The sequence below is a fragment of the Mytilus edulis genome, chromosome 5 (assembly GCF_963676685.1).
Source record: "Mytilus edulis chromosome 5, xbMytEdul2.2, whole genome shotgun sequence".
Classification (NCBI taxonomy): domain Eukaryota; kingdom Metazoa; phylum Mollusca; class Bivalvia; order Mytilida; family Mytilidae; genus Mytilus; species Mytilus edulis.
The window spans coordinates 88,922,829-89,064,617 of record NC_092348.1 but is presented as its reverse complement, the minus strand read 5'-3'; the positions used below and the strand labels follow the sequence as shown (position 1 = coordinate 89,064,617).

General features: G+C 31.3%; 4 protein-coding genes across 33 annotated transcripts; 3 read left to right on the top strand and 1 right to left on the bottom strand.

Moving 5' to 3' along the window:
* Positions 1-24,280: 24,280 nt before the first annotated feature.
* On the top strand, positions 24,281-25,224 carry LOC139525304 (uncharacterized). Its single transcript, XM_071320506.1, has 2 exons — positions 24,281-24,616; positions 25,207-25,224. Exons 1-2 carry the CDS (start codon positions 24,281-24,283, stop codon positions 25,222-25,224), a joined length of 354 nt encoding a protein of 117 aa, XP_071176607.1.
* Positions 25,225-34,101: 8,877 nt separating this feature from the next.
* On the top strand, positions 34,102-73,173 carry LOC139524730 (hepatocyte nuclear factor 4-gamma-like). Of its 29 annotated transcripts, none has more exons than XR_011664843.1 (8): positions 34,112-34,287; positions 65,737-66,030; positions 66,626-66,741; positions 67,365-67,514; positions 68,388-68,628; positions 69,053-69,286; positions 71,445-71,970; positions 72,089-73,173. XR_011664843.1 is itself a non-coding variant. In XM_071319767.1 (7 exons), exons 1-7 carry the CDS (start codon positions 34,254-34,256, stop codon positions 71,846-71,848), a joined length of 1,473 nt encoding a protein of 490 aa, XP_071175868.1. In that variant the 5' UTR covers positions 34,102-34,253; the 3' UTR covers positions 71,849-73,173. The 29 variants fall into 29 exon arrangements, 16 of the variants coding, with proteins under 16 accessions (XP_071175868.1, XP_071175867.1, XP_071175872.1 ...); XR_011664842.1 differs by having other exon boundaries at positions 34,119-34,287; positions 69,053-69,289; XR_011664845.1 differs by having other exon boundaries at positions 34,129-34,287; positions 69,056-69,286.
* A 5,080-nt stretch (positions 73,174-78,253) lies between these two features.
* On the bottom strand, positions 78,254-114,448 carry LOC139524729 (DDB1- and CUL4-associated factor 11-like). 2 transcript variants are annotated; one of them, XM_071319758.1, is made up of 17 exons: positions 113,868-114,448; positions 105,638-105,738; positions 104,183-104,214; positions 98,648-98,749; positions 98,181-98,245; positions 97,197-97,297; positions 91,543-91,645; positions 90,947-90,990; positions 90,093-90,216; positions 89,394-89,451; positions 88,892-88,984; positions 88,412-88,504; positions 88,024-88,113; positions 84,547-84,610; positions 84,119-84,271; positions 83,157-83,263; positions 78,254-81,807 (listed from the first exon to the last, which is right to left on the bottom strand). In XM_071319758.1, the coding sequence occupies exons 1-17, from the start codon at positions 114,134-114,136 to the stop codon at positions 81,619-81,621; spliced, it is 1,788 nt and encodes a 595-aa protein (XP_071175859.1). In that variant the 5' UTR covers positions 114,137-114,448; the 3' UTR covers positions 78,254-81,618. The 2 variants fall into 2 exon arrangements, with proteins under 2 accessions (XP_071175859.1, XP_071175858.1); XM_071319757.1 differs by having other exon boundaries at positions 105,638-105,750; positions 113,868-114,427.
* Positions 114,449-114,458: 10 nt separating this feature from the next.
* On the top strand, positions 114,459-134,629 carry LOC139524727 (N-acetylglucosamine-1-phosphodiester alpha-N-acetylglucosaminidase-like). The gene is made up of 11 exons (XM_071319756.1): positions 114,459-114,627; positions 116,909-117,333; positions 118,961-119,054; positions 121,068-121,201; positions 123,411-123,519; positions 125,294-125,422; positions 127,782-127,984; positions 130,212-130,394; positions 131,735-131,857; positions 132,476-132,545; positions 134,268-134,629. Exons 1-11 carry the CDS (start codon positions 114,575-114,577, stop codon positions 134,530-134,532), a joined length of 1,788 nt encoding a protein of 595 aa, XP_071175857.1. The 5' UTR covers positions 114,459-114,574; the 3' UTR covers positions 134,533-134,629.
* The last annotated feature ends 7,160 nt before the right edge of the window (positions 134,630-141,789 follow it).

Genomic DNA, 141,789 nt, shown 5'->3' with positions numbered 1-141,789 from the left:
ATAAATTTGACGCTTAGTGGTATCTATATACTTGTATTTGTATATTAGAATGATCGAATGTGGCATAATTTCCATATCATGTTATATAACAAACAGAATGTGGCATTTTAAACTCATTACATTCCAGATTTAAATTTTGTACACAAGTTGCCTGTCTCATCTGCAAAAAAAACTTCATCAGTGCACTCAATTCAAAAATGTTAAAAATTCGCTTTTAGCAACCAGTTTGTTCAATTTTGTCAAAAAAAGGAAAGAAGCATCTCTAATCAATGATTTACTGGCAAGTTCATTAATTCTGTATTCATGTGACTTTCAATCTATCCTTTTAGCTATAGAGGGTTACGTATGAACTTGCTGTTTTCTGCTTTTTAAAAGGAAAACATTGAAAGTAATTCAGACAAACAGTTGTTGATTTGCTGTCCCTGAATTTTTAGGAAGTTTTCAGTCTTTAGTTATTATCTGCAATATAATTATAGATAGATATAAACAGCAGTAATGTTCAGCAAAGTAAGATCTACAAATAATTCCACATGACCAAAACTGTCAATTGACCTCTAAAGGAGTTATTGCCCTTAAAAAAAACCATTTGTAATCTTTTTCAACAAGAATGCACACGCTGAAATGTCTCGCCTTCTTTGCTAATCATTGATATTATGTTTGTTGATAGTCCTAAATATAAAGCTTTACTACAACTATCACATAAACTTAACATGATCCAAGAAAATGAGATCAAGATCATATAAACGAAACAAGAAATACATGTGAACCTTACAATCATTCAATACAACAAATATAGTTGACCTATTGCTTATAGTTTAAGAAAAACAGACCAAAACACAAAAACTGAACACTGAGCAATAAACCGTGAAAATGACATCACGGTCAAATAAAACCTGTGAGACTGACATGAACATCATCAAATATTTCCAAACGCCAAATATAGTTGACCTATTGCATAGTGTTAGAAAAAAAGACCAAATCTCAAAAACTTAACTTTGACCACTGAACCATGAAAATGAGGTCAAGGTCAGATGACACCTGCCAGCTAGACATGTACACCTTACAATAATTCCATACACCAAATATAGTAAATCTATTGCATACAGTATAAGAAAAAACAGACCAAAACACAAAAACTATAACCACTGAACCATGAAAAATGAGATCATGGTCAGATGACGCCTGCCAGTTGGACATGTTCACCTTACAATCATTCCATACACCGAATATACTCGACCTATAGCTTATAGTATTTGAGATATGGACTTGACCACCAAAACTTAATCTTGTTCACTGATCCCTATAATGAGGTCGAGGTCAAGTAAAAACTGTCTAACAGGCATTAGGTCCTTGCAAGGTACGCACAAAGCAAATATAGTTATCTTATTACTACTAATAAGAGAAAAATAAACATTACAAAAAATTACAACTTTTTTTTAAGTAGTCACTAAACCATCGTTGTCCATGAAAATGAGGTTAAGGACAATGGACATGTGACAGACGGAAACTTCGTAATATGAGGCATCTATATACAAAGAATGAAGCATCCAGGTCTTCCACCTAAAACAATAAGCTTTTAAGAAGTTAGCTAACGCTGCCGCGGGTCACTATCCCTGTAATGGATCACATCAAAGACATCAAATAAGGCGATAAGTCGAGTATGCGGTCTATATAAGTATCCTTATTCTTCAAAACTACATATAATTTGGGCTTCATATACTATATCCTAACAACCGATTCTCTACAGTAAATACAAATACACATTAAAATACATCGTAAGTAAAATTATAAATGAAAACACTAAAACATAATTATAAACAAACATTAGGAATCACTTTCTTTCACCCTTCATAAATGACTTGTTAAATCAAAAGTTAATTGAAATAAATATTAAAAGAGGGACGAAAGATACCAAAGGGACAGTCAAACTCATAAATCTAAAACAAACTGACAACACCATGGCTAAAAATGAAAAAGACAAACAGAAAAACAATAGTACACATGACACAACATAGAAAACTAAAGAATAAACAACACGAACCCCACCAAAAACTAGGGGTGATCTCAGGTGCTCCGGAAGGGTAAGCAGATCCTGCTCCACATGTGGCACCCGTCGTGTTGCTTATGTGATTACAAATCCGGTAAATAGTATAATTCGGTAGGTCACATTCATGAAAGGGAAGGGGATTGTAGTTACGACGTAAAGAACATATCCGATATCATTTGTGAAACAGTTATTCCATAACGGTCAACCAACTCGTGATGGCGTCCGTAAAATTTACGAAGGGATGATTTCAAATTCACCATTTGGAACTCTTGGTTTAATAGCTTCCTTGTGAGCAGTAACCCACTATCAATAAAATCATGATAGGAAATGCAAGCACGGGAATATCGTATCAATTGGGAGATATATACCCCGTATGCAGGTGCTGCTTGAATGTTGCTACTTAGAAATGGAAAGTTCACAATTGGAAAGCTGAAATCATCTCTTTTGTCGTAAAGTTTTGTTTTCAACCGACCCTCATTGTCAATTTCTAGATGTAAGTCAAGATATGAAGCCGACTTAACTGTATCTGTAGTATTCTTTGTCTCCAATTCGATGGGATAGATGCGTTCCACATAGTCACCAAATTTTGAATTGTTTAGTGAAAGAACGTCATCTATATAGCGGAAAGTAGAGTTAAAGGATATTGTTTACTTCTTATCTTTCTTCCTAAGAAGTTCCTGCATGAAGTCTCATAATAATAAAGAAACAAGTCGGCAAGTAGAGGGGCACAGTTTGTTCCCATTGGGATGCCGACAGTCTGTTGAAAAACACGTCCTCCGAACGTTACAAATATGTTGTCAATCAAGAAATCAATAATATCGGTTTCAGAGAATTTTTTGTTTGAATCAGAGTGATTCTTTACAAAGTATGATTTATCCCTCTCTAAGACAAGATACTTGTATCTACGTTGGCCATTCTTTTTTATGAAGCAAAGTAATACCAACTCTTTCAATTTGTCTTTTAGTTTGGAATGTGGAATACTTGTGTAAAGAGTAGAAAAGTCAAATGTTTTAATACTGTTACAAGATGAAAGAGAGTTAGATTGTATGTACTCTAAAAGATCTTTGGAATTTTTAAGTATCCACATCTGATTCACGCCACCTCTAGAATGGGCAGTTTCACAATAACTTTGAAGCCCGTCTTTGATTGCTGATAAAATAGATGTTAATAATTTAGAAAGAGGATTCGTGGAGCACTTGGAAGACCCAGCAATATACCGTTGTTTGTAAGGACACTTATGTAGTTTAGGTAATTTATAAGTTTCTTTAACAATTCTTAATATTTCTTCTTTAAATAAATATTGTTCTTAATAAAAAGGTACATAAATATATCTTACCGATTATGATCTCTCTATTAAATAATACGTCTCTGAATATCAAATAACTTGCAATTAATAAAAACTAGACAACGAAACGTATGTCAAAAGCGAAACGTCATAAAACTTAAAAAACGGGAAATATTACAATGTTCATGAGTGCAACGTTACATATGCGCAAATACCCAAAAATAGTATCTACAAGTATTATAAATAAAATAAATAAATTCAGTAATAATAAATAGAAGAAACCCAACAATTTGGAATGACATTTCAAATCTAACAATCCCTATGTTAAGTTTTCTGTGATAAAAGTCACAGGCTCGACAAAAATGTCCTCTAAAACTATTGAGACAAATTTAACCAAACATGGCCATAATCATCATTAGGGTATTTTGTTGTAAAAATGTTTCCCAACAACCCGGCCTGCCAACCAACATGGCCAACATACCTAAAAATAGAACATAGGGGGTTAAATGCAAGTTTTGTATATTATCTTGGCCAAATTAAACCAAACTTGGTCTCAATCATTATTGGGGTATCCAATACTTTTTACATGATTTTACATGATTTCGAAAACCACAGTAGACACAGATGAGTGACACAGACTCTTGTGAACCTCTAGTTTACATTTTAAACGTCTTCTACAAACCACTAAATGGAATGCAACCAAACATGGCATGAATGTTCCTTATGAGGTGCTGACCAAGTGTTGTTACTTTGTAGCCGATCCATCATCCAAGATGGCTGCCAACGGGGGACTTAGTTAAACATATGACCCTATGGACAATACATTCACATGTCTTCTTTTAGAGAACCACTAAATGGTATTAAACCAAACATGGCATGATTGTTCCTTATGAGGTGCTTATCAATAATTGTTGTTAATTTGAAGCCGACCAATTATCCGCCGGAGGTGCACTTAGTCTAACATAGGACCCTCTGGACAATACTTATAAATGTCTTCTTTTAGAGAATCACTAAATGGAATTGAACAAAACATAGCATAATTGTTACTAATGAGGTGCTGACCAAGTGTTGATACTTTAAAGCCGATCAAGCATCCATGATGGCTGCCAGAGGGGGACTTAGTTTAACATGTGTTCCTTAGGGAAATACATACAAATGTTTCCCTTTTTAGAACCACTAAATGGAATGAAATAAAACATGGCACAACTGTTCCATATGGAGTTTCTTACCAAGTATTGTAACTTTGTAGACGATCAATCATCCAAGATGGTCGCCAGTCATGGCATAAATGTTCCTAATGAGATGCTGGCTAAGTGTTGTCACTTTGCAGCTAATCAATCAGCTAAGATGGCTACCAGCAGGGAACTCACTTTATCAAAGGAACCTTTGTGAAATACATACACATGTTTATGAAGAACCACTGAATGGAATAAAACCAAACACGACATGAATGTTCCTTTTGAGGTGCTAACCAGGTGTTATAACTTTGTAGCAAATCCTTCAACCAAAATGACTGCCAACAGGGGACTCAGTCTAATAAAGGACCCGATGTGAAATATATACACAAAAAAAGTATAATTACAAAAACCAGAACTCCGAGGAAAATTCTACACTGGAATTCCCTAATCAAATGGTAAAATCAAAAGCTCAAACACATCAAACGAATGAATAACTACTGTCATATTCCTGACTTGGTACAGACATTTTTTTATGTAGAAAACCCGGTTTTATAGCCCACTTGTATGATAGAAGCATCAAATTCCATTATATCGATGTGTGAACAAAGCAAACAGACATAATAGGTAAAAATGTTAAAAATACAGCAGTCAAAATTTAAAGAATGACTGTAATATTTTTTTCTGTCTATGAAGAAATAACATAAAAAATGTGGTGCACACTGAATAACCTGTTATTTTAAAGTGTGCACCACTTTTTTTTATGTTATTTCGAATAGGCAGGGAAAATATTACAGTCGTTCTTTATAATTTGATTCAAAATTCTATTATAATACGGAGTAAATCATGAAAAAACGTTGATGACGTCAAAGTCACATGACAAAATTATGTCTATGAGCTTATAAACATAACACTGTCAGCCAATCAGAAGACGTGTTACATCCAAAATTAAATTATTGTGTTATACACTTAATCACCAAAAAATATATATATATAACAAAGAAGCACAAAATGGCATATAGACCGAGTATATAAGCAAGAATTTTAAAAATACAATAAAACACAAATCTACAATGACGGGGTGTATAAGTACAGTATAAGGCTTTCTTTTAGGATTTTTTTCTATTTTTACATGATTTTCAAAACCAAAGCAGAATCTGGTGAGCAAGCACAGGCTCTTGGGAGCCTTTAGTTTTATTATTATAATTTGTTTTTTGTTTTTTTTCTCTCACCTTTTTCCCCCTTATTTCTTTTAAACATTTGATTTGAAAATTCGATGTTCATTATTTTTTACTTATTCTCAATTTTTTCAATTTCAAAAATAAAATATTTTCAACATTGAACATTTTATTTCGATCATTCAACATTCGATTTCAACAGTGAAATTTTATTTCGATCATTCACTGTTCGAGTTCAACATTGAAATTTTATTTCGATCGTTCAACATTCAACGTTAAATAAAAAAAATTCACACAACATTCAATTTCAACAAATCACATTCAAATTATATTTTTCACATTCAATATTTGTATTTCATCATTAACATTCCATCATACAACCTTACTTTAAACATTTTTGGGAATAATGAAAACGAATGCTGAATGTTGAAAAAATGTATATTTTAAGTATTGAAATCGAATGTTGAAAAACTTACGTGAGTATCGAAATCGAATGATGAATGTCGAAAAGAAATGTAAAAAAAATTGCCAACAAAATCCTCTAATAAAAATTATTATCGCTATACAATTTTTTGGTTTTTCTAAATGTTTTAAGAAATATTTGAATAGCACAAATGTTAAATATTGAACTGACTTTCTTTCTTTTTTTCTTCAACTTCATTTGTTTCCAATTGTGTTGCATATGCGACTTAAGTTTTAAATCCAATTGTGGAAAAGGATTGTTGAATATTGAAATCGAATGTTGAAATAAAATTAAAAAAAGGAAAAAATGGCACTTGTCTCAGATTTTTTTTTTAATATATAATTATGTTATACTAAGGTATAGGAGATTTTTTTTCTGAGACAAGTGCCTGTGGGAAAAAACTTGGATGTCAAATGGATATTTTGAAAATGAAACGTTCAATATCGAAAAACGAGTGTTGAATATTGAAATCGAATGTTGAATGCTGAAAATTGAAAATTGAAAGAATGTTAAATGATGACAAAAAACGGAAAGAAATTTTGATTGTTGAATGTTAATTGATGAAATCGAAATTTGAATGTTATAAAACGAATAATAAATGTTTAAAAAAAGTTGAAAAATAAATGTTGAATACTAGTATTGAAATTGAAAGTTAAATGGTCAAAAATTACATGTGGACTGTAGAATGATGAAAAAATAAAAATAAAGTTTGAAAAAAAAATGATTGTTGGATATTGTTTTATAACAAGCTAAACCCCTCACGTGTATGACAGCCGGAACAATTAGTAAAACAAACCAAGACATGATATGTATAAGAGTCAAAAATTGAGGTGCAGCAGTTAACGTTGTGTTCAAATCGTAACCACTATAAAAATAAACAACTATTTAAAATTTGTCAACAAAGAAACATAAAATGGTATATCAACACTCCATGGACAAAGCACATAAGCAAAAACTGAAAGACAAGAATACAAAAAAATATGCCCAAATCAAATTAACACAATTGCGGTATGTATAAATACCGATCCATCCAACAAGGATATTACCAAAAATAGACTATGTTGAAATTGAAATTTGAATGCTGAAATCGAAACTTGAAAATTGTTTTAATAATTTTTTTCAAAAATGTAGAAAAAGAAAAAGAAATAGAAAAATAGAAGAGCAAATACGTTTTGATTATAACAAAAAGTTTAAATGTTGAATGTTGAATAATGCACATCCGCTATAATTTTTCAAATATGTCCGATTGTTTTGTTCAGACATCGTTTTATATATAATGGAGTTTGATGCGACTGTCATACAAGTGAGAGGTTTAGCACTATAACACCAGGTTCAATCAACCATTTTCTACGTTTGAAAATGCCTGTACCAAGTCAGGAATATGACAGTTGTTGTCCATTCGTTTGATGTGTTTTATCATTTGATTTTGCCATTTGATTCGGGACTATCCGTTTTGAATTTTCTTCGGAGTTCATTATTATTGTGATTTTACTTTTTGAATTCAAACGTTGAATAGTAAGGACGAATGTTTGATCCTGAAATTGTAAGAAATGTTGAAATAGAAAGTTCCCAAAAAATAAAAATAAATTGATAAAAGTTCAAATTGAACGATAAGTTTTAGTTTTTTTTTGGTTGTTGTTTTTTCCTTCATTACTTTCAATCTTAGACACAAAATTATTTATTAGCTGTCATTGTCATTGAGCTAGCTCTCAGTAAATATAAGGACCTGTGCTTTGTGTTTTGTGTTTTCATGTGCTTTGTATCCATCTGATGAGTTTAGCTATTACATGTATCACCTTATTTTTGTAGTTTATTTTTATGGCGTGCTGTTACAGAACTTTTTTTAGGCTTTTGGGAATGTTTTCAAACAGCAAACTAGTTCAACCTCGCCACACTATGAACGTGCCTGTGCCTGTTATTCTGTTGTTAGTTGTCGTTTGTTGTATATTATATTTGTTTTCGATTATTATAAATCAGGTCGTTTCTCATTTGAATTAGTTAGCGTTTGTGAATTCGGGGCCTTTATATATGGGGTACGGGGTTTTGCACATTGTTAAAGGCCTTTCTGTGCCATATATATGTTTCAATTAAGACTTTCCATAAAGCAAAATAGAATTATGAATTAAAGCTACAATACAACTTTTATTGACAAGTAAGGCGCCCGTTAAGGGCAGAATAACAAACATGTTACATGAGTAGAGAGAAAGAAAAAACATTTTACAATACATTTTATTTATTTAAAGTCATAAGAAACCTCAAATTAAAAAAAATTTATGCATATGTTTTTTATAACTAAATGGATAGTTTTCATTTTTACAACTTATGTACATATACTTTTTTCTGAGGAAAGTTCTTTAATTTGTCCACATTTAGAAGAAGTTTACTTATTTTTAATTGCTTGCTTCCAGGAAGCAATTCGCCGACATATTTTCCGTATGCATAGTGACCTGAGCGTAACCCTCCTCGTAAAAATCCGATGATCGCAATACGCATGAATCTGTCATTAGAATAAACAATTATCTGATTGTACATGTTAAACACGTGCTCAATACCCATGCTTTTTGTTATTTGTTTACTATAAGGTGACAATCGGTAAACGTGGGCTTCAAAACACGGCATTTAATGAGCAGCCATATTTGTTAAATCATAACAGACAGAGAGAAAAAACATTGACGATTATACGATATATTTGCGTAGAAAATGATAAAATCGTGCACAGAGGACTAAGTTTATGATATATACATGCATTGGTTCAAGAATTGGATAAACATTATTTTCACCACTCACTGGTTTCATATGACTTTAACTACAATTAATCATTTTATAGATGAACATGACAAAAATTAAAACATGATTCAAAACTAGGCTTGATTAGCCTTTTCAGTTTAAAATGCCTATGTTGCCTCTATAATTTAAAATGCCTATGTTGCCTCTATGATTTAAAATGCATATGTTGGCTCTTGAATATCAAATGCCTATATGTTGCCACTTTAATGTCAAAAGTATACAATGATCACTTGTTTTTAATTTCACTGCTTTTTATCGTACTTTAACTCTATATAAGACAGATCAGATTATTTTCAAAATATTCTTAAAATCTAATTTTTAATTGTACTTTTCTTGGATGAAATGCACGTAAATGAAAATGTTGGGTCTAGCAGTATCTTGCTTTAGAAGCATAAAACACTTTTTAATTCTAGTCATTTGACGGAAAGTCTTCAATAATAATTTTAGATTATGTCCCTCAACATTCAACATAAGTATGAAAACGTTATATAATATTTTTTCAACAGCACATGGCATTGATGCTGTTTATGAGAAGCTGTCTGAATTTCCGAATTCGAAAAATATAAATAATGGGATTGATAATAGACGGGAAAGCAGCGAATATAAATGCTGCATTCCTAACAAACTGTGGTTGCGATTCAACTAGTGGTTCGTAAATCTTTATTATAACCCAAGCCAAATGTAGAACGGTACAAACTGCACTAATTATAGTAACTGTTATACAAAGACGTATGTTATCTGGGCCTTCTTTTCGTAAATTCAATTTCTGCATTTGACGAACATGTCGAAAAAGAAATATAGCTAATATCGTAATATTAATTATTGTTCCGACTTGGAAAGTTATAGCCATTAGATAGACATATGGAAATTCGTTTGAAGCAAGCCGACTCAACGGACATTCTCTTTCACCATTGTCTTTTGGTCCTAATATTATAACAAGGGCAACAAATGCACCTGAAAATGTCCAAGATAAGATAACACTTAAAAATGAACACATTTTCCTGTTCTCTGTAAAAATGTTCAATTTAAGGCATATTTCGCAAACTCGTTCAAATGAAATACAAAACACGTGTATGTTTGATACCGAATATGAAACGGATGCAATGATGTACCTCCACAAACATTCATTGTAAGAAATCCCATCACTTTTAAGATTGCTATTTATGCCAACAACACAGCACACACCAAAGAACATATCTGTTATACTTAAACTTAAGAGCATCTGGGAATTCTTCAGGTCAATGTTCCTACAAAGTGAAACATTTAGAATAAATACTGATGGTACATTCATCACAATGATCATTGTGAAAAATGAATAAAAAAAGGCAATCACATAAGAAGGATAAATGTTCTCCATGTCAGTAACAATTTCAGTCACATTGGCTGCATTAGATGTTACATAATCTGCAGTAGAAGTCACATTGGCTACAATAGAAGTCACATTAGTTACAGTAGAAGTCACATTAGCTGCAGTGGATGTCGCATTAACTACAGAAGAAATTAAATTGACAACAGTGGAAATACCGTTGGCTCCCGTGGAAGACACATTTGCCACATCGTTTAAGGGTATCATGCGGGTAACGTTCTTCAACGCTGTCGTAGCATTTCAAATTTAAGAATAGCACTTTACAATTTTTCAGGATTTACCTCCATTTATTGTCTCTACACTTTCTAAATTCAATTATATTTGCCTTGTGAATGCCGGTGAATGTTTACTTGTTTTTGTTTAAATGTTCTTTTTGATTGAGTTAAGCCATTTTTATTGACATTTTATAGTGTGTATTTCTATGTTGTAATGTTATACTATTGTTCAAGGTAAGGGTGAAGGCTGGTGCCTGTTGAAACGTTTAAACCCGCTGCATTTGCTTACACCAGTCCTAAGTCAGGAGCCTGTTGTTCAGTGGTTGTCGTTTGTTGACGTGGTTCATAAATGTTTCTTGTTTCTCGGTGGTGAAACAGTACAACAAGACTTAACTTATTTACTTTTTTTAATACATTTTGACTTGGATGGAGAATTGTCTCATTAATACTCTTACCACATCTTCTTATTTCTATTTTAATCATAGTCGGAACCATAAAGACATACTCCTAGTTTTGAATAACAAACACTCTGCTATTAACTGTTTTAATATTGTAATTTTAAAATTGAGAGCGCTAGTGAAAAAGATTGAAATATAATTACATCATCATGTCTGTTTGTTTTGTTTACACATTGTTGTTAATATATTGGTATATTTTTGTCGGACAAGTGAGAAGTTTAGCTAGCTATAAAACCAGGTTTAATCGGACCTTTTCTACATAAGAAAATGCATGTACCATTTCAGTAATATGACAGTTGTTTTCCATTCGTTTGAGGTGTTTGAACTTTGGATTTTGACATTTGATAAGGGACTTGAATTCGGTATTTTTGTTATTTTTCCTATTATACACGTATCAACATAAAAATAACACGAGCTTACAAATATTTCATGTCGAGATAATTATATACCCCTTTTATAAAATACTGCTTACCCTTCCGGAGCCCCTGATTTCACCTTCAGTTTTTGGTGAGGTTCGAGAACTTCAATTTCAGGTTTTCTAAGTTGTGATTTGTATACTGCTGTTTGTCTTTTGATCTTTTTTTGTGTTTTTACCGATGCATTGTTTTTATGGCTGCATTGTCAGTTCATTTTCAATTCATGAGTTTGAATATCCTTTATGTATCCTTCGCGTCTCTTCACTGAGAGTAATACATATTCAACATTCAATATTCGATTTCAGTATTCATTATTCGTTTCCAACATTCAACTTTTTTTCAACGTCCAACATTCAATTTGTTTTGCTGTTTGTTTTCAATTTTTTCAAGGGTAATATTTTCAACATATGAAGCTGTAAATTAATAATTACTTTCGAACGAAAAAGGTATAATTTTATATTATCTAAAATGCATCCTATAGAACAAATGAAAAAAACATACTTGCATAAGCATTTTCAACAATTATTTAGCGTCGTATAGAACAAATGGGAAAAAAACCATACAAACATAAGCACTTTCAACAATTAATTAGCGATATAGGCGAGTCTCATCGCTGATTGGTTTCCTACAATATATGGATTGGAAATTATTTCATGCAATTCTAATGGTTGATTTATCTTTATCAACCATTACCAATCTCTATACATATTCATAAGGCAAATATAATTGAATTTAGAAAGTGTAGAGACAAAAAATGGAGGTAAATCCTGAAAAATTGTAAAGTGCTATTCTTAAATTTGAAATACGTTGTAACATAACATTTATTTTATATTTCATTGGAAGAGCTACTGGCACATTTTATTTCAGTTGAACGATTAATTTAAAACATTTACAAAGACAACGAAACTTTCACACAAGATGCTACGACAGCGTTTATCAAAGCGATGAAGAACGTTACCCGCATGATACCCTTAAACGATGTGGCAAATGTGTCTTCCACGGGAGCCAACGGTATTTCCACTGTTGTCAATTTAATTTCTTCTGTAGTTAATGCGACATCCACTGCAGCTAATGTGACTTCTACTGTAACTAATGTGACTTCTATTGTAGCCAATGTGACTTCTACTGCAGATTATGTAACATCTAATGCAGCCAATGTGACTGAAATTGTTACTGACATGGAGAACATTTATCCTTCTTATGTGATTGCCTTTTTTTATTCATTTTTCACAATGATCATTGTGATGAATGTACCATCAGTATTTATTCTAAATGTTTCACTTTGTAGGAACATTGACCTGAAGAATTCCCAGATGCTCTTAAGTTTAAGTATAACAGATATGTTCTTTGGTGTGTGCTGTGTTGTTGGCATAAATAGCAATCTTAAAAGTGATGGGATTTCTTACAATGAATGTTTGTGGAGGTACATCATTGCATCCGTTTCATATTCGGTATCAAACATACACGTGTTTTGTATTTCTTTTGAACGAGTTTGCGAAATATGCCTTAAATTGAACATTTTTACAGAGAACAGGAAAATGTGTTCATTTTTAAGTGTTATCTTATCTTGGACATTTTCAGGTGCATTTGTTGCCCTTGTTATAATATTAGGACCAAAAGACAATGGTGAAAGAGAATGTCCGTTGAGTCGGCTTGCTTCAAACGAATTTCCATATGTCTATCTAATGGCTATAACTTTCTAAGTCGGAACAATAATTAATATTACGATATTAGCTATATTTCTTTTTCGACATGTTCGTCAAATGCAGAAATTGAATTTACGAAAAGAAGGCCCAGATAACATACGTCTTTGTATAACAGTTACTATAATTAGTGCAGTTTGTACCGTTCTACATTTGCCTTGGGTTATAATAAGGATTTACGAACCACTAGTTGAATCGCAACCACAGTTTGTTAGGAATGCAGCATTTATATTCGCTGCTTTCCCGTCTATTATCAATCCCATTATTTATATTTTTCGAATTCGGAAATTCAGACAGCTTCTCATAAACAGCATCAATGCCATGTGCTGTTGAAAGAATATTATATAACGTTTTCATACTTATGTTGAATGTTGAGGGACATAATCTAAAATTATTATTGAAGACTTTCCGTCAAATGACTAGAATTAAAAAGTGTTTTATGCTTCTAAAGCAAGATACTGCTAGACCCAACATTTTCATTTACGTGTATTTCATCCAAGAAAAGTACAATTAAAATTAGATTTTAAGAATATTTTGAAAATAATCTGATCTGTCTTATATAGAGTTAAAGTACGATAAAAAGCAGTGAAATTAAAAACAAGTGATCATTGTATACTTTTGACATTAAAGTGGCAACATATAGGCATTTGATATTCAAGAGCCAACATATGCATTTTAAATCATAGAGGCAACATAGGCATTTTAAATTATAGAGGCAACATAGGCATTTTAAACTGAAAAGGCTAATCAAGCCTAGTTTTGAATCATGTTTTAATTTTTGTCATGTTCATCTATAAAATGATTAATTGTAGTTAAAGTCATATGAAACCAGTGAGTGGTGAAAAATAATGTTCATCCAATTCTTGAACCAATGCATGTATATATCATAAACTTAGTCCTCTGTGCACGATTTTATCATTTTCTACGCAAATATATCGTATAATCGTCAATGTTTTTTTCTCTCTGTCTGTTATGATTTAACAAATATGGCTGCTCATTAAATGCCGTGTTTTGAAGCCCACGTTTACCGATTGTTACCTTATAGTAAACAAATAACAAAAAGCATGGGTATTGAGCACGTGTTTAACATGTACAATCAGATAATTGTTTATTCTAATGACAGATTCATGCGTATTGCGATCATCGGATTTTTACGAGGAGGGTTACGCTCAGGTCACTATGCATACGGAAAATATGTCGGCGAATTGCTTCCTGGAAGCAAGCAATTAAAAATAAGTAAACTTCTTCTAAATGTGGACAAATTAAAGAACTTTCCTCAGAAAAAAGTATATGTACATAAGTTGTAAAATGAAAACTATCCATTTAGTTATAAAAAACATATGCATAAATTTTTTTTAATTTGAGGTTTCTTATGACTTTGAATAAATAAAATGTATTGTAAAATGTTTTTTCTTTCTCTCTACTCATGTAACGTGTTTGTTATTCTGCCCTTAACGGGCGCCTTACTTGTCAATAAAAGTTGTATTGTAGCTTTAATTCATAATTCTATTTTGCTTTATGGAAAGTCTTAATTGAAACATATATATGGCACAGAAAGGCCTTTAACAATGTGCAAAACCCCGTACCCCATATATAAAGGCCCCGAATTCACAAACGCTAACTAATTCAAATGAGAAACGACCTGATTTATAATAATCGAAAACAAATATAATATACAACAAACGACAACTAACAACAGAATAACAGGCACAGGCACGTTCATAGTGTGGCGAGGTTGAACTAGTTTGCTGTTTGAAAACATTCCCAAAAGCCTAAAAAAAGTTCTGTAACAGCACGCCATAAAAATAAACTACAAAAATAAGGTGATACATGTAATAGCTAAACTCATCAGATGGATACAAAGCACATGAAAACACAAAACACAAAGCACAGGTCCTTATATTTACTGAGAGCTAGCTCAATGACAATGACAGCTAATAAATAATTTTGTGTCTAAGATTGAAAGTACTGAAGGAAAAAACAACAACCAAAAAAAAACTAAAACTAATCGTTCAATTTGAACTTTTATCAATTTATTTTTATTTTTTGGGAACTTTCTATTTCAACATTTCTTACAATTTCAGGATCAAACATTCGTCCTTACTATTCAACGTTTGAATTCAAAAAGTAAAATCACAATAATAATGAACTCCGAAGAAAATTCAAAACAGATAGTCCCGAATCAAATGGCAAAATCAAATGATAAAACACATCAAACGAATGGACAACAACTGTCATATTCCTGACTTGGTACAGGCATTTTCAAACGTAGAAAATGGTTGATTGAACCTGGTGTTATAGTGCTAAACCTCTCACTTGTATGACAGTCGCATCAAACTCCATTATATATAAAACGATGTCTGAACAAAACAGACGGACATAATAGGTAAAATAGTAACAATATGGGTACAGCAGTCATCATTGTGTCACAATCTGAAAACAAACAAATATCTAACAAAAAACATCTATCAAATTTAAAAACCACATTCATTGCTTCGCGTGTATGACGTCAGAAAACATCAACGTGACATATGAAGAAATATAAAATAATTCAACATTCAGCTTTCGATTTATTTTCTTTTTTATTTTTATTTTTGTCATTTTTTTTCAACGTGCGATTTCAACATTCAACATTCTTTTTCAGTACTGAACATTCATTTTCAATATTTGACAATCCTTTTTCAACATTTGATTTAAAATTTAAGATTAAGATACAACACAATTCTGTGCTGACATGAATTATCATTGATATGGTCATATTTATAAATTTACTGTTTACAAAACATTTGAATTTTTTAAATACTAAGGCTATTCTACCTCAGGAATAGATTACCTTAGCTGTATTTTGTAAAACTTTTAGTAATTTTGGTCATCAATGCTCTTCAATTTCGTACTTTATTTGGTCTTTAACTTTTTTGGATTCGCGCGTCACTGGTGAGTCTTTTGTAGACGAAACGCGCGTCACGGTCTGACGTGTATACAAAATGGTATCTATGAGTTTATTGAACATATTTGAAAAATTATAGCGGATGTGCATTATTCAACATTCAACATTTAAACTTTTTTTTATAATCAAAACGTATTTGCTCTTCTATTTTTCTATTTCGTTTTCTTTTTCTACATTTTTGAAAAAAATTATTAAAACAATTTTCAAGTTTCGATTTCAGCATTCAAATTTCAATTTCAACATAGTCTATTTTTGGTAATATCCTTGTTGCATGGATCAGTATTTATACATACCGCAATTGTGTTAATTTGATTTGGGCATATTTTTTTGTATTCTTGTCTTTCAGTTTTTGCTTATATGCTTTGTCCATGGAGTGTTGATATACCATTTTATGTTTCTTTGTTGACAAATTTTAAGTAGTTGTTTATTTTTATAGTGGTTACGATTTGAACACAACGTTAACTGCTGCACCTCAATTTTTGACTCTTATACATATCATGTCTTGGTTTGTTTTACTAATTGTCCGGCTGTCATACACGTGAGGGGTTTAGCTAGCTATAAAACAATATCCAACAATTGTTTTTTTCAAACTTTATTTTTATTTTTTCATCATTCTACAGTCCACATGTAATTTTTGACCATTTAACTTTCAATTTCAATACTAGTATTCAACATTTATTTTTCAACTTTTTTTAAACATTTATTATTCGTTTTATAACATTCAACTTTTGATTTCATCAATTAACATTCAACAATCAAAATTTCTTTCCGTTTTTTGTCATCATTTAACATTCTTTCAATTTTCAATTTCCAGCATTCAACATTCGATTTCAATATTCACATCTGATTCACGCCACCTCTAGAATAGGCAGTTTCACAATAACTTTGAAACTAGTCACCCGGTCACGTCCACTTGTATTTTTGTTCATCTGATGAGTTCAGCCTTTTTCAACTGATTTTTATAGTGCGTTCTTATGTTGTTCTGTTATACCACTGTCCCAGGTAAGGGGAGGATTGGGATCCCGCTAACATATTTAACCCCGCCACATTATGTATGTATTTACCTGTCTCAAGTCAGGAGCCTGTAATTCAGTGGTTGTCGTTTGTTTGTGTGTTACATATTTGTTTTTCGTTCTTTTTTGTACAGACATAAGGCCGTTAGTTTTCTCGTTTGAATTGTTTGACATTGCCATTTCGGGGCCTTTTATAGCTGACTATGCGGTATGGGCTTTGCTAATTGTTGAAGGCCGTACGGTGACCTATAGTTGTTAATTTATTTGTCATTTTTGGTCTCTTGTGGAGATTTGTCTCATTGGCAATCATACCACATCTTCTTTTTTTATAATCACTTGGTTGATTTGAAGGATTTTTTATGTCCAAATTGATTGTCATGAAAATAACTTCACTCTATTAAAAATTCATGTTATGCTGTAAAGAAAAAGATTGATCTTATTCTTATCCGATTTATCATTTTCCTGGCTTGTACTTAATAACAAAAGATCGACAACTATATCAGCGTCTCATTTATAACGAAAGATCGACCAAATGTACTATGTCAATATGCCTTTTTGTCTTTTTTTGTTGACATATTTGTTTGTCTTATAGTGATTAAGATTATAACACAATGTTGTCTGCTGTACGCCTAATTCGACATTTTCACCTATTATGTCTGTTTGTTTCGTTCAAATACCGTTGTCGTTATAATGTAATTGAATGCGACTGTCATACAAGTGAGAGGTTCAGCTAGCTATAAAACCAGGTTCAATGCACCATTTTCTACATAAGCAAATGTCTGTATCAAGTAAGGAATGTGACAGTTGTTATCTATAAGTTGATGTGTTTTAGCTTATGATTTTTCCCTTTGATACGGGATTTTCCTTTTTGAATTTTCCTCGGCGTTTGGTATTGATGTTATTTTACTTTTTCCTTGTCTAAATTATTGTATAATGGAAAAATTACCACGTAATGATCCAACAAATATTTTTTCTGAAATAGTGCAAACAAACATTGAAAAACATACAAAAAACACAATGTTGACTACTGAACGCCTTTTTTTTTACATTTTAACCTGGTTTGTTCACATATTGTTGTCAATATAATAGAATTTAATGCAACTTGTACAAGGCAGCACTCGCACCAACAAAGTTGAAAGTGATTACTATATGTGTAATAACTTGTTTCCCAATCCACTTTAAATAAATATGTTTAAACGTACATTGACATACAAACACATCTGTGTTGTTTAATGTTCAAATACACTCATTACCTTAGCAAACGCAAAAAAAATCAAATCAAATCAGAAGCGGTAATCAAAATCAATTGAAAATCAATTGAGAAAATATATACGTGAAGCAAAACGCTACAAAAAAAGTCGTACTATCTTGTATGACCTTTTGATTTCAAAGTCAGATGTTTTGTGGGGTGCCTACTACAAAAACTTCTTTATCGGCATCTTTAATGATATACTAGCAACAAAAGATTCTGTTTTGTTGACATCATTGTCAAATTTACTATCAACTACAACCTTGTTGGTGTGGTCTTTCTTGAATTGATTGATATCTTGTTTAAATATTTTAGTCCATTGTGTTCAATATCTGTGATGTATGCTTACACTGGTTTGGTTGCTTGATCTCAATTGTTGTCTGGCGTATTCAATTTTAAACCTGGTGCCTTTTGTTAGCTGTTATTCGTGTGTTTCTCTGTCCTATATTTTCTCACCTTTATTTGTATTGTAGTCCTGTCATGTAATGTTATCATTATGTTATATTTAACATTGCCATTAAAGCGGGAGGTTTGGCATACCACAAAACCAGGTTCAACCCACCATTTTTTTCATAAAATGTCCTGTACCAAGTCAGGAAAATGGCCATTGTTATATTATAGTTCGAAACCGCAATTTTTATACAACGCTATCATAGGGTTGAACGTTGTTTTCAATTTAGACTTGTTTATATTTATTCCGTTTGGGGTTGTATTATATTTTACCTCCGGTTTATATAATCCTTTCATTCTATTTTGACTCTTTAAAATTCAAGGGTCTGCCATAGATTGAGATAAATTAAATGGCCTTACAATACTTTCCGATCCCTAACATCACTGAAGAGACATTAAATGTCGAAATCCGGATAAGGTGTAAAAAAATTAGCACCTCATGTTGTGGTTAACCATCTTTGCCGCAAGTTTTATTGTTTTCTACTTGGTATTAAATTAATACATAAATCCAATTTGTTACACCTTGTGATCAATTTATTTGGCAATCTTCAATGGCAGTCAGCAGGTTTTAAGCCATTGTTATATTATAGTTTGTTTCTGTGTGTTTTACATTTTAATGTTGTGTTTCTGTTGTTTCGTAGTTCTCTTATATTTGATACGGTTCCCTCAGTTTTAATTTGTAACTCGGATTTGTTTTTCTCTATCGATTTATGAATTTCGAACAGCGGTATACTACTGTTGCCTTTATTTAAGGACATCAGTTGTTCGACCTGTTAGTCAAATGCGTTTTTGTTCAAATATATTTTTTCACTCGTTTGGATTTTTGCAAAATGTGTGTTGTGCTGTATTTACACCCCGTATAACCCCGATACAAATGAAACCGGACGTTGACGCGTTCGAAGCGATAATCAGGACAATATTTAGGATGACAACAATTTCGAATGCCTCTCTAGATCTCTCTAGAACTTATTTGAGTATAAATAAATATGTCAATGTGCATGCTAGTTTATTTATTCAATTAAACAATTGTTGTTAGTTTTAGATATTGCATAGAACGTTTGATAAAACTGCTAGATGCAAAACGCACAGACATGGTGCAATTTCATACGTTTTATGAGATAAACAATGCTGAATATCTTTTCGTGCATACACCTTTGCGCATTGATACCTTAAGCAATAACAAATAACTATACTTTGAATTACTACGTGCCTTCACATGTTCCCTATAACTAAGAATAAACGCAATATCATAGTAAATAAGTTTTCTCTTACTGTGTAACTAATTTCGTTGTAGACTGGTCTAAATACAGCACAAACAACACTTTCCAAAAGACCAAAAGATTGAATATATTTTAACAAAACGAATTTGACTAACAGCTCGAACAACTGATGTTCTTTAACCCTGCTGTTTGCTATTGACGATTGTCAAATAAATTAATCACAAGATGTAACAAAACGGATCTCTATATTAATTTATTACCAAATAGAATATACTCCAAAATAAAAGATTTAATTTGCGCCAACATTTTTTCTTTGCTTTGGAACACAAACAATATTTATTTGTTCCAATTTAAATTTATTTTTGCCAAAAAAATACGTGTAAATAGTATCAATAGCATAAAAAAAATCTTCTGATCGCGTGGTTAACTCTGTTATCTCAGTTGACAATTAAGATTATTTCTTCCTTCCACATGATAAACAAAATTAATAGTCAGATTAAAAAACACTTTGGGTAACCAATAGTCCATTTGACAATAACCTGAAATATAGGTTACAACTTACTAATATATAGTTATGACAGCTTCGTATCTAGTATTGCGTCTAGATATTGACAATAAGGGTTGGTTGAGAAATTAACTTTATTTAAACAGTAACCATTTCAATTTTCTCATTGTGAACTTTCTATATCTAGGTAGCAATATTCCATTGTCGCCTATATGGAGTATTTGACTGACGGTTAGTACAATTATTACTACCAGAGACGGAATGTACCAATGTAGGTCATAGGGCTGCCTTCAACAATGATCAAATTCCATACCATATAGTAGGTTATAAAAGGCTCCAAAATAGCCCTATGACCTACATTGTTACATTCCGTCTCTGGTTGTCTCATCAGCAATCATACCATATCTTCTCAAATTCTGGCTTATATATAACTCTTCCAATAAATCATTTTAAAATAATGAATAAAGACTACATTACAATTTTTATTGAACAAAGCAAGGACTAATTGAGGACATGATTACAAACATAACAGTACATCGATAAGTTATACATACGGTTTAAAAAAAACAATTCACAATACATTTTACTTGATAGCGATATAAACGCATTAATACTTTGCTCGATATTACCCACTTTTGTCTTCATAGAAGACTTCAATAGCTCATTTTAAGCCAATACCAAACTTTTAGTAGGTCCTAGACTATTTGAGAACAAAATAATACTACTGTTATTAAAGATAAGATTTGATTCAGTCTTTTCCCGCCATTTTTGACATTCAAATACCTCGAAAAGGGGCTTCATAACCTATCATTATTTTTAGCGGATTTTGTTCCTTAACTAAAGCATTTCTGATCTTTAGTATCAATTTTTAAATTCCGGATTTTTTTTAATTCTACCTGAATACATTCATAATACATGCACATGACAAAACATTGACACATGCTACAAACTACAAATGTCTTTATAGGTTTTCCATGAACCTTAATGCAATCAATGTAAGCTATAGCGATTACTTTACATCTGTCGTCGTCCGTAAACTTTTTTATAATTTATGCCTTTTCGGAAACCTGTAAAGTTAATTACGTACATTTGTTGAAAATCCGTTGTTATCTGTTACACAGAGGTATCATTAGAAATAAATACCAAATTTTAGAAGCAGTAGATTATATATAATATAAATAAGAAGATGTAATATGAGAGCCAATGAGACAACTCTCCATTCAAGTCAGGATGTATAAAAAAACTAACAATTTGAAGTCAAAGTACGGCCTTCAAAACGAGTCTTGGCTCATATCGAACAGTAAGCTATAAAAGGCTCCAAAATGACTAGTCTTAAACAATTCAAACAGGAAAACTAACGGTCTAATCTATATAAAAAACTAGAAACGAGAAACATCTATGAACCACACCAACAAACGAAAACTACTGAACAACAGGCTCCTGACTAAGGACAGGGGTATGTATACACATGCAGTGGGTTTAAACGTTTCAACTGGTACCCTAACTTTATGCAGTAGTGTAACATTACAACATAAAAAGACACACTATAAAATATCAATTGAAATGGCTTAACTCGAGTATTAAGACATTTAACTTAAACAAATAAACATTCCCTGAACGAATAAGTTTAGAGACGTTGTACAGAAACTGTCGGGTTTGTCCAGTCTCGTTATGTTGTTGTAATTTGACAATTTTTCCATCATGTGTGTTATATATGATATTATTGCATAGCAATATAATATTTCCCACAGAAAGTGACCAAAAGTTAGCGTGCAATAAATTATAATATTGCACTAGTGTAATAAATCTTTAAAATTCATGACGTCATCAACGACAAAATCTTAGTTTAAACCAATTTTTACTTTTAAAAATTATATTGCTATACAATAAAAGGGTTATTGCATGAATATTGGGGGATATTGTCCCTCGTAGAACATATATTGCACTCGCAAGCTCGTGCAATATAAAATTCTACTCGGGACAATATTCCCCAATATTCATGCAATAACCCTATAGTATATTGTATATATACAATATATATAGTTAGTATATGTTTTAGAAAGAAGGTTTCTTGGAACTCATCGGGAGACTTGATCAAAACGTGAATTTGAAGGAAAATATTACCTTTTTAATTTCAAATGCATATATCAAAATTGAGAATGAAAAGGGGAAATGTGTCAAAGAAAAAACAATAAAATAGAGAATGGAAATGGAGAATGTGTCAAAGAGACAACAACCCGACCAAAGAGCAGAAAAAGCCCAAGGCCATCAATGGGTCTTTAACACAACGAGAAAATCCAGCACCCGGAGGCGGGCTTCATTGAGCCCCTAAAAAATGTGTATTAGTTCAGTGAAAATGGACGTCACACTAAACTCTAAAACATATTAATGAATTATAATAAAAAAAAAACAAAAAAAAAAACAAGACTCACAAAGACCAGAGACTCCTAATTTGGGACAGTCGCAAAAAGGCAAACCGATCAGTCGGGCTTCAAGTGACCCGTATAAAATAATGTATACTAATTCAGCAAAAATGGACTTGCAAAGGTCAGAGATTTCTTTCATTAAAAAACGTTCTTCAATGCACAATCGATTCGAACAAGTCGAGAGATATATATAAAGACCATAAGATGACTTTAAACTTTTTAATTCGGAATGAGGTATACCTTATCTATATATTTTTTTAATAATCATTGCTTTTCTTCGTACTTTACCTTGTATAACAGAAATCGGATCATTTTACGAAATATTCCTAAAAAACTAGTTTCAGCATTAATTTTTTCCCATCAAATGCGAATCAATAAAAAAAAAATACTGTTTATTAGTACGTATATTGCTTCAGCAATATACATAATTCAACTTCTATTCATTCAGTCAAAAGTCTTCAATAATTTTGCAACTTTAGATTATCTTCCTAAACATTCAAAATAAGCATAAAACGTAATATAATATTCTTTTAACAACAAATGGCATTGATGCTGTTTATGAGAAGCTGTCTGAATTTCTGAATTCGAAAAATGTAAACTATTGGATTGATAATAGACGTAAAAGCAGCAAATAGAAATGCTGAATTTTTGACGTATTGTGATTGTGATTCACCTAGTAATCCGTAAATCATTATTGTATTCCAAGGCATATGTAGAACGATACACACAGCACTAATTATAGTAACTGATATACAAAGACGTACATCATCTCGTCCGACCTTTAACATCTTCAATCTCTGCATTTGACAATGATGTCGAAAAAGAAATATAACTAATATCGAGATATTGATTAATGTTCCGACCTGGATTGAGATAGCCATTAGAGGGACAAACGGGAATGCATTTGGAACAATGCGACTCAGCGAACATTCGTCTTTACCATTGTCTGTTGAGTTTAGGAGCACAACAATGGTAATAAAAGTAATCGAAAAGGCCCACGATAAGATAACACTTAACATAGAACAACATTTTCTGTTCTCTGTGAAAACGTTAATTTTGAGGCATATTTTGCAAACTCTTTCCAATGAAATACTAAACACGTGTGTGTTTGAAACCGAGTAAGAAACGGTTGACATGATGTACTTCACCAAACATTCCTTGTAGGAAATTTCATCACTTGTAAGATTGCTATTTATGATAACTACGCAGAAGACACCAAATAACATATCTGTTATACTCAAGCTTAAAAGCACATGGGAATTTTTCAAGTCAATGTTCCTAAACAGTGACACACTTACAATGAATACTGCTGGTACATTTAACACAATGATCATTGTGAAAAAGAAATAAAGAAAGGCAATCACATAAGGAGAATACATGTCATCAATTTCAGTAAAACTTTCAGTTAAATTAGCTACAATACAAGTATCATTGGATACAGTACAAGTTACATTGAATACAGGAGAAGTCACATTGGCTACAGTAGAAGTCATATTGGCTACAGTAGAAGTCATACTGGCTACAGTAGAAATCATATTGGCTACAGTAGAAGTTACATGGTCTGCAGTAGAAGTCATATTGGCTACAGAAGAAGTCATATTGGCTACAGTAGAAGTCATATTGGCTACAGTAGAAATCATATTGGCTGCAGTAGAAATCATATTGGCTACAGTAGAAGTTACATGGTCTGCAGTAGAAGTCATATTGGCTACAGTAATAGTTTCGGCGGCTACAGTAGAGGTCACATTGGCCGCATCGGTTAGCGGTGACATACGGGTAACGTTCTTTATCGCTTTAGTAAGCGCCGTCGTAACATTTTCTGTTACATTTTCGTTGTCCACTCCACCAGATAGCATTGGTTGTCACTACGGCTTAAATTAAAGCAACACAGATCTCCATAACACCAAGGAGGCAAATATCAGTGATGTCTGCAGTTGGAGTCATATCAAGGCCGCTCTCTATTGCACATTGATATCATAATAGTACGTCCATTCAATTCACCTCCTAACTTAACATATTCATTTTCTATTCCTTTGTAAATGTTTTAAATTAATCGTTCAACTGAAATAAAATGTGCCAGTAGCTCTTCCCATGAAATATAAAATAAATGTTATGTTACAACGTATTTCAAATTAAAGAATAGCACTTTACAATTTTTCAGGATTTACCTCCATTTTTTGTCTCTACAATTTCTAAATTCAATTATATTTGCCTTATGAATATGTATAGAGATTGGTAATGGTTGATAAAGATAAATCAACCATTAGAATTGCATGAAATAATTTCCAATCCATATATTGTAGGAAACCAATCAGCGATGAGACTCGCCTATATCGCTAATTAATTGTTGAAAGTGCTTATGTTTGTATGGTTTTTTTCCCATTTGTTCTATACGACGCTAAATAATTGTTGAAAATGCTTATGCTAGTATGTTTTTTTCATTTTGTTCTATAGGATGCTTTTTAGATAATATAAAATTATACCTTTTTCGTTCGAAAGTAATTATTAATTTACAGCTTCATATGATGAAAATATTACTCTTGAAAAAATTGAAAAAAAAACAGCAAAACAAATTGAATGTTGGACGTTGAAAAAAAGTTGAATGTTGGAAAACGAATAATGAATACTGAAATCGAATATTGAATGTTGAATATGTATTACTCTCAGTGAAGAGACGCGAAGGATACATAAAGGATATTCAAACTCATGAATTGAAAATGAACTGACAATGCAGCCATAAAAACAATGCATCGGTAAAAACACAAAAAAGATCAAAAGACAAACAGCAGTATACAAATCACAACTTAGAAAACCTGAGATTGAAGTTCTCGAACCTCACCAAAAACTGAAGGTGAAATCAGGGGCTCCGGAAGGGTAAGCAGTATTTTATAAAAGGGGTATATAATTATCTCGACATGAAATATTTGTAAGCTCGTGTTATTTTGATGTTGATACGTGTATAATAGGAAAAATAACAAAAATACCGAATTCAAGTCCCTTATCAAATGTCAAAATCCAAAGTTCAAACACCTCAAACGAATGGAAAACAACTGTCATATTACTGAAATGGTACATGCATTTTCTTATGTAGAAAAGGTCGGATTAAACCTGGTTTTATAGCTAGCTAAACCTCTCACTTGTCCGACAAAATTATACCAATATATTAACAACAATGTGTAAACAAAACAAACAGACATGATGATGTAATTATATTTTAATCTTTTTCACTAGCGCTCTCAATTTTAAAATTACAATATTAAAACAGTTAATAGCAGAGTGTTTGTTATTCAAAACTAAGAGTATGTCATTATGGTTCCGACTATGATTAAAATAGAAATAAGAAGATGTGGTATGAGTATTAATGAGACAACTCTCCATCCAAGTCAAAATGTATAAAAAAAAAAGTAAATAAGTTAAGTCTTGTTGTACTGTTTCACCACCGAGAAACAAGAAACATTTATGAACCACGTCAACAAACGACAACCACTGAACAACAGGCTCCTGACTTAGGACTGGTGTAAGCAAATGCAGCGGGTTTAAACGTTTCAACAGGCGCCAACCTTCACCCTTACCTTGAACAGTAGTATAACATTACAACATAGAAATACACAATATAAAATGTCAATTAAAATGGCTTAACTCAATCAAAAAGAACATTTAAACAAAAACATTCACCGAACGAATAAATTTGAAATATAATATCAATAGAAAAGGGGAGATCCCTGTGATTAAGTGTTTTAACGCCATGGACAGTCAAAGAACACATAACTTGTGAAATGTCAAAATAAAAGCATCTGTAGGCAATAGTAAGTTAACATTTAACCTTATAATTAATATGTATCAGGTTATATATAGAAGAAGCAATCTCTATATAGAAATAAACGTGGTTGTGTATTTATATATCCATTATTAAAGACTGCAAAGTAGTTATGTTTTTATTTGTTGACGACAAAATCGATATGTGTGCCAATGGAAACAATATTTAAAGGCATCGGTGATGTTTTTATTTCTGGGTTTTTAACAAACAATTCGGAATTTCTCCATAAACTAGCATTACGTATCTCAATATCATATATTTGTCATTTAAACATAAAATACTAATTTGGAGAAATATCTTTTTTGTTTTTTTTTTGAAAGAAAAATGCATTAAATTTCTCACTCAAATACTGTCAACATTAACTTTTATTATTGTGTTCGAGAACAGTATTTTATTCATGTTTTCGGCATTCCGAAGACCTTTGGTGATATGTGCATCGAAAATATTTACGAACAGAGCATGAAACTGAATAAAACATAGATTTTTTTTTTTAATTTTACAGTGGCTAAAATCATGAATGATTGGGTACTCCTTCAACGGGTTAAAATACAAAAATATGACTAAAGAAATTTTTTTACGATCAAACGAAACTTAAAATACAATCCTTAATTGTTAATTTAAATAAAATGTCTAGTCGTGTTTTAGGTATATTCAGCTCATTAATTAGCGTCATTTTCTTTGGCAGCTGCAGTCTTCTTTTGTATATTTATATATCTGTTGCTATGTAATCTGTTGTTTAATAATAAGTAATAACAGTCATTTAATCACTATTGGTACATTGTTGGGAACTTTTTTGATTAAACTAAAGTCCTACTTGTTTGGCTATAGTGCCTAATTATCCTTTATTCATATGATGACATGTAAAACTTATTTATCTGCTTTGCTATTGCTAAAACTGTATTAATCAAGTGACAGCATATTTGATTAACAAGAAGATAGCTTCTACTCACTCATTATAGTTATCAGACTTAGCAGTGACGTTCGAAAAAAAAGTTCAAAAGGCCAAATAAATGGAAGAACATTGGGTCCTCAAATTACGGACGTTTTTGCCAGATACAGCTAAGGTATCAAATGTTTAATACAGTCCATAAAATAAAATTAAAAAAATTCAGATGCCTGTTCGAATTTTCCTAAAAATATTTCTATGTTTCAAAACATGCACATAATAGTTAAAGAAAATATTACATGATAATCATGCATCCAATCGCAGAGCTCCAAAATTGACTACCTTCTTCTAATTAAGGTACACAAAAGACCAACATAACGACAGAAAAAAATACTGAAGTACTTTTCTGAGGGGGGGCAAGGGGGGTCCCAATAACAGCAAAACAGCAAATTGATTTGGCTCATAACAGATAACAAGGAATTAAAATGGACAAAAACAGATAACAGTAAATGAAATATTAAAATAATATGGTCTTTTTTAAATTGTTATTTGGATGGAGAGTTGTCTCATTGGCACTCACACCACATCTTCCTATATCTATTTGACAAATCAGTATTTCTTATTACGTATATAATCCTTTGTAATGCATTCAATTTTCTATGACTATGTTTTTAGGATTAATTTATGTATATAGAATGTGTTTAATTTACTATTCAATATATTATAATATTTTTTTACATGCTCGTTAACGGAACGTATTATGGTATACTGTTGTCCCTCTGTTCTCAACATGTCGGACATTAACTCAAAAACTCTTTAACCAATTTGGATTAAACTTTGGGTAATGGGTTTTTATTCAATAAAATTGGTGTTTTTTTTCTCAGTTTTCTGATAATATCTCAAAAATGCTTTCACAAAGCAAGGAATTTTGGTGAATTGTTTTATATCTATTAACATGAGGTCACTTTCAATTTTTATAAATTTTAGATTTTACGTTTCCGAGTTAACGGGTTTTATTAATTGAAAGGGGGGATTTTCCAGTTTTCAGACATTTACACAAAAATGTTTTCAGCAGTTCTCATGAAACTTTGCTGAAATGTTTATATCTATTGTTGTAAATTCCCTTTCGATTTTTATTAATTTTAGATTTTATGTTATTGAGTTAAGGGATTTTATTCATTAGAAAAATGTGGTATTTTCTAGTTTTCAAAAATAACTCAAAAATGCTTTCAGCAGTTCTCATGAAACATTGGTGTATTGTTTATATATATTGACTGAAGCTCCCTTTGTTGCTAATAGAAAAACTGACCTAAAAGAGTTTGAATATTCTGACTTTTTCTAAATGACCATCTAATGAGGTGTGTGAATTTTTCTTAATAAGACTATGAGGCAAAGTGGTATATAGGGTAGAAAAATCAAAAGCACCAATTATAAGCATGAAATTTATCAAGTACTTCGAACAAATTGTGAGACTCCAAAAGCAATTTATTCCACTATTTTCAAAGGCCTTATTTGAACATTTTTTTATCAGGTTTTTGATTGTACCAAGTGTACTAGTAAATAGAATACATAGTTTAGTAGGGAAACGATGGCTTGAAACGAAATAAATTTTTTGTTTGTAATGAGTTATGTGCAGCTTCGGACCCAAGTACATGGTTGGAACTTTCATTGTACAATGCATTTGGTTCTGCTTTGAAAAGAATCACAGAGCTGAGTCTGTGTACAATGTTATACAAAAGGTTAAGTGGTTGTTAGGACCTAGTCCTTAATTGAGATCCTTGTCAGATATTCCTGGCCATATGTTTTCCTTTTTGTCATATTAAGAATTGTTTTAATTTAATATGTTCATAGGGGAAACAAGGAACATTATTCTCATACTAAAAATTAAGATAATTCTAAATACACATTCATAAAAAAATGGAATTTATTACAAAGGATAATCATAAGATATACTTGAATTGTCCGTGACTGACTTCTGTGATGGGGGTATGTTAATGGAATCCTTCTCTAAATATGGGACAAACATATTAGTAGAGGTAGACCCCAATGTCCAATGATTTCAATTTATACCGAATATTGACTGTCAAAAAAAATGCTAACATTCCAATTTTCAATAACAGTTAACAGCAAATACATTATCACAATAACAGATAACAAAAAAACTAAAAGCCTAATAACAGCTAACAAAGAATAAGACAATAACAGCTAACAGCAAATATATTTTCAAAATAACAGATAACAAAGAATTAAATTGCCCCATAACAGCATAACAGTTAAACCCCTTGCCCCCCCCCTCTTTTCTCCTATCGCTAAACTACTGCTGTCGGAATTATCCGGCATCATGATCATGTATATGCATACGATATAACCAAATCATGAATATTCATATCCCTATCGGTTTTGCCTAACACCTTTTGTCATTTAATATTTATCAGTTAATAAAAAAAACAGGTACCTGCAGTATAACATGTACAAAAGAGGTTTATTTTTACATGCAAAAAAATTGAAGGAATTAAAAAAAAAAAAAAAAAAGGATTTTTCATATGTCCAATTTGATTAATGCTTGGGATGACAAAGTACTTCACTTTATTCGCAATTCATGTTTTGCTATAAAAAAAAAAGAGATTACTTTTTACTGGCTAGTTGATAATCTTTATCTAATCAACATGAGGGTTTTTAAATCAGAAAATGCCTGTACCAATAGTTATCAAAGGCACCAGGCTTATAATTTGTTACGCCAGACGCGCGGTTTCTTCTACGTAAGACTCATCAGTGACGCTCATATCAAAATAGTTTAAAAGCCAAACAAGTAACAAATTGAAGAACATTGAAGAGACAAAATTCCAAATTTTTTTTGCCATTGGATTAGGGACTTTCCGTTTTGAATTTTCCTCGGAATTCGGTATTTTTGTGATTTTACTTTTTAGTCAAACTTTCACAAAATGCCGACATAATAAATAAACGGAACAGTAGTATACCAGTGTCCAAAAGTCATAAATCTATTTGGAGAAAACAAATCCAGGCAACAAAACAAAAACCAAGGGAAAAACATCAACTTTACGAGGAAAATAAAGGAAAATCAGGAACACGTACTGAAGTGCAACAAATACAAATGTCAACCCACATAGAAACAAACTATTTGATAACAACCCCCATATTCCTGAATATATATTGTGTCATATATCAAACTTATTTATTCAGTGAATGATTACCTGTTTTTTGTTAAAATGTCTTTTTGATTGAGCTAAGCCATTTCAATTGACATTCTATAGTGTGTCCTTTTCTGTAGTCCAGTTTTCCTACCTACTGTCTCGGTGAGGGTAAAGGGGTTGACGCCTGTTAAATCGTTTTAACCCGCTGCAGTTTTGTGAACATATACTGGTTCTTGAGACTGATATTCAGTGGTTGTCGTTTGTCGGTGTGGTTAATTATAGATCATTTATGGCAAGCCGTTCTCGTCAAAACTATGTTTAAAACCTTTTTTCGAAAAAAATACACACTGAGATTTAAAAACCTAAAATAACACACTGAGAAATCGAAATTACACACTGAGATTTAAAAAAATAAAAAACACACACTGAGAATTCAAAATTACACACTGAGATTTAATAAAACACACTGAGATGAAATAAATTGAAATCATTGGTTTTCCTGTTTGAATTGTTTTACAGTAGCCATTGTATGGCCCTTTATAGCTTGTTGTTCGGTATGATTCAATGCTCCGTGTTGAAGGCCTTACTTTAACAGAAAGATGTCTTTTTAAGTTTTTATACATTGTGATTAAATGGGCAGTTGTCTAATTCAGTAATTGGCACTCATACCACATTTTCTTATATTTCTTTTTTTAAATCTCTGTTGAATTAACTTCTTAAAAAGGATATTATCAAATCAACGCTTTTATGCAAAACTTTGAATCTGCAAATGGTTCTGTCCTCATCCAAGACATATGTGAAAACCAGTATCAAGGTTTGATATACAGGTAGAAGATTCCTGGAAGAACAAACCTGACTTTCTGGTAATATCGTGTTGATGGCTGTATACCAACATCAATAAAGTAGGTACACTAAAGACCTTAGTAGAAATAACAAATATTTTTTGTACCTTGTAACTGTATTTAAATAAAAAGTACTGTATGAAACATTTTACAGATAATGGTTATTAAATGTCCACTGAAGGACGTTGATAAGATTAATATATGCATGTGAAACTATACGCATATTTCAAATACAAATAATAATAGAAATCGGAATACCATACATAATCCACAGAAAATTGGTTATAATAGACACTTATCAAGAACAAGCTCTTTGAAATTATAAGGTGTGTGCAGTAATAATCTAATATTATTATATAGTAGTAAAAATGTAACGGACATTTAACGGCATCAAATTAGCTGGAATTGACAATTTTTATGGAATACATGAGTTCTGAATACCACATTGATTTGATAATATCCTTTTTAAGAAGTTAATTCAACAGAGATTTAAAAAAAGAAATATAAGAAAATGTGGTATGAGTGCCAGTTAATGAAAATAACCTGGTAATAACCTAATGAGATTTTGTATGCCGGAATGCCAATGAAGCAACTATCCACCAGAATTCAACTAAAGTGGTTGTCAACAAATATAGGCGTTTTTAATACTTTGCTTTTGCTGAAAGTAGCATTGGCGGTCATATTTCTGTTCATCGATTTGACCCAAATTCTTAGATTTTATTCATACCAGACTAGAACGCATATCCTATTTACAAAAAGTCCAAAAATGAGAATAAACAACACATGGACTCGAAAAATATATCAGCAATTCGCGTGTATTTTACGTATCTAGTTTGTTTCTTATAGATTGAGAATATTTTTTTTTAGAAACCATCATATAATCAATCGAGATGACCGCCGGAGACTACCATTTGTCTAGTCTCAATTATCCAGAAGCTCCATATGCATATTGTTTGCTGTAAGACCGATAACTCTGGTGCATCGAGACTACATTTGTCATATAACCCAATATAACCAAAAATATAAATAGTTCGATTGGCCTATATAACAATGACTTTTTTGTGTCTGAAAGTCAATGAAATGGTTTTAAAATCTGCTGGCCCCAATACTTCACTTTCCAATGTTGATGTTATTTTCCTTTTAATGAATGTACATGCTGACTACATGCTGTTCACAGGTGCAACCGGTCATCACTATTATAAGTTCACATTAGGGTAAATTTCATAAGAAAAGCCAAATAATATATCAGCGATACTTTACTGGATATGAGAAGTTGTGGTATGATTGTCCATGAGACAACTCTCCATCTACTAGTAATTCACAATTTAAAAAAAAAAAAACACTATAGGTCAACGTATATGTACCTTCTTCAACAAGGAGCATTGGCTCACACCGAACTGCAAGCTATAAAAGGCCCCAATATGACTAGTGTAAAACCATTGAAACAGGGAAAAAAACGGTAGTATCTATATAAAAAAAACGAGAAACGAGAAACACTTATGAACCACAACAACAATCGACATCCACTGAACAGTCGATTCCTGACTTAATACAGGCAAACAAATGCAGCTGGTTTACATGTTTTCAAAGGCACCAACCTTCACTCTTACCTGAAACAATAATGTAACATCACAACCGATAGAAAGACACATTTATGATAAAATGTCAATTGAAATGGCTTAATCCAATCAAAGGACATATTAACACAAACAAGTGAACATACAATCAACGAATACATTTAATCTATGACACAATGTAAATACAAAATCAATAAAATAAGGGGTGATGTTAATAATAATGTTAAACAATATCAGAAAGACAACCATAATTTTTGACAAAATGCCGCAAAATAAAATATTATACACAAGTAAATGAAAATAATTTTGTTGTAAGGTATACAGTAATGGAGAACAGAAATATCATTATGTTTTACAAAATAAACATTTGTTTGTCCATAGTACGAGAATATAAGTGAAAATTAATAGTCATACCAAATACTTATGAAAACTGGTATATATTAAAAATAGAGAGACGAGATATAACACTAAATAAGTAAACATTAAATAACAAAAAAGCATTCATTACACTTGAAATTGTATCAACAAGTCAAATTAACACGAAATTACGATTTGAGAGTACTCGCAGTTCCTGAAATATGTGTCAAGATGAAATCATGCAAAATCTAGCTTATTTTGACGATATTGTTACAAACTGATCGCTAAAAGCGATTTTTTTTTCTCTCTATATTCCGTCTTTATTTAAATGTTTGAAACCATACAAAAATCATATCTAATTTGTTTCGTATAGAATCTAGTTGAACATGTAAACCGAGACGAATATATTTCTCTGATGTAACTATATTTTCAAAAAATGCATTTTTTCATTCTTTTATTATCAAGGATTTGTATAGTATTTAAAAATTTTACATGACGTATGACGGCATTGTTATGTGTCCACACTTTTAACTTATGTTTACACGTGGTCATGGTAAAGTTCACAATATGGAACGCCGGAACTTAAGATAACAGTCACATGACCACATAGCACGTGATGGTGTAGCGGATAACCAACAAACGAACAAACTGGCCAGGCATTTGGAGTTTGACCTATGGGATTTCCTGGGAAACCCCTGTCATAATTGTTATCTAATAGTATGAGTGACAGTTCATCAAATTGTGATGATGTTGGTAAGAAACTAAGTATTGAAATAAATCGGTCAACACGTCCGCATCATCGTTTACCCAAACATGAATATTATTTTATCCGACTGGCTTATGCAAGAACTAATGTCCTCAAATTCAATGAACAATAAATACTTTTTCGACGAAAGTACTTTACTTTAAGACTACTTTATTTTATATCATATATATATTGAAATTAACGTATCCTAAAATAGGCAACCAAATTGTTGACAGGTTTTTCATTATGATCAGGGAAAATGACAGAGGAAAAAAGTTCCGAATGTAATCTCAGCGATAGGGGTTGGTTTTTTTATTTGGATCTGTAGTTATTATTTTTTTTTTGTTCGTTTGCTGTTTGCAATGGCATTTGTGTTATTTTAGTTGAACAATCCCATACTTTAACACCCCATGCATTTTGAAGCCTGTAATATTATATGTAGACTAGTCCTTCAGTGCCTAAGTCTGAAAGGCATGGGATAATTTAGTCCAAATAGTGTAGCTTATGATGTCTAGAAAGGCTATTTTTTTCTTCTGTGATGCTTTCCTAGGATGTCCTAGGGAAGACGTCCAAGAAAATTCAAATAGCCTTTCTTGAACTTTTTTTTCTAGTAAAATTACATGAATGGTAAAATTGAGAATGGAAATGGGGAATGTGTCAAAGAGACAACAACCCGACCAATAAAAAACAACAGCAGAGGGTCACCAACAGGTCTTCAATGTAGCGAGAAATTCCCGCACCCGGAGGCGTCCTTCAGCTGACCCCTAAACAAATATATACTAGTCCAGTGATAATGAACACCATACTAATTTCCAAATTGTACACAAGAAACTAAAATTAAAATAATACAAGACTAACAAAGGCCAGAGGCTCCTGACTTGGGACAGGCGCAAAAATGCGGCGGGGTTAAACATGTTTGTGAGATCTCAACCCTCCCCCTATACCTCTAACCAATGTAGAAAAGTAAACGAATAACAATACGCACATGAAAATTCAGTTCAAGAGAAGTCCGAGTCTGATGTCAGAAAATGTAACCAAAGAAAATAAACAAAATGACAATAATACATAAATAACAACAGACTACTAGCAGTTAACTGACATGCCAGCTCCAGACTTCAATTAAACTGACTGAAAGATTATGATTTCATCATATGAACATCAGGCACAATCCTCTCGTTAGGGGTTTAGTATCATACCATCATAGCATATATGAGAAGAACATAACCCGTGTAGGTTTGGACTTCATTATCAACAAGGGACCTTGGTGTCTGAGTGGTCTAAGTTGTCAAATAACTATGTCACTAGCCTGTAAACCCTGATGTTGTGTTTTAGAATCCAGCACAGGGCAGGTGCACTAGCCTCAAATCTTAATGAGTAGGATTCTCTCCAGGGACTCAGGCTTCCTTCACTAATTAAAACTGACTGCCTCAAAATAGAACAAAAGTGTTGAACGTTTCGTCAATCAATTCATTATCTAGGATACTAAATCTGTGGGTAATGAATTTTATGATCAGACATGATTTACTCTTGCACATATGTCAATTCATATTTAATGAGTTAAAAAAAGGAATTATTTAAATCTGGAATAATTTTAATTCTGGTCCTGGAAATTTGATGAAAACATACCAAATTTAGGAGGGTTAGCCATGCATGCAAGACCTACACAAGGGGGTAGTTAGTTCATACTGGAGTAGCAGTGAAAGTAGAATAAACCATAGCCATGTGCACATGTCTAACCCTGTTTTCAATATACATGTACATAATTTTGAGGGTTTCAAAAGCAAACCATTAGACTTTGCCTTTGATTTATGTGGGACTGGAGTTTTTTTTAAATCTTAGTTAGAAGTACATTTACCTCTAGTTTTATCTGTAAAAAATGTGGATATAGAAAAGATGTTCTGTCTTTTCAAACACACAAACTTGGCAGTGTTCAATTCTCCCTAGATATTTCATATAGCATCCTATTTGACAGGTGAAATTGAAATACCATCTTGTTTCTAAAAATTATAGCATCACATCCATAACATAATCTACAATGTATATGAAAACCACTTTAGATAGCATCACATTTAAGATTATAGCATCACATTACCATGATGCTAACAGGCTCTGGGAAGAACACTGCCTGGACACATACCTATATATTTTACCTACTGTGTCCTTTAGAAAAATATGTGTTTCAAATACATGTAGCAGTCATTACATGCAGTCTGGGCAAAAATTGCGAAAAATGTTGACATTTTTGTAGATTTCAACTGCTATTTTAGACTAAGAGCCAGTCATGTATTATTGATATCACACAATATTTAAAAATAGACCATAATTGATATCCCCCAATTACCTTTTAAAGCTTCCTCTGCAAATATTTCTTTGATGTTTTGACTTTTGAGATTATTCTCAACTTTAATTAGGCCACACCAATTTAATTTCTTGTTCTGCGGATTTTTGGACACCAAAATTTGGGGCGAGCGAGCGATTTGAAAAGTTTAATAAAAAAATATTTAATTGGCAAATTTTTGAGAAGAAGCTTGAAAAGTAAAGGCGAGCGATTATATTTTTTTTTTGTAAACATAAACTAGTAGGTTTTGACAATATTAAAACTTGATTTATCACCTGTACTTTGACATTTCTTTAATTTCTGAAGTATTTTTTCCCTGTTCACCAAGAAGTAATTAAATCTGGTCTATGTATGTGTGACTGACAATGAGACAATTTTCCATCCAAGTCATAATCAGTTTGGGGGCAACCCCTTAATGTTATAAATATCCCTTTAACATGTTTTATGAGGGATCAATATAAGTTATAATATATTTGTTTGTACAAAAGGGCTCATATTTTCTCAAAGAACTATATATCTATCCGTTATTAAATGGTAAAAACATGTCCAAAAATTTTGTAATATTCCTGGATTTTAACCATGTTAAATTAACACATTTACCTTATCAGTTTAATATTATTCAAAATAAGTGGACCCCTCTTTTAGAAAAAGTTGTTTAAAATATGATGCAACTCTCCTCTTTTTGTGTACAAAATTCTAAGTTTTCAAAGGTTTTGTATAGAAGAACTATACAAATCCTTGGTATTGATTATATTTCTATTTTCTTTTCTACATCAGTAAAATGACCCCTTGTCTGAGGGAGGGTTGTTCTCAACCTGATAATAACAAACACAGGTCAAAGTACGGCCTTTTACACAGGGCTTTGATACAGACCAAACAGCAAACTATAAAGGACCCCAAAATTATTAGCGTACACAATTCGAACAGCAAAACCAACAATCTAATTTATATATCCAAACGGGAAAATACCAATGAACAACATCAACAAACGATAACTGCTGAACGACAGGCCCCTGAATCAATCAGGACAGGTGCATAAACATGCAGCGGCTATGGATAGTTTTGTTTCGTCAGCATACAATATAATTGCAGTTGAAGGCAAATCCTTCAGAAGTTCTTTGTACTTTATTCTAACAACGAACATTTTTTGATAGGGAATATAAGTAAGGGGGAAAGAAACCAATTTTTTGTTCTTTACAGGTATTTCCGCTGTTATAAATTTATACAGATATTTACACAGTGTGGTGGGGTGCTTTTATGTTTAAAATCGTTATATACAGGCTAGACTGTGATTTTAAAAACAAATGTTGATATCTTTTTATAATATTTACAAAAAAAACGGTGCGGGAAATGGATATGATAACATTTCCGGATGCGGGAAGCGGGAATATAAAAAAAAAAAAATCTGTTTTGAAAAAAATAGGTGCGGGCGGGTCTGTCGAACAAGGAATCAAATTGGTGTGGCCTTACTCTGATCTTTGAAATTAAAGCTGTTATAGTGATCTATCAAAAATATGGAAAAAAATAAGTAGCCTAGCTAAAATTTTAGGTGCCATCCCTGACTAACTACCTAAAGGAAACTTGAATATACACAGTGTTCTCCCCAGATTCAGTTAGTCTTAAATGGTTTTTTTAGTATTTTAGTTCATTTACATGTTTCTGAGTTTACTGTAGTGTCCATTTTGCTGAATTTGTAAACAATATTGTTAAGGGGCCAGCTGAAGCCTGCGTCTAGGAGCAGGATTTTCTCTCTGAATTAAGACACATTGGTGGCCTAGGGCAGTTTCTGCTTTTTGGTTTGTTGTTTCTTTAACACCTTCCCTGTTTACATTTTCAATTCTATGTAGGTAAATGAAATTTATTATTAGAGTATAAAGTTTCTTTGTTTCTATGCTATAAGATATAATATATTGTATGAACAAATGTGAATTTTAGAAGAGTTTTATGTATATCATACAATTTTTTTTTAAATCTCCAAATAGTTGTTTGATCTTTGAGTTCTGCATTGGTCAAATTTCGATTATGATGTCAAATTTTCTTGCTGTTCTCTGAACTTTCTATTTTGATGTTTAGAAAAAAAAATAACCATGTCTGATGACATGACATACAAAGAAAGAACACAACTTTTTACTGATCATTGGAAATGAAAGATAAATTATTTCTTCACATTGTCTATAAAGAGAACACTTTCCACCACCTAGAATTAGGCAATACTATATTTTACTTAAGGGAGCAATAAACATTTAGGAAAAAATTTCAAAATTTGCCCTCATAAATTTTACCATCCCCTTTTCATTGCCTTCTTGCAATATTAAGCTTACTGTTTGTGTCATATATGTGCATATGTATGTAATCAGAATCTTCCATAGATTTTATATTCAGTATATAAAAAGGTAAAATATCATTTCTTTTGGATGTATCCATGGCAACAATCTGCATTTATTTGCTATAAAATATTGCAAAAAGGGGGGAAAAGATGTCACATATTACCCCAAAATTTGGCTAAAAGTATAATTTCAATCGCTTGAAGTAATACCTTATCTGAAACAGTTTACATATATCTTTCAGAAAATCCAATGAAAATCATATGTCTTTCATCTCATTTTTTTGTAAAATTGCGTCAAAAACTTCGTGTAGAAAAATGTGTTTGTAAACATTACAATAATTTCTGGGCCAATGGCTGGTCTAGAAATGAAAATACGGAGAGTCAAACAGAAACTAGCCCATAAAACATGTTAAAATAATCTTGATGTTCTTTGAAGGCTAAATTAGTACTCAGTTGTCTAAAAATGAATTTTATTACACAATAACTTTCATGTTTGAAAAATCCACTGGGGCCATAATGCGAAACTAAACTCCTAACTGTGTATTGCTACCTTAGTCTGCTGTTTAATTTTTGATGATTAAAATATCTTGGCAAACCTTGTGTTTAAATATGAAAATTAAACTGTCTTGAGTGCAGAAATATGACATTACACTTGATGAAGTGGTAGAATTTATATTTATTATTGTTTTCATTAAGTATACATGTACTTGTTTCATTACGTTCATCAGACATTATGTTAGTTAATTTGGTAATTTAATTTCATGTCTTTCTTCTGCTATCATCTGTTTGTCTGTCTTGTTTATGATTGTGGTTTGATTTAAGTAAATGTACCATGTTAGAACACATGTAGATATATATATATATATGCCAAATTATGTTTTGATCAAGATTCTTGGGTAAACGTAATAATAATAGGAAGTGAGCGTGCATTGAGCTATATGTACAATGTATATATACTTGTTTGCTATTTATTAACAGTTTTTGTAGCTGTATGAGATTTTCTTGTACTGATTTTTATGTTCAGTATTGTTCACCCATTGATTAGACAAAAAAGGGGGGAATATAGAGATTTAAAAAGAAAAGTTCAATTTAAGCACACATGTATCACAGTGTAGAATGGTAACGGACTTATCGGGTTTTTTCGGCGTTTCCGCACTAATCGGGTTCAGCAACGGACTTATCGTGTTTTCAGGTGACAACATTTGGCGTAAGTGGTTATTTCTTTCAATTTGTATTAAAGCAGAATTGATATTTCCAAATAAGCTTGATGTCACGGAATGGGGAAATTATTTATTTTGCTGGATATCTAGTCATATATTCATGGGAAGCTACGATTTATTTTAAATTGTTTCCACCAATGTGGTACCCCAACTTGAAAACAAACATTTTTCATGGAAAGATGTCCAATTGAAGCGTGTTTTAAGCTTGTTGTTTTCTTCTGCAAGTAAATAATTGGTTATTATTTATTAAATTTAGACATTTTCCCTTTCGGAACTGTTTCATGCACTATTAAGGTCTTAAATGATTGTTAATCTGGAAAATTTGTGGCACCAGACTCTTTGTGTTTTTGGCACCGGACTCTTTGTGCGCAAATGAATTTGGAAACTCATATCTTCTCAGTCAGTCTATGTTTTTACTCCGCCTTCATGGTTGTTCAACACTTCTTACTTTATACATTAATCACACATCACACAATGATACACTTTATTAATCCACAAGCAAATGTGTGGGATTCTATCAGTATCTCGGCCTCTAGTACAAATAATTATGACGTCTGGGAAGGCTATTCTAAATGTTTACTTTGACGCCCTTCTGCGACGATGTAAGGCGTCAAAGAATGCCTTTCAAGACATGATAGTTATTTGAACTAGTAGGTATAAAAAAGAAGATGTGGTATATATATATGATTTCCAATCAGACAACTCTCCACAAGAGACCAAAATGACACAGTAATTACCAATTATATGTCACCGTACGGCCTTCGACAACGAGCAAGGCCAATACTGCATAGTCAGCTATAAAAGGCCCCGAAATGACAATGTAAAACAATTCATACGAGAAAACAATCGGCCTTATTTATATAAAAAAAAATGAATGAAAAACAAATGTTACACATAAACAAACGACAACAACTGAATTACAGGCTCCTGACTTGGGACAGGCACATACATCCATACATAATGTGGTGGGGTTAAACATGTTAGTTGGGACAGTGGTATAATAGTACACCATAAGAACGAACTATAAAATTCAGTTGAAAAAGGCTTAACTCATCAGATGGACAAAAATTCAAGTGGACGTGGCTGGGTACTTGTACATCCCAACAACAAAAAGACACAAGGAACAGTTGTTATAGTTATTCACCGGCTCCATCAACAATCGTTTTTCAGGACTGACACATAAAGCTTCACTCATACATGCATCATTATGAATATTTCTATTACGCCGGGATAAACGTGTCTTTTCGAAACATCTGTCAAAAGACCTTCACATGTTAATCTGGGATAGAGCAGAAATAGACCATTTGTGTTTAGTTTCGCATTGCATGTGATATTGCCCCATGTACTTTTACTCAAAGAAAAAAAAATCAAGATTGCGGAAAAACACTTGTTCGTGAGAAGTTCCAGACTTGTATATTCTAGCACACGATTTCAAATACATGGGGTTATTAAAATCTTTTATTTTTCATTTCCCAAACAAACAAAAAATACGAAAACATCATTTTTTACCCTGGTAAAACAATAAAAACACAATAATTCCTGGGCTAAATAAACCTCAACAGTTCGGTGCCAAAAAACACGCCATTTTAGGGAAACCCGATTAGTCCGCTGTCAACCAATTTTGATAAAGCTTTGATATACGATATTTTAAGTTTTTGAATGCACACAAGTGGTTCTAATATGTATTTTGTATGAAATAAAGGAGCACAAAAAGTCCACATTCTAATATGTTGTGTATTTAAACGGAAAACACACCATTAGTAGCTGTGTTCGGCCTGTTGACCTGTTTAGTGTGGAGCTTTTTGAAAAAGCCAAGAGTGGTACCGAAGCAAAATGAAAATTTTTGCAAAGTTAGATCATTGGTGCCTTCCGTGATCATATAAACATAAACACTAACGACTTTTTTTCATCTATTTGGCTCATTTTGTGTCACACTGTCTGAAAACAAAACGCGATAAGTCCGTCGCCGAACTCGATTAGTGCGGAAACGCCGACAAAAACCCGATAAGTCCGTTACCATTCTACACCGTGTGTATGGGCATGTCCAAAGTCATGAACATTGTCAGATATAATGATAGTTTTGTATATTATCTTAAAACCACTATTAAAAGAGAAAATGTGACAAGGGAATAATTTTTAAAATGCTGAGATCAGCCACCTGTAGTAATTGTCAAAACTGTCTGATCACTTTTTAGCTCACCTGACCTGAAAGGTCAAGTGAGCTTTTCTCATCACTTGGCGTCCGTCGTTTGTCGTCTGTTAACATTAACAAAAAACTTCTCCTCTGAAACTACTGGGGCAAATTTAACCAAACTTGGCCACAATCATCATTGGGGTATCTAGTTTAAAAATATGTGGCGTGACCCTACCAACCAACCAAGATGGCTGCCATGACTAAAAATAGAATAAGGGGTAAAATGTAGATTTTGGCTAATATAACTCTGAAACCAAAGCATTTAGAGCAAATCTGACAGTGGGTAAAATTGTTTATTAGGTCAAGATCTATCTGCCCTGAAATTTGCAGACAAATCAGACAACCCGTTGTTGGGTTACTGCCCAAAAATTAGTAATTTTAAGGAAATTTTGCAGTTTTTAACCGGATTTTTGTGACAAAAATGTCGGTTATTGATTTGGGGATGTACGGCGGGCGGCCGGGCGGGCGGCAATCAAATGTTGTCCGTGCATTAACTCATGAACCGTTCAACCAAAGCTTTTAAAATTTTAATATGTTGTTACTGACAACTAAATGAAGGTCAAGAACAATAATGGCGATTTTGACTTTTACCGTTCAGGAGTTATGGTTCTTGAAAGATTGAAAAATGGAGTTTCCAGTCGTGTCCGTGCATTTACGCATGAACTGTTCTACAAAAGCTTACCGAATTTTTATATGTTGTTACCAATGACAAAATGGAGGTCAAGTACAATAATGACGATTTTGACTTTTATGGTTCAGGAGTTATGGTTCTTGAAAGATTGAAAAATGGAGTTTCCAGTCGTGTCCGTGCATTTACGCATGAACAGTTCTACCAAAGCTTCCCAAATTTTAATATATTGTTACTGATGACAAAATGGAGGTCAAGTTCAATAATGACAATTTTGACTTTTACGGTTCAGGAGTTATGGTTCTTGAAAGATTGAAAAATGGAGTTTCCAGTCGTGTCCGTGCATTTTCTTATAAACCATTCAACCAAAGCTTTTGAAATTTTTATATGTTGTTACTGATGACAAAATAGAGGTCAAGTTCAATAATGACGATTTTGACTTTTACTGTTCAGGAGTTATGGTTCTTGAAAGATCGTAAAATGGCGTTTCCATTCACGTTGTTGCATTTACTAATGAACCATTCAATCTAAGCTTTTCAAATTTTAATGTGTTGATACTGACTACAAAATGGAGGTCAAATTTGATATTGACGATTTTCACTTTCAGCATTCATCAATTATGGTTCTTGTGATATTGCCAGGACACAAATAAATGTTAATAAATCCGGTTTGCTGTCGTTGTGACAGCCTCTTGTTGGGTATTATCTTGAATATTATTATAGATAGAGATAAACTGTAAACAGCAATAATGTTCAGCAAAGTAAGATCTACAAATAAATCAATTGACCAAAATTGTCAGTTTACCCCTTAAGGAGTTATTGCCCTTATAGTAAATTTTTAACCATTTTTCAAAAATTTTAGTATTCTTTTAAAAGATCTTCTCCTCTGAAACTACTGAGCCAAATTTAACCAAACTTGGCCACAATCATCATTTGGGTATCTAGTTTAAAAAATGTGTCCGATGACCTGGCCAACCTACCAAGATGGCTGCCATGGCTAAAAATAGTACATAGGGTGAAATGTAGATTTTGGCTTTTACCTCTGCAACCAAAGCGTTAAAAGCAAATCCGATATTGATTAAATTGTTTATCAGGTCAATATCTATCTGCCCTGAAATTTTCAGACAAAACAGACAACCTGTTGTTGGGTTGCTGCCCCAAAATTAGTAATTTTAAGGAAACTTTGGAGATTTTGATTATTATTTTGAATATTATTATAGATAGAGATAAACTGTAAACAACAATAATGTTCAGCAAAATAAGATCTACAAATAAGTCAATATGACCAAACTTGTCAATTGACCCCTTAAGGAGTTATTGTCCTTTATAGTCATTTCTTAACAATTTTCATAAATTTTTGTAAAGTTTTAGAAAATATTTTCCACTGTAATCATGGAAATTACTGGGCCAAGTTCATTATAGAAAGAGATAATTGTAGCAACAAGAATGTTCAGTAAAGTAAGATCTACAAACACATCATGATCACCAAAACACAATTTTGTCATGAATTTATCTGTGTCCATTGGCATTGTTTAATATGCACATAGACCAAGGTGAGCGACACAGGCTCTTGAGAGCCTCTAGTTAAATAATGTAGGATTCTGATCCGTCCATGGATTGGAATGGGATACCCAGTGTGAAAAGTATCATTTTACTCCATTTATGAATTTTTGCATTATAACTATTTATTTTTGCTAAGGTATCTGACACTTTTTGCAGAATTGTGTTATCTTTGTTTTTTTTTCTCTCAATTGAAAAGTATATACATGATGTATTATCAGTTTAAATGAATTTAAGAATATATGGCATGTGTGAAATAAAGTATTTATAAAGATGGAGAGGGTCACAGACTATAACTTACTTAGTCCTAAAAATAGACATGATGACATATATTACAATTTTGCAGTGTCAAGAAGAATGTTTAATTTTTGTTTTTGTTATGTTTTCTAAATTTTAAGTAGAAATAAATAAATCAGAATCTGTTGTACCGGCAATAATCCACATCAATAACTAGAAGTAACTGCTCATTATACGCTCAATGCTCTTCAACATCATACTTCATTAGGCTTTTTTTACCTCACTTGATTTCGAGCATCACTGATGAGTCTTTTGTAGACAAAATGTATGTCTAGCATACAAATTTTAAGCCCGCTAGCTATGATGAGTTTATTATTTATTACTGTGTAAATGTAGGAAACTTCAGTTAAAAAAGGTTATAGTGGCATTCAAATTTAAGTTCAAAATAAAGGACTTTCATTAATTGACCTATATTGATATAATTTATACGTTATTTCTGGTTATGATTCTTCCAGGCACGAGGCAGACTTCCTTTCATATCAATAAAGACTGAACTTTGACCCTCTTTAAGATCTCTGTGTTCATCCTGCAATTGTACACGTATGATTGCTTCCTACAACAAAATTCCATATATACTTCCTACAGATGTTCCACGGTCCTTGTCCAGTGTCGTGAGAAAATTTACAACTACAGTAAAACCTGCTTAAGAGACCACCAGTATTAAGCAAAAACCTGTCTTAACAGACCATTAATTTTTAGATCCCTCTATAGCACATTTCATATAAATTGAACCTGCATCTCTTTATGAACCAAACCTTAAACTTTATGCCTTTTTTCAACAATACTTTCTGGAATCCAAAAGCAAAGTGGTTTTTAAGGGCTTACGATACAGTTACAGGGGAGGTAATGACGTTGCTAACGTAAAATGTTATTTTCGCGACATCAAACTATGACATATCGGGAAAAGATGCATTTTTCGACTATTTTCTATCATTCAAACTGATTTAATTTGAAAACGAGTGCATGGACCCCTATTTTTTTAAACGACATTTTGTTTCATTTTGCAGGGAGATTATGTGGACCAAATTTTATAAAACTGTAAATAGAGGATTTTTTTTAATTTTGATAAATATACAGCAAAAAATACGATTTTTTCTTAATTCATGACCATTTGATAAATATGAGTTATTTCTGAATAAAAAAGGCATAATTTTTTAGGATACTTATAAATTACAAAAATTACAAATTATCTAACAAAAAACAATTTGTGTTTATCTTTTAAAACAAAAAAGGTATTGTTTTCTTTCGAAAGGGAAAATACGGCAACCAATCAGAATTTTGAGCAAATATACAAAATTTCGACCTCATTTAACTCAAAAAGTAGCACATGAAGGTATATTTTTTATTACATATTTGATTTAATCAGGCAAATACTAGCCTATATGGAAATTTTCATCAAACTGTAAATACAGGATCAAAACTGTATCGTATGCCCTTAATTGGGGACTGCTTATTTAAAATTGGAAATATTGAAATTCAAAAAAAGGTCTTAAATGTTTCTTTGAAGTGACCCTACATGGCAATAGTCATATACAAATGCATTGATATGATATTAATTAATAACAAAAATCAATAAGAAAATTCTACATGGAAAGTAATTGGTTACTGAAATGTAAGGCTTTGATAACTAGGTAACATCCCAAGTACCAATATGTCCATGGATGTAATTATATTTGTTAAATTTTTAAGCCGTTAATTAATTGATCACCTTAAAGCCGTAAATTAATTGATCACCTTACAGCCGTTAATTTTTTGATCACCTTACAGCCGTTAATTAATTGATCACCTTACAGACGTCACAAAAAGGATATCTATTATAATCAAAAACACCATTTGAACCAAAGGCCATAAACTGTCACTGACCAGTGTAAAAGTTTACCAGCATTTTATCTAATTATGGATGAGGTGTATTAATACAGCTAAGTTTAATTATCTCAACTCCAGACAAATATTGAAATAATAAGGTGTGGTATGATTACAAATTACACAAACTCTCCACCAGAGAAAAATATGATTTTTATAGTTGTGATCTGTCGACTTGTTTGAATTTAATGATACAGCATTACAGGTATATAATATATATATACATAAATTGTTTTGTTTCTTTGAAAACCACATGTAGAAATATACTTGCGGCAATATGACATCCTTTATTTTACCCTTTTCAGACAAAGCAGTCTCTTTCATAAAAATTATAATAAAATGTATGAATTACAAAATTAAATTTTGCTCCTCCAGAGTTCAGTAAAAGTTGTTGATTTTTATGACATAAATTCTAAACATAAATTCTAGATAAATTCAGATTATATGAAAAGGATGATCTTCCAAATCAAACAAAAATTGGATACTATGCAAAAAAAATAAATGTTAATATACAATTTGATTGGCTTGTTAGGGAAGTAGATGTGAACTGTCAAGACACTTCAAATTTTGTCAGTATTTAAGTTGAAAAACAATATTATTTCCTTTCCTAATATAAATTATGACTGAATTTATTCGTTCAAGTGTTCCTCAGGAACCTTACAGTTTTTATAAGTGTGCCGATGTGTTACCTCTCGGACAGAAAACATTTGGCAGCAAATACGCAGGAAATCAGCTTAATTATACAAACAATTCCTACTGTAACCAAACTGTTTACAGTAGCTATCAGAAAAGAGCTAAACAATACCTGCAATACTGTAATTATAAAACAGGGGAGATAAATCTCTGCCAGGTTACATCCAAGCTGCAAATGTTACTGCTTCAAGAAAAACAAGGTAAATCTAATTACCAATACACATTTTTTTATAGTATATAAAATTTTTTTTTAATGAAACAAATTTGTAACCTTTAGAATTTGTTTAACATTTTCAATTAAATTGAACAGTCGTACATAAAAACTACACATATACATGTATCATATTTTAATTTTAACCAATGTTTAATATGGAAAGACATTGAACATACAGTTTGTACAAGTCTTAAGTATTAAACATTGGTTAAAATGTAGCAAGAATTTTGAGATCCTTAGCACCATGTAAAAATTTACATATATTCATTATGAATTTTTATATTGGTTATTATATTGTTCAGAATTTCAATCATAACTGCAAAATATTATTTATATCTTTTGAGTAAAGGTTATTGTTATCAATTTATATTTTACAATTTAAAAGAAAAGTATTTAGCTATTTTTTGACTTTATAAATACTTGAAGAAGTTATTTGTCACAAATTAGATTGCAAATTAGTTATATGAGTTGACATGTTATGCCTAGTTCACACGTACATTTAATTCTAATTGAATTCGAATTCGAATTGATTTCGCTAATCGCGTTCACACACTCTTCCTTTTTAATTCGAATTGATTCGAATTGGCTAATTCGCCTTAGAAATCTATTTTTGTTGATACAAATTAAAAGTAAATGTTGTTCGGACAGTAAAGCAAATTTGACGGGCATTGCAATTGGAATTAGAGTTAATGTTTGGACGTAAAACGTTTCGAATGTGAATTAAACTAATTCGAATTAGTTAATGCGAATCGATTTGAATTACATGTAAACGCAGCATGAAATACATTTAGATAATTGTTATTTGACTAATTACATGTATTGGTAGTAACATTTAGATAATTGTTATTTGACTAATTACATGTATTGGTAGTAACATTTAGATAATTGTTATTTGACTAATGACATGTATTGGTAGTAACATTTAGATATTTGTTATTTGACTATATATATGTATTGGTAGTTGAATTTTCATCCTCAAAAATAAAGACATTTAGTTAACTTAAGGATGTACTTAGGTGAGATTTTGGAATTTGTGTCAAATGTTCGGACTCCTTGGTGTTTTTCCATACAATACAATGTAAAATAGTTTGCCCCATAACACCCATTTATTTTTTCATATAAGATTTAATCGCTCATGAAAGGTCATTTACCAAAATTTTAAAAGATTCTTGATTTTCTTTCTTTTGTTTTAAGACCCAAATAATACCAATGCAAATATAAGGTAAAAGTCAGAGTCAGCCTTTTCCTGCCATTTTTTAATCTCAAATATCTCGAAAAGGAGGTCCGTGACCTATCAATATTTTTAGCTTATCTTTATTCTTAATTGATGCTCTACCAGCTTATAGTATCAATTTTAATTTCTTAATTTATTAAATTTTACCTTACCTCACCTAAGTACATCCTTAAGGGCAAAGCTCTCTGTTGAAAAGTTATTTTTAAAGAATTTTTTTACCTATTTTGTTATTCATTTGATTATTACCAGCTTATTTAGAGGTAAATTATTTGTGATGTAAATATAACACTTCACATTACATTTGATTTAAAAATTGAAGTTATTCTTGAATTTTTTTGCCTGTAATTAATGAGTAGATTATCATTGGTCATCTCAACAAGATTGATTTTCTCGCTTAAGCCAGTAGGACAAAAGTGAGAAAAGCAATCGAGTTGAGATGACCAATGATAATCTCTTTATAGCTATTTTACCTATGGCAACCTTGTTAATTTCATTATATATCTCCGTTATAAGTTTTTTTTAAAACTCTCTTAATTGTTGTTCAACGTTTGTTTGGACGCTATAATAATTCTCTTTTTGTGGAGACTGCAACATTTATGTCTAGATAGCGAGACCTAGCAATCCTTCATTCCATAGTCATTGTTGGCAGTTGATGCTACATCTAAGTTCTGTCTGCGGTTAAAGTTTTTATCAAACATCAATAATTTGCTAAATCTTCATAGAATTTGATGAAATTTGGATATAAGTTTTTTTATGACCAAAAGACAGTAGTATCCAGATCAAAATTTTGAAAATATTCATTTTTGCATAATTTACTGACAGTGAACATTTAGATACAATGTCTAAGGTTAAAGATTTTTCAGCAGTCATCAATAACTTTGTCAAACCTTCATGAAATTTTATGTTAATGGATCAGATACTTTTTGGTATGACCAAAAGAACATTTCAAGAGAAAAGCACTTTAAATATTTTCTTTTATTTTTGCTCTATTTTACTGTTTTTTTTTGTTTTTTTTTGCAGTTAGCATGTAAAAACTATATGTTGGTTTATATAAAAGAAATCAATTCTATCTTGTTGAATTTTCATAGAATTTTATGAATTTTTGGCAAAAGCATTTTTAGGATTAATAGCAAATTTAGAAAATATTTTTTTTCATTTTCAGTATATTTCCAAGATAAAAGAAATTGTATCTGAAGAAAAAAGGTTGATTTTTATAAAAGAAATTCTGTATTTAAATGATAAATGATAAAATTTACTTTTTACATTCAGCATAACATTTTTACACAGACAGCTGCAGGCTAGAGGCAGGGTTCATGGAACCCTTTATAATTATTTTATGATTTCAGAGGACCAAAATGCCTGAGGTTTTGCTATCTATTATTCCTAGTTTCCTGCTCTTATACTTATGATAATATACTAACAGGCTATTATTTGAACTTGGAATTATTTTTAATTATGGAATTTGCATAATTTCTTGTGTTTAAATTTTTTTGATAAATTTTGTTTATTTGGTATTATAATCTTTTGAGTGGTTAATACCACTTTCCATACAATGTATTTTGGTTAGATAGTGTTGTGCGCGGCACAGTACATTCTATTGAAAATATACTATTTTCTTTGTAATAGAAAGTGTTGTGCGCAGCACAGAACATTTCAGTACAGAATAAACATGGAATTTTTAAAAAAATTCAATAACAAGAAATCAAGCAAATTTCATAATTAAAAATAATTCCAAGTTCAAATAATAGCCTGTTTACTGTTATATATCTGTTTTATATGTCTAATTGGTAGGTGTCTCTTTGGTAATTATTCCACAGCTCTTTAATTTTAATTAGTTTTATTGTATGCTTTTGGTGTAAATTCACTGTCAGTTACAAGACAGGAAAGAGGTTTGAGTGTTTTTAAAAGTTTAACCCCATAACATCCCAAGTAAGGGACCTTGTCGGGGGTTATATCTAAATGTTTTGTACAGTATCTATTAGGAGAGGCAATAATGCCCCTATTTGACCCAAATATTAGTGAAGGTTAAAAAGTTACCATACTTATTACATTTGCTGATATATGTCTAAGTATTACAATATTTTAAAAGTAAAATGACATTGACATTTCTTTTGTGATTACCTCTACTAACTAAAATTTAAAATAAGAAAGTTTAAGGACATACATGCATGCAGATCTGTTGCAGAAGCCATGGTCAAATGTAAAGTGTTTACATCAATTTAAACGTGAAATTGTATCTAAATAACATCATATGATGTCATTGACCCAGAAAAAACATATGATTTTGACAATTGCCGAGCTGTATACAAGTCATTAAGTATCATGTGACGGGGGAATATCGTGTGTCACCTTATTAGTAATTACCCACTTTATTCTTAAGTCTTCTTAAGGAGATTGAACTGGTATCTGTTCTTGCGGTTACTTTGTTGTTTTGCTCTTCCTTGGTTATCATCAGACTCACATCCTTTCAGTATTATGTAATATTCCTACACTTGCAGTAGCAGCTTTTTATTGTTCAGAATTAGTTGCATCAATCTTGGTTGGATTTGGAATAATGCATATTATTGGTAGGTAATTTTAGGACATTTACAATTTGAAGTTAATACTGCTGAACATTTATTCTGTTATTTTTTTTTTAAATTGGAAAGAAATTTTCATACTTGATGATTTTTTATTAACTGTATACTGGGTATTGTGAAGTTGGTTTTTGTGTATTGTTATAATCGGAATAGGATATACTTCAATACTGGGTGCCTGTCTATCCTAATGTTCATCTATCTACAGTGCAGTAATCAATATGACGGATACCTACCAGTTATCAGATCTAGAATCTTTTTTGTAGAAGTCTCAGTTCATGATATATCAAATATTTGTTATTATTGTAATATCTTCTCTATAACTATGTATTTGGTATAAGAGAATAAAGATCATTCATTATAATTCATTCAGACCAAAACTAAAGCTGAAAGAACCAAATTTGATTCCATTTTTGATGAAGATGAAGTCCAATCAACTTGAAACTTAGTAAATATGTTCCCTATGATCTGATCTTTCTAATTTTAATGCCAAATTAGAGATTTTATCCCATTTTCATATTCCACTGAACATAGAAAATTATAGTGGAGATGGGGCATTCATGTATTTGTTTTTGATAGTTTTATATAACATCGTAATTTTTATGTTAATAGACGGTAAAAACAAACAATTTCACACTTTCACCTTTTTTTGTAAATGTGTATCCATATATAATACTGGGTCATAAAATTAATGTCCTAGGCTAGTGCATACATCAATCTAAGGATGTCAACCTCTTAAAAATAACTTGTTATTTATTGTTAAAAGGACTCTACAAAACATCTTGAATAAGACATGCATGAAGAGGAGTTCAAATTGAAGTCATTTGAATTCTCAGAATTATAATTTTTGTGTTAGATTGCCGATGTCACACAGTCACAGTGTTGTGTTTTTATCACCAATATCTTGTGTAATTCTGTTTGTGCTATCCAACATATTCTATTTTATTAAATTCTTTAGTTAACTGGTCCTTTTGGCCTATTATTGTATACCTTGTATTATTGAAGACTATAATTGAAAGAGAGACAATATCTTTATTCCACTGCATGATACAGACAAGGAATAATAAACTTAAATAAAGACTTTGAATGATATTTGGAATAGGATAGGATATTATCCCCAACACAGTTTATTTTCTGACAAGCTTGTGTTGAATTTCAACAGAAGATTTATCTATACATCCACGATGTTAAGGGGCCTTGGTGGCTGAGAGGTGTAAGTAGTCATTCTACTGTATCGTTATATATAATAGCCTGCCAACACTGAGGCTGAGAGTTTGCACCCCACAATTGGCAGGTGTGCTCTGCCTAAATTTTAATTGAATAGGATTGCAAGTTTTTCTGCCAAAGATCTGGGTTCTCTATGGACACTCCAGTTTCCTCCATCAATTTAAACTAACCACCACAAAATGGCCAACAGTACTGATTTTTTTTTACACCATAAATTCACCTTACTGATAATAATCCAACATGTGTAGATCATATTTTTGTCAATTTATCTATTAGATTGCATTAGTTATGCACCAGATCTCTTGTCTGGTGCAATACTGGTTAGAGACATTGATCACTATATCCAGTTTTTTGTCTGATTTCTTGTTTGGCTGAAACATTGGTCACTATGTCCAGTTTATTGTCTGATTCTTGTTTGGCTGAAACATTGGTCACTGTGTCCAGTTTATTGTCTGATTTCTTGTTTGGCTGAAACATTGGTCACTGTGTCCACTTTTATTGTCTGATTTCTTGTTTGGCTGAAACATTGGTCACTGTGTCCAGTTTATTGTCTGATTTCTTTTTTGGCTGAAACATTGGTCACTGTGTCCAGTTTATTGTCTGATTTCTTGTTTGGCTGAAACATTGATCACTATGTCCAGTTTTTTGTCTGATTTCTTGTTTGGCTGAAACATTGGTCACTGTGTCCAGTTTATTGTCTGATTTCTTGTTTGGCTGAAACATTGGTCACTGTGTCCACTTTTATTGTCTGATTTCTTGTTTGGCTGAAACATTGGTCACTGTGTCCAGTTTATTGTCTGATTTCTTTTTTGGCTGAAACATTGGTCACTGTGTCCAGTTTATTGTCTGATTTTTTGTTTGGCTGAAACATTGGTCACGATGTCCAGTATTTTGTCTGATTTCTTGTTTGGCTGAAACATTGGTCACTAGTCCAGTTTATTGTCTGATTTCTTGTTTGGCTGTAACATTGGTCATTGTGTCCAGTTTATTGTCTGAATTCTTGTTTGGCTGTTACATTGGTCACTGTGTCCAGTTTATTGTCTGATTTCTTGTTTGGCTGTAACATTGGTCACTGTGTCCAGTTTATTGTCTGATTTCTTGTTTGACTGTAACATTTATCACTGACCAGTATTTTGTCTGATTTCTTGTTTGGCTGTAACATTTATCACTGTCCAGTATTTTGTCTGATTTCTTGTTTGGCTGTAACATTTATCACTGTCCAGTATTTTGTCTGATTCTTGTTTGGCTGAAACATTGGTCACTGTGTCCAGTTTATTGTCTGATTTCTTGTTTGGCTGAAACATTGGTCACTTTTATTGTCTGATTTCTTGTTTGGCTGAAACATTGGTCACTGTGTCCAGTTTATTGTCTGATTTCTTGTTTGCCTGAAACATTGGTCACTGTGTCCAGTTTATTTTCTGATTTCTTGTTTGGCTGAAACATTGATCACTATGTCCAGTTTTTTGTCTGATTTCTTGTTTGGCTGAAACATTGGTCACTGTGTCCAGTTTATTGTCTGATTTCTTGTTTGGCTGAAACATTGGTCACTGTGTCCACTTTTATTGTCTGATTTCTTGTTTGGCTGAAACATTGGTCACTGTGTCCAGTTTATTGTCTGATTTCTTTTTTGGCTGAAACATTGGTCACTGTGTCCAGTTTATTTTCTGATTTCTTGTTTGGCTGAAACATTGGTCACAATGTCCAGTATTTTGTCTGATTTCTTTTTTGGCTGAAACATTGGTCACTGTGTCCAGTTTATTGTCTGATTTCTTGTTTGGCTGTAACATTGGTCATTGTGTCCAGTTTATTGTCTGAATTCTTGTTTGGCTGTAACATTGGTCACTGTGTCCAGTTTATTGTCTGATTTCTTGTTTGGCTGTAACATTGGTCACTGTGTCCAGTTTATTGTCTGATTTCTTGTTTGGCTGTAACATTTATCACTGTCCAGTATTTTGTCTGATTTCTTGTTTGGCTGTAACATTTATCACTGTCCAGTATTTTGTCTGATTTCTTGTTTGGCTGTAACATTTATCACTGTCCAGTATTTTGTCTGATTTCTTGTTTGGCTGTAACATTTATCACTGTCCAGTATTTTGTCTGATTTCTTGTTTGGCTGTAAAATTGGTCACTGTGTCCAGTTTTGTTCTCCAACTAGTGTAGGCAGGGAAACCATTGTCATACAGACACATCATCAACTTTTCATGATGGCTATCTACCAGTACTGTGGATTCATTTATTTTCAATGATATCTAATTTTGTGATTTGAGGAAAACTTGCATATTTGTTGAAATTTAATTTTGTGGTTTTAACATATTCTGCATACATTCCTTTACAAATTTGTAATTAGTTGAACATTTAAAATCGAGGTTCCCCATTACCCCTGAAATCATCAAAAAGTAGTGTCCAAAGAAAACTTAATAAATCCACAGTATTTGGCACACTTCAAAAAAAAAATCTATATGAAAGTGTGCCTGCACGTACCACTTTGGTGACTTGATTGAATTTAGAAAGATATGAGGGGGTTGTAAACTAAATTTAGATTGAAAGTAGAGACACGAGTAGGCCCAGTGATACCAAAATTAATTTAATGATTATTGACTAAATTTAGTTGCGTGAGAAATTTCCTTAAGTTTTTTTTATAAGTGGTAATTAAGTGAATCTAAATTTTTAAACAATGATCTATTTAAATGGTTAAATAGGAAATTAATAATTATGACAATTCATATTTTTCATTTCCTAGTCATATTGTTCAATTGTTTTTGTACAATTTATTGTTTAATTTCACTTCTGTTGAAATAAAAAAAAAATGCTTGAGAAATTCCAGTGGTGAGAAATATTATTTTTTTCATTATTTTCACATGTTTAAAATTATTTTGGTGTGTTAAAGTATTCTAAATGCCAAAAGGAAACTCAAAATGGGGATTTTAAGTTGCTAGGATGTGCCCAAATAATGGGGATTTAAAGTTGCTAGGATGTGCCCAAATAATGGTGATTTTAAGTTGCTAGGATGTGCCCAAATAATGGGGATTTAAAGTTTCTAGGATGTGCCCAAATAATGAAATTGATGCATTCTAATATGTTATATTTTCTACAAAAATAGAAACATTGCAAAATTTCCTAAATTTACAAAGAAAGACATAACTCGCCTGTCTAAAAGATGGAAGTGTACAGACGGGGATTTAATGGTGGGCTCAGGGTGCCCAGGCCCCCTCTATTGTTGTTTGATAATATAGGGACTCACTGAAGCATGACTGGAGTAAGCCCCCTCTTAGACAGTCAGTGGTCACCCTTTGGGAAAACTTCTGTATCCACCACTGAGAATAAAAAAGAAAACAAGAAACTGCACAAAGTTTTGTAGAAAAGCAGTTTAAAAGGAAATAAATTTATGTTATCTAATTCATAAAAATAGTGGATGGTTACTACATAGATATGTATGTTTGTTTTGTTATCTTGGTGTCAATACGTCAGATTTCATTCTGAGAGCATCTACATGGAAATGTTCATCAACTGATGCTTATGAGTTGCATATTAAGAATACACATGACCAAAATTCAATTAATTATCAATCCTATCAATGTTTTACCTGTAATTATTACCTGTAATTATTACCTGTAATTAACAGACTGATCAAACTACACAGGTTATCTAGTTTGACTTTGATAATTGCCAGTCTAGACTTTGGTATCCATTGTGAAATTTGTTCCTCATCAGCCCAGGGTTAATGTACAAAGTTAATATCTATATATTAATTAAAATTATAATAATCAAAATATTAGTATAGTATTTTCAGTACATCAAGTCATATTTTGGGATTTAGTTTTACTGCTTATGAATTCAAATATGGTAGAAAGGTAAAAAAAAATTACACAAATGTTTTTACTTTTTTGTTTGTAAACCAATTTTGGGTTTTTCAAATGCCATCAATATATAAAGGGAATTTTATTGTAAAATATTGTTCTCCATATTCATGACAGCAGGATATAAGGGCAGATTGTTATTTTGTTCCCTATGATAAAGGACCATAGCTTTCTTGTAAAATCTGTTTAGTTGACATTTTAAAAATAATTATATTTCAGCAACTTTTTAAAAATGAGTTCTGATTGTCAATTTTCAACTACTAAAATTTATTTTTGCTGACCTAAAATATTATAGTTCGGTTACATATTTTAATAAACAATCTCCAGAAAACTTTTTGAATTTTATTTGCAATATTACATGTATATCAGATAATGTAAAGTTCATGATGAAAAAAATCTTCAAATAATTGAATGCTGGCTAGAATTCTTCATTATTTGATATTTTTTTAAATTATGTTCTGTTAGACTTTAAACCTACTTATTTTCGCTAGCAATTTATTGTTGCGACTTCGCAAGTAGAAAAATGACGCAAAAACAAATCGGTGCAAATATGTAAAACTTGTATCTTTCCTATAAATACAACATCAAGAAAATGACAAATTAATTAGATGCTAAGTGGACTAGAAAGGGTAAAAAGAGAAACAAAGTATTCGTGAAGATAAGTTGGTTACAGTATTGAATTTAAAGATTTGAAAGCATCAATGGTCGCATTGATGGTCGCAAATTTAGTAAGTGGTGACATACATGTAAACAGTGACCATCAAATAAAAAATTGATGCGTGCAAAATTTTAAAATACAATACTGTATATAAATTCTTATGCGCTTGAAAGAAAATTTTACAACAATGTATAACATTTGTGCTTTTATGCTCAATTTCAGTTCGTCAATAATGGAATCAATCCTCTAATATTTCTGGTGCTGTCCAATCAAAATGAAGGTTATAAACAGTGTTGCAATAGAAATATTATCTCTACCTCTGCATTGAATGATATGAATAATCTTTTTCTTTTTCACAGTTAAATTGTTAAATTTCAAATGGAGTCCTTAATATAATTATTAAAAAATTTTAAAATGTCCATGTTGAAGACATATATATCAAGTAAGATTTTTAGAGGATATGTCTGAAAACTTCATGTTTATTTGTTTTAGATGTACAAAAAGACCATACTCTATTTGTGACACATCTTCAGGCGTGTTAGGCTTTTTCTTTCTTGTGTGTCAGTATTTTTAGCCCAGTATAAGATAAGACAACTGAAGAGTGGACAACATCATTACTATAGTCAGAAAAGCAAATTCAGGGGAGAGCAAGAAAATTTACATCGTAATTTTGACCAATGAGGAACTGAGATCACACAAACCACAAGTGTAAAAAAAAAATGCTTTGGGACAACATAAATCAGCAAAAATTAGAGAATGATATTTTCCCATTTGCAATGTTGTTTTTATGCCCCATTTATTGGCATTATTTTTTCTTGTCTGTGTGTCCGTCCGTCTGTTCATTTGTCTGTTCATTCGTCAGTTTTTTTCTGGTCTGTGCGTCCATCTGTCCGTTCATTCGTTTGTTCGTTCGTCCGTTCGTCCTGTTTCAGGTTAAAGTTTTGGTTAAAGTTTTTGGTCAAAGTAGTTTTTGATGAAGTTGAAGTCTGATCAACTTGAAACTTAGTTAACATGTTCCCTGTGATATGATCTTTCTAATTTTATTGCCAAATTAGAGATTTTATCCCATTTTCACGGTCCACTGAACATAGAAAATGATAGTGCGGATGGGGCATCCGTGTACTTTGAACACATTTTTTTTTTTTATCTCTAATTTGAATGTAGGAAATAACAATTTAAGATAAAAACATCTGTTTTTTATGGACACATAATCTAGTTTAAAAAAATATTGAGATTGGAACTGTTAAATCCACAATGGATGAAATGTTTAAAGAATTCCCTATATACTGACAAAATGTTTATATGAATAAATGAGAAACATACAGCTTAAACTTTAAACAGCTTTAACAACCAATAAAATTTATTTAAATATATATTTTTAGGACATCCATGTGATTTATAGTTATTGTTTTTTTTAACTGCGACTTATTATTACAATCATAATTATTATATATGTAGATAAATGTTATTTTATTAATCAAGTTTCTGTGAATTATGATTGCTTATGTAAATTTTGTTAAATATGTAAAATAAATAAACCAATATTTACAAAAGATTACCGAATAAATAAATAAATAAGTCAGATAAATAATTTTTGGACATTGTTCTATCTTGTTATCAATTTGTCGATATGAGTTATCTCCCCCTATCTTATTGTCAGAAGCTGTACCATCCATCTGAGTGCCTGCACGTCAACATGTTCTTACATGATGTAAAACGTTGCTCAACTATTATCCAGGCCACTGTCAAATTTCACAACTTTTTTGTCATATCTTATGTACTTTAAATTTATGAAACTGTAAAAGAGAAAAATATTAATGCTTTAACAGTACCTTTTATCTAAAATCTTGGCACTTTTAATTTATGAAAAAAATAAAGAAAGAAAATGCTGATGCATAAACATAGATTTTATCATGGGTAGGAAGCATACTTTAAGAATAGGATCTACTTGAGGTAGAATTATCATTAATGACATTAATATGGCCTTGAAACATCTCTATCAAACCACCCATTAAGATGCTATAAATTACATGCATTTTACAGAAGAACTTACCCCCAAAAGACATGAATAAGGGTTGAATTAACGGATGCCATTAAAAAAAATTATAATTTGAACTAAGCATATCATTACATGGTCAGTTTCTGGCAGTCAGATTTATGTTTAGAATTTTATAATTAATGGACCACAAAAACTAAAGCCAAAACAGGAAATGTTTGTCAATCTCATTTTTTTGTAGCTTGAATTTGAATTAAACATCAAAGGGAAAAAAAAGGAAAATTAAATCACTTTTGGAGTATTAATTTGATAGCAAAACATTTAAGTACAATTAATACTCTGTAGATTTATATAAAGGGAGATAACTAGCTTATCTCCCCTTGTGACTACTGTTTGTTCTCTTCCCCTCTTATCTTATTAACAGTTAGATTTTGATAAAACCTGATAGAGGGTCATCAGATATCAATTTTTTGATAGTGTATATTATTGTAAATAATTATGTGTGATTTATCTTTATTAAATTTTTCCCATGGTAGTGTGAATACTTGTGGCATCAAAAGTGACAATTGTTTTGAAATTTGAAATGATGACACCCAGATAATTGGATTAATATGTTGTAATATGTCAAAATAAATAAATATTATGACATTTGAAGAAAGAGAGAATCATGTTGTATTTTAGTTCAAGTGTATTATTTGTTTGTTCATTATAGAATTTAGAAAGATGCACAGCCCTCATCCCAAAAATTGATAATTTAAACAGATGATTTGTTCATTATTTTTAAATTTAATTTTAAATAAAATTGGTAAGCATTCAATAGACTTTTTTCATATTACCAACTTTTAACTCTGAATTTTATTTTTTTCGACAGGTTACCTTCATTGTGGTTTAACATTCTGGTACTTGGTCAAGCAAGAGCAAAGTAACTAAGTAAAATCAAGGCTTTAATCAGAGCAATTTTGAGGGAAAAATTACTGTTCAATGCCTTCTATGCATGTCTAAATCATCAGAAGACAGTAAAATTTCCCCCCAAATTGCCTGGTTTATATATTTGATTTCACTTCTTTTGGTTGGTTGTAATTGTCTAAGAAACAGGATATCTTACCACAGATTAGGTAACCTGTCATAAAAATGTAGAAAGGGCTGCAGGAAGGCAAACATAATATGTTCTAGAGTCTGTTGTTTTGATACTCTACACTTAACGGTAATTGAGATATTAGGTCACAGAAGTTTTATTTATTGCTTTTTTGATATTTCAATAAAAAAAGAAATGATTGATTGATTAATTGTGTGTTGGTTGCCTTATATCCAGTGAAAAAAAGAAATTATGTTTAATTGATTGATGTAAAAATTTGATCATAACTTCATGGTGATTTATTTTTTTTATATTATAATTGATTTAAAATTTTTGGTTATGTAATTAAAAGTACTTGTACTTAATAATTTGATATTATATCAGTTAAAGAACTACTTTTTTTGTGCAGATGTCCTTGTTTTTGAACCCAGCATAGTGCAATATGCATTCATTATCAGATGTCAAATGCATTATTTGATAAAACGATGAAGTTGTCCCCCTTTGCTATCTATCTATATTTACTATATATAGTATTGTGACAATAATTAGTCAAAGTCCAAATGATAATTTGTAATCGTTTTCACCTCAGCATTTCTACCTGGAGTGATTAATTATCATCAAGGACAATAACCTAATTTAGATGTTACCATTTTCTAAATACACGTTACTTTCATATTTGCAGTTTTGAGGTTTAGATGTGATTTGTTAAGTTTTGGCTGTAAATCATGAATTTTGAAGGAATAACATATATTTTAGGTATGTTCATATTTAAAAATTGTGAATTTTCAGGTTGTCTCTCAACAATATAGAAATTTAATATTAAAGTCTAAGAAATGTAGAAAGGGGTCACCACTTCCATTATTAAGAATAGTAAGAGAAAGGCTTAGGATAGATATGCACGGGACATTCGGTGCAATAAAGAACACTGAAAAGAAAAGATATTGGGCAAATGTACATGAGATATTGTTCCAATAAGGAACAATAAAAAGAAAGGGCACACTGAAATGTACATGAGATATTGTTCCAATAAGGAACACTGAAAAGAAAAGATATTGGGCAAATGTACATGAGATATTGTTCCAATAAGGAACACTGAAAAGAAAAGATATTGGGCAAATGTACATGAGATATTGTTCCAATAAGGAACACTGAAAAGAAAAGATATTGGGCAAATGTACATGAGATATTGTTCCAATAAGGAACACTGAAAAGAAAAGATATTGGGCAAATGTACATGAGAATTTGTTCCAATAAAGAACACTGAAAAGAAAGGGTATGGTTTAGATAGATGAACTTGAGATATCGGTCCAATAATAAACATCAAAACGAAAGTAAATTACACAAAGATCTCATGAATTATAACAAGCTATAAACTTTATTTCTGTTCTTTCTTTATACTTGAAAAAAGAACTTTTATTGGGTCCAAACCAAATTTGATTGGACTTGTGCAAAATTTGAAGTACCTTAATTAGTGTTGCATTTTGCCAATAATATTCTCAATAAAAGTTTCACGTTAATGGTAATTGTGCATTTACCAGACATTTTTTCATGGTTTGCACATTCACAAGTAATTCTATGCATTGATCTTTGTGAAGAATGATAACTGATCCTCACTGTTATCATACATAAAAAGGGGGGGAAAGGGAGAAAAAGGGGGGTTAAATAAAACCAGATTATGGAAAGACATGAATAATACAGGAAAAGTTATATATGTCATAAAGTTAGTATGGTTGGTGTATTTAATTTATGGACAATGTCACTTCATTAAATGTGAGAGTTTATATAGGTTACATACATTTATGCAATACTATTTTAGGTGAGAATTACAATAAAGGGTTCCATAATTATGTTCTAGTTGACTGAGTCTTTAAACCTGTAATTGATTTTCTCCTAATATAATTGATGTGTTTCTTAAGATTGCTGAAAAATATGATTGGAAGAAAAAGATATTCAGATTGAGAAGTTTTTTTTGTATTTCAATTATCACTAGACTGATTATTGATGGAAAGATCATGACATACAGATATTTTGAGGAGTAACAAATATTAAGTTATATTCTGTGAAGGTGCAATCCTGGGAAAATGGCTGGACATTTATAGATGACCACTGGACAGTGATTTTTGTAACACCTGTGTTGGGATAACTAGCTGTTAATTCCTTCACCTAGATGAAAGGTATTTTGATCAGTATTATAGCTGATCTGAGATAAATGCAAACACCACTCTGATAATACTTCATCAATGCTAATCTGTTTCTGAAGGACCGTTTCAAGTGTGACAATCTCTATAAGGTTTATACTTGATTTAGTTGTGAAATATTGTTGAATGAGCAAAAAATAAATTTTGTTTGGTTGGTTTTGGGTCGTAGTGGGAAGATTTATAACAGGAGTGTATATTGTTGTAGTATTTTGAGCATTTGAAAGATAGATAGTTTGTTTGTAAACATTGTTGTGGTTATATATGTTAATTCACACGGAGAAAATATTTTTTTTTAAAAGTTCACCAAGTAAAACTGGGCTTGCACTATCTAATTTTTGACCTTTTGTTTACATCTTTGTGTTGAAGGCAATATTTTCAAAACATACAACTGCAACAAAATGTAAGAAATTGAATATCATTACAGTATTAAGTTGCAATCTGATCTGCAGTGATGCCTCACTTATATACTAGTCATGCTCTAACACAATGATACCTTATTTTGTCAAAGAAAACATTCACTTAAAACAAGGACGTATAACTAATATACGTTCTTGCTTAAAATTACCATTGAGCTCTGTATTTCATAAAAACTAATAGTTTGAACCTTTTTACAATTTTTTTTCACATTTTTCAGAAAGGCATTTCACCAGGTCAGTTCTGAGAGATGAGAACTTAACTCTAAAACATTTTTATATGAGTTGTTTCCCTTCTTTCGAATTACCAGTCATGCCAGTAAAACTATTTATATTATTGTGCAAGAACAAGAACAAGATAATAATTTGAATTTACAGTGAATTTACTACTTGTTCTTAGAAAAAAAAAGTTGCCATCATTGTTTTAATTCTTCAAATTTATCGTAACATGATAACACATTAGTAAATTTAAGGTAAAAAATTGATTGTTCACTTTAGTAAGTTTTTAAACATAACAAGCCAATAGAAAGTAACAAGTTAATGTCTGAAAATATAAAAGTAGGTCCCTGGAGCCCATTTTCAAATATATTTGGTCTTTAGTTAAACCCAATTGTAATGTGCATGTAAAAAAGTAAGGAAATAAGGTGCATTAATAATACGCCATTTACATGTTCATTTTTATGTAAAAAAAGATAAAAAGCAGTTTGAAAAAATAAAGATCCTAAACTTATATCGCTGTCACACTAATTTTTGGCCTTATAAAATGCATTTTTTTTAAGTAGAAAGTTAGTAAAGTGGTGATTAGAAAATGTTAATAATTTTCTGGAAAAAGTACAAGTCACATCCAATAATGGTAAAATATGTATTTACACATTTAAATACTTCTACAAAAAATGTGCTGTCACTTGAAAATAAATGGTTTTGCCTCCAAGTAAATATACATTGAAACCTGCATCAGTTTGTATTTATCCATTATTTTATAAAATGATGGTATTAAATGATATTTATTTTGTTGATTAATGAGCCAAAATTGTGACTTAATGCCCCTGTTCCTAATATGCTGATCCAGTCTTCAATTCAAAAGTGGTTTTTAGTATTTTCTATTGGTTATGAAAATGGTACTTCATGTATCAAAACAGGTTCTATTTAGGTAAAACATGTCCACCACTTCATTTTCAGAAAACATTTGAAATTGATTATCTGTTGATTGACATGAGAATTTGTGTTACAACTTTTTTTAAAGATTGGTAGATAGTACAAGGGAATGGCATAATCTATTGACAAATAGTTCTGCGATTTGTCTGGGTTTTCCGTACTGACTAAAAGTGGGTTGTTTGAGTGTCAGAATATAAGTAAAGGTCATGGTTGTACCGAAACTAGCACTGCCACTTATGTGGTTAAAGGGTGTGAAGTGGCCAGATAGATAGCCACACATTCCAGTCAGGGATTTTGTCACTGGCAGATTTTTTCCTATATAATTCACTATCAATAAGATAGAAGATTAACTGATAAAGGGTGATAACTCCAGATAAAACCTTGTCAAATGTTGCAAATAACATAGTATATATATAAGGACCCTCCTTGAGTGACAGAAACCTGAATATACATGTAAAGTGGGAGGATCTCTGTGTTGGGACAGGGATTAATTTGTTTGTTTTAATCTTTGGTAGAAGATATTTAAACCGTAGTTCCTGATACCAATTCTTTTTCCATTCTTGGTGCTCTGAGAGATAGAACTGCTTCTCCTTTTAAGAGATAAAAATCTTCTTTCAATTGTGGAAAAAAATCATACCAGTAGTAAAGACTTTACTAGCACTATGCTATATTCTTATTTAGAACAGCATTATGCACCAGTCCATCAGGAACATGAGTACTATTATTATGATCCAGGTAGGAGGATTTTTATTTAAGTACTTTTAGTACATTTGTTTTATTTTTATTTAATTTTGTAGATCAAAAAGTAAATTTAATTTTGATTTGAACTATTTTTGATTTACTTTTATTTAAAATAAAATGATAGAATCAATCATGTATTTATTAAAATGATACAAGAAATACATTTGCTTGTTATATTGTTTTAAAAAGCAAATGTTATTTGCCTGTTTATTTGTTATAAAGTTATAAATAAGAAAATCAAAGAAATTCTATATGTAAGTGTTTAGGAAAGATTTTTTTTTCAAACTTCACATTTAGTATGTTTTAAAATAATTTGTTTCACCAAATTATCAAATTCTATAAGTTTTATTAATTTATTCTAATGGAAAACAGATAAAAAAATGAACTATAGAAAGGAAAATAAGATATTTGATTTGACAAATCTCTGGTATAAGTAGTAACTGTAAGTGATATTTTTTTGCATCTCTCAGATTAAGTAGTAATGACTAGAGTGACCATTATAAGTATAGTAATAGTATATTTTAAAATAACACCCATGTACATCTTAGTGTGACATTTGACAAATGATTATAGGTGTAAAATGAACTGTAAAACTATATCATAATGCATTTTAAGTATATACATAGCGACACTAAATGAACATTTTTTTCAGAACCAAGTTTCTATTGTAGTGACTTAAAATGTTAAATTTATCTTTGACATTTAAATGATGAAACAATTAATATCCACTGAGTGGTTGACAAAATATGTATTGTCATGGTTATCAGATGGTAACTTTTAAATGTTTGACATTGTTGGGTTGCTTACTCATGGTAATACAATCTTTCTCTTCTTCTTCGTAGGATAATGCAGCTAAAATGTATCAAGGATTTATAATTATGAATTCTAATGGAGATATCAATTAATCAGTCGTACCTGAATGACTTACTGATTGGTCCTACAAGAAATTTATATGAAATGGATAATTAAATGAAGTTTATTATTTTTACTTTCAGACTCTCCAGAACTCAGTATGGGAGCGCTGGGACAGACTCCTGTCATGGGTGTCTCCACCTCCCCCACCCAAGGGATGAGTACATATTGTGCCATATGTGGAGACAGGGCTACCGGCAAACATTATGGGGCCTCAAGTTGTGACGGCTGTAAGGGATTCTTTCGTCGTAGTGTCAGAAAGAACCATGTTTATTCCTGTAGATTTAGTCGGAATTGTGTTGTAGACAAAGATAAGAGAAATCAGTGTCGTTACTGCAGATTACGTAAATGTTTCAGAGCAGGAATGAAAAAAGAAGGTAAGGAATAAAACAGATTGCTGATGGATGATATTTCATGACAAGAAAATTAAACGATTTAGTTCATAGTTCATATTATAACATAAGCTTTGATATAACTTCATTCAACTGTAATGAATGCAATTATAGAGTGACAATTGAACTTTTAAAAAGTCTTAAGTTTTACTACAAAGGAAATGATTTAACACAAGATTTTTTTTATAAATTTTGAATTATTACTCTTGGAGAGCAATATCCTGATCTAAAATAGCTTGCATAAGGGTCTGGATGGGGTTTACTGAATAGAGAACAATGGGCAAAAACATTCAGAAAAGAGGGTTCAAAAAAATAATAGGCCAAAGTATTAACAGGACACCAAAATATAAAGAATATCGAAAAAAAAAAATGGCTTAAAAAATTAAACAATAATGAAAAGAAAGACCCCCTTTCCCAATTCTGACTACTCTTGCAAAATGACTTGGTGTCTCTATAGATTGATATAAAGTCAGTATTAAAACTGAACATTTTCCTACCAACCTTTGATCAGTATTTCTGATTTTCAAAAGGTCATTGTAAAATAAAAGATTATAATAGTTTTTTGTTTTGTTGTTGACAGCTGTACAGAATGAACGAGACAGAATAAGTGTTAGAAGAACCAGTTACGAAGATACCAGTCAAAACAATTCACTCTCCGTCAGTACGCTGTTAAACGCTGAAATTCTCTCTAGACAGGTGAGATCATACATTGTTATGTTTAATCTTATTTAATGTTTAAAAAAACAATCAGATGATGAGGATGATCCATAACATAAAGCACATGATAAAATGAATAGGTAATGACTAATTTTAGACCGATTTGTCACTAGGATTTGGAAAAAAAAATGTTGACATTTTGTTAAAATGATATTTCCATAATTCATGAGCTGTTTTTGGCTCAGTAATTTTGTTGATAGAAAAAATCTGATGATACAAACAATTTTTAGAAAACAAAATGATATTTAACTGTTATTATAAAGTTAATGATCAATCGGTATGATTCTGAGTGAGGGAATAAGGAATGAAAGGAAGAGAACTAATACTTTATAATAAGTAAAAATTTGGGAATAACCTTCACATATGCATGAATACAGTCAAACCTGAATAAAGATCATTTCTATTAAAAAAAAAAAAACTGTTTTAACAGATCATCCTCTTCTTGATTGGATGTTGTAATACTTGTGCATTTTAAATCCATTTTATTCAAAGATCATCTCTCTTATTAGGTCAGTTTTCTCTGGTCCTTAGATTTGACCTTTATATGCTAGTTTGACTGTATGTAGAACTGTATAAATAACCATGTATGTTTGAATTTTCAGATCTCATCCCCCGTTGGACAGTGTGACCTAACACACAAGGTTATAGCGACTGCCGATGATGTGTGTGAATCTATTAAACAACAATTACTTGTCCTTGTAGAATGGGCAAAATATATACCGTGTTTTTGTGAACTGCCATTAGATGATCAGGTAAGAACAAAATAAATATATAAAAAAAAAATTAAAAACAACAATTTTATCAAATGTAAGCCTAATAAATAGAAGGTATTCTTTTAATTATGCAGTTAAAGGATTTCCTAGTTTAAAAGATGTACTCTGAAATGAATTAATTAAAAATTCTTTGGAGTTGTTTTAAAATTTCAACTACAGATTTAACATTCTCTGAAGTGAATCAAAGAGTTCAACAACAGATAAAGAATTTTTCCGAATTTTATAAAAAAAAATCACTGTGTTAGATCTTAAATTCTCTGGAATGAATCTAATCACTGTGACATTTTAAATTTCTATGAAATTGGAACACACCTTCTTTTGATGGTGATCAAATATTTAATACTTTTAAGACTGCTCTTTATATATACACCAGAGAGAAATTCTGATGAATAATCTAAGATGGCTTCCTGATGACCTTATTTTAAATGTTAAGCTACTTACATCTGGTAATCCGAATCTCTCGTATGAACAAAATGTGAATATATTCAAACACGTATTCGAATTTATCAAGAGGTCTGAGAGATTTCTTGTTATGTAGAAAATGTATTTACGGTAAATTCACGTCATCATCATCATCATCATCATCATCATCATCATCATCATCATCATCACCATCACCGTTTTCAATGTTTACATCTACTTCTGTTTCATTTGTTTTTCTCAATTGATAGACTCGTAAAATATTGTTTATTTTGATATTGCATGCTCATATTAATATTGTATTGTAAATTATTGTCATTCGGAGCGGACTTCATAAGTATGGCTTACTTGTGTCCAATCCATTTTACTTTGAGTAAATAAAATATGTTTAAACTAAACTAAATATTTAATATTTTTTATTATTATTTTTAGGTTGCCTTGTTGAGAGCTCATGCTGGAGAACATTTGGTTCTGGGTGTAGCCAGACGTTCCATGGCCGTCAAGGATGTTTTATTATTGGGAAATGATGGGATAATTCCACGTAACGCTACAGATATGGAGATGGGAACGATTGCAGCCAGAGTATTAGACGAGTTAGTTGCAGCATTTAGAGACATACAGATTGATGACACAGAGTTTGCCTGTATTAAAGCTATTGTCTTCTTTGATCCTGGTGAGTATCTGTTTTTTTCTGAATTGAGAAAAAGACATGATATGATATAAGTGTAGTTCATTTTTTGGGAAGAGTTCCTCAATTAAGCAGTATTGAGGCAAATATGCACTCTTTCTTATTATTTAAATTGATGTTTTTTTTCTGAATTAAAATATAAGATTAGTATTTGAAATAAAGAAAATGAGAGGCTTTGATTGAATTAATATTTATATCTTAAACTTGCTTTAAACACAAAATGTGAAAAAAAATCATAAACAAATTGTAAGCGTCATTTTTACAATTTATGAAAAATCCAGAAAAAAAATGACTGAAAAGATATTTTCGGCTATGTTGATGAGGCTTTTATATTATATGATATTAAAACATATGAACTAGAAAATGACCCTAAAATGTTTGGTTTCTTACATTGACAATTTTTTTCCAGAAGCTAAAGGTCTGACAGATCCACAAAAAATCAAAAGTTTTCGTTACCAAGTACAAGTAAATCTGGAAGATTATATCAACGATCGTCAGTACGACTCTAGAGGCAGATTTGGGGAGATTTTATTACTGTTGCCCGCCTTACAGAGCATTACTTGGCAAATGATTGAACAGATACAGTTCGCCAAGTTATTTGGAATGGCGAGGATTGATAGTTTACTCCAAGAAATGTTATTAGGTGGTTAGTATGATAGTACAGTAGTCTTAATCTTATAATGTCAAAAACAAGCATCACTGTGATAAGGCCTGTTCATATTAACAGTACTGTAAATTCAGAAATTATTTTGATGGTTTTATTGTTACCAAAAATGAGACTGAGTTATTATCGCAATAATGTAAATTTCGCGTTTTGAAATATTTTATATGAATTCAACAGGATATTTCTCAATATTGCAAAAATTAAATCATATTTTAGTCTAAAATCATAAAATTGCTACAATAAATGCACACAATTATTTCTGAATTTACAGTATTTCTTGGTATTTTTACCACTAACCAGAGGCCAAAACCACTTTTCTGTTCAGGGTGGCATGTGTCTGTTGTAGGCCACAGTTTCCTCTGCTTATTTTTTGGCCTTATGAGAAGGAGCTACTGTATTATTGTTAGAAAATCTTATTTATATTATGTTTGTTATAAAACCATTACATAGTTTTGTATATACCTTTGTCATCTTTTGAATCAAGAAGATATTACATTTATTGAACCTAACCTTTTATAATTTGCGTCTAGCATTTATGAAGGTAAATTTATTTTATCTTTTTAAATCATATTTTTTATGTTATCTGACATAAAGGTAGATCCTGTAACTATGCTGTGCTAAAAAGGATCTGACAACACTCTGTTTTACTTTCTGTTTTGATGATCTTTCTGGGGGATCCTTGGTATTTGTTCTTGTTGGTACTATACAAACCTCTAAAAATTCAACACAGAAATATGATTGGATGATATTATGATTGTCGAACAAAAAGTAGAACAGAGTTTTACTTTCTGTTTTGATGAACTTTTGGTGGATTCTGGGAATTTTTTATTGTAATGATACACACTTCTAAAAATTCAAACACAGAAATTTGATTGGTTGATATTAGGATTGTCGAATAGGGTGTTATCAGATGAAACAGGGTCTGTATGTCAACCAGATTGGGGTGTTCTAATCAAAGTAAATAAAATAATTTTGTATGCTGTTATCATAAATTAGTTATAATCTTGGTCATATGATTCAAGTTGATGAAATATGCAGATATGACGATATCCAAATGTGATATTTATATAATCTATTGCAAATCAAATGTAATATTTAAATAATCTATGGCAAATTTAATGTAAAATACTTGTATAGGATGTTAAACACTCCCAACTGATTAAGTAATTAGCTACGCAGTTAAATATTTGAAGTACACTATAAATGTAGGTTGCACAGTTTTTAGAAATTGATATTTGCTCTAAGAACTGAATTATGGGCAAAAATTGAGTAAGTTCAGTAAAGGCTAAATTTGGCCCCAAATATTAAGTCAAATCAATATTTAAATTTCAAAACAAGGAATTATTTGAATCTGGGATAGTTTTGAATTCTTGAAAATTAATAAGAAATTTCTAATGAAAACTAACCCAACTTTAGTGGGTAAGCCATGGATAACGTTCAAGTTATTTTCACTTATATTTTAGTATGAACTAACTAACCCCCTTAGCCTAGCATGCATGACTAATCTTCCTATATTGGAATAGTTTTCTCATTTCTTATCAATTTTCTTTAATTCAGAATTATTCCAGATTCAAATAATTACTTCTTTCAAGTTATAAATTAATGGAAAGACGTATATTATTGGTATTATGTATATTCAATATGCAAATAGCCCCAAAGTAGAGGGCAAAATAGTTTGGGATTTCAAACAAATTTAGGCCTAGTAAACGTAATTATAGCATTGACTTGGACAACTCAATATTCAAGTCAGATATATATGTAAAATGCTAAAACAAATATAATTTGTATCTGAATTTTCAACAAAAAGCATAGCCTTTTAAAAGTGGTAATATCCATAAATTAGGTATTCCGATATGTAGCTTTGCTGCTATTTTACATATTAAACACAGAAGAAGGGTGGAGTTCTATTTTACAAGAATAATTTTCAGATTGAGTACTCATAAAATATATGGTATAATTTATTTTCTGTAATGAGGAATAAAGGGGGAGTATTTTGCAACAAAAATACTGACATCAAGGGAACAATGGCCATCTTTACCCGTAGTGCTACCAAGCTCTTTGATTTAATATTTCTTTTACCTATATAAATTTTTGTCTGTTGTTACGTAGTTTATAACTTTTATAATTCTAATTACAGGTGCAGCACCGACAGATATGTTGACCAATCCTTCTGTACCAGTGTCGTTAACATCACAAATGGGTAACAGTTTTGGGGACCAGTTTGCCAATCCGTCAGATGTCATGTCAGTTTCTCATGCACATGGAGTTAACATGTCACCACAACATAGTCAAGGGTCACCACTTGGATCGAGTCCAATCCATCTCGGTGGCATGCCACCATTGGCTAACACACCAACACCACCACTATGCACAACGGATCAGTTTTTGAGTGGACATTCTGTGATGAGTTCCTTAGACTCTTCGTTACATCTAACGAATGGACTTATTGACACACCCGTGTCATCTCCGTCATTACCTAACTGTGAATCGTACAAAAAATCATTGACTCCACAACAGAGGTTTAAACAAGAATCAATGTAAATTATCTCTAACATTTATGTTTGTAAACAAAAAATTATGTTTTGGTTTATTTTTTTAACTCTTAATTGTTATTTGTGTGTTTTGTTTTTATATTTTTAAGAATTATTATTATGTTGAATACAGTTGAATACTTAACAAATTTGCTAGTGAAATAGATCAATTTATAAATTATAAAGAATTATTCTAAAGGTATTTTGTTATGTTTTATTTTATAATTTTCAAGAAGATATGAAATATAAGTTTCTTTTTTGTTTCTTTCTTTGAAGTGTGTAATTGTAAAACAAATTTGATGAGTTAACATTTGGATGTAGTGCAAGTTGCTTAGTTTTTGTCATTAAAATTAATTGTAAATTATTTTTGTCAAATTATAATTGGACAGTCATACATAAAATAAGATTTTGTGAAATATTTTGTATTAGAATTGATTTTTTATGAATCACTACTGAATCAGCGTCTAGTCGTAGTTGAGAGTTTGTTGCATGAACCTGGCATCAAAATGGTGCTTTAAAAGATAAAGATGATTATTGAATAACTATTAAAATAGATGACTTTTATTTATCATTAGTTTAAGAAATCTCATACATACTGTAAAGTTCATTAATATTAACTTCATCCATCATAGATGTTAAACAGAATTTCACAATGCAAATATATAGTTAATGTTCACAGCTGTACATATAAGATCTAGGTTTATGTAAATATTTATACTTGAAATGAAATAATTATTTTATGCCAACGAAAATTAAGTTATGTTTCCTGCCTGTCTATATATCCAAAATTTTGATGCCTACCCTACTTATTTTATGAAAATATTTGGTAAAGTGCTGTTGAAAGTGTAGAAGGCAGGAATCATGTTTATATTTTTGTTTTGCTTAATGATTTAGTGATTTGATCCTCTTTAAATTCTGTCTCTTATTCAGGATTATATTGTTTAGCTTACTAAGTAGGCAGTAGGAAGTGTGACGTAGTACTTTAATTTAACTTTCACAAGTAGAACATTTTTTTAAATGGAAATTTCATTTTGCCCATGTAAAAACTGTTCAAAGTTATTTTTTCATTGAAGGGACCACAAATATATGATGAGGTGTATTATTGTAAAAGACTGTCACCAAGTATTTTAAGAATTGACCAAGCTATACATTGATGCTATAAACTTTTTTTCATCCTTCTCATGTATTTTGTAGCATTTTAAATGCCTAATGGATGATATTTCAATTAAAAATCTTTGTTCTATGTGATATGGTGATACATTTGTATAGAAATATTGACTTGCAACTATAAAATAAAGTGCCATATTTTTGTAATAAAGATAATTGTGCATTTGATGTACTTCTTTAGATGTATTATTGTAGAGACCAGTAGAATGGAAACACATAACATTACTTTGAAAGAAATCACACAATCCAAAAATCTGTCCCAAATCTACCTGATAACCTGACCATATCATCTTCTGCATTTCTAGCTATAAGTGATGATTTCAGTTATTTTATTCAAAGTAATGGTCCTTATTTATAAGAATACTTTCATTTTAAGTATATAAAAGGAAGAAAAAAGTGAGTGTGCACAACATGATGTAAATGATTTACCGTTGGGTCTAGAAAAATTATCTCCCCTGAATTGAAAACAATTTATTGGCAAAATTATCTCCCCTTGCCAAATAACAGTTTCTTTGATTCATGTTATTTCTATCTTTCTGGTGGAAATCTATAATCATCCTTAGGAATGAAATAATAACTTCAAACCATAGCAATCAGTTCTCTAAACACATTCAGGTAGATGGTCTGTTATACAATGTCTATCTATTGTAATCTAAGGGTCCACTGTGGCCAAGTGGTTGTAGTTCATATATTATGATCACTAGCCTGACAACACTGTGGTTGTGAGTTTGACAAGGATCTTTTTTGACTAAGATTGCCATTTCAGAAGATGGTTGTGGTTCTCTGTTGGTTTACTGGCTTCCTCTCCCAATGCTGACCACAGTGATATACCTAAGAATGTTATGAGTGGCTTTCTGGCTTCCTCTTCCAATAAAAGCTGACCACAGTGATATACCTAAGAATGTTATGAGTGGCATTAAATACCAACAACAAATAGACCAGTACAAATATAATTCTCAACAAATGTATTTGATATATGACAGTAATATTCAGGTAGACATGCAAATTGATACATATATGTTGGTGAAATATTTGAAATTTGATTCTCCTGCCTTTCCTGAGTTTAAGTGACTGATCACAGGTTGATATATTTTAGACATGACATTACAACATTATAATTGTTAGCATACAGAGATAGTCCTTAGTTTATTTTTGCTTTCTAGAGATACAAAAATAGTACAAACTGCCAGCTGCCTATTGTTTTGTGCTATATATAGCCATGGTATGAAACATACTACATATTTTATATAATTTATGGCTTCTACAGTTTTTTTGCTCATTGTTTTTTTTAATGTAATTATTTAATTCTACATGGAGGATAATAATATGACAAAAATCAATTCTATAATCATTTTTTTATATTTTGGAATTTCCCCTGAAACATGACATCCCCCCTTTTACCCATGAAATGAAAAAAAAAGCTTTGTAATTTTCATAATCTACATGTAAAATATGTAAGACTTGTAGTTCTGATCTTCTAAAACCACTAAACAAAGACTTTTTGTATATTGAAAAGACAGCATCTATATAGACACCACAAAAAATATAAGTTGTCACCACAAGGTTTTCAACATTAGACATAAGTCTAAATATCATTTCAATTATCCAATTATAGGAAAGTTTCAAATAAAAATGCTAAAGATCTGACACATACACAACTCTATGTCATTAAAAGTCATATTATTATCCTCTTCCAAACCAATCAATGCAATTGTTACAAGTAATCAGGGATTTATTACATGTATACTGTTATCACTTCTTTCATCATTATCTTTGCTTTTGTTTAGTCTAGAAGCACGTATATTTTCTGTCAGATTATTTGTTATAGTGTTGAAGTCATACGGAAAATCAAATCACTCATATTAGAAAGGAAAGTTAAGATCAGTATTGGAAAATATTGCTGATGTTTCTTAAAGGTTTTCATATATATGTAAATAAAAGGAGCATCTCATTTTCGTATCTTAAAAGTGTCAACACATTTAAGATCGATTTTCACAAATATAAGTATTTCAAAGAATTTTTCATCAAATCAATTTGAATGTGAAAAGGGAAATACATTAATTTACAGTATAAAGGGTCAAGCATGTCAGTCATATGCATGCTTTTTCTAGATCTACTTTCAGTTTAGAGATGTTTTGTTTTATTTTCCCATATTCATTTTGTTCTAAATTTAACTTTTATATCATCATAATCGGTCATGCTTATATTACTTTTAAAACATGCTTTCTAAATTAAAATGCAAAATTTTGCCTTTCTCTTGCCAGAATCTGTCTCTTGCTTGGCCTTAGTGTTTTAAACAACTAGAAAGTTTAGTCATGCAAGCTCCTTTGAACCTTTATTTTCTACAACTGTTTTTTCCTTACATACTACAAAGTTCTTTTTGCTTTCTTGCTATAATTAATGTTTAACAAATTAGAGAAAAGATAAAAATGTGTGTTTGTAATAGCTCCACAGAGAATTATCATAAAAATGTGTAATAAAGCTTGGAAGTGTGGCCTTATATAGCTATTAATTAGAAGAATTGTTACAGAATTCAAGACTGAAAGTCTTTGTTTATAGAACTTTAGTATTTTTGTATTAATATTTAAAAGATTTTATTTTTACGAGCACTTCATTGAATGTTACATTTTTTGTTACTTGTAGATAAAATTATGACAATAAAAAACTATTAAAAAAAGTTGTGTTCATTCAATAAAATTGAGAATAAAGTTGGGGAATGTGTCAAAGAGACAACCACCTGACCAAAGAGCAGATAGGTCTTCAACAATAGTATATATAAAGAAAGAAAGACACCCTTATGCACCACTTAAACTCCCTGATTTGTTTTTCAAGAGAATCCAAAAAAGTAATTTCTCTGTATATCAAGACCTTTGAGCAAGTAGTTACAACACATGACAACAATATGTATATTGAAATTTCAAGAAAGATATTTATAGATGTTGGGAATTATTGAGCTGAATAACAAATCAACTAGCTGTGTTTACAAGGTATAATTATGTTTTGGTTGGCATATTAATAATGCCTTAATGGCCAAGATTTATACATTTAATTAATCAGGGGCCAAAATAACAGTCTTCGAAATGCAGTCCTATATTTGAAATAAAAATGTTGGATAACAAGCATTCTGTGAGTATTGCATGATATTACATAGTCCCCTACTGGTTAAAAAATAATTGTATTGCAACAAATTCTTAACTTGATCTATAACTTGTCATGGTGTAAACTATATAACAAATATCAAGTCATTATCTTCATGCATGATGAACAAAAGTGTTGAAAACTGATTATTTAAGTGAATTTTCTAAATGCAAATACCATAACTCTGCACAAAATCATCAGACTGGAACCAAATTAAACATTATCTGTAAGTTGTCATGATAAAACTATAAACCAATGTTTAAATCAATATTTTCAAGCATGAGGTTAAAAATTAGGGAAAACTGATTATTTTAGAGAATTTTCTAAGTCCAAGGACCATAACTCTGCACAAAAAAATCAGACGGGAACAAAATTTGATCTGTAACTTGACTTGATAAAACAATACACCGAATATCAAATCAATATCTTCAAGCATGAGGAAAAATAGTGAAAAAAAAACTGATTTGTCCCTTTTAACTTCATCTGTAGACTTATAAATGACAGCAAACTTCTAGTGAATCTAATTCTCAGAGATTAGTTTGACATAGATGCCCTTGTTGATTGTTGAATTAACTCAATCAGGGGCCAAAATAATACAGTCAGCCATGTCAGGGGCCAAATTAATGTCAGCCATGTAGTTGAGAGGAAAAATAAAGAACTGAAGAAGGCCAATGGCCGATTGGTCTCAAAAAATTGGTTTATTGATACAATTATATAAAATATGTTCCCTATTGGAATTTTGAAAACAAGGATTGTTGAATTGTTGAATTGTGGTCTCGCATCTCTTTATATTCATACTTGTTTATCCCTTTGTTTATATTAGTTTTTTGTTACTTTATTTTGGTCTAAACATTTTACTTGAGCAATTGGAAAACCTGCATGTAAATCCATGGTCTTTCAGGAAGAAATCTATACTGATATGTTAAATGCACCTCTATCCTGTACTAGTGGATCAAGTTCACCTTACCAGTATTGCAAACAGTTTGAGGGATACTTGAAACCAATACTGTAACACATACACAGAGGTCAATTTTGTGAATTTGTCTAATGGAGTAATGCATTTAGAGTCGACACTTGATTCCTTACCGTCAGTAACTGTTACTCTGATTTATGGAGGTCAATGTAGTGGTGAGTTGTAGAGGATTGCATTTGGAAGAAGACTTGAACCCTGATTGAAGTGGTGAGTTGTAGAGGATTGCATTTGGAAGAAGACTTGAACCCTGTCTGTAGTGGTGAGTTGTAGAGAACTGCATTTGGAAGAAGACTTGAACCCTGACTGTAGTGGTGAGTTGTAGAGCATTGTATTTGGAATAAGACTTGAACCCTGTCAGTAGTGGTGAGTTGTAGAGGATTGTATTTGGAGTATGACTTGAACCCTGACTGTAGTAGTGAGTTGTAGATGATTGTATTTGGAGTAGGAATTGAACCCTGACTGTAGTGGTGAGTTGTAGAGGATTGTATTTGGAGTATGACTTGAATCCTAACTGTAGTGGTGAGTTGTAGAGGATTGTATTTGGAGTTTGACTTAAACCCCGACTGTAGTGGTCATTTGTAGAGGATTGTATTTGGATTATGACTTGAATCCTAACTGTAGTGGTGAGTTGTAGAGGATTGTATTTGGAGTATGACTTGAATCCTAACTGTAGTGGTGAGTTGTAGAGGATTGTATTTGGAATATGACTTGAATCCTAACTGTAGTGGTGAGTTGTAGAGGATTGTATTTGGAATATGACTTAAACCCTGACTGTAGTGGTGAGTTGTAGAGGATTATATTTGGAGTATGACTTGAACCCTGACTGTAGTGGTGAGTTGTAGAGGATTATATTTGGAGTATGACTTGAACCCTGACTATAGTGGTGAGTTGTAGATGATCATATTTGGAGTATGACTTGAACCCTGACTGTAGTGGTGAGTTGTAGAGGATTATATTTGGAGTATGACTTGAACCCTGACTATAGTGGTGAGTTGTAGATGATCATATTTGGAGTATGACTTGAACCCGGACTATAGCAGTGAGTTGTAGAGGATTGTATTTGGAGTATGACTTTGGAGAGAGAGACTTAATTATTGTTTGATGTTGTCAATCTTTAGATAAGTTATAAGGAACAAGTATTTATAATGATCTTTATTATCAATTATATGTACAATCCTTTATATGTTTTCATTCCAACAAACAAAAAATACAATCATATTTTATTAAAAACACAGCAATGACTTATCATAGCACATAAACCCTATAATTAATAGGTATACCATTTCTTTAATTAAAATCAAAATATATCTATTATATTCAAACTATTTCAGGAATCTACAAGTAGATGAAATGATGAAAATATATCCAAAAAAAAGGAAACAAAAGGATATGAGCTAACTTTTTCCGCTTAGTACATGTGACTGAAAGGTTGCACCAAAGAATGCATGAACAATATTGTGTTAATTTGTAAGCATGGAGCTTACCCATATATCTACATGAGATATTAACAGGTCAATTATATGCCAATTTAAACAATTGGAAAGGTATTAAGATATTATAAATGGATCCTTTAGTTAATGAAAGTTTAATTGTTCAACAAATCAACTACAGATTAAACACTTTAAGAAAACCTTTGATGCAAAAAGATGAAACATTGCTACTCTAGGCCAAAGTTATTCCAATACTATAAAACATTTGATGTAACCATAACTTATAATAATGATTTTGAATAAATTATAAAGTTCAATCAAAAACATGTATGTATGAACTGACCATGTGATGAGATGTATAGCCAGTCAAGGTCGTCATCATCATCAAGTATTTATTTCTTGTTTTCTATGAGAAAATAAACTGATTTAGTATACCCATTACCAAGTACATGTATAACATGTGCATTAAAAGCTAAATAAATATTCCTGACTTCTGTTGTACATGGTCTAGCACCTAGAAAGCTCATTTCTTGTAACAGCGAGAGACCAATAAGTGATATTACTTAATGTTTCTAGCACAACTGTATTTATACTATGCACATGCAGTGTGAGGAGGTACATAAAACATAAAAATACCTAACTTTATGGTAATAACAATGTGTAATAAATCAATCAATTAAAAACCTTCGGATGATCACATGCTAATTATCTGTTCAATATCAATAATACATATTTTTTTATTCAAAATTCTCAACTTCTGAGGTATTGTTGTTATCCTAATGAGGGTAAAATTGAATTTTTTATTTAAATGATATCATATAATATAATTATCAGTTTTCAATTTACATTATTCTCTGCTCAACAGTCCAACCCAATAATATTCTTATGGTCATTTTTTTTTAAGTTGATAGGATAAAAATTTCCATAATCAAAATGAAATTTATACTCATAAAGGGCTTTGAACCTAGTAGAGAGAAAAAAATATTCATTTCTTATATCAAAATGGATAGTTTGGTCTTTTTTACAAAGTATCGTACCTACTCACCTATTTGTTAAAAATTTGGGAGTAAAAGTCACGATCTAGAGAGAGGTACCCACTAAAAGGCTAGACCCAGTGACAAGAGGAAAAATCCAAGCTTGAGAAAAGTGGTCAGGAGTGAATTTTCTGGTCAAAAATATGTTAGTGATCGCCATGTTGTAAAAGAAATTAAGCCAAGTAGCTTTATATATTTACAAGTAATATTCATGCAATTTTGCATACCTACAATGTTTTTATAACAAAATTATTTTAATATAATGTAATATTGAATATGTATTACATATTTATTTACAAAAATGTAACTAAAAACAAAAACAGAAATAACCAAACAATAAAAAAATTAACTGAACAATATCATGATGTAAATGTGATGTAAAACAGCAATATATCACAAAAAACAAACAGACCAACAGACAAACAGACCGAAAAACACAATGCACATAAATGGGGCATAAAAACATTAAATAAATATGAAACATATGGTCAAGATAGCATAACAGCCGAATAAAACAAGACATAACTCATTGTACAATAAAGAGTTGAGGTATGAATGCCAGAACTACCCAACACTCCAAATGTAGCAGATTTAAGCAATTATAAGTTGCAGTATAACCTTCAATAATAAGCAAAACCAATACCATTTATACTTTGAAAACAAACTTAATAAAAATGCAAAAATCACTTCCATTTGGAACAAAATGTGTTATTTATTGGGTCCCAATTTTGCATGTATAAAATGAATATAAATCTGTGTGTGAACATGAGGTGAAGTCGATTTCAAAAAATCATTGTGCCACATTAAAATCGAAAAATCGACTTATTATACTTCAAGCAGTAAACAAAAACTGCTGTCATTTAACCTTGCATTGGTATCAAATAAATTATACAGGCATGACTTACTTCAAGCAGTATCATTAAAACCTGCTGTCATTTAGCCTTTAAGTGGTATCAAATAAATTATACCTTACATAAGTGCTATTGCAAAATATCATGTCGACTCTGTTTCCCAATATTATTCCTGTAAAACCTATGATTACCATGTAGCCAATTATTAGAAATAATTTATCGTGATTAGTTTAAATTGTCAGTTAGATTGCCTGGTTTAACCTTCAACTTGAAGCTTGTAATTAATTCTGTAAACACTCTATGAAGATAGAGACTGTTTGTTCAAATAATCTACTTTTGGCTCTCTGTTATTCAACGTTTAGGAAAACCTGAGTTGGTAAATCAATACGAACTTGTAATACACTGGCAAGACCTTTCAATAGACTTCAAAAATAAAATTGTATATTTTCTGATCAATATAGCTTAAATATATCAAAAAGAAAGCCATTTCAATATATCAATGGGTAGGCTGACTAATAAACAGACAAGGGAATCCCAAATTTGACTCCTTATGAAAGAAATGCCAAATGTAGACACTTAATACAGGATGTATTTCATAACAAAATTAATAAAAGGGGATGCCCAGGGATGGAGGGAATTCTCTGTACAGGGGAATCAACCAATTTTCAATCCTAATTTCTTCTACTAAAATCTCAAATTACTCATTTTATTTACACAGAATTAAAATAAAAGACAGATCAAAACAATAAACACAATGTACCTCCTGCTAATACTAGCAGTGGTATCATCACACGTTTTGTTTAAAACAGAAATCACTTTAAAGTATAATAGATCTTAACCACAACATAACATTATATCCCTATACATTATACATTTCAAAAGGAACACAATGAGTAGTAATACTATCACTCTAATCATCATTCCACCATTTTACTTTTCTCCTAGTTATTTCAAGGTCAAGGTCATGTTGTATTTTCTCCATATTTATAAATATCTATCTATCTATGAAGTAATCCAATGATTAAAGTGGTTTATGTAGATCATAGAATCTAATACAAGAATGGTGTATAAGCACCACACGATTAAACAAATAAATTGTACGAGTCAGCAGTTGAAGGTCATATGAATCTGTTTAGCTAGCTGAAGCCTCATGTGATATATAAATACAAACGTAAGCTTGTAATTCTTCAATCAAATAGAGCTTGTCTCTGGAAGTGTTCAACTTGTCGTCTGTCTTTGTCCGCTAACCGTCGACTTCGTCTCGGAGGTAAATCGTTATCTTCTGACGGACTTTCATCAGAATCTGACGTGTCGCTGTACTCATCCTCTGAATCTTCTTCTGGCATGTATTCCCATTTACCAACCATACCATCCCACTATGAATAGAAAAATATATTGACTTAAAACTATATTACAATTGATTCCAATGATATTTTCATACTGACTTATTTTTTTCTATGTGTTTGGCCAATTTAAAAGTAAAACTCAAACTGAAAAAAAAAACACATTTTTCTGCTGAAGATAATGGAATTAATGTTTTATCCTACTAATTTCTTTGACATCTGAAAAGAAAAATAATTAGAAACATTGTATTTCACTTAGGGACGACATCAAAAGTTCAATGAAGGATAAAAAACTTAATTCAAATAGTTTTTTCACTGACCCCCCTACCCCCCTATTAACTTAATTTGGGAAAAATTGATTGACCCATATGGATATATGTAAAAATCAATGTCGGATAACCAAATCTTGCAGCAGTTCAACCCCCCACCCCCAAACTATTTGAATTAAGTTTTTTATCTTACATTGATCTTTTGATGTCGTCCCTTATTTCTTTGATTTTATAATTGAAATGTCATAAATATTGTGCAAATATACAGTCTTTTCTATTTTTTATCATACACCTGAAATAAACTAAACTAGGCATAGGCATCAAGTTTGCCCTGAACAAAAAACCAACAAGGACACATTATATAAACCACATGTTACATCATGCAAAGTTGTCTTAGGGAAATACCATGTACAGAAGGGTGTATAAAAAGTTCTCAACCAACCAAATATTAACTTAGCTATCAATTTCAAGAAAAAAAACCAGTAGAAACACATGCCTAAGCACACCCTCTTTTTAAATGAAACAATTTGATTTGTACACCAATTCCAACAATTATTTTAAGTTTACACTATATCAATCAGAGCAAGCACAAGTTATGGTAACGGTACAATATGTGAAAGATAAACTAAAATCTGACAACTTTAAAGTCCAATAACATTTAAGCCAGAAATCTAAAACAAAAAAAATATTGAAAAGTGAGCTTTCTTCCAAGAACCTCCACAGATATCAAGTGTGGAAGGGACCAATCTATGAATAAGTAAGTGAAAATTGCCTTATATCTAAGGGTCAAAGTTCTTTAACTCTGGAACAACAAAGCTAAAAATAAAAAAAAAATGAAAGGGAGCTTTCTTCTGTCAATTCTAAAGTTGTGTTTAAGTAATATGATAATAAGTTGAAGCCAAATTGAGTGAAACTACGAAGTGTGTTTCAGGAACAGACAGAAAGATTTTGGTATACCGGTACCAAAATACAATAGGCGTATAAAAAATGTCTTGCTTAAATTTTAATTACAGAAGTGTGTGGTGTTGAATTTTCTTTTTTTTGATATCATTAAACATGTTATTTTGTTCATTGTTCAAGCATTGAACATAACAAAAATGCTGATGATCTTACCGAAGTGGAAACTAGTGTGTTCTCATATGGATGCCATGACACATCTCTTACACACTGTTTGTGTCCAGTCAACTTGGTAACAATCTCTCCAGTCAGCAAATCATATACTGAAATAGCAGAAATCATTTACTATAGAAAAATCTTCTCAGATTCTTCTCAGTTAAACATATTTGATAATCCCATGAATTACTATTCTTCTGAATCATAAGATTTTGTAAATCTTGGCAGTTTTAAAATACAACGTATGTTTTTTGATATGAATAAAACATAAGTATATCATTTTATATAGCATCCCTTTAATTGTCTTCTTTTTTCTTAAATCTCTTCTTATCTGACTTCTGTTGTAATATAACAATTCTCTAGTATGATTTCATAGGCTTTTAATTTTGACAATTTTTGTAATATTACTTTACAGTGATAATTAAGAGGACACCTTTATTCATAAGAAGAATTCGACAGATTATGCAAAAATTATATCTCTAGTATCTGAATATCGTACAGTAGAAAGTAAAATCACAAAAATACTGAACTTCGAGGAAAATTCAAAATGGAAAGTCTCTAATCAAATGGCCAAAATCAAAAGATATAACACATCAAACGAATGGATAACAACTGTCATATTCCTGACTTATTACAGGTATTTTCTTATGTAGAACATGGTGGATTGAACAGATACTGTAATGGTCATCCTACATTTATATGAGTAACATTACACAGTGATGTTGTATCTATAGGTAGGTTTATATTACAAAATTGAAGCAAGAGTTACTTTCCTATTGTTTCTATAAAAAAAACACACTATCTTTGTACTGTGATGTAATTAGGCAATGATATAGAAGGGGAAAGGGGTAATAAACATATACATATTTGCAATTGGTGCTTTAGCACACAGACTAAGCATATCTCTGTCACGTTTGGTATCTAGATTATGTTTAGGGAGGGATGTAGTAAATATTACATACTGACAACTGCTCCAGTAGCACACCCTGTATAAGCATATCTCTGTCCTGTTGTATATTGTGGTGAGAAGTGACATCTAATGAGTGTATGGAGAATGGAATGTCCCCTGTAAGTCATCACTGAAGTATCTCCTTCTAAAGTCTTCTTTGCTTGTACTGAAAAAAAAACCAGATAGAATTTTATTGAAGAAAAATTTGAATGTCAAATGTAGTACCATGACTTATTTGTGGAAAGCTGCTATCAGATTCTTTTAGATTTTAATACTTTTTTTTAGAGGTTGCAAAAGATGATTTGGCAAAATGAATACAATGCATGTGAATCTCATAAAAAAAAAGTTCAAAAACTTAACTGATTTGTAAATTCTTATTCAAAGCGTTATAATTTTGATGAGCCAACTTGTAAGACATGATTTTGAGAAAAGATGATTTACCTTTCCTAGGGACCTGTTGCCATCTGTAATCCCATCGTTGTTTGGAAACTGCTTTTTTCGTATTCTGTAAAAATCATTCATACTCTAAATTGAGAAATTTAGTGATGCAAAAATTGAAAACAATAGAAATATGTATATTGGTCTAAAGCTAATATAACATTTAAACAGCACCAGAAACTATTTAATGTTAATTATTGATGACCTTAAATAGGCTGTTTGAAAATAAAGTCATTTAATTATCCCCATTCCCCTGAGATAACATGTTTATATTTCCATTCTCCATTTAAACTGTATACCTTACAACAAATTTTTTTTTTTTACCTGTGTACATTACAGTGACTTGACTGTTAGTGTTGCTCTCCACAAATTGCAACTTGTTTAAAATTCTGACCAAATTGCAATTTGTTTTATTAAATCAAATTGTTCAACTGGTCAGAAATTTGAACTAACTGCTGTAAAAAACCTCAACCAAGTCATGAAAGTGCAAGGTGATAAATAAAACATACTTACAATCCTATAAGACTTTAACTCAACTTTAATCATGTTGTGACAAAATTAGTCTATCAGTTTGTATAGGTATATTTTAATCATTTCCATGCTGAAGGAACTGTTATTTTTTTGAATTGCTATAAAAATGTCCAAACTAAGCTATCATATAGTTTTTTCTTTCTAAAAGTATTCTATATTCATAAGAATCAGACATTATGTGAATTAAAACATTTCATATTAAGTAAAATATGTGTAAAATTGCAATATGTTTGTAGGAAGTTTCCATGGGGAGAAAATCATTTTTTTCTTTCAAAAAGTCTTTATTCAAAAGAATAATATTTTAGGTTATCTCCCAATGGAAACTTATCAAGAGCATATTGTTATTTCACACATATTTTACTGAATATATGATGTTTTATTTAAAATGATATCTGATTCTTATGAATATAGAATACTTTTAGAAAGAAAAACTATATAAAAGCTTAGTTTGGACATTTTTATAGCAATTCAAAATTAAAGAACCTTAGTGAGTACGCTCACATACCCCACGTCCCCACATTGTCATTGGAGAAATTAAATAAGTATAAGAAAAAAAAATTATATAGGAAAAAATATTGAATAATAATTTCCTGTCAATATACATAGTATGTCCTTATTATCTACAAAATTTCATGAAATTCTGTTGTGTGTTTTCAGAGGAGTTGCGATGACAAAGTGTTGCAGTAGTACATTAAAGTAAATAAGTTCAAAGGGGCGTAACTCCTAGAAAAAAAATTGAATCGCAATTTCCCGTCGATATGCACAACCTTATTATCTGAAAAGGTTTCGTGAAATTCTGTTGTGTGGTTTGAGAGGAGTTGCGATGACAAGAAACAGGACTGACGGACGGACGGACTGACGGACGGACGGACGGATGGACGGACGGACGGGTCAAAAACATTATACCCTCCGCAACTTCGTTGCGTAATGACAGTTCCTTCAGCATGGAAATGACTATAATATACCTATACAAACAGATAGTCTAATTTTGTCACAACATCATTAAAGTTGAGTTAAAGTCTTATAGGATTGTAAGTATGTTTTATTTTATCACCTTGCACTTTCACATATTTGACTGAACAATTTGTTCAAAATTCTGAGCAGTTGATCAATTTGGTTTAATAAAACATATTGCAATTTGGTCAAAATTTTGAATGAGTTCCAATTGGTGGAGAGCAACACTAACAGTCAAGTCACTGTAATATATTTGGTGGCTTTTTGTTCAAGGTTGTTTTTCTGTAATTGTTTAACATCTTACAGCAATATAACAATGTTGCCTTTATTTTAAAGTGTGTTTTCTATGTTGTGATGTTACACTTTTGTTTCAGATAAGGGTGAGGGTTGGTACCATAAAAACGTTTAAACCCTCTGCATAAGTTTGCACCTGTCCTAAGTCATGGATTCTGATGTTCAGTAGTTGTTGCATGAGGATGTGGTTCATAGGTGTTTCTGTTTTTTTTAAATAGATAAGACTGTTGGTTTCCCAGTTTGAATGGTTTTACACTTGTCAGTTTTGGGACCCTTTATAGCTTGCTGTTTGGTGTGAGCCAAGGCTTCTTGTTGAAGACCGTACTCTGACCTATAATAGTTTACTTTTTACAAATTGTGACTTGGGTGGAGAGTTGCCTCATTTTTTTACATGTATTAAATAAAAACTTCTACTCAAAACTAGAGGCTCTTAAGAGCCTGTATCTCACGTTGGTGTATGTGTATATTAAACAAAGGACACAGATGGATTAATGACACAATTGTGTTTTGGTGATGATAATGTATTGTAGATCTTACTTTACTGAACATTCTTGGTACTTACAATTATCTCTATCTATTCTATCTATAATGAACTTCGCCCATTAGTTACAGAGGAAAATATTTTGTTAAAATTTAAGAAAATTGTTAAAAATTTACTATAAAGGGCAATAGCTCCTTGAGGGGTCAACTGACCATTTTGATCATGTTGAATTATTTGTAGATCTTACTTTGCTGAACATTCTTGCTGTTTACAGTTTATCTCTATCTATAATAATATTCAAGATAATAACCAAAAATGGCAAAATTTCCTTTAAAATTAAAATTCAGGGGCAGCAACCCAACAAACGGTTGTCCGATTCATCTGAAAATCTCAGGGCAGATAGATCTTGACTTGATAAACAATTTAACTCCATGTCAGATTTCCTCTAAATGCTTTGGTTTCAGAGTAATAAGCCAAAATCTACATTTTACCCCTATGTTCTGTCTTTAGCCATGGCGGCAATCTTGGTTGGATGGTCGGGTCACTGCACACATTTTTTTAACTAGATACCTGAATGATGATTGTGACCAAGTATAGTTAAATTTGGCACAGTAGTTTCAGAGGAGAAGATTTTTGTAAAAGATAACAAAAATGACTATAAAGGGCAATAACTCCTTAAGGGGTCAACTGAACATTTTGGTCAAGTTGAATTATTTGTAGATCTTACTTTGCTGAACATTATTGCTGCTTACAGTTTATCTCTATCTATAATAATATTCAAGATAATAACCAAAAATGGCAAAATTTCCTTAAAAATAATTACCAATTCAGGGGCAGCAACCCAACAAACGGTTGCCGAATCATCTGAAAATCTCAGGGCAGATAGATCTTGACTTGATAAACAATTTAACGCCATGTCCGATTTGCTATAAATGCTTTGGTTTCAGAGTAATAAGCCAAAATCTACATTTTACCCCATATGTTCTATTTTTAGCTATGGTGGCAATCTTGGTTGGTAGGCCGGGTCACTGCACACATTTTTTAAACTAGATATCCCAATGATGATTGTGGCCAAGTTTGGTTAAATTTGGCATAGTAGTTTCAGAGGAAAGATTTTTTTTAAAGTTAATGACGACGACGATGATGGACGCCAAGTGATGAGAAAAGCTCACTTGGCCCTTTGGGCCAGGTGAGCTAAAAATAATTAGTTTTTTTCTTACTGAAATAGCACACTGTGAGGAGAACATCCTAATATCCCATAATTTCATTGTTTGGTCTTTTGAGTTTGATAGCAGGTATCGAGCATCTCCCTGTAAGAAAAGCATAATAAATAAGTTAAACTATACACCATTCATTATTACTGTATAAAAACATGGAATAAACATTTTTTTAGCAAGAGAGCAATTCTCTTTTGATAACAAAGAGTAATATAAAAATGCTAGTTGTTGACACCATAATAAGTTAGGTGAAATTGGCACTTCTTTAATATTTCACTCCATATTTCTCTGTTCATGTCTTCCATTCATTATCCTGTCATAAAACCTGATCAAGTTACTGTTTTTATTTCTTCTCTTGTCTTGTATCTCCTAACTATATTATAGGACTAACCTTTGGATCTATATAAGTAATTCCATCACAATGTCCTGCTAATACACCAACAGGTAGAGGGTTGTCATCTCTTAAGGTTCTTCTGTCCCACACCTATAATCAACACACAGAGAGTTTAAAACTTAGTAGTAATAAGATTGCCTCATTGTTATAAATTGAACCCACTTACAAGTTACTACCCATTGTTTGTAAAAAGATTTTAATAGAAAAAGGTCTTTGACTCCAAACTCTTTTGGTTTTGTGACATTGGGTTGCTGCCTCATTATCTCCTCCCTTCCGTCTCCTTTTATTAAGGCATTCTTTAATATATGACTCTGGATAAGTGCAATCAAAACTGAATATAATTGGCAGGCTTTTTCAACCTTGTTTTGCTGATTTCTGCAAAGTGCACAGGTTGAATTCAAAAGAAAGATATAAACATGAAATCAGGATCTTCACAATTGAAAATCTCCACTTTATAAAAGTACAAATATGTCTCACCTTACACAACCCATCATCACCACCACTGAACAGAATATGTGAACTGTCGTCTGCAAAAGTTACTGCATTAACATCATCTTCATGGGCATCAATCTACAAAACCAAAACATAATGTTGAAAATTTAACTTCGCCTCTACAACCTTTCAACTGCACATCAAAATTGATAATAACTGCTACAATTTAAAAAAAATAAATTGTTTAATCTTTATAAAAAATACACAAATTATTTAAAGTGAAGTCAAGCATATATGAGTAATTTGATTGGTTTCTCTAGTGGATCAGGGTTTGATGACCTTTGCAGAGCACTTGACCCCTGGTATTTTGTTTGGTTCATATTGCCCAATCACTGCTTTTCCTGGGTAGTGTTTTATCTGTTAGTCTGTATTGTTTTAGTGGGTTTTTTTATTTCCAGCTGGGTATTTCCTGTTTTTTTATTTGACATACACTTCTGGTCTTTTTAAGGATTAATAATGTTCTTTGTAATGGAACCTTTATACAAACCTTCAAAGTTCTTTTATCTTCATGTCTATCATATATATACAAACAACCATCGTTAGCTCTACAAAAGAAATGAATTCTAAAAATCATTGATATCCTTTATTAAGCAGGCACTTTAAAATCTTTATGTAATCAAGACAAAATCTACATAGTTAAAGTTGATTGATTTAGAAAGGAGTAATAATACTGTCTTAGTTGAGACTATTCCAACGTGTCATTGAACAAATCTTCACATTCCCCTCTGAAATGTCGGGACTACATCATGCATGCGAAATTAAGCGTGGTTAATGTCCATAAAGTTTTGAACTTCTTTTTTTAAAATATTGATAGCAAAAATCATTATCTTGTTCAATTTTATTTCAGACGTTAAAGCAAAAAAACTTACAATCAACTTTTGATCTGTACTGTTTACCAATTTATATGTCATGTTTAGTTATAAAAACAAGTGGATTGGAAAAAAAATGTATGCAAACTTATATCTTATGTTCAGGAAGAAAACAAAGTAAAGGCAGTGGATCAAACCATTCATATCCCTTGGCTTATAAAGATATAAAGATTTGTTCACCCTCAAATAATCATATATCCCTTGGGCACAGCCCTCGTGAAATATGAATATTCTGGGGTGAACAAATCTTCACATTTCCCTCAGGCACGGGAAATAAATGTATTATATTAGTTGACTATATTAGTAGCTATACTTACCCACCAAGAATTTCTCTGTTGTCAGAAGAAAAGGCGAGAGAGAAAATACTGAAGCTATGATCCCCTGGGAACAGATGTAACGATTTATGTGTGTCTTCTTCTCCATATATATTGCATAGATGAACTAAAAATAAAAGGAATTCCAGTAAATAAGGTAAGTAGAATATTTACCTTAAAAAAAATAATCTAGTGAATTATGTTATTCCATTTTATACTGTTAAACTATTCATTATAACATATCAATTTTTTTTTTATCAAAAGAATGTTCCATAACCCTGTTCCTCTTTCCTTATATATGAGTTTTTATGTGTCATCAGTAACACAATGGGTGGCACTAGTGGAGACAGAACTTCTAACTCTTTGAATCACCAAAGTTTACACTGCTTAAAATGGCTTAAATATTGACTGTTTCACAGACTTTTTTCTTCTTTCCATAGTGTAATGTTTCCTAATCTAACTAATGTTTATTGATTTTCCCTACCCCACCCCTTTTGGTATCTTCTTTTTTCAACCAATTGTAAATTCAAATATTATTTCCAGGCAAGGAAATGCAAGACCACTCTTTTTAATTTTAAATACTATAATACTATATACACATTATGTTATCTTGATTTACAATGTGAGTTCTTTTTTTACTTTGTTTAAATTACATGACTTGTTCTAATTTTAGTTTTAAATAGTTTTGAACTTTCTTAACAACTTGTTTTGGCTGTTGTTAAACTTTCAAATAGCCAATGACCTTTAAATCAGGTTAATGTTCTATAACTCAGGACAGAATTTTTTTTCATTTAATCCTTTAAATACAAAGTTCAAGGACCCTAATGTGTCCAAATAAAATGTAAAAACCCACTTACTGCAGTCTGACCAACTAGAATATGCCATGTAGAGGCCATCAGGACTGAAAAAACAAACAAAACATTGAAATCACTGTATACAACATAAGTATAAAAGTTTCTACATTTTCTAGGTTAAACAAGTTAAATTAGATCTTACAGGAGTTTTCATGCAGGCAGGAGATCTCCATGAATAATTTTATATCAACATTTATCGCTATTTAACGAAATTTTTCTTTCATGTTACTGATTGATAATTTCCTTTCTCAGCACAGTAGAGTGATATGATAAATTACACTAGAAACAAAGGACGCATGTGCACTTGTTAATGAAATTAACAATGTTGTAGTTCAGTGGTTATGGCTGGTTAATGTCTGTCATATCTGTTTTTCATGAACTGTTTTGTTATTAATTACACCGTTAGTTTCTGAATTGAATTGGTACATATCTTTCATGTAGGAGCCTATAAGTACCGACCATACCTATGGATTTTTTCTCATTGTTGAGGGTCGAACGATTGCCTATAATTGCTAACATCCACTTCAATTGAACTTTGGTCAATGTTGTCTCATTGACAATCATACCACATCTCCTTATGTTTATATATACATGTATACCTAAATGCTGTATCTAATACACTCCATCCTACATCTCTTGCTCTGATGGTTTTAAATTTGTCAAAATTACCATTTTCTGTATTGTAAATCCGTAAATTTGGATCTGTAAAAGAAGTACATTTATGCATTATATAATCTACACATAAATCTGGTTTTTTTTGTCATATGTAAATAATGACAATGATTCTTTCATATATATAACAATATACAACATGATTTACATAGTATACATTTCTGATTGAAATTTAGAAATTACAACCAAATTTACATTTTCCTTCAAAAGTATAAAGTTGCCTTGGTCATGTTGGTGGTCTTATTGCAGCCTTTTCACCTTGATTGGCTTGAATGCAGGAAGTTGTGGTTTAAACCCCGGTAGGGTGACATGTATTTCAGCTAACTGTTATCTTCGTGAACATGTTCTCATTCCTAAAATTTGCATTTAATTTGCTGCTTGATATTAAATAACCATCCATCATCATAATAAAATATAATATACCTATTACAGTCTACCCAAATAAATGGGGAATGTGCCAATCACACACAGATGATGCCCCGCTTGCATATAATGTTAAAAAGACAAAAAAACTCAGGAACCGTAAAAGTGACACTATCCAAATTTGTACATGACCAGAGTTTTGTAAATAAGGCAAACTTAAGTTAGAGAACCGAATTGAAAAATCCAGCTATTTTTTTATTTGTAAAGGGGCATAACCCTAGAACGGTAAACGTGACACCACCAAAATTGAAACTTGATCTATGTTTTGTGGTAATAAGCATTGTGTATAAGTGTCATAAATAAAAGCAACAGTAGTATACCGCTGTTCAAAACTCATAAATCCATGGACAAAAAACAAAATCGGGATAACAAACTAAAACCGAGGGAAACGCATTAAATATAAGAGGAGAACAACGACATAACACTAAAATGTAACACACATAGACAAAATCCCACGAGAATAACAAATATAACATATATATATAACATCAAAACCAAATACATGAATTTGGGATAGACAAGTACCGTGACACGTCTTATCGCAATGTGAATTTACACTCAAAAATAAGAGAAAACAAACGACACAACGTTATAATGTAATACACACAGAAACGAACTATAATATAACAATGACCATATTCCTGACTTGGTACAGGGCATTTTTAAAGGAAAAAATGGTGGGTTGAACCTGGTTTTGTGGCATGCCAAACCTCGCACTTTTATGACCATGTGAAATATAACATCAAAATGACAACACAGGACTACAATATAAATAAATTGGAGAACACAATTGACAAAGAATCACACGAACAACAGCCAACAAAAGGCAACAAGTTCAAAATTTTAATACGCCAGAAGTGTATTTTGTCCACACAAGACCTAGGTGTGACGCACAGATACAAAAGTTTGAAAGCCGAAACGAGTACAAAGTTGAACAGCATCGAGGACCAAAAGATCAAAAAGGTTGTGCCAAAAACGGCAAGGGTTTTCTGTTAAGTTACCAGAAAATCCCTATAATTTAGAGTAATTTATACTTTTGCAAACAGTAAATTTAATAAAATGAATATACAAAAGATGTACATGATAAAGCTGAAGTATTAACTAATTACAGGAAACAACTGAAATACATTTACATAACCAGACATTTGAAACACAAAAGTAGACACATCCGAATACGTTTAAACCTCTACGCCAAGTGACGTCCTATTTGAAACTGAAAAATGACGAAAAAAATGACGTCATTTGAATTAGTAAAACAGAGCATCAAAAAATGAAAAATGACGTCACATAAGAATGAATAAGATAGAATTAGGATTAATTTAAGATTATATATTTGAACTAAATACTGATATTGCATTTAATAACAAAGCACATTTTAATTCTTATTAATATAAAACTGAGGTAGCAATTAACTATATTATAAAACTATGTCAGGTTTGTTATGAATCTAACTTCAAACGTAAAATATCGTACTGATTACTTTGAACGAAATCAAATCTGATAAATGAAGGCGGTGATTAATTTTCTTTACCATAACACATAAATATAATAGAAAAGACGTCAACACATTTGACAAAATCCGATGAGAATTACAAATATAACATTAAACATTTAAACTAAATACATGAATTTGGGATGGATAAGTACCGTACCACGTCTTATAGTAATGCGAGTTCACACTCGGCAAAACAGTCACAATCGGGAATAAGTCACGTTTGGTAATTAAAAGATTAGACGACATTATGACAAAACACAATCTACCATGTGGTAAAAATGTCCTTAGCTAGTTTGGTCAACGAAACATCGTATGGATCCACCAAATCGTGATGGTGTCCATAAAATTTACGGAGTGTCAATTTTAATCTGTCCTCCTCATAACTTTGTTGGAGCAGTTTCTGCGTAAGGAGCACACTCCTGTATATGAAGTCCGTATAGTGTGAACAAGCACAAGAATAACGTATCAATTGTGATATGTAAACACCATACGAAGGGGCAGAGGGTATGTTACTGCTGAGAAATGGGAAATTGATAATTGGGAAGTTGAAATCGTCCCGTTTATCATAGATTTTCGTGTGAAGTCGTCCATCTACGTCAATATTGAGGAAAAGATCAAGGTATGAAGCAGTCCTTCTAGTATCAGTGGTATCCTTAATTTCAAGTTCACTTGGATATATGAGATGTAAGTATTGGCTGAAATATGGGTTATTCAATGATAGAACATCATCAATATATCGGAAAGTAAAATTAAAGAATTTCGCAAGGTGCTTTTTCTTTTTGTCTTTTAGAAGGTTCTGAATGAATTCTGCTTCATACGAGTACAAAAACAAATCAGCCAGCAGGGGTGCACAATTAGTACCCATTGGAATACCGACTGTCTGTTGAAATATAAATCCTCCAAACTCAACAAATATATTGTCGATCAAAAAGTCCAGCATTTTGATAATATCATCTTCTGTATATTTTCTGGGAGATTCAGTGTGATTTTTCACAAAATATGAATTATTGTAACCCAAAACAAGAAATTTGTATCTACGATTTTCATTTTTATAGAAAAAGCTCTGTTTTATGAGATGGTGTAGTCGATCTTTCAACTGAGCATGGGGAATAGTAGTATATAGCGTAGAAAAATCAAAAGTTTTTATGTTGCTGCAAAATTGCAAAGATTGTGATTGAAGGTTAAGCAGTAGATCTTTCGAATTTTTGAGAATCCACATCTGGTTAACACCACTGGTAGAATATATCTCCTCACAATATTTTTGAAGCCCATCTTTAACTGTCGAAAGAATAGTAGTCAGTACTTTAGAAAGATGTTTGGTTGAACATTTTGAAGACCCAGCTATGTATCGTTCTTTATATGGAGTTTTGTGTAATTTGGGTATCCAGTATAATGAAGGCAAGTTTTCTTCGTTTTCTTTGATGTTGATACCAAATGAAAGAAGGACAGATTTATGATTTTGTAAAATTTCTTCCTTGGTAAATTATGTTAAAGAATATGTAGGATTACCAGTAGTTTTATCAATTCCAAGCTCTGTAGTAAGACATTGCAAATAATGTTTTTTACATATGAAGACAATATTATTGGAGGCTTTATCTGCTGGAACAACGACATATTTGTCATGCAAAGAGGATAAAGCATCCACAACCTCCGGATTCTTGAAAGGGTTAGAAACTTTAGTACTCATATTACATCGTAGTTTTTGTATGCGCCTCTGAATGCATGATCGAATAGCTTTGATCCATTCAGACAAAGTGTCCAGTTCTGGTTCGTCTGGTTCGCGCTTTACCCATTTTCTTGCATAGTCCTCAACTGCATCCATCAGTAACTTGAAATTCTTTTTCCAGTTGATGGGCTGGGGGATTCTATATTTTGGTCCCTTGGCTAACAACTCTCTTAGTTGTTCATTGGTAACGATGCCAAGGTCTCCAGTAATAATATGACCAGCTGGACTGTAATTGTATTGTGACGATGCACATGAGCAATCCGGAGGCTTGGATTTTGTATCTTTGAGGTTAAAAGCCTCTAAAACTCTCTTGTGGTTGAAAATCTTGGATGCAATAGACTTGGTGTAAGTATAAGAAATAACAGGTGTAGCTTTATTTTTGAAGTAATCAGGTATAGTTTTTTGCACAGATTTTTGATGGAAAATATTGCTAATATTTATAGCATCTAAACCTTTATTGGCGAATTCTACCTTAAAAAAATAACGTTTTTCCTCACTATTGGATGTAGTCGATACGGGTTTGAATAGTCTATGGTTAGCAATGTCCATGATAATTGCAACTAATCTATACAAAACAGAACGAGAATCAGTAACGGAAGTATTTTGGGCATCTTGAAATAGTAAAGAAAGTTTTGACAATGGAATGGAGTATAATTTAGTTCTAATATGATGAATTCCTACAGGTTTTTGAACAGACGTTAATAGACTATCAATTGTCACGGTGTGTACAGCAGGTGGTATATATTTTCTGTGACCATGACTTCTATTTCGTCGAGCAGAAGTATTAAACAATTGTAATGTATTGACGGTACTACACCTGGGACTAGACAAAATACCTACACCATCAATTTTGTCATTGCATCCATAGGGAATGGCTGTTCCCAACTCTCTTATCCAAAAGTCTTCTCTTTGTAAACGATATGGTGTACTCAATATGGGGTCATTTGTTGGATGATATATTTTCTCTATAATCCGGACTTTCATTGAAACAATAGAATGGTCGGGATGATTGAAATGTTTATAGAGAAATTTGTTGTTATTAGGGTCATTTACATTAGACCGATGATCATTCATCCTAAAATTGAGTCTTTGTCGAGTTTCCCCGACGTAGATCAATCCACAAAGAGTACATTCAATACCGTATACAATATTGGAAGCAGTGCAATTCAAATCCTCATGACTATGTGTATTGTAATTTTTGGTGGTTAAATTACTTTGAAAGTGGGTATCAGTTATAAGTATATCACAGGTTTTACAATTTTTACGGTTACATTTGGAAATAGAGCAATATTGATGGTTGTCATTGAAATCTAAAATATCTGAAAGTTGAACAGTACACGGCCGAATATATTCAAACTTGTCTGAATCTTTATAGTATAATGAGGATTCAGAAGACTGCACGTGTGTCATTTTCATAACATCATTTAAGATGATCCTTGGGACACCTGATAAAATCGGTGTTGTTGTGTCCTTGACAACAGCCGATTGACACCTTTTTATCCTGGGCGTCGTATCATCCAGTATAATATTTTTTGTTCTACTAGTTTTCATGCTGTTAGGCTACCGGACTGGTAGAATCGTCGGGGACAGATTGTCCACCAGCAGAGATTCCGGTCCGGTGGTGATAAATAAAGGCAACAGTAGTATACCGCTGTTCAAAACTCATAAATCCATGGACAAAAAACAAAATCGGGATAACAAACTAAAACCGAGGGAAACGCATTAAATATAGAGGAGAACAACGACATAACACTAAAATGTAACACACATAGACAAAATCCCACGAGAATAACAAATATAACATTTGGTTAAAGCAAACTAAAGTTAGAGAACGAAAACAAATTTTGGGACATACATAGACATTCAGACGGACAAGGGTAAAACTTAATGCCCCCTCCACTAAGGCTGGGGCATTAAAATAATTAATGGAATCAAACCTTGAGCAGCTGTGAGGAATATGTTTCCTTCCTTAGAGTATGTACCACAGAAAGCTTTATGATAATAATTGTCTATCACTGTTCTACTGTTTGGTAGATATCTGAAATATAATTTTTTTTTTGTATTCATATTTATACTAACATGACCAACCCCCAAAAGTTGTTCACTTATGCCCGTAAAGCCAAACTTTTTTTATTTGATTCAGTAATAGAATATATTTTCTTGTATTGTAACTAACTGGTGAATTTCCCCAAAACTGCCCAATTCAGTAAATGTACCTTCAATATTAAAATATTTTTTTGTGTTTCATTTGAGCAGCTACGGGAGCAACAATTAAACTTCAAAGGGGTTATGGTTTTTTTCTCCCAGTTTAAGTATTGTTTGTAATGTCTTATTCCTAAACAACATTTGAAGGGAGACAATTCAATAAACTTCAAGCAAAGTTCAGATAGATTAAAATGTTTATCAATGTATTTGTAAATAAAATAAAATGCATTCTATTTATGTTCTAGAGTTCAAATAAAGATTATTTATTTCAAATATGCTGACCGTAATATTTTACATTGAAAAACTGTAAGATGAAATTGTGATTATCCATTCTTTATGTTTTTCCGATTATTTGGTTCCTTACTTTTGTAAACTAAATTATTTGATGAAGACATTATTTTGCTTTTGGTCCATTCTAGATCCCTTTGCAGCAATCTATGTAAACATTTCATTAATTTCCTGATGTATTTCCTGACACAAGGAAAGATATTAACAACAATTTATAATAGCATTATTTTTCAACGCATGAAAGTAACTGAAATAGTTTCCCTTGAAGAAAAATTGGCTGGTTTTCAATAGCTATAACTGCATTATTAGAGAAATATAACCCATAACTTAAGCAAAATGTTCTAATCAAAAAAGAATTTTTGATTCATAAAATTTGGCTTTTTTGCCAGTTTAAATCTGTTTCCCTAAATTCAATTTTGATGACTTACTGACAAGATATAGCTCTCCTATCACTACAAGTAAACTGTTGATTTCCTCTTCTTCCAATTTCTCTCTGTAAATGTTACAAATATTATTTAATAGAATAAACTCATCATAAATACCAGGATTAAAATTTCATATTTGTGCTAGATATGTGTTTAATACACATGCCAAGACAATAACATATTTCGTCATATTTTCGTTTTATGAAATTTTACCATGAAAAATTAATTGAAATGGACTGATTCGTTTATTTTACTGTAAAATAGAGATAAATATATTGTATCTGAATCTTGGTCTTCGTAAACTGGGGATTCTGATGTTGAAAATTGAGAATATCTGGCAGTATAAATAAGTTGGTCGTAACACGGAACAGCCGTTTTTGTGTATTACTTAGTTTGTGCTACAGGTAGATATATTGTGTTATACTAGTTGAGGATAATATGTCGAAATATTAGAATATGTGATAACCTACATTCTGTAACAATCCAACTAGTGTTGTCGGCTTTTTCTTCATGATGCCATTCTTTTGTAATCGTCCAGAATCTCCTAATATCTGATTCTTTATATCATTAACCTGAAAAAGACAACACAATAAAATTGAGAATGGAAATGGGGAATGTGTCAAAGTGACAACAACCCCGACCATAGAGCAAACAACAGCCAAAGGCAACTAATGGCTCTTCAATGTAGCAAGGAACTCACGCACCCGGAGGTGTCCTTCAGCTGACCCCCAAACAAATATGTATAATAGTTCAGTGATAATGGCCGTCATACTAAACTCCGAATACATAAGTTAACTGTTAATTCAGAAATTAATGTGTGCATTTATCATTGCTAATCAATCATCATTACTGGAAAAAGTCTTTTCAAGGTGATTACAAATATTCTATGCAGGAAATGACTATTGAAATGAACAATGTAAGTTTTTATAATTGCAAATCCCATACTGTTGCATTTTTCTCTTAAAAACATTGCAATAATTTCTAAATTAACAGAATGTCTTTACTGATATTTTAAATAAGGTTCATATGAGTAAAGCCAATGATTAAAAATTGGTCCACCTTTATTTACAGAACACCAAAGTAGTAAAATAACCATGAGACATCATTACTCCAGAGCTAGTGTTATAGGATTACTGCGGCCACAGAAAGTTATGGACCATGACTGTCCTGAGGTTACTGTGGCTTCATTTATTTTTCGTTAGTACCAATTTTCGTGGATTTAGGAAAACTTACATGTTCGTGGATATTTAATTTCGTAGTTTTGTCGAAGTTTGAATAAAAGCCTATAGAAAATTTGTCATTCGTTGAACAATTAATTTCGTGGTTCACCTGTACCCAGAAATCCATGAAAATTGGCATCCAATGAATGATAGTGAATCTTCTTGTTTCTGAAACCCTGAATGTCTATTGTATAATTGTAATTTGTGCACTTTTGAAAAATAAAATAATGTTTCAACTAAAGTAAAGGTTTAAAGGAATATAGCAAAAAATGAAATAGATTTTAAAAGGAACATGTATTATCATATTTATTTTTTTATCAGATGAGTAGTTTTTTTATCAGATGAGTAGTTTAAGTCCAAAGAAATGACATTAAGTGATTAAGACATGCAGAAAAACTCTGTTCAGGTCAAATTTTTGATTTCTCTATCTTAATTTTTCTGTTCTTGTGCAATTCATTTTAGTGCTTTTCCAAGAAAAGCAGTGGTAATGCACCCCGAAATTAAAAAATATCATCATAGCACTCTTTAATTGAGTTAGTTTTTGTCATACATTTCTTATCAATTTACCAGAATTCAAAATTATTCCATATTCAAATAATTCCATGTTCTATGGTATTTTTTCCACAATGATTTTATTATTTTACCATTGAACTTTTACCTAACAATGACCCAGTGCCAAAGGCTACAATGTAGGTCCCAAATACTAACACCAATGGAATGGACAAATTTCAATTTGATAACTGATCACAACATCATTATAATTTTACATGAGATTTCAACTATTTATGATTATATACATTGTTTACCTGTGCATAACTTTTAATAATTATAATCAATTTACCTTTATCTTTTCATAAAATTGAATAATACTTTCAGAAAGACCCATATTCTGACCCACTTATATCTCTAGTGCATTAAACTTATTAAATACTAGGTATTATTTAGTATTTCTGTCTCCTTTTTTACCTTGAATATCGATATCTATTAATAACCATGGCCCAATTACAATTTAAAACATTTATTAATAAATACTTTTGTATCATATTATCAAATAAATATTTTTAACATAAATATTAGATCAATGTATCAATAATAGCATGCAAAATGATCTTTTTTATTCATACTATAAAGACCCAAATATTGACCAATATATATCTAGCATATGATGGTATATTTGTGTCTTCTCCATATTAACCTGGATACAATACATAATGGCCCAACTATAAATTGGAACTTCTACATATTGACATCACTTTGGCATTATCTATTAATCAGGACAAGGTCATATCAGATTCTAAATAAAATGTAGCAAGAATGTCATCTCACACTGGAAAATACTTCAAATAACTTTGCATTACTTTATTATAATGCATGCATACCTATTCTCCCACTATTTTATCGAAAACGATTTTAAGTGCATATTTTATCTGTACTTTTAAAAATTAAATGTTTAAACAGGTATGCAATGTAGATCCACTTTTATTACTTTTTACTTTTAAGTAGAATGTCTTTTAAACAAATAAAAAATCTTTCTGCTTAACAAAATGTTTTTCTGTTACAAGTCATGATGTATTGTTTTATGTGTACATGTCATATTGGCCATCAAAGGCCTTCGATTGTAATAATAAACATTCGTTTTCTTCTTATTCATTCCACATTCTACTTTGTTAATATAAAAGTGACTTTCCGTTTCCATTTAATTATGCAAGTAAAAAGCAACTTTCTCTTCATTTCAGCTACTGTGTATTTGTGACAACATGTTGTGTCCTGAATTTTGGCACCATACCCATTTTGTTTGAATGATTGATTGCAGTCTGCCCGACACCCAGTGGCAAATATTTCATGCATACATGTATTAAGGATCAGAACAAATAAATCTTAAAGCTTAGTTTTGTAACATGGGTTTGCAGAGATGAAGGGTGTGGTATTAAAAGAAGACATCTGGTAAAAGAAGGAATGTTAGATTATAAGGGCTGTGCCTTCCAACAGGTCAACTACTGGCACATCAGTTATTACAAGGGTTGTTGTTTAATAACGTGCATAAATTTTGGCGGAAAGCATTGAATTTCACCATTCACCATTCTTACCAAATGTGGTAGAGAACTTATACATTCTGTACAAAACCAAACAGCTGTTCTTCGGTCTAGGTTTAACTGCCTGACAAGTCCCTGTTAGCATATTTCTATACCCTATTCAACCCTTGGTTTAACTGCCTGACAAGTCCCTGTTAGCATATTTCTATACCCTATTCAACCCTTGGTTTAACTGCCTGGCAGGACAAGTCCCTGTTAGCATATTTCTATACCCTATTCAACCCTTGGTTTAACTGTCTGGCAGGTCAAGTCCCTGTTAGCATATTTCTATACCCTAGTCAACCCTTGGTTTAACTGCCTGGCAGGACAAGTCCCTGTTAGCATATTTCTATACCCTAGTCAACCCTTGGTTTAACTGTCTGGCAGGACAAGTCCCTGTTAGCATATTTCTATACCCTAGTCAACCCTTGGTTTAACTGTCTGGCAGGACAAGTCCCTGTTAGCATATTTCTATACCCTAGTCAACCCTTGGTTTAACTGTCTGGCAGGACAAGTCCCTGCTAGCATATTTCTATACCCTAGTCAACCCTTGGTTTAACTGTCTGGCAGGACAAGTCCCTGTTAGCATATTTCTATACCCTAGTCAACCCTAGGTTTAACCCTTGGAATTCTTTTTTGTTTGACGACAATATAGCACATTAACAGTAAAAATGCATTTCATTTCCAAGAAATATCGGATTTTTTTTAATTAAAAAATCATCCTATTTCTTATGGAATTTATATAACCTACATGTAATAGTAAAGTTGTATCAGTTTTTCAGTTTGAAAAATTTATCAATGATGGATTCTTGAATTGACCTCCAACAGTATATTATTACATGCATCCTGTAAGAGCAGAATTCTCATGAAGGATTCATATTCATTTATTTTGTGGAAAAAATATTTCCACGATATTAAAACCGCTACAAAATTTAACCTACATATAATATCACTTCCATTTACTGGAAACAACGAAATTAAAACCCCATGAATTCTGATATTGAGACAAAACCACAAAATTTCAACCTAACAAAAATTAATGTTTCTACAGTATTCTGAAAGGTATTATGTCAATGAGATATCAAGATGAAACTTGCTCCTTTATAAAATAATGCAAGGAGCTTCATTGCCAACGTTTTAACTGACAATACCGTAACTATGCCCCAGAAAATATGATATTCAAATTGGAAACGATATACAGACTCTAAGACCTGTTCCTAAATAAAAATCTGTCAAGAAAAACTTCATCCATTATTTATTCACAACTTTTAATCAAACAGATTTTTTTGTAGATAATTGGTTCCTAATACAATTACAATACATGTACGTCATATATCAAGACTTATTTTTGCCGACATAAAATAAAACATGAGTGAATCAAGTGCTATTACTATCATGCTACATGATTGCCAAGGTGAAGTAAATATATATATCCTGAATTGTGACACTGTACTTTTATTACTATGTTATACTTATATGAATATTCATAGAGAGCTAATTACAAATGAATTATCTTCATTATAATTTTTCATAAAATATTTCCACTTTTAAAAAATTTCAAATTCAAAGAAAATTATTAAATAAGAAGTTCAGTGCAGTCTGTATTCTTAACATGCTTTCTTTGCAAAAGTTTTAATAAATAACCCTAGAAACTGTGTCAAGTTTGGGGACATATTCCTAGGTCAGCTTTTAGAGAAGATTTTTGAAAAATAAAATATTGAACAATTTATGCAAAGTAAAGAGAAAAGACTAGCTTGTCTCGTTTGGACAAATTGTCTACAAAACAATTCCAATACTGTGGATTCATAAAACGACAGTGATGTTCTTCTGTTACCATCTTTGGTGGTAATTTCGTGGGTACAAGGAAACGTTACCAATTTAAATGTTCAACCCATTTCAAATTTACTGAATAATTATACGCAGACTTTTGAAAAACCAGAAAATCAAATATTCATGAAAATGCAAGTTTTCCTCATTCTATGGAAATTGATACCCACAAAAATAAATGAATCCATAGTAGCAAAATATATATATTGTATTCAAAAATTAAAGGTACCATGTGCCATCTCACAAAATGAAATCCTCAGTTCAATTCATATTCAGGATACAAGTTCATTTATAATTACCTCCCCTTTAAAATGTCTGATGTAGCTCGGTCAAGTTTTAGCTTCATGCATTTCTACATGTATATGTATGATGTGCTTATTACTACAAACATTGACTTCCTAGGGCCTCCCCCCCCCCCTCCCTTTCCCCCATTTCAAAATCCTGAATCTGCACCTAATAATAGACTCATTGTAAGTTGTCATGGAGAAAGGGTTATTCACCATGGAAAAGTGTTTATCCTATGAAATTAAAGCTACACTGTAGGCGTCAGCGGAAACTGGCCTCTGTGTGTGGGTCTTTCTGGCTGTGATCAAGACGCATTGGTTGCCTTGGGCTGTTTTCTGCTCTTAGTTCCAGTTGTTGTCTCTTCAACACAGTCGACCCCATTTTCATTCTCAATTTTATAATTTATTACAGTAATTTATAATAAATTTATGAGAATAATCCGAATGTACAACAATTATTTTATCATACAGTTATGGTAATTATTATTCATACACTTATAAGCGTAATTCAATAAAGCCTAAGGCTACTAAGGGTGAATAATATTTGTAATGGATTTGATAATAATTAATTATCAGATGTTTCTTATTACTTAAGCACTTACATCTATTCTACTGGTGTCAGGGTCATCATCAGCTGAAACATAAAAAGTAAAAATAAATAATATGATGCAAGTATAGCTGTTGATTCAAGACATTTTGTACTCTGAAGTCATCCAAAACCATGTAATCTAGTTTTGTATCACAAAGTTTTATACAAATTCAAGGTACTACGTACCATGCCAGTGCATAAGGATGCTTTTACATCAAAGTGACCTTACACAAAACATGTTAACTATCATTCCCCTTAAGGAGATGTTGCCACTGAAAACAGGACATTAAGGCTCCCTTCCTCTTTGTAAAGGGGAGACAACAGGCTTTTTTTCTAAATACAGAGTCCCTTATATTTGAAACTATATTCAAAAAGCTATACATTTTACATGTATTTGTATTGTAAGTTTTGCAACTGAACCAATGCATGACACAGCATTCTGTGAGATGCAATGTGAAGCATGAAAGCAATATCAATTTTCAAACTTGTCAAACAAAGATAGTCTAATACATCCTATTTAACTGATGTCATCAGTTTAAGTACATTGTAATGTCCTATATTACAACACTGTATTCTTTGTGTAACCAGGATGACCTGTTTATACCAGTAACCTGGAACTCAAGTTTTTTCAAATATCATTGACCACTGTAAACATGACAAAAGAGTTCAAATACATAGAGAAACGTATTAAGCAAATTTGAATAATTGGGAGCTAAAAAGTAATTTTATGCTTAAAAAATTAAAAAAAAACGCACAAGAAAAACATACATGTATATATGTCAGAAAAATAAGATTATGACTTTAGCTGTTCCTACATCTACAACAGTTTTAGCAACATTTTCCCATAATGAAGTCTTGTTAAGAATATGTTTTATTACCCAGTTTAAAATACAGCATGCAAATTAGATGTTTGCTACTTAAATTTTCAAAGGCTCAATTTTAAAACAAGATACCCCAAGGATGATTATGGGCAAGTTTGGTTCCAATTTGTGCAGCAATTTCAGAGCTACAGATTTTTTTGCACACGTTAAAGGATGAAAGACACCTTTAATTTTGGTCAGATGAGCTAAAAGCAAAATGCACCTAACCTGTAGTGTAAGGGGTGGAGGTTTGGTACCATTAAAACCCGCTGTAATTGTTTGCACCTGTCCTATTAGTCAGGAATTTGATGTTCAGTAGTTGTCGTTTGTTGGTGTAGTTCATAAGTGTTTCTCATTTTTAAAATAGATAAGACCATTGGTTTTCCCGTTTGAATTAGTAATTTTGCAGGGTCTGTTAAAGCTTGCTGTTCGGTGTGAGCCAAGGCTCTGTGTTGAAGACCGTACTTTGACCTATAATGGTTTACTTTTATAAATTGTGAATTGGATGGAGAGTTGTCTCATTGGCACTCATACCTCATCTTCTTATATCTAGTCATGCTAGTAAGATATCAAATGTGGTTTATGATTTAAAATTGTAAAGAACTTACGTCTTGGAGGTTTTGATGCACTGCTGCAGAATTCATAATCATCGGAATATTCTCCCTCATCATCACCTTCTTCATGTTGTGTAACTATCCTGACCTGACCACTGAAAACAGACCTGGTATAGCATTAGTAAACTGCATGGAATTTATCCTTAGAAAAAGCTTTTATAATAATGTACCATCAAAATAAAGTAAACATATATAAAATATCAATAGCAATTAGGGGGGGTTTATTACTAGCTTACTGTCTGATTGCTTCATTCATGTAAATAATATAATCTTTATTTCATATATTACATAAGTGTTACTAAAATACTGTTATAATTCCTTGAAGCATGGTTAATCCTAGATAGTTTTTACACTATTCCGTTTAAGACTTCTTTTAACCTGTTTGTTTTTCCATTATAAATATATCATGTTTTTATAATTATAACAACCAAACATGTTGGTCCTGAACCTACATGTACATGTTGATGATACATTGTTTGTTACCTTAACTACAGAAACATGTGTCAAAATTAAGGTTTTGTTATTTCAATGCTGCTTAAGATGTGCAACCTTAATTTGTGGAGAAATGACCAACAACATCAAAAAGGTTACATGAATTTTAAGAGGTGAATACCATGCTGTACACATCACAGGGGCATAAATTCAAGGCAAATGCAGACTGTTCACTTATCTACATGTACAATGTATAATAAATACATACATATTCAATATATGTTAGTAATTTGCTACACAGTGGGAACATTGCAAGACCATACCATTATATGTCCCATATTTCAAGGGCATATAAAAACTGATGAAACAAGAATGTGTCCCCAGTACACAGATGCCCCATCCGCACTATCATTTTCTGTGTTCAGTGGACCATGAAAATGGGGGAAAATCTCTAATTTGGCATTAAAATTAGAAATATCATATCATAGGGAACATGTGTACTAAGTTTCAAGTTGATTGGACTTCAACTTCATCAAAAACTACCTAGACCAAAAACTTTAACCTGAAGCTGACAGACGGACGAACAGACGGACGAACAGAAGGAATGTGGGGCATAAAAACAACTTTTTGTGTTCTTTTTTTTTTTGGAAAAAGTATTGCAATATGAAATTTTTCTAATTTTTACATAAAGCATACAAATTTCAAACTGAAATATCATGACAGGGCAATCAGTCTGCTGTTCTATCTATGATACATGTACATTGTAGCTAGCAATTTTTTGGAAAATCAACATATCTTTTCTGAATAATATATCAATTAGATATACATACACGAAGGCTGGATAGACCTTTTCTTGAGGCTAAGTTATGTTGGAATTTTGGATTAACCTTTATCTTGACTAGTATATATAAGGAACTATATTTTTTTAATATATTTTGATAATGCTTTTATTTAATTTTTTAAGAATTTGGGGTGACACCTCTCCCTACCCCCCCCCCCCCCCCCCCCTTTTCTAAACATGTATAATACATCTATTTTGCCTCACAATGCGAAGGTCATTGGAAAATGTAAATACATAAAACAAAGTTTCATAACTCCAGCAAAAGTAAAATTTTCTAAATTTAAAATGGCACTAATCTTAACACTGTTTTCACCAAATCAAACTTATACATTATATAAAATGGGGGAAAAAAGAAAATTATATGAATGGAGAGATTTGTTCATATCATGCAGATGGAAGGTGGACTTTAATTTGTCATTGACATATATCACTTTACAGATGAAATTTAATGGGCATACATTGTACATGTGCAGAAATATTTATAAAACGATTTGTTTTAAATTTATTACTTGATTCCTAAAATAGTGCATAAAAAAATACAGGCAAACCAAAATAAAATTATATGTCTTAGATTAAATATGCCATAAAGTCACTGTTCCTTGACAATTTTAGTAAATATTTACTACCCGGTTCATTATTCTGTTTTTTGAACTTCTATAGGTCAATAATTCTGTGTTCTAAATAATGACACAATGTAAATGTAAGAAAATCTAGATATGCCTAGTAAATAATAAACAACCTTTACCTTCAAAGTAACTTAGAAGGTAGAAAAATTTAATTATCTGTATACCTTACAATGTGCAAAATTAAATCGATAGTTTACTTTTGTTCAGTTCGCAGATTTAAAATTAAATATCTTCAAATTTCAATAGTGATCAAATATCAACTGATTAAAGAATTAGAGGAAGTCAAGTGAAACAACTTATATTTGAGTAGATGATCACTAGCTAGAATATGAATTGTCATTCTGTCCTTGGTAATAAGTTTTAAACATTTTGATAAAATCAAGTTTTTCATGAATGGTTGAAACCTATATACTGCATGGCCTGACCTAGAATTTGTTTATGATTTGCTGGTGTTTAACACCATTGGTACATTCAGGGACCTTGGCACTATCATGAGTTGGCAGCCATTTTTTATTGATGAAGAAATTGAAAAATCTAGAGAGAACCATCAACGTTTGATAAGATCTCTGGCAATCCTCGTCAATTAAGATTGGGGTACAAAGCATCTCATCACAAGTGGGGATCTAAGCATGGTCGCCTTGAGTGCACGAGGTCATGGATTCGAACCACAGCCAGGTCAACCAAAGAATGAAATTTGCTTCTTCTCCGCTAAGCAAGCTGCATCAAGAATAACCATTTGTACAAAGTCAACATACCTACATCATGTTATCATATGTTTTATTTATAAGGCCAAAATTAAATATTGTTTGTTTCCCCTCCCACCTCCGACCAGGTAAAATCGCCGCGACTCGAAAAAATTTATTGGCCATTCTTGTCCAAATTTTTTTTTATGCTATGTTGGTTTTTGGTGATATCTTTCCGAATCAAGGAAAACAAACATCACACGATTTGTGTTGTGTGCAAGGGTGATATTTGAAAATAAAAAATCTGAAGAATCTTTCAACCCACTGAGTGCACCTTGATTTGCTTTGTCTTTTACCTCTGTTCCTGTTTAAGGGATAAAATCTTTGAGTAACTCAATTAAACACTTGCTTTCATTAAACATTGTTATCACATGAAGAATGTGTGCTTTTGTAGATTTCATACCATAAAATAAATAGGAAAAAAAAAGGAGTCCCTGTATACAGTTTTTAACACCAGAAAACTGGGATGTACACTGAAATCAGGGAATACCCCACTTTTCTTGATTTATCTTAACTGTTGAAATTCAAGATAGAAAAAATTATATCAAGAAATAAAATAAAATAATTTGCCTTCCTACCTACCCATACCCTGATAACCTCAGTCGGGGAGGGGAAACAAAGATATTTTTAATATTGGCCTAAATGATACAATTTTTTTGACCAAGTATAATTTGTTCAAAATGACAACTTCAAGTTAATTGTATTGCAAAAAGACCAAAATATGCATACATGTAAATGTTGAATTCAACAAGGATTTGTATAGTATCCTTGAATTCAATAACATGAAAAAAGACTTTAACCAGTTGCTTCGCAGGGCGCAGCATTATACGACCGCAGAGGTTGAACCCTGAACGGTTGGGGCAAGTATGGACACAACATTCAAGCTGGATTCAGCTCTAAATTTGGATTGTGATTAAATAGTTGACACAGCATAGGTTTCTGACACAGAATGAATGTGGTCTAATGAACTTAAACAAAAAATTTTGCCTTTGAGCAATTCACTATGCTGTTGAATATTAATCCTCTCAAAAAAATGTTTGAAGAAATTTTCTTTTTATTTATGAAATCTGAAATGAAAAAAATTGACCCCCCCAATTTTTTTTTCACATCCCCCTTTCCCTTATTTCAAAACTGATCTCAATTCAAATTTCTAATGAAGTTTGCAACAATAACTACTCATTTAAATACATCATAAAATATTAAAATGTAAAAAAAGTGCTTGTTATTTCTGAATGGTAAAGATTGTTTTAATCTATCAGTTGGTAGTAAAAGTGAATATACATTGTATATTGTATAAAACAATGATTTAAGTTGATTCAACTACTATTCTGGACAAAGAAAGATAACTCCAATTGAAATCCAATTGGAATTTCTTGCTATTGCACAATATTGTGCAATTAGATATTTCTTGCTATTGTGCAATACTGTGCAATTGAAAATATTTGCTATTGCACAATACTGTGCAATTGAAGATTTCTTGCTATTGCACAATACTTAATATAATAATTTTGGATCCTGATTTGGACCAACTTGAAAACTGGGCCCATAATCAAAAATCTAAGTACATGTTTAGATTCAGCATATCAAATAGGCCCAAGAATTCAATTTTTGTTAAAATCAAACTTAGTTTAATTTTGGACCCTTTGGACTTTAATGTAGACCAATTTTAAAACGGGACCAACAATTAAGAATCTACATACACAGTTAGATTTGGCATATCAAAGAACCCCAATTATTCAATTTTTGATGAAATCAAACAAAGTTTAATTTTGGACCCCGATTTGGACCAACTTGAAAACTGGGCCAATAATCAAAAATCTAAGTACATTTTTAGATTCAGCATATCAAAGAACCCCACGGATTCAATTTTTGTTAAAATCAAACTAAGTTTTAATTTTGGACCCTTTGGACCTTAATGTAGACCAATTTGAAAACGGGACCAAAAATTGAGAATCTACATACACAGTTAGATTCGGCATATCAAAGAACCCCAATTATTCAATTTTTGCTGAAATCAAACAAAGTTTAATTTTGGACCCTTTGGGCCCTTTATTCCTAAACTGTTGGGACCAAAACTCCCAAAATCAATACCAACCTTCCTTTTATGGTCATAAACCTTGTGTTTAAATTTCATACATTTCTATTTACTTATACTAAAGTTATGGTGCGAAAACCAAGAAAAATGCTTATTTGGGTCCCTTTTTGGCCCCTAATTCCTAAACTGTTGGGACCTCAACTCCCAAAATCAATACCAACCTTCCTTTTGTGGTCATAAACATTGTGTTTAAATTTCATTGATTTCTATTTACTTAAACTAAAGTTATTGTGCGAAAACCAAGAATAATGCTTATTTGGGCCCTTTTTTGGCCCCTAATTCCTAAACTGTTGGAACCAAAACTCCCAAAATCAATCCCAACCTTTCTTTTGTGGTCATAAACTTTGTGTCAAAATTTCATAAATTTCTATTAACTTAAACTAAAGTTATAGTGCGAAAACCAAGAAAATGCTTATTTGGGCCCTTTTTGGCCCCTAATTCCTAAAATGTTGGGACCAAAACTCCCAAAATCAATCCCAACCTTCCTTTTATAGTCATAAACCTTGTGTTAAAATTTCATAGATTTCTATTCAGTTTTACTAAAGTTAGAGTGCGAAAACTAAAAGTATTCGGACGACGACGACGACGACGCCGACGTGATAGCAATATACGACGAAAAATTTTTCAAATTTTGCGGTCGTATAAAAATGTAGTGTTAAAATATAAAATTTGATCATGTTGATATTTTTGCTAGGAAAATGTTAAAAATATCAACATGATCAAATTTTATATTTTAACACTACATTTTTAAAGTCTTTTTTCATGTTATTGAAAGAAAAAAGAATTAAAGCTTTATCCATGTTAATTATTCGAAATTTAAAATAAAAGGAAGTTCGTAGGCCATGATTATAAACTTAACTAATAATCTATAAAATTCTATCTCATTCTGCATATATATCATGTATATAGTTCAAATAAACTCCTATATTAATTGAAAAAAGAAACATAAAGCCACACCAATTTAATTCCTTGTATATAAATTAGATCGTTGGTTTTCCTGTTCGAATTGTGTACACTTAAAATTTTGGGGTCCCTTATAGCTTGCTGTTTGGTCTGGGTCAAAGCTCCGCCGTACGTACTATGACCTGTATTTGCTATTATCCCTCAGAAGGGCACATATGGGGTCATTTTACTGTTGTAAAAAAGAAACTTGAAGAAATACCAAGGATTTGCATAGTGTTACTATACAAATCCTTTGAAGAACTTAAAAAAATTAACTAAAAGAGAGGAGAAATACATCATATTTAAATAATTTTAAACAACATTACTATATTCTTAAAGAGAATTATTTATGATATTATTTATTTTGAATAATATTAAAGTAAATGTGTTAACATGGCCTAAGTCAAGGAATATTACAAAATTCTTGGGCATGTTTTGACCATTTAATACCAGATAGATATATAGCTCTTTGGGAAAATATGAGCTCTTTTGTACTAAAAAGTTTTATTTACAAAAAATATATTGTAACTTATATTGACCCCTCATAAAAAGGATATTTATAAAATTGAGGGGTTGTTCCCAACCTTATTATGACTTGGATGGAGAATTGTCTCATTAATTGGCACACATATACATGTACATATACCAAATCTAATTATTCAATTATTTATTTGGTGAAATGGGAAAAGTACTTCATAAATTAAAGAAATGTCAAAGTACAAGTGATAAATCAAGTTTTAATATTATCAAAACCTACTATTTTATGTTTACAAAAAAAAAAATCGCTCGCCTTTACTTTTCAAGCTTCGCCTCAAAAATTTGCAAAATAAATATTTTTTTATTAAAATTTTCAAATCGCTCGCTCGCTCGCCCCAATTTTTGGAGTCCAAAAATCTGTAGAACAAGAAATTAAATTGGTGTGGCCTAAATAAATACTGTTAATTCAGAAATTTTCATGTTTTTATTATTGCGACAAAGGGAGTATCGAAATAATTAGATCTTGCATTCAGCAGATACCTGATACATGTAGTCATGTACCTACATGTACATTTACACAAGTAAGCAGATTTTCCTTAAATCACAATAAATAGTCCGACATTTTGGTTCATTCTTTAAAAATCACAATAATAAAATGCACAAATAAATTTCTGAATTAGATATCAAGACTAGACAACTGACATGACTGACATGTCAAAAAGGCCACAGAGACTGACACTGTGTCCTACATACAGAATGTACAAAATGTACAAGCCAATGTTCAAATGTTGACTTTCATAAATTTTGATACCAACAATTATTTGATATATTTTCAATTAATTATAATTTACAATGTATATATATATGTTAAATTTTAAAATCCGAGCATTATAATATTTTGGTTGGCTACTTAAAATGTTGACACAGATCATTTATGGCTGTATATATGGTATTATAATTATGTACATGAAATATAATTTATTTTATGTCATTCTCCAGTTGTTCTCCAATAAGAAGCTGGTTCTCAAAATTTGTGATTTTTTTTATAAGATCTAGAGTAATGATATAAGTTTTTACCATTTTTTTACTTTAAAAGTAAAGCAGATGACATATATGTCAATATTTGTTAATTATCAATAACAAAAAATGCCGAAATTTCGCAAAATATTGCAATAGATATGCATACATGTACAGAAAATGTATCTTCAATTTTTTTTTGTACATTTTAAATTTATGCACACCGATTGTGCAAAATGTCATTTTATTTTTGCTTTTGTCTTTTTATCTCATACATTTAAGTGCATGTTCAATGTCCACATTCTAGTCCACTTCACAGCTATTTAATTTCATGATTTTCTAATTTAGTTAATTTAGTAGATGTACAATGTAATTTTAGGATCTCCTGTAGTTGGTATACCAGTATTATAAAAATTTTGTACCAGTATTGTAACTTTTAATGTACATGTACAGTATCTGGGATCCATGTTTATGTACATGTACATGTACATTTGTACATGCATCTTTAATCCAAGCTTTTCCTACTGTACAATGTAGAAATATTCTACAGTGAATTAGAAGTTGAACCTGACATTGCAATAAGCTTTAATGACTTATTAGTCCTGTTGACTGCCAAAATATTTTGTGCCATACATGTAGCTACAAAATGTTACGTATAGAAAAGTTGTAGAATTTAGAACCAAAAGATATTATTTACATGAACATATTAATACATGTATTAGTTCAAGGAAGAACTGATATTACATGGTAACTGAAATCTGTGCAATGTGAATGACCTACCTTTTTGTAAATGTTTTTTTGTTGCCTCATCTTATTTCGTTCATATTATTCCTAATGATAAAAATTTACCTGTACCGCTCACAAAAACACTCACAAGAAAAACAGCTGTTTCTGCATTCCTTAATTACGACAATGCATAATTAAATAGCTAATTATATATAATTATATTAGCTTTGAATAACTAATCCATTATCATGGTTTTTATTAATGTATACAATAAATATTTTACTAGGTAAAATATCTTGAAGATATGTCTAGTACATGTAGCTACCTGCGTATTAGGTATGCCAGTATTGCTTGTAAATCGTGCTGATCCTCTTCAACGCCAGTTCTAGTTGAAGAGTTTGCTCCCCTGCTTGGTGCAGGACAATCTGATCCACCAGCTCCTCTTGGTGGCGGACAATCTATTCCTCTTGGAGATGGATATTCTGCAGCTCTTGCCGATGGATAATCTGATCCACCTTGAGCTCCCAAAACTTCTGTTTCAGTCTCACTACTTGTGCTCATAGTTCTGCTTCTCCTAGAATTACTCGAACCCATCAACACATTTTGTCTCAAGATCACTATGAAAAGTCTTTGTTACCATATTAAACAGTTTTACTTGGATATAATTCACTATAAACTAACACAATATTTATAAAAAAAATTATGTAAGAAAAACACTATCTATTTTTCCTTGCTAATTTTTGACAATTGATTAATTGCTGCAGCCATTAAAAGCATAAGTTTTAGTAAAAATAATAATTTGGATTGATTCCAGCCTGGTGATTCTATGTCACAACAAATCCAAGACAATGACAATGTTCCAGTTGTTGACCAAAGAAATAAAATGTAACCGGAAGCACAACAAACATGTACTTCCGCCTCTCGGAACTAGTTACCTGAACATTCCGAAATGATATGCAGATGACAGAAGTGATCGCTGATGTGGATGCAGGATATTTATTAACACACTATGTGGACGACATGCATTAAGAAATGCAAAAACGATATTATTGTAGTCCTATTTATGTATTTCTATTTATTTTAAGGTACTATGAGGATCAAAATGTGTCGTTTCTGTCTTTTGCAACAATTTTTCGAAAACCCGATTAAAAATCCTATCCTATATTTAAAATTGACACTTTTAACACAGTTCAACAAAGTAAAATAAACTATATGAAAAAAACACCTAAACACCAATAGGTGTTTTGACTACAACCAGACCATGATTTATCTGATTGCAACACGAGCTAATAAAAAAAATGAAGATGTGGTATGATTCATTGATTGTAAATAAGACAACTCTCCACAACAGCTGCTCCACAAGAGACCAAATGACACAGAAATTAACAACTATAGGCCACCATAATAAGCATGATAAGATCTTTAACAATTGAGCAAAGCACATACCACATAGTCAGCTATAAAAGCCCCCAAAATAACAATGTAAAACAAATCAAGCAAGAAAACTAACAGCCTAATATATATATGTTAAAAAAAATGAATGAAAAACAAATATGTAAAACATAATCAAACGGCAACCACTGAATTACAGGCTCCTGACTTGGGACAGGCACATACACAGAGAATGTGGCGGGTTAAACATGTTAGCGGGATCCCAAACCTCCCTCTAACCTGGGATAGTGGTGTAACAGCAGTGTTACAGTACAACATAAGAACCCATGGTTTCTAGTGTCATTATAAATCACTCATACCAAGATCATTCCATGTTCATACATGTACCATCATCATGTTCATCAAACATCTCTGGTGGCATTCTAAAAAAATTAAAGAAGGATTATTAATCCTAACCAAACTGGAGTCTCCTTTCTGTTGATTTCCAAGGACTAACCCAACATGTCCTATGCGCTCTTAAATTTCTTCTTTTTTCGCTCTCTCAATAACAATATCATGGCCTGGTCATTAAGATTTTGTATTGGTGTTAATGATTGTATAAGCATTACTACATGTACATGGTCTTGTGTTTCCCTGGTTAAATTGTAAATGATATTTCAAACAAAACCTGGAGATCTTTTATATATTTTATGTGACAATGAGAATGACTAAAACTCGAAATGGTCATAGTATGAACATAGTCAGGTGGTATGAAGAAGGTGATGTTAGATTAGGTTTGCATGAGCATGCTAGAATCATACTACAGTCTTGAACAGGGTCGTTAATCGTAGTGACTTTAATATGATTAAAAGATCTGCAAAAATTTCAATATTCTTTATGCTTCAAAACAATAAGAATTTCCTTCTCATTTAGTGGAACCAGTATTGCTGCTTACAGCAAGTAAAAGTTTGATGATTAATGAATGGATAACAACTGTGATATTCCTGTATAGAGGCATGTCAAATGGACATTACCAAAAATTGCAGATGCAGATTATGTAATAGTCATATTGGAGGAAAGGACAACATTATAGTGACTAAAACAAATAAACATAAAAATGTAATAAGTCATCTCTTAACAAATTACTATTTCTGTCAACCAAATCATAAATCCATCTTTTAAACTTTTGAATAGATGACTACAGCTTTAATTGGGCACACTTACAGTTTTGATCATGCTGTGACTTTTTCAATGAAAATTTGTACTCAAGTTATTTTTCACTTATTCAAATCAGATATATGTAATAAAAAAAAAATAGCTTCATGTCCTATTTATAGAGATGAGAAAGAAATTTTAGACATTTCCTCAAAATTTCAGATTTGTGGCCATTTCTATCCTTTGTTTCTTACAATGATTTCAAGCTGAATGGCTGATAGTGAAGCCTATGCTTGCTGTAATACTGTAAACCAACTTATTTTTGAGGGTCACAAATAGCCCTTAATTTATCAGTCCATTTCATGATTTTTAAATTTTATTGATGTAGTTAAAAAAGGAAAAAAACATGTTTTACATATTTGCGACGATTTATATTTGTGTTATATTTCTATTCGCCAAAATAGTGAAAATAAGTTGGTTTACAGTAGTGCAAGTGTAATTCAAAGTCCACTAGTCATGCTATTTTTCACAAGCTACACAATTTTTTCCTAAACACAAGAAGAAGCTGGCATTAAAGTGCTACCCTTGAATGACCCTCCCTTGTTCAGTCTGTTCTTCTGTCTGAATAGCAAGTTTAAGCTTGGACATTCCTGTCCTCAGACACATACTTCTTCTTTGTTTTTATCTCCAAATTTATTGGCCCAGAGCCTCTGACAGTCGCCAGCAGCTTAATTAAAGGTTACAGGTCTTGGCATACACTTGTTACAACATTTCATACTAGAAACTACTCTAAAACAATATTTGTATTAGCTTGAGATATTACTTTTTTTTATTTTTCAGTATATTTTTCCAAATACAGTGTCAGTCAGTGGATGAACATGACAATTTAATTCAGAGTTATTTTACTAGCCATCTCTTAAAATACCACGGCCATCGACATACACGAGACTGTCAGCATATTTTATTTGGCAATGTGACAAAGTCCAAACATATGGCACATGGGTATGGCAGTTCTGATATCATTCACCCTATAGCTGAAACTCGCCATGCAATAAAAGCTGTCGGGCAGTTTATTAAACGTGACGCACAGATACATTTTACTGTTGTTAACAACCCAGTGAGGTCTATATCAGTATTAGAACCGGGATACAAAGGAGGATGTGATGACCAGATCAGGTCTACAACACCAAAATCAGCCCAACAAAAGAATTGTTTAATGGCAATCAATGCTGGATTCTTTAATACACATAATGGATCATGTCTAGGTAACCGTTTTATATTTGAATCAGTTTTTGTATTCTCTGAAAGCTTTTTCAGATTCTCTTAAATTTGTAAATTGTGAGAATTTCCTATCATATAACTTTAAGAATTCCCAATAATGTATGATAAATTAATTATCATGATTATAGAAATCAAAGGTTTTGTAAAAGTTTTAAGTAATTTTTCGGTATCAAAATCCCTGATTTGATAATTTACTTTTATACATACATTTGTAGCTGAGGCCAATCTCTGGGTGCTGTATTTTCTCGCTGCTTTGAAGACCTGTTGGTGGCCTTGGACTGTTTACTGCTCTTTGACTTTGGTTGGGTTCTTTTTTCTTGTTCTAATTCCCTGTTTCCATTCTCAAATCTATTATCTTTTCATTGAAATCCATGAAATAATAATAACATATCCATTGGGAAATATACACACCATGAAAAGGAACATCACTTACCAAAAAAGTAAAAATATCAATAGGGAACAACAACAAAAATGGGTCCAATGACCCTGCCTGCCAACAAACATGTTGGAATCAGTCATTGTTGGTCTTATCAATGTCAGATTATAAACATTCATGTTTTCAATAGATGGATTTTGATCCGAGTTGGCACAAAATGGTTGCCATGGCTAAAAATAACACATAAGGGTAAAATGCAAGTTTTATCTATGATTTTGAAAACCATTTCTGAATATAGAAAATCTGTCAGACATCTTCTTATAGGAGTTATTGCCCTTAAATGACTTATTTTACCATTTTATTTCATTTTTGCCTATTTTCTTGAAGACTATATTAGATACAGAGTAGCATTCAAATGCAAAAATGATCAGCAAGACAATTCTACAAGTTAGTCCTTATGGTCGAAATTGTCAGCCAACTACTAATTAGAGTTATTGCCCTTTGATGATGATTTTTACCATTTTTTGTGTTTTTGCCTTATATCTTAAAAATTAGAATTGATAGATAGAAACTTTAATAAGGAAAAATGACCAACAAGACAAAATCTACAATTAAGACAATATGTCTTATGTCTCCTAGGAGTTATTGCTCTAAAATGTAGATTTTTACCAGTTTTGGGGAGTTATGCTTACATGATAAAATTATAAAAGATAAATAGTCACTTTAAATCACAAAATTTTTCAAAAAGGCAAGATCTTCTAACAGTTTAAATTTTGCTGATATAGGTAGAAGACTGTCACTCTTTGTAGAAGTGATTGCCCTTAAATGAGGACTATTTTTGTTGTCTTCTTTTGTGTTTAGAGCAAAAAGTCATGAAAATAGATAAAAACTAAACAGACTAAATGATAAGCAATACAAAATCAACAAAATTATTTTTGTCATGAATTATATTCTCATCTGCAATGTCCTTTGTTGAATATACACATAGACCAAGGTAAGCGACACAGGCTCTATAGAGCCTCTAGTTAAATGTGAAATGTTGACCTGATGTGGTTTTACCTATTCCTCAAGTATGACAATACATGTTTTGGCCCAACTGTACCTTTTATTTTTAATCATTTTGTTTTCTTTGTAAAATAATCATATAACCATTGGTTTGTTTGTTTTCAATTTACTTACACCATAATTGAGGAACGTGTATAAAAGATATTGACACTTTATTTGTAATTTTTCAGGAAATGTAATTAGTGATGGGAAAGTTGTATTGGATTCAAATGGAGTACAGAATGCACATTTTGGTATAACAAAGGATGGACATTTATTTTTTGGGTAATGCACAGTATATGAAATTTTATCAGAAATAAGGGGTTTTAACGTTTTTAAAGTAACAGGTTATGTTTATTCAAAAAGTTATAGATAATCAAGACAATTGTCAATGAGACTGCAACCTAGCAAAAGGTTAAAAAATAGATGCATAGAAATGGTCCTGAATTGGTCAATTCAGACATAGGGAATATAAGTTATGGAGATGTAGAAGTAAAAAATGACTGAAATGTGAAAGTTGGAGAAACTATGGAATTAAAATCTTAATTAGCAACTGCTTGAAAATACAAATTTCTGAAATAAGTTTGAGTGGAATTTTATGAACTTATATATAGAAATAAGGAGATGTGGTATGATATAAACGGTGTCTTCCTCGAATGCCAACATTTTATATTTTACCTATTCCTTCAATGCCAACAAAAATATTCAATAGTTGTATTTATAATAACAATAGGTGTTTTTATAAGTATTAAACTATTAAAAATAATTTGTAAATTTGATAAAGTTGCAACATTTTATCACTTTTTTAATAGAAAAACAGTAGATTTGAGGGTTAGAATTATAATGAATTTAAAAGAAATAAGGATTTTAAAACATTTTATTACTTTTTATTAAAAAAAATAATTTCGGAATTAAGATGTTTATTTATATAAGACATCAACGTCCATAGAGTCTAAGGTAGAATTTCAAAGAAATAATAAAAGAAAATTAAAACATTTTATTACTTTAAAAAGAAAATTGGAATGGAAATGTTTATTAACATAAGACATATGTGATATGTTAAAGATATTTTAGTTAAATATTTCAAACTTAAAAAGGGATAAGAGATGTATTTAATTCCATATCATCTTTAATCAATTTATAAGTTAATATGAACTTACAATAAAAAAAAGTTGTAATATTATCCAAGTTTCCATCAAGTGATATGGGAGGATATTACATGTACAGCACACACAACTATAGAAATATTGCAAAGAAACAACAGTGTTCAAGGAGTCTAAAAAGAATTTGTGCAAATTTGAGTTCCTGACAATATGCACATGTTGGCTTTTGTGATGCAACACTTTTTTAAGTTTCATTTTAAGAGAATCCATATTTGTTCAAGCAGTAACAGCAAAAAATAATTTTAAATTTACCTATATGTTTAATTAGTATCATTGTTTTGATAAGCATGCACTTTTGTTATGATAACTACTTACACCTATTCCTCCAACGCCAACATAATTTTACAGGTAAATTGCCGGTAGATCAAAGGATGTTGGCATTCAAGGAATGAGACAACTATCCACCAAAAATCAGATGAAATGGGTAATGATAGGCAACTGTACGGCCTTCAACAATGAGAAAAAACCCATACCGTATAGTCTGCTATAGAAAACCCTGAAATGAAAAATTACCATTCTTTGATCAGGAAGGATGGAAAAGCCAAACTCCTTGGAATGAAGTGGATATGAAGGAAACAGGGGATGAATACTATGAAGAGGGGTTTTGATAAAGAGATCTTTTGCTGTGATGATATAGATAAATAGTTTTGAACCAGTTTGATTTAAAATCGTAAATGTATATTTCCATCAATTAACAACTTAGCAATATGATGATGCTCAGTAAGGAAACCTTTCTGGAGATACTGAATGTTTAAAAATCTTTAACCTAGACTTGTTTTTTATCATTCCTGCAAGAGGTATTTCAGTTAATGTTTATATGAGGGTAATGTTACTAATGTACTGTTTGAAGATGGACCTTAAGGTGTAATATTTAAAATTATAGATGAAATATCATTAAAAGTGACATTCATTTATATGGGAAAAGGGGGAATGAATTTGTCAGCTTAGCTTAAAAACCAGGAGAAAAAAAGAATATAATTTTGTTTCTTAAGAATGTCAATATGTTATCCTTTGCATTTTGTTATGTGTAATCACTTATGGAATTGTGCTTTGAGGGTGGAAGGTCAATCCAGTAAACAAAAAAGGCAAAGAAAGGCATTATAAAAACCTAATAGTCATATTTTTGTTTTTGCAGTTATTTATCTGAAATAGATTTGGTTGCTGAACAATTTCAGCAGTTAGTAGGAGGTGTGATCTGGCTTGTGAGGGATGGAAAAAAGTATATAACTGAAAGTATAAAGATTGAATGTCAGGATACTCAAGAAACAGGTATGATTTTATGATTACTCTCACACTACATCTACATCATATTTAAAAATAATATAATTAAAGATATTTTTATGCCCCACCACTGTAAGCAAAGGGGGCATTAAGTGTTACCTTTGACAGTCTTCCTTACGTCTGTCTGTCTGTCCCATTATCATTTGTGCATTCTTACTTATAGTTAATCTCATGCAAATTTTATGAGACTCATACACAATGCTAAGAATCAAACATTGCAGACAGAGTTAAAAATTTTGCAGTTAGTCATCTATGTTTCAAGAGTAATGCCCCTTTATAACTTGAAAAATACAAATTGTTTTGTTTCCGCACACTGTCCCACAAATGTTATAAATAGTGATATAAATAATTCTGATCCGAGTTTTTGTTTCTCAACAGGTACTCTAGAAAGGTTTGCCAACGTTATGTCAGCCAGGTCTGTTGTTGGTAGTGATAAAAATGGAAGGGTATTGATAATTCTGATCCTAGTTTTTGTTTCTCTACAGGTACTCTAGAAAGGTTTGCTAACGTTATGTCCGCCAGGTCTGTTGTTGGTAGTGATAAAAATGGACGTTTATTAATAATTCTGATCCTAGTTTTTGTTTCTCAACAGGTACTCTAGAAAGGTTTGCCAACGTTATGTCAGCCAGGTCTGTTGTTGGTAGTGATAAAAATGGAAGGGTATTGATAATTCTGATCCTAGTTTTTGTTTCTCTACAGGTACTCTAGAAAGGTTTGCTAACGTTATGTCAGCCAGGTCTGTTGTTGGTAGTGATAAAAATGGACGTTTATTAATAATTCTGATCCTAGTTTTTGTTTCTCAACAGGTACTCTAGAAAGGTTTGCCAACGTTATGTCAGCCAGGTCTGTTGTTGGTAGTGATAAAAATGGAAGGGTATTGATAATTCTGATCCTAGTTTTTGTTTCTCTACAGGTACTCTAGAAAGGTTTGCTAACGTTATGTCAGCCAGGTCTGTTGTTGGTAGTGATAAAAATGGACGTTTATTAATAATTCTGATCCTAGTTTTTGTTTCTCAACAGGTACTCTAGAAAGGTTTGCCAACGTTATGTCAGCCAGGTCTGTTGTTGGTAGTGATAAAAATGGAAGGGTATTGATAATTCTGATCCTAGTTTTTGTTTCTCTACAGGTACTCTAGAAAGGTTTGCCAACGTTATGTCAGCCAGGTCTGTTGTTGGTAGTGATAAAGATGGAAGGGTATTGATAATTCTGATCCTAGTTTTTGTTTCTCTACAGGTACTCTAGAAAGGTTTGCCAACGTTATGTCAGCCAGGTCTGTTGTTGGTAGTGATAAAGATGGAAGGGTATTGATAATTCTGATCCTAGTTTTTGTTTCTCTACAGGTACTCTAGAAAGGTTTGCCAACGTTATGTCAGCCAGGTCTGTTGTTGGTAGTGATAAAGATGGAAGGGTATTGATAATTCTGATCCTAGTTTTTGTTTCTCAACAGGTACGCTAGAAAGGTTTGCCAACGTTATGTCAGCCAGGTCTGTTGTTGGTAGTGATAAAGATGGAAGGGTATTGATAATTCTGATCCTAGTTTTTGTTTCTCAACAGGTACTCTAGAAAGGTTTGCCAACGTTATGTCAGCCAGGTCTGTTGTTGGTAGTGATAAAGATGGACGGGTATTAATAATTCTGATCCTAGTTTTTGTTTCTCTACAGGTACTCTAGAAAGATTTGCCAACGTTATGTCAGCCAGGTCTGTTGTTGGTAGTGATAAAAATGGAAGGGTATTGATAATTCTGATCCTAGTTTTTGTTTCTCAACAGGTACTCTAGAAAGGTTTGCCAACGTTATGTCAGCCAGGTCTGTTGTTGGTAGTGATAAAGATGGAAGGGTATTGATAATTCTGATCCTAGTTTTTGTTTCTCAACAGGTACTCTAGAAAGGTTTGCCAACGTTATGTCAGCCAGGTCTGTTGTTGGTAGTGATAAAAATGGAAGGGTATTGATAATTCTGATCCTAGTTTTTGTTTCTCTACAGGTACTCTAGAAAGGTTTGCCAACGTTATGTCAGCCAGGTCTGTTGTTGGTAGTGATAAAGATGGAAGGGTATTGATAATTCTGATCCTAGTTTTTGTTTCTCAACAGGTACTCTAGAAAGGTTTGCCAACGTTATGTCAGCCAGGTCTGTTGTTGGTAGTGATAAAGATGGACGGGTATTAATAATTCTGATCCTAGTTTTTGTTTCTCAACAGGTACTCTAGAAAGATTTGCCAACGTTATGTCAGCCAGGTCTGTTGTTGGTAGTGACAAAGATGGACGTGTATTAATAATGCAGGTGGATGGTAAAACTGATCATAACGGGTAATTGACTTACATTTGATGGCTTTATTTGATGTCTGTCCAATGTTTTCTGGAAAATTTATTTTCCAACAATATGGAAGAGAAGAAATAAAACTGTTCTCTTAATTTTTGTCTAATTGATAATATTTGTTTACTGTTATAGTTCAAAACTTTCTGCAAAAATTGTCATTTAAACATAAGGTTTGTTAGTATTATTAGAAAGATCATATCATAGGTAACATGTATACTAAGTTTCAAGGTGATTGGACTTCAACTTCAGCACAAACTACCTTGACCAAAAACTTTAACCAAAAACTTTAACCTGAAACTTGCACTATCATTTTCTGTGTTAAATTGACCCTGATATTGGGGTCAAAACTATAATTTGGCTTTAAATTTAGAAAGCTCATATCATAGGGAACATATGTACTAAGTTTCAAGTTGATTGGACTTCATCTTCATCAAAAACTACCTCGACCAAAAACTTTTAACCTAAAGCGGGACAGACGGACAGACAGACAGACAGACTAACAGACGGACAAACAAACGGACGCACAGACCAGAAAACATAATGCCCCTCTTCTATTGTAGGTGTGGCAGAAAAACGCTTCCTCAAACATTTATGAAACTTTGTAGAATTGTTTATATCTATTGACATATATGCTCCATTTCGATTTTTATAAATTTTAGATTTTACGTTTCCGTGTTGTTTATTTTATCCTTAAAAAAATTGGGTTTTCCAGTTTTCAGACAATAACTCAAAAATGCTTCCATCAACTTAAATGAAACTTTGGTGAATTGTTTATATCTATTGATGTATGCTCCCTTTTTGATTTTTATAAATTTTTAATTTTACTGTTTCCTTGTTATTTATTTTTATGCTTAAAAAAGGGGTGATTTTCCAGTTTTCAGACAATCCCTAATAAACACTTTTCACAAAATTTTATGAAACTTTGGTGAAATGTTTTATCTTTTGACTTTAGCTACCTTTTAATTTTTATAAATTTCAGATTCTACGTTTTTCAGTTATGAATTTTTATACTTAAAAAAGCCTAATTTAAAATGTACAAAAGAAATCATTTAAAGCATAAAGACAAGCTAAAATGGCAACAGGCAATCATGCTCTTATAGCGCAGCTCTTTATTCAACATGTGAAACAAAAAATATCTGCAAGGTTTAATGTGCCATGAATATTCTTTAATTTCTGTTATATAAGGACACCAGGCTTTTCTTTTCTATCTATCTCAAAGGTACTTAGCAAATCTTAAAAACCTGGCATTGATTCAAATGTTTTATTATGCTTCCAATTTGATTAATTATTATAGTGTCAAATTTACAATATATCAACTAAATAAAGGGAAAAGAAGCAATTGTTTTTTTAAACGTTTGAAGATAATTTGGACACTTGGTAATTTACACTATTCAGAATAAAGGATACATTTTGCATCTGTAGTTGAATCTGAATTATTTCATGTAGGCAAATTTATCCGAAGCTGGGCAAGCCATTGCCAACAAAAAGTATATGAGCTTAAAGAGCAAATGTATTGGAAGAAAATGTTTGATAACTTGGTTGATAATATCTTCAAAGTCACATTTTCATATGTGGCAACACATTTTTGTTTTAATTGAATCAGTGTAGACAGTGATTGGGGTCTGTTTGTTTACTTCTTTATGCAATTATTTTTGTTTAATATAGTACAATGTATTTCTTATAATTTCTCAAGTGTTTTCAATGAGAACCTCCTTGTAAGCTTCTGCCAATAAAAAAAATGAACCAATATACTATTTTTTCCAGGATGAGTTTGTATGAAATGGCTGATGTATTGCTGGAGTATGGATTTGTTAATGCAATAAATCTGGATGGTGGTGGTTCTGCTACTTATGTAGTAAATGATACTTTAGTTAACTACCCAACTGATAGATGGTAAATATAGGTTTTCATTTTGGTTTTGAAGTTGTAACTTCTTTTTTGTATGGCAAGTTTAAGGGCATACATGCCAGACTCTAGCAAAGGCTTTTGGTGCTAAAAAATATTATAATGGGGAATATGGTTTTATCAAGGCTTTGACAAATCCTATGATACATTTCCTAGAGTTGGTAAAATAGTAAAATTATCTTTTGAAAAGAAACCCTGACTGGTATAAAATTGAGAATGGAAATGTTGAATGTGTCAAAGAGACAACAACCGAACCATAGAGCAGATAACAGCCAAAGGTCATTAATGAGTCTTCAATGCAGCAAGAAACTCCCACACCCAGAGGCGTCCATCAGTAGGCTCTAAACAAATGCATATAATAATGAGTACTTTTATATGTAATACCTTATCCATTACCTTCCCTACAGTAAAGATATAAGTCAACCGGGACATTAAGTCTTACTCTTTACCCATTGTCCAGCTTTCCATCTGTGTCTTTCCATCTGTCTGTCTGTCCCATTTTTGGTGCAAATTATATAAAACTCATACAGAATGCTTAGAGTGAAAACTTGGAAACAGAGTTCAAATTTTGGTATCTAGTCATTTACCATTTAAAATTGCAAAGCTTGATTGGGGGCATTTGTTTCCTCAGACACATTCTCCTTTCATTCTAAGAAGCTATAGTCTGGCTAGTTGTAATATGCTGGAAAGTTACCTGCTTGAAGTGATTTATTGAAAATTCAATAAAATCAGTTGAGGCCTATTTTCATTGTTTTTAATATATCTTTAATATCCAAATGAAAAAAAAGTACTTGGCATGCTTAAATATAGTAATAGTAATGTGCTGTCTAAGCTGTCAATTTTTATTCAAAAGGTAGAAAAGATGCTTGTCTAATTTAAAACTGCAATAAACACAAACTTATTTCTGAAGATGTATAATTTAAAAATGAATTCTGTTTGTATTATGAACTATGTTGTAATTAATATTGTGTACCGGTATATAAATATGCTCCTGTTACGCAGTCTTCTGCGGCTGAGTTTTCTCTAATAAACTAAACTAAACTTTAATATCTTGCTGATTTTCTACATGATTAGACAAAGTGAAATTAGTTACATTATTATATATAAGAAAGTAATGTCAGCATATTTAATTAAAAAAAGAGGTCGTCTTTATCATTGTTTACCGTTTCTTTTGCATTGCAGTTAAATTATATTATTGGAATATAATTATTTTTTGTTCCCTTTATAACTTTTTCTTGCGAACAGATAAGCCATATATCTATGATATTCTATCAAAGAAAATATAACTAAATAATTTATTTTCCATAACAAGTTGATAATGGGTTAAGACAATTTGATTCTGAAGGTTGGGATAATTTACCTGAAAAAAAAATTAGCAAACTGATTATTTTTCAATAGTCATTGTCTTTTATTATCAGTGTATAGTAACATAAATTTCAAATTCTTTACTTGAATATTAATTTAGATATTTTTTAGTTTCTTTTTTTCTTTTTAACACATGTTATTGCGAACCCTATGATAGTTTTCCATAGATTCACCTGCAAGTTACCTGTCCATTTAAACTTTTGTAAGTTCTATTGTCCCATCTAACAAATACAACAGGTATTGTTCTCTGTATAGTTTATTCACTGGGACCTTTAAATTTCTTCTAGGAGAAATATATCACTCATTGATTAATTTACCTGACCAAAAAATTATCTCCTTTTTTATTGAAATACTTCTATAAACTCACATAAACTGTATGCAATATTGTATTTATTCAATATATCATTAATATATTTTCAATCTGTTCAATGTAAAATCTGGTTTAATAATAAAAAGTTTATTTCAGACACATTTTTTAGTATTTTCCAATGAATTTGCATGTTTTTGTTGTTGTTCATTTATAGACTTATGTTTATGAAGACCTAGTTAATTTAAAAATAATAATATTCAAATTTTTATTTATCAAACACACAAAAATATTGAATATTTGATCAGAAATTAACTTTTAATTTTTGAATCAGTATTAATATTGAACACATTAAAAATGAGTTATTTGTATTGAATAAATACAACACCACATGTAGTTTTATGAGTCCTTACTTAGTATTGGTATAAGTATTTTTTCATCATTGACAGTTCAATTTTTTGTTCAGGTAAATTAATCAATGAGTGATATATTTCTCTTGGAGGAAATTTAAAGGTCCCAGTGAATAAACTACATAGAGAACAATACCTGTTGTATTTGTTAGATGGGACAACAGAACTGCCAAAAGTTTAAATCGACAGGTAACTTGCAGGTGAATCTATGGAAAACTATCATAGGGTTCGCAATAAATAGAAATGATTATTATGTTAATTTAAGCTTAGATGACGAGAAATTCAACTGTGCCAGAAAGGTATCTACCATTTTATGTGTTCATGAAGTAGAGTGCTCTCCCTTAGATTGTTCTGGTCATGGGACCTGTAAAGATGGAAAGTGTCTGTGTAATACCAACTGGGCAGGATCAGCTTGTGATCGTCTCAAGTGTCAGAATGATTGTTCACAACATGGCACATGTACAGAGGGTAAAGTATTAGTTATTATTTTACTTAGGCTGTATGGTCACCAGTCACCATTGATTGACTAAGGATAACCAGTTTATATAATCAATAGTAATAGTACTACATAATATTCTATTCATAAAGATTGTTGACAAATTTTTTCATATTTCATAGAAAATCTTTTTTTAACCAATAGCTACAGGTAGTGATTTTGTCTCCCCTTCAACAAAAGGAGACATCAATAGATTATTGTTGGTTATCTCATTGAGATTGATTTTCTCGCTTGAGCGGGTACGGTGAAATGTAGAATAGCAGTCGAATTGAGATGACCAATGATAATTTGTTTATCACTATTTTACCTATGACGATGTTGGTACAGATTTTTCTTCTAAAAATGCATACCGGTAATTATATGCGAAGTTCATTTCCTTCAATATTTCGAAATTCTCTACTATCGATAGTATCTGTTAAGTGAGTACTTTTAAGTTACTTTGTAACCATTATTAGATATAGTTTCGATTAGTTATTCATTGACATTGCCATGTGCCCCTTAGTTTCTAGTGATAATTTTTCATATCCCTCCACTCTGCTGAGAAAGGAAATTATCAGTCAGCAAGATCAAAGGAAATTTGTAAAATAGCAGGAATATGATTTAGTAGTGTTTCTTCTTCTTCTGTTTTTTTTTTATTTTCTTTTGTCTCTTCTCATACAACCTTGTCACTGCCCTCCCTTTTTTGTTTAAAACTGAAGGCAAATTATTTAAAACAGTGTGTCACATGTAATCATCTTTTTGTGATATTTTAGAATTACATCATGAGGAGAGAAAAAATAATGTTTATTTGAGTTAACCATTGGAGTTAATATCATTTTATGTAAAGACAACTTCATAATTTCATTTTACTTAGATAATAGAGACATTATGATTCTCCAACCTGCTTCATGCTTTCTAACATGCATTGAATGATTTCCTGAAAATGTCTGTATTACATGTAGTATCAAAAGACATTGTTTATTTCTTTATTACATTATCTGCCACCGGTTTCTCCAAAACAAGATCAAAGTTGTCGTACATGCTTCTGAAAACAGCTAGAAGGTGTTTTATTTTATCCGAATTTGAATATAACTGACAATGACATTGCTAAAAATTTGATTTTACTGATACATGTAATAGATGTTTGTTTGATATGATAAAACAAAGATAAATACACATTTATGTAACTTATCAAAATTAGATCATATATAAGTTATTGAACTTGTCAATATTTTCTTTGTTTTCCTCAATTGTTTATTGGTTGACCTTGTCTGTCCTTTACATAAGTGACAAATACATGAGAATTATTGATACTTTATACTTCTACTAGACTAAAAACAAGACAATGCTTCCATAATAAATATCAGCTTATATTTGATACATTTGAAATTGTGAAATTAAAACCTGCTAGCGTGGGGAGTAGAAAGGGAGTCCCTGATTTCAACTTTCCTCCCCCTAACTCCTACTCCCTCCTCTTCCTCCCAGATCAGTTAAAATTATTTCCCAGAATATTCCAATTTTTACTCCCCCTCCCCTTTTTCCTCCGTTTCCTCCACTGACTGCCACTTCCCTTCCCATGACTTCCTCATCCCCCCAACTCATTCCCATGTACCTTTACTCCTGTCCATTCCCTCAGCTAAAGTCTTAAGTTTTCCCTAATTGATTATAAGCATGTGGATCAAAGCAATAAAAAAAGGTCTGGAGACTGGAATAGAGAATACTGGGTCAAAAAGTTAAGGATAGTGAAAAAAGGACCAAGAATAATAATTAATAAAAGGATGCTAAAGTCTAATTGTAAAAAGAATAAATATAAATGGAGCAAAAAAAAAGAGAACAGAGAATAAAAGGTTGCTAAAGTCATAATGTATGAAGAATAAAGACCGATGGACAATGGGCATATGAATGTCTGAAAAAACATAAAATAAGGCATCTATATACAAAGTAATGAAGGATCCAGGTATTCTTTCTTCTGAAATATTTAAGCTTTTAAGAGGTTAGCTAACGCCGCCACCACCTCCGGATCACTATTCTATGTCGATCTTTCTGAGACAGAAGTCACAGCTAGGCTCAACAAAAACCAAGGAGTCCAAACATCTGACAAAAATTCCCAAACATCATCCTCAAGTGTGTACCAATGAAATGATCAATGAAAAATGTGTGCATGATCATGTTTCCCATGTCTAATGACTATTAATACTCTAACATCTATTTGAATTGTAGATGGGTGTACTTGTGAGGCTGGATGGAAGGGAGATAACTGCAATACTTCCTGTTCACAGGGGTATTATGGGAAGAATTGTGTTCAGCAGTGTTCCTGTTCACATGGTTCTAATGGTACCTGTGATGCTGTTAATGGACATTGTGATTGTCAACCAGGATTCACTGGTCAATTATGTGAAAATGGTAAGAACACAAAAACTATTTGCATTTGATATAATGCAAGCATTAATATATATTTTATTCCATAATTGTTTGATTAATGAGTGCTTATTGTCAAACATGGGAGAATCAGAAGATGTGTCATGATTGCTAATTAGACAAATCTCCACCAGGACTGAATGATGTAGAAGGTAAGCAACAGTAGGTCACTGGACAACTTTCAACAATGAGCGAAATCCATACAGCAAATATAAAACAATTCAACTGTCACAGGATAAATGTATTCAATATATTTTGCTCCAATTATTCAACATTTAATGTTATTTGTGTTTTCAGTGTTATATGTTTCACATTCATGTTTCATATTCATATTTCACTTGACTTTTGACGACAAATAGTTTTGCGCTACATATATTAAAAACAGACAATTTACTTTGTACGCTATGTTTGGCTATACGTACTGAATATTTAAATCACATCACAAGTATTTAAATTAGTACTAAAAAAAGTGAATGCGATACCTTATTTATATTCAAATGGCATGAGCTATGCATGGACTCAAAGCGTGGCAATACTAACCATATATATATATATAAGCACTTTGTGAGTTATCACTGGTCAATATATATCAGGAAGGGCAGATGATGAGAGTCGCCACTACAGGTAATTGTAAATTTATTTATTCTTTTGGTCATATTTAGATTTTTTAATTAAAGCAAAGATATTTTAGTAATTCAAATTTATTATGGCTTGGAGGCTGCATTTTGGTATATCAGTAAATGTCAGATTAAAGCTCTTGCATGTGAATTATTCAGTTATGCATATGGTTCATATTTGTTGGAACACATTGTAAACTTGGTTTACAATTTTGTATTTACAGATACTTATAGTAAAGTATAATTAATTGGATGACCCATTCTATGTAGAAAATGGCCAACAATTATACCAGTCATTTAGTCTTTGTAGTTGGGTGACTATTATATCTTCACCCAGTTTGGCTTTAGATATGGTGTCCCATCGTTCCTGCGACATGTTTGTTTAGTGTTAATTACACCATAAAATGAGTATTGCAAACATAGCCAAAGTTAGACACACATGAATATTTCCAGACACTGGATTCATTTATTTTTGTTATTACCATATACGTGGATAAAGGAAAACTTGTATGTTTGTGGTTATCTTATTTTGTGGTTTTTCCGAGGTCTGCTTACATGCCTATAGAAAATTAAATTTTGTGGTTTACCTGTTCCCATGAAATCCACGAAAATTGGTATCTAACGAATAATAATAAATCCACAGTACATTATGCAATTAATGCTTTGAAATTGTAATTTTAAAATCATTCTTATATTTTGTATTTACAGAATGTCCAGTAGGTTTCTATGGTAACCATTGTTCCAGTGTATGTTTATGTACAGATGGATGTCCATGCCACTCACTAACAGGAAGTTGTAATTTTACAGATCTTGATCAGCATTATATGCAAGGTAATACTATAGGGAATACAAACAGATTGTAAAGTTCTTAGGCACCATTTTGCAACATTAAAGCCTCACATATTTCATATATATGTTTACCACATTTCTTCTAATTGGTCAGTTTCAAATGTTTTTTTACTTTTGTGGATTTTAGAAATAAACAACTGAAGAAGGCCAATGGCCGAAACGTATTGAACAATTGGTTTATTTATACAATTATAAAAGATATGTTCCCTATTGGAATTTTGAAAACAAAAATTTTAGAAATATTGAAAGACGAGTTCAAATCTTTGAAAAATGAAAAAAAAAAAAAAAAAACCATAGGTGATAGTGATGATTGTCATGTAAAATGAAGCTTTAAACTGAGGATTATGGTATTTTGAACTATCAACTTTATTCAATTTCACAAAGACACAGAGGTCAAACATATAATACATTCATACACTTCATAAATTACAAAAGAATAATATATTCTGGTTATATTTTGCAATGACTTTTATCAGCACATGTACTTGCAATGTAAATACACATATTTATTTCTCTCTAGTGTAAAGTGTATGAACATTTTCACAGCAAAAGTGTTTTACAATCCAAGTTCTTCCTGCAAATGAACTTTTATATTTTCAGCTGGAAAATGCTATGCAAAACAACAGATCCAAAGGCAGCATTTAGTTTCTGACAAATCAGAAGAGTTTAGGTACATGTATATATGTATAGTTTAAAATGGTTCTAACATGTTTAACCCGCCACATTATGTATGTATGTGCCTGTCTCAAGTCAGGAGCCTGTAATTCAGTGGTTTTTGTTTGTTTATTTGTTTCATATTTGTTTTTTATTCATTTTTTGTACATAAATAAGGCCGTTAGTTTTCTCGTTTTAATCATTTCGGGGCCTTTTATAGCTGACTAAGCGTTATGGGCTTTGCTAATTGTTGCAGGCCATAGGTGACTTATACTATAGGTCCTATAGTTGTTAATTTCTGTGTCATTTTGGTCTCTTGTGGAGAGTTGTATCATTGGAAATCATACCACATCTTCTTTTTAGCTCACCTGGTCCGAAGGGCCAAGTGAGCTTTTCTCATCACTTTGCGTCCGTCGTCCGTTGTCGTCGTCGTCGTCATCATCGTCTGGCGTCGTCTGTTAACTTTTACAAAAATCTTCTCCTCTGAAACTACTGGGTCAAATTTAACCAAACTTGGTCACAATCATCATTGGGGTATCTAGTTTAAAAAATGTGTTCGATGACCCGGCCAACCAACCAAGATGGCCGCTATGGCTAAAAATAGAACATAGGGGTAAAATGCAGTTTTTAGCTTATAACTCTGAAACTAAAGCATTTAGTGCAAATCTGACAGGGGTAAAATTGTTTATCAGGTCAAGATCTATCTGCCCTGAAATTTTCAGATGATTCGGACAACCCTTTGTTGGGTTGCTGCCCCTGAATCGGTAATTTTAAGGAAATTTTGCTGTTTTTGGTTATCTTGAATATTATTATAGATAGAGATAAACTGTTAACAGCAATAATGTTCAGCAAAGTAAGATTTACAAATAAGTCAACATGACCGAAATGGTCAATTGACCCCCTAAGGAGTTATTGTCCTTTATAGTCAATTTATAACAATTTTCATAAAATTTGTAAATTTTTATTAACATTTTCCACTGAAACTACTGGGCCAAGTTCATTATAGATAGAAATAATTGTAAGCAGCAAGACTGTTTAGTTAAGTAAGATGTACAAACACATCACCATCACCAAAACACAATTTTGTCATGAATCCATCTGCTTCCTTTGTTTAATATTCACATAGACCAAGGTGAGCGACACAGGCTCTTTAGAGCCTCTAGTTATAATTAGATTAGAAATGGATACAAGCTGTTGTGTTTATTATAAATAAAATGAAGTATTATACCGGGAAACATGCTTATTTGCTTACATACTTTATTACCTTCTTCAGGTAGTGGAGTAGGGGCATAAGGGCTTGTTTTGTGCACAAGAAAAGTTTTTGAAATCTTTCTCAAATCTGTAAAATTTACATGGAAATGCTTAAGATCAAAAAGTATAATTGATCTACTCAAGACTGTTTCTGTTATGTAGTCAAAGCTGTGTTATAATGTTTATAATAGTCTTTTTCATAAAAACACTGTATTTATCTAGTTTTCCTCCATCATTTCCAAAAAAACATCTTGCATAACCAAGAAACAACACCATATTTTAAAGAAGCTTCATTTCAGTGATTTGAAATAATCTCATCAATATAAAGTTATTTTTGGTTTGCATCCATACTTTTTAAATTCAAAAAATTTTCTTACAAACAATGAAAATTACGCAAAAATTGTTTTTATTTTTGTAATTAATAAAATTTTCCAACATCATGTGATGATGGTTAGTGTGGTCAGTTGTTGTCTTTTTTTTTTTGTAGGACAATAACAATTAGTGTGATTTGTATCAGTACTTTGGCAGCAGTCAGTGTTATAGTCAATATAGTATTAGTGTGTAAATTATTCACAACTAAGAAAAAAGTGAACCATGGAAAGAAGAAGAGAGAAAGAACTAAGTATAGTTTTGTAAGTAAGTCTGAAAATGAGATGTCTTCACTTAGTGATTATCCTATGGTGACTACAACATTTTCCAAGGAAGCTAAACAGACTGGGGTTGGAGTTGGAGTTAATCTCAATTCAGATTAACAGAAAAACTATGTAGCAGCTATTAAACAACTATGTTCACCTTGAAAATAAGTACATTGTGATTTCAAAATGTTAATTCCAGTTTTATATGATGAAATTATTTTCTGACAAAAAGCAAATATTATTTACAAGTTACTCATTTATCAAAACTGTAGATAGAAAATGAAGTGAAGAATTGCATCAGTAATTTTGTACATGTTAATTATTCATTTAATCAGTTCATACTACCAATTACTAGAACATGCATGTAGCCTCACCGGTCACAATTACGAACGATTTTTGAACTTGTGATTAAAATTTTTTTATGTAGACTACTTTCCTTGAATTGTTTATACCATAGAATTTAAGATGTATGAAGGCTTTCCATCTTGCATCATATCCCACATACATTTTTATTCACGTTAGGATACTTTAGAAAGATTTGCGTGACCTCGTTTTACGGGTCAAGAGAGCCTCATATGGACGCAATTCCGAACAGCACTATATTGATATATCTTGCAGAAGAAATCAATGACAACAGTCTAGATTGATAAAGTGTACATTAATCTTTATCTCAAACACATTTTCAGAGGAAAATAAGATGCACAAGTTTGTTTTTTACTTCAATTACTTCAGCAGTGGTTGCAGACGAAATGGCGGTTATGTGTAAAGGAAAGATTTCTGATTTTTTTTGTTTTTGTGTAAGTTCCTCCTTTAAAGGGTCACTAAATTCAAGTTTATCCATTTTGGTGATGTACTTATCATTCATCTATGATTTTTTTTTATATAGGTCAACATTTGTTTCGGAGTTTTCTGGACTTTTCAATAAAATTAACATATTTTCTTTTGACCCTAAATAGGGTCACAAGATGCTAAAAAACGTCAATTGTGGGGTTATTTGGGCAAGATAAAAGGCATCATGCACATGAACAAAATCAGGAGATATTTTTCTTTCTATATATTAACAAACGAAGGCAATATGCACTTACCTTTATGTTTTTTTTTATATAACTTGCAGGCCAGATTGCCGTTCTTATAATATTTTCAGAATGATTTTGTCATCGTCATCAACATTCACCAAGTGCACATAAATTGTATTATCATGAAAACAAGGGAATTTTAATAGGGTTTTTATTGATAAAAACATTTATTGATAAATATAAATAAATATGATCTCAGAGGGCAAACATTGGAAATCGTTCGTAATTGTGTCCAGTCGTAATTGCGTCCTGTGGGGCTATGTAGTTATACCAAATATTTGAGCTCAAGGTTTGCTTAGAAGGATGTAAACATTTTTATCAGTGTCCTTAAAAAGCCAAAGATTATTCAGATTATATTGTCATGACTTTTACATTAGACATCATCATATACATCAAAAAGATAAAACTTTCAAGCATCATTCATGACAAAATAATTTAAATCTTTTAAAGGTGCTATAAGCCATGTTTAATGTGTGTTCTTCATATGGTGTCTAATAGTAATACATTCAATGTCAATTACATCATTATTAAAAAAAAAAAGTCAAATATGCATTCTGTATCTAGAGCTGTACATTGTATAGAATGCTCAGTAGAATCACACATAAGGGGACATAACTAAAATTATAGATAAGATTAAATTTGCATCTAAATGTAAAAATGTATTGACTCACCCCTAAAAGTTCAGTAATTTCATTTTATGTCATTTTTAAAATACCGGTACTATCATTGGAATGGATTTTCATTAAAAAGAAAATTGTTTACGGAAATGATTTCCTCAGCAAATTTATGATTCTGTGAGGTGAAGATTGTTTTCTAGAGATTCTGCAGGGGCTCTCAGTCAGTTGTTTAAGCCTCATTTGATCAGACATATTTGTTGTACCACCACAATATGTGAACTACTTGTCACATAGAGTCCATTTTTACAGTAGTTCCATTCAACAATTTTTTGAAATAAGTCCATATGGCTGATTTTGGTGGAGGCATTCATAACATACTAGATTTAGTTATAAGACGTTAGATTGTACTTACATTGTTAATAGATATTAACAATTGTTAGGGAGGGGATATTTCAAAGGGAACTAAGAGAGAAGATTTTTAAAAGCAAAAAAGGTATACATAGGTATACATAGGTGACCTGTAGTTGTAAACTTCTACCTCATTTGGTCTCTTGTGGAGAGTTTTCTCATTGGCAATCATTCCATCTCTTCTTATTTTGAATGAAAGGTTTTTGAAAAACCTTGATATTAAGTGAAACTATTTTAACTTTTTAGCTACTTTCACATGCAAGTTATACATTTGTACATACATTCCAACTTAACCAGTCCTTGCTCTTATTCCTTCTAGCCACATGCCAATGACAAAACATGTTTTATACAAATTTTCTTTCATGTTTTTTGTATTGCCTGATTCTAACAAACAAAAGTATATGATGTACATTGTTTAGTTTCGGTGTTGAAACCATGTATTTATAGTTAAATAAATCATTGGATGGGGGTTGGGTGTAATGTGTACTAACGAAATATTGTGTTACAGTTTAGTTTATGAATTTGGTATTTTGATGATACTCAGGGTTATGTACATGTACTATTTTTGATTAATGCATTCAAGTATTTTGGAACAAACATTGTGTTATGTGTCAGATAGTATAAGGTGTATAAAGTTTTACAATATGATTTTAGAACGCATAGAAAGATTTTTTTTCAATATAGGTTTTTGTGCCTTGTAATGTTATGAAAAAAAATACCTCATTCAAATCAAAGAAGAATAGCATAAAATGTCTTTTTACACTTTGGTTAGTGAACTATTTTCTTCTTCACTTTGCCTGAAGGCTAAATAAATGTCTTTTTAGTGTGGATTTATTTGAAATTATTTGAAAAAACCTCTTGGCAATTTTTAGTAATTGTATAACATAGTTATTCCTGTAATTCTAGCATTGTGTTTAGCTTTATGTCATACTTGGTACTTCTCTTGAATCACAATCAATGATCATTAATGGTCTTATTTTAAATACTTATTATTTCTCAAAGTTCAAATAATACATTGTTTTTTTACAGCTGGTGAATATGCAAGTAAATATCAGGGAACCAGTAAAAATATAATATTTAAGCTTATGCAATATATGATATATAAGCAAAGATGTGTCCGAAAAAAAAATGTTCTGGTTCATTTTGGATTTTTTTTTTTTTTTTTAGATTCGAAATCAGTTAAAAACTGTTATATTTTATTCACTTTGAGCCTTTCTAAAACATTTTCTTTTAGTATCTTGGATTTAGTTGCTCATCATTCTGTTAAAGTACTTTTAAGTGCAAGAAAATATTATTTTTTTTATGTGTCAGATGTTTGATTGCTTTAGTGACTTTAGATTTTGAACTGATTACTCATAAAAAAAAGCTGGTACATTATTTCATCGGATCCATTTGGTTGTTAAGACTACAGCATATTTATTATAGCCATATAACTCTCAATATAAAGTTTACTCAACTATTTTACAGAGAGTTATCTCACCACACTTTTGAAATAGTCTACATTTTATTTGTTATTACAGTAAGTTCTATACAGATTTCATATTTATAAGATTGTTTACATTAGTCCTTAAGGGACAATACTAATGGCATTACAAGTCTCGATAACTCGCTATAGAAATAATCTGATAGTTCTCTGTCATGAGTTTCTATTATTTGAAAAGGTTGATCCTTTGATGATAAAAATAAATGTTTCAGAATACTTTTAGTAGTTTCTTATAAACTTTTTATATTCTATTTAGATATTGAGACACGAATGATATATTTGTCAATTACTCATGTTTTTTCTGCCAATAAAACTGACTACTGTGAAATAAAACAATAAATAGATACTGATGTTAAAAACCATTTAACTAGCAGTCTCTCTTGAAAACAAATACTTATACATATAACAGTATATTTAAGCATATAAAATACAGGAACTCTATTGCATTTATTGTTTAAATTTTAGCAAACTTCAGTCTGATACAACAAATGTTTTTTGGTTACATAATTACAGAATAAAATAGTTAAGGACTGTTATATATGCATTGTAATATTCATGAATGATTTTACTTCAGATTTATATTACTTTGTATAATTATTTGAATAAAATATAATAAAACAGATTTTATTAAATTCATTCAAACATGAGAAATTTAATTTACAGTGACCTACTACCTAGTTAAAAGTTATATGATTGTGTCCAATGGAATCTAACAATTTACATACCAGTTTCATTTGCATGAGATGAAATGAGCACTGACAGAGAAGTGGACTCAAATGAAGCCATCTGTGCCATAATTTATAAGTGAAAAGGGACACAACTCTGAAAGCACAATAAGTCAGACCATTCAACTCACATTCATATCTTAACATCATGATTAATTGATATTCAAACGAGTTTTATGTTTATCATATGAACCATGTTGGAATAGTTTGATTGAAAAGGATTTTCAAAATAACTGTATGGTATGGATGAAGAATAGTCTATTACCATTCACCTGTAGTTGTTCACATATATGTCCTTAGTCTTTATGTTATTGATAGCTGTCTCATTGGCAATCATACCACATTTTTATTTTTTCAACTTATTGACTTCAATCATAGACAAAGGCATGTCCATATTGACTACATCATTCTTAAACTCTCTTCAGTATGGAGGGGATAAATTGGTTGTGTCTAGTGTTTAAAAATTTTGTGAAGCAAGGACTGAAAATATATATGTTGACATTCCAACATATGTGCTAGAAACTTACCCAGGAACTTTCATTTAGTTCATAAATAACTTTAAAAATGTCACTAAATATCGTCCTAATCCGCCTTAAGGGTGGAGAGGAGGTAGACTGGATTGTAAGCCTTGCCTAGCAAAGAAGGAGAAATGGGAACAATGAAAAGAGTTCAAAGTAAGTTGACCCCTTTCTGCCAGACATATATACCTTGCAATGAGTCTATATACCAAAAATAGCTTTCCTTTTGCTCATCATATCTGAAGAAATCTTGTAATATTTATAATTTTAAGGGTTCATTGTACCATGAACATAAAAGTCAAGGACAAAGAACATATGCCAGAAAGAAACTTGACCCAAACGGCATATGTTTTTAAGATGTGCATTATTTTGCTCTTATATATAAAAATAAGATGTGGTATGATTGCCAATGAGACAACTCTCCACAAGAGACCATAATGACACAGACATTAACAACTATAGGTCACCTTACAGCCTTCAACAATGAGCAAAGCCCATACCGCATCGAATTTCAGCCTATCATTGCTTTGACTTCTTCTTAATAGTCATAACTTGTTATAGTGACATTAAGCAACATGAAATTATACATGATTTGATAAACATGTTTTTTACTGTGATGATAAGAAAGATGTTGAACAATGAACATTATTTTTATGCCCCATTAATGGGCATTATGTTTTCTGGTCTGTGCGTCTGTCCGTCCATTCGTCCATCTGTCCCGCTTCAGGTTAAAGTTTTTGGTCAAGGTAGTTTTTGATGAAGTTGAAGTCCAATCAACTTGAAACTAAGTACACATGTTCCCTATGATATGATCATTTTTTTTCTTAACCTGAACTGCTAAAAAGGTTTACATTTAATGTCGATGATTGGGTATAATATGTTGATGAAAAATACAATAGTATAGCTATTACATTGATAATAAATAATTCAACACTCTCTATAATGTATCATTTTATTGCACACTTGTATCACTATTAGCATTTTATAATTAATAAATTAAGTTATAAGCAACAAATAACTATTGTACTCCTTGTAACATTTTTACACAATCAAAAATACACATATCTAGTTCATGTGTAATTAATATGTTAAAAGAAAATGCCATGTTTACAGTAACTGTTTGTACTTCTGGGATAAAGAATATTTGTGTCCTAATTTAGTGAGGTTTCATGATAACATTTATGTATTACAATTTCTACACATGATTCTATTAAATTAATCCATTTTAATAAAATTAAAAGTGCTTCTTGGAGAAGAAAATGCAAATCATTTAATAATAGTGAAGGATATCATGCATTTTTAGTCTCTGATTACTTTTTGTGAACTTTTGCAAGTATCAAATCATGAAATGAATTTAAAACTTTTATTCAGTAAACAGTATTTATTGAATGTCGAGGACACATCTCATTATTTGTTCAACACTGATTCATCAGATTGTAGTCACATGACAAAAATAAGATAACAACTAAAAACATACAATAATGCCATTCTGTAACCAATTTTACTGAAACAATTTTTTTATATTTTTTACAGAATAAAAATATAATTATAAGTTTGAAAATATAAACAATTTAACACAAATTTTAATTTCTGCCATTACAAATAACTGTACTCTTCTGATATTCTTTGTAAATGTGAACACATGGTAACAGAGAAAATGTCAAATGAGATCATAGTCCTTAAATGTACAAATATAAAACAAAATATTTCGTGCATTAAAATAATAAAGATTTATACCACGTTAAACAAGCAGAATTATGAAAGTTAAAATCATTTCAGTTTAAGGATGTTTGTTATTCTGAAACAACATTTCATAAATAAGTTTTGTTTAAACAGAAAATGCACAATAAATCAATAAAGAGAATCATAAATACACATGTAGAAAGGTTCAGGTTTATTTATACAAAAAAATATGAAAAATCTTGATTTTTTAGACAGGAGATATATTTGCAGAAATAAAAGTTAACTATGTAAAAATTCTAATAAAAAAATAAGAATTGGAAATATTTTGTTCTTTTACTGATTATTTGAGTTCTATGTTTAAACGAAAAAATTTGACAAATAAAGTTAATCATCCACTAGCTAGGAAAAATTCTTAGGAGAATAAAATAATAAGGAAATGTTAAAAAGTATAAAGCTAACATTCTTATGGTGAAATTTTCAATCATTTTTGGAAGATAAGAGAGTGTTTCTACTTTGTATTTATCATATAAAAACATAAAATTTGTAGAGATACAATGCCAGTCTCTGTGACAAGCATTAGGTGTATGGCACATATTACTTGTTGTACATATGTCTATTTTATACAGTTACTGTCAGTTTTACACAATAATTAATACAGGTTTTTATCCTGATGACGGTGCCCTAGGCACCGAAACATGTCGATCAATAAATTTTCTGCAGCAGTCCCTAAAGTGTTGTTGTTATAAGACTCTCTACATTTTATGTTTTTTATCATAACGACCCTGCATACCCGGCGAGGTATCCACTTTATGGACTCTACCGTACTACAGACTCACCAGGCGTTGGTTCACTTTCGTTTGTAAC

Coding starts and splice junctions, on each gene's coding strand:
- LOC139524727 (XM_071319756.1), top strand. CDS start 114,575: ATGCAAAAACGATATTATTGTAGTCCTATTTATGTATTTCTATTTATT. Junction 117,334..118,960: donor ACATAATGGATCATGTCTAG/GTAACCGTTTTA, acceptor GTAATTTTTCAG/GAAATGTAATTAGTGATGGG. Junction 123,520..125,293: donor GGTAAAACTGATCATAACGG/GTAATTGACTTA, acceptor TATTTTTTCCAG/GATGAGTTTGTATGAAATGG.
- LOC139525304 (XM_071320506.1), top strand. CDS start 24,281: ATGTCATCAATTTCAGTAAAACTTTCAGTTAAATTAGCTACAATACAA.
- LOC139524730 (XM_071319759.1), top strand. CDS start 47,324: ATGACTGAATTTATTCGTTCAAGTGTTCCTCAGGAACCTTACAGTTTT. Junction 67,515..68,387: donor AACTGCCATTAGATGATCAG/GTAAGAACAAAA, acceptor TATTATTTTTAG/GTTGCCTTGTTGAGAGCTCA. Junction 69,290..71,444: donor CCAAGAAATGTTATTAGGTG/GTTAGTATGATA, acceptor TTCTAATTACAG/GTGCAGCACCGACAGATATG.
- LOC139524729 (XM_071319757.1), bottom strand. CDS start 114,136: ATGGGTTCGAGTAATTCTAGGAGAAGCAGAACTATGAGCACAAGTAGT. Junction 90,991..91,542: donor GTATTAGATACAGCATTTAG/GTATACATGTAT, acceptor TTGTTTTTTCAG/TCCTGATGGCCTCTACATGG. Junction 84,611..88,023: donor CCTCACAGTGTGCTATTTCA/GTAAGAAAAAAA, acceptor TGATTTTTACAG/AATACGAAAAAAGCAGTTTC.